At 34.1% G+C, this 144,179-nt stretch overlaps 2 protein-coding genes across 2 annotated transcripts; one reads left to right on the top strand and one right to left on the bottom strand.

The window, feature by feature from the left end:
- Positions 1 to 41,464: 41,464 nt before the first annotated feature.
- LOC111050300 (adenosine receptor A2b) lies at positions 41,465 to 138,424 on the top strand. The gene is made up of 7 exons (XM_039425962.1): positions 41,465 to 41,538; positions 118,886 to 119,148; positions 120,674 to 120,882; positions 126,936 to 127,212; positions 130,842 to 131,002; positions 133,900 to 134,212; positions 136,306 to 138,424. The coding sequence occupies exons 2-7, from the start codon at positions 119,046 to 119,048 to the stop codon at positions 136,377 to 136,379; spliced, it is 1,137 nt and encodes a 378-aa protein (XP_039281896.1). The 5' UTR covers positions 41,465 to 41,538; positions 118,886 to 119,045; the 3' UTR covers positions 136,380 to 138,424.
- Positions 71,949 to 75,796, bottom strand: LOC120350880. The gene is made up of 2 exons (XM_039425963.1): positions 75,693 to 75,796; positions 71,949 to 74,808 (listed from the first exon to the last, which is right to left on the bottom strand). The coding sequence occupies exons 1-2, from the start codon at positions 75,739 to 75,741 to the stop codon at positions 73,880 to 73,882; spliced, it is 978 nt and encodes a 325-aa protein (XP_039281897.1). The 5' UTR covers positions 75,742 to 75,796; the 3' UTR covers positions 71,949 to 73,879.
- Positions 138,425 to 144,179: the final 5,755 nt, after the last annotated feature.

Raw genomic sequence — 144,179 nt, 5'->3', positions numbered from 1 at the left:
CGACATCCCAAGGTCAGCCAAGTAGTCAGAGTCGAGTTACAATGTAAGGGGAGATGTTGGACCAACTCGTGGTCAACCAGTCTGAGCGTGAGTGTTAGAATATCCGACTAGTGGTCTTACTATCATAACACCGGTTCAAAATTGTTGGACGAGATATCAGATAGTGAATGGCTTGCTTAACCAGTAGCTTCATTGATCTCTCAATACAATACCATCCGTCTCACCATTCTAATCACCCTTTATCAATAATCTTAAATTTACCACAAAGAGAAGAGAATAGTTTTTTCCTCCAGTTTTCCTTCTTCTTTGCTACTAGTAGTTCTGTAAACAGTAGACCTCGCGCAGTTATAAACCACAGTCTCCACTATTACTGTCTATCAGAGTAAATTCTGTCCTGTCCTGTCCTGTCGGCGAGATATCGGTGTATAAACGACTAATGGCTGTTTGGGTTGTTGTTTAGACAATACTAATAATTCGATGTAAACAGCTAAGTTATAATCAAAAGTTTACCGAGTTGAAAGCAGAGAAAATTCGGGAGAAAATATTAAGCTACTTAGAGTTATAAATCGCATGCCTCACTGCAAGCAATTAATAGTCCACACAACAGCTGTTTCTTCACCAAGTTACATTGAGATATTGAATTGCATGCGTCATTGCATGCAATTTATAATCCACTCGACAGCTGATTTATGATGTATAATATTCTAAAGTCTGATTTTTATGGTAATATTGGCGTTCGAAGGAGACTCCTTTTCCTTTTGTATCATCCTTGAAATGCAAAATTTCAAAAAAACCTTATGTATACGTCGATGCGAAATTCGAAAAGGAACATATTTGTCAAATTTCATGAAAATCTTGCATTGCTGCGTTTCGCTGTAAATGCAGAACATATGATTATACATATAAACATAAAGAGAAATGCAAAACCGTCGACTTGAATCTTAGACCTCACTTTGCTCGGTCAATTATCAACACATTAATTTAGAGTGCAGATGCACATCACCCTCTGAGAAAGGATGTTAGTAATAATCATTGTCATTTTTAAAATATGTACATTAACAATTTGATTATTTTCTGCTGTGTTTTCATCAACTTTTATCATATTTCTTGTTATAATCTAGCATTGCCAATAATCTTTTCAAATGGATTGATTTGGAATATCCAGGCTTCTTCATGAATGTTTCAAAATTCGAAGTCCAACCACATTTCCTAGCTCTACTCAGCTGCAGGACTTGAGTAGCGAGTGAAAAGTGTGAAAATAAGTTGTTGGCTGAAGAATGGTGGTACTTCAAGATTCGTGAAAGGCTTTCATCGAAAAGTCGTTACTTATGTAGCTGTCTGGCTCTTCTTTACACTTCTTCTTCTTCCTCTTTATATTCTTCTCCTTTATTCTCTTCACTCAATTCGCTCCACTCGATGACTTTGCTTTTACTCGCATCTCGACCATATAAGCAACATTCATCATTCATGTGACACTCACTATCTTTTCTTTTCCTCTTCTTCACTTCCTTCTCATTCTTCTATTTTGCCACCTCACTACATTACTAGGCCTATTTTCTCCTTCAACTTTTTCTCTTCCACTATCTCCTACTTCTGCCCCTCCCTATCGTGATACACTCCTACAAATCTCTTCCTTTGGATAGTCCTCCTTCTTTTCCCAATCTTTCATGGCTCCTCCTCTCCACTACTCATTATTCTCCTTCCTCCTCCTCTCTCACTCCTCCTCCACCATCTCCCTTCCCTCCTCCTCCTCCTCCTCCAACCATACTACTTCTCTTTCATCATCTTCTCCTCTTTCTTCTTCTTATTAATATTTCCTACTTATCTGCTTGAATATCTCTTCCTCTCTCATCACATCTCCATCTTCTCTTTTTTCTAATATTTTTACTCTCATTAATATCTTATTATTTTATTTTCTTCCTTTTTCTTGCATTCATTCCTGCTCTTCCTCTTCTTTTCTCTTTCTTCTTCCCACTCTCTTCTCCATCTCGTCCACGTTTCTCCTTTTATTTTCTTCCTCAGAGTTTATGTTTATTTCTTCTTAATCTCTCTTATTTTATTCTTTACTCTAAAGTCCTCTCTATCTTTTACCATGTTTCAAGTCTTCCAATTCTTTTCCTTCTCGATTCTAAAACAATATTTTTCTCCCACTTACACTACTCTCTCTTCTACCCTTTACTCTGGTGAAAGTGGAGGTCTTGATAAGAACTTTACCAAGACTTTACTTGTTCCAGCAATGTATCATAATATGGTACGTCCTATAAGGAAAGCCCATATGAAAAGCCTGTAAAGCCTGATGTAGAATAAACTAAGGCGTGACAAAGGCTCGTAGAAAGAAAATTCTATTCTTTCTCACTTAAGTACATCTCACGCTGGAGATGTTCATATTTTCCTGTCCGATTCCAATTTCCATCCTGTCTTCAGCAGTATTATTGTTTTTGAAGCAATGTTAAAGGATACAAGAGATTCGGTTCAATTTATTCCATGTATAGTAGGAGGAAAGACATTTCAGAATATTTTTCCTTGCACTGTTGATGTGACAAGTAAATATTAAACCTTATTACTTTTCTGATTATGGTGCCTACATATTATGCATCAGGCTTGTGCGTGGGTAACGAAAGATATGATGAAGGAAGGTGAATGGACCTAGATGTTGTGGTTGGCTTTGAAACACCGTGAATGATTTTGAGAGAGTGATATTCGAAAATACTATTTATTTTTCATGTATGTTTAGAATGTTTTAGTTTTGCTCAATCCTATTATCGCTGAACAGGGTAAAGATACTCACATAAGCTCCAGCTAGACCTTGTACGTGAGCTTAATAGAAAACCTTCATGTGATTCAACTTGTGATACCTTCATGTGAAACCGTAATGAAACCTTCTTCTCCTTCTTCTTCTTATCTTTTTCATCTTTTTCTTCTTCTTCTTCTTCTTCTTCTTCTTCTTCTTCTTCTTCTTCTTCTTCTTCTTCTTCTTCTTCTTCTTCTTCTTCTTCTTCTTCTTCTTCATCATCATCATCATTCTTATTCTGCTTTTTAGTCCTCGTTGGAAAGTGAGACAGTAGTTGTTGGGTCTGCAAGAGCTGTGATTCCCCAGTTAATGACGGAATCTGAGATAGATAGTCAAAGAGTGAGAGAGAATGAGACAATGAAAGAGAGAGCATGGGAGTGTTGAAGAGGGAGAGAGAGATCGATAACTGTGACATCTTATGAGACAGGTAAGAGCAGCGGCCATTGGTCAGCCAACCAAAGTTTATGGATGTCATAAAAACGAACCCAAAATTACCGGTTTATGACGCATATAATTTATGTATCAGTTTATGGCAATATATATGTACGAGCAAATCCGTATCCGTATCCCAACTGACCGGTTGCATGGTCACATGTTTGATACAATGTGGCATATTCGAAATATGGCTATAAAATAAGGTATACTTGAAATGAGGAAGAATAACACTTCATCCTGGAAAAAAGAAATTGGATGGGCCAATGTTATACAGAGTGTTCATATAAAGAGTGATCCTAGTACCACGATGATATTCTAGAAACTTGGAATTTGAAAAATCTCAATGATCCTTCACTTTCCTCATAATCCTGAAATTCAAGTTTCGTTACTTTAATTTTTTCTGATGAAATTCATCGGAATATTCTGAAGCTCAATAGATTCATACAGGGTGGGTGAAAAGTCCGAGAACGGCTCAATATCTCATACACAAAGGTAATTTGACAGTGGATGTGATTGAGGATCATATTCAAATTTAAAATACTACTTTACTATGACTTTAAAAATCTGGTCCGCCATTTTGGATCCGCAATTTTGAATGCAACTTTATTTTTTAAATAGAAAGGTGGTCATGCGATACATGATTTCGATACGGAATTCCAAGAGAAAAAGAATGGTGAAAACTGCACATCGATTCCTCAAACCGTTCAGAAGATATTCACATTATTAATCAATACCATGCAAATCAGAAATTAAATAAGTTACATGAGTGGTATTGATTGATAATGTGAATATCTTCGAAACGGTTCGAGATATCGATATGCGGTTTTCACCATTCATTTTTCTTGAAATTCCGTATCGAAATCATGTATTGCATGACCACCTTTCTATTTAAAAAATAAAGTTGCATTCAAAATTGCGGATCCAAGATGATGGACCAGATTTTTAAAGTCATAGTAAATTAGTATTTTCAATACGAGTAGGATCCCCAATCGCACCCACCATCAAATACTTTTGTGTATGAGATATTAAACTGTTCTCGGACTTTTTTTCTCAGCTTTCTGCTTTGAATGGTATTGATCAATAATGTGAATATCTTCAAAACGGTTTGAGATATCGATATGCGGTTTTCGCCATTCTTCTTCTCCTGAAATTCCGTATCGATATCATCATGACCACCATATCGCATGACCACCTTGCTATTCAAAAAATAAAGTTTCATTCGATATGACGGATCCAAGATGGCGGACCAGATTTTTAAAGTCATAGTAATGTAGTATTTTCAATTTGAGTAGGATCCCCAATCGCACCCACCATCATATTACCTCTGTGTATGAGATATTAAGCCGTTCTCGGACTTTTCACCCACTCTGTATTACTCCTTTCCATTTAGTATGCTCTCTACGTCAAATGTAATTCCAAATTAGGATTCAAATTGATTGCGAAAGAGCAACAATTGAAATGTGGCAATACAATTAACTCATCAAAAATTTGACATCCAATTAACATGTTGTGATCTATCTTCGAGTGGAGTAGATTGGTGATTCTCGAAAAGGAAGAAAACGGAATCGACTACAGCGGAGACTCCGGAGATGAAAAAGAATACATAATAGTGAAATCCACTTCTAACTGTCAGCATTTCTTATAGATAACATCAATAATTCTTCTCATTCAGTCAATGCCAACAGCTTTAAGTAAATCACTCTACAGTCTATTACAGTGAGAGTCAGCATTGATTGAATGAGTAGGCCTAGCATTGATGTGATATATAAGGAAAGCTGACTGTTCAAAGTGAAGAAGATACCAGCAGCAGCCACTGTAAACTTTTCTCAATGATGTAAAGCAAACAGGTTAAGTAGGTTTCTGATTTCCGTTCTCCCGGAGACGTGCTTTAAAATTTTATTAAACTCGTAGAAAGGGCAAACTTGATGATGGTTGGGGGTGGTTGGTGAATGGGGGAAAGGGGCATCTAACCCCCTTTTGATGGCTGTTTGCTCGCTTGCTCCGACCATCTCACAGCATTTATGAAGGATCACTTTTCTGGAACATTCTTATACAGAGAGCATTCTAGAGTGAGATTCCAATTCACTCTTCAAACTCCCTTGAAAAACACCAATGCTTGTAATTTAACTAATGCTGGCTATTTGAAGTGAATCCAACTATACACAGAAAATATTATAGTAAGATTAACTGTCTCAGCATTGATTGAATTGGAAGCAGTGTTGATATGCATCAAAAATGCAAACAGTTTGAAGTGAATTTCACTGTAGAATATAGGCCAATCTGGCCAATACAGTAGTAGGCATTCAATAATTTAGCAAAGCTGGATCTTGTTTCTCAATCACCCCATCTTTGTGATTCACTTTGGATTGTCAGCATTCCTTATCAATAACACCAATGCTTCTCATTTAACCAATGCTAACAGTAGAAGTGAATACAGTTATAAGGAGTTTCTCATGAAAACGTTGGTGTGTGTTATTCATAGACGGACAGGTTAAAATGTATCACACAACAGTAGGCTATAGTAGAGTACAAAGACTGGGTTGTTCGTATACGGCAAATGGAATTTTTAACGAGTGTAATAACATGTAGAGCTAATATTTGAAATGAAATAAGCTCCAGCTTTGGGCGCAGTATCGCTCTTCATTATTAATCTACTACATCCATAAATTTCCTCATACATATTCATATTTATCTATACAGCTTGTCTCTGGAAAAATATATTAATCAAAAATGATTGAGAAAGGAGAATATCGTGGTAATCTATCGCTGAAAATAACAAGAATTATTTTTATTGAAAAGATGACTGTTATTTTCGAATATTTTTTGTTGAATGGATTTATTATTATTTATCATCGATGGATCTATCTTAGTATCCATTCTCTCATGAATATCCTTGTTTTCTAAAAACGTAGTTTTTTGAAGTTACTTGATTTGTTAGTTGGAAAAATACCATAATATATATTTTTTATATTCAAAAGTTTTTATATGGGTACTATGGTATTACTTTTCAACTAACATCCCTGTTATACGTTTTGCTGGAAGAGGTCTTTTATGAAACACTCATGATAAATCTCTTGTCTAAAAGCTGTTGATTTTCACGTGTGATAGAAAAATTTAACAACAATTCAAGATCATCGGTGCACTTTTTTCAACCGATTCCCATAGTGATCATTATAATATCTTAACCTTGATCTAGATTGTGCTCCTTCAAACAGCATATACTATCAGTAGGCTTATAGTGCATTTTCGTTTGTGCGTGAATTTCCGCAGTCGACGACGACAAGCATTGTTGACATTCATTTTGTTCAAATTTCAAGAGTGCTAAAACAGCTGATCAAATAATTTTTCATCATTTGTGTTTATTATTCGAGAATCAAACATTGCTAATAATATCAACATATTGCCATTCAAAAGTATAAAAAAGTACAAACTCAACCTCCCCCATCAAAACATAATTGAACATAATCTTTCAGGTTACGGGTATTTAGACAAATTGAAATCTACCCAATCTGAGATCCTCACCCTGTCGTGGTCGACGACGGCATTTACGCACAAACGAAAACCCAGCTTAAGCATGATTCTCATTATTGGCCAATACAGTGAATTGAATTTTATTAAATGCACTTCTAATGTGAAATAATCAATAGCTCATAGAGAGCTATGAGAATTCCAGTCCTACTCTTGAGGAACACTGGGCAAGAATTTGACTTTTTTAAGCACAGAAAGTGGACTTAGATTGCTAAAATTTAAGCTCATAATTCGTGCGTATTCTGTTCTAATACATCTGATGTATGCAAAAAATAGTGCTCTCAAAGTGACCGATGTCTCATAAGTCGATTCATCGAGAAGTATTTCAGTTAGGAGCAAATGATTTTTCACTCAATTCGAACTGAATTCACACATATATAGGTTTTAAACTTGGAAGAACTGTTCAAAAAAAAGTAAATTCGTATGGCTTTTGTTGGTGGGGAGTCCCTTTCGGGAAGGTCCCACCGCCTGAATATATAATTTAAGCCGTCAATGGGCCTCACGACTGTCATACTTCAGCCGGGACCGACAGTTTAACGTGCCCATCCGATAACACGGGAGTGATCTGGTTAAAAAACTTCTGGTAATGAGAGGGTTCGAACCCGGGATCTCTATGCTGCTACGCAAGCACTCTATCCACTAGACCACGGATCACTCCGGATCACTCATATTATCATTTCTATAATGAGAATAATCAATCAAGAATATGAAGTGTGAAAAAATCACATACAGCCTTGAAAATAACTGTTCAAAATGCTCCCCACTGATTAAAATGCATTTTTCATAGCGCTTCTCATACTTGTTGACCGAGAGAAGTGAGGCCTAAGATTCAAGTCGACGTTTTGCATTTCTCTTTATGTTTTAATTTTTCGCATTTACAGCGAAACGCAGTAATAGATTTCAATTAAATTTGACAGGTATGTTCCTTTATGAATTTCGCGTCGACGTATACATAAGGTTTTTTGAAATTTTGCATTTTGAAGATAATACAAAAGGTAAAGGAGTCTCCTTCGAACGCCAATATTACCGTGAAAATCAGACTTTAGAATTATCCATCATAAATCAGCTGTCGAGTGGATCATTAATTGCATGCAATGACGCATGCAATTAATATCTCAATGCTACTTGTTGAAAAATCAGCTGTTGTGTGGACTATTAATTGCATGCAGTGAGCAAATATTGATAACTTGAAGTAGCATAGTATTTTCTCCCAACTTTTTTCTGATTTCAACTTGGTAAGCTTTTGATGATAGTAGCATAGCTGTTTACATCAAATGATTTGCATTGTCGATACAACGACCCAAACAGCCATTACTCGTTTATACACCGATATCTCGCCGATACGACAGAATAGGATAGAATTTACTCTGACAGAATAGGACAGAATTTACTCTGATGGACAGTATTAGATGAGACTGTGATTTATAACTGCGCTAGGTCTACTGTTCCCAGAACTACTAGTATAGTGAAGAAGTTTAATGCTTCGCTCCAGAAACAGCATAATTCCTAGGAAAATCATCGTGTTCTCAGATTTATTTTTTACTCTTCAGGAAAATAATATTTCTAGAAATCTAGATAATTTGAAAGTTATTGGAATTGAAGCTATAAATATTATTGGTACATCCACTTGAACTATCCCTAAATAAATTAGAGTCCTCAAGTTCAAGATCATCAAAATAATTCAAAATAAAATCACCTCCAAGAGTGAAATAAAAACTCGGCATTTTCTTGGTAACGTATCTCATATCTCATGTCCTAGTGATCTGTTACAAAAAATAAAAATTGAATTATATTATCATTTCTTTAATGAGAATAATCAATCAAGAATATGAAGTGTAAAAAAATCACATACAGCCTGCCAATTCACAATGGGAAAAATATTGTGTAACATCATTAGATAACCTACTACCACCCCTGTTACACTCTTCTCTTCAATATTCTCTTCAAGGCTTCATTTATTTTTCTACCATCTATTTATGTCAATCATTCCTTCCTCCCTCTTTGAATTTTATCCTATTTTCTCTCTTGGGAAGGTTTCTTCCAGTATCAAACATAGCTTACATGAATAAATGAATGAATAAATCGTGATAATTGTACACCTTTTACAAACTTGTAAACTGTTCATGGAGTTATAATGTGTTACTGAAGGCCCAATCTGTTGATTGTTAACTTATTTTGAGGTTAAAGAACGACTAATTTTCAAAAGTGTTTTCATTTTTAGATCGGGTCACTCTTGCATCCTGTTGCATATTATATTTTCTTGTGCTCTATGAAACTGGACTAACTCACAGTGAGCTTCATTTCAAAATGTCAGCATAACTCATAACTAACATCAATGCTTTTCAGTTTCAAGTGAATCCACTATAGTTTGAGTGAGAAAGGTCAAATGATCAGAAGGGCTCGTTTTCACTGGATGCTAAGAGCACTAATCTATAGGTAAAGCCATCTGGGAGAAAGCAAGCTTCAAGTAATTTTCAAGCAGATTATATTTCAAGTCACTCTAATAGCCTCTCCATTCCTCTAATACAGTTATAATGCAGGCTGTATTCAGCAGTTCTACTACAAGCGAATATAGTTATAAAGGCTGCTATACAGGTGTTACCAATACCCTTGATATAGGTCTACGCTTGTATGTTTCATTACAAATTTGAAGTTTCATAATGTTTTGATGGCTCGTTTGCGATTTAAATGAAAAGTTAGATCAATGTGGAATTATCTGAGATACAGAATGTGAATAGAGGAGCATTGAAATATCATATTACTACAATTGAGATATATTAGAAATGAATGAGAATAAGAAAAACAGTAAGTGAATTTATAAGTGCGTTCTGTTTTCTCTTGCACTCAACAACAGACTCCGTTGATAGAAAAAAGAACTCTTCAGCGCCTCAATAGAATACTTTCAGTGCATGCACTAGATGTATTTAACTAATGGTGTGAGTAGCATGAATGGAAAAATCTTGAAAATGGATTAAAACCATATCCCAAGAGTCCTGTTGGGAAAATGATGTTCAAGAATGCTTGAAAAGTGTGGAGACAATTAATAATAAAAACTACGACAAATAGCCGTATCTCTTCCAAGAAAGTGTTTCAAGAATATTATATATCACTAAATCCTGGTGTGAACTTGTTCATAACATTCTATATTATTTAAATTGAAGAAATCCTTTAATGAGCCAACTCATTAAAAGACAAGCAGAAGCATATTCAAGGATCATATTTTGTAGTTATAATGTCGGAAAAAAAGTACAATGTTCTGAAATCCATCAAATGTTTATCTGTTTGATTTTGTAATTAATGAAAAAATTAATTAATAATTGAATAAATTCAATCGATTTGAAAATTAAATGAATTTCAAATAATTTTCAATTTATAAATAATTCATCAATTATTTGATTCAAGAGATATCATTCAAAATAATGTATAATTTAATATATTTTTATGAATAATATTTATATACTACAAGTATTCATTATTAATCAATAATAATTCAACCTAATTAAATTTTCAAATCTTTACATTTTTGAATTTTCTTATTGAAATATTAAAATTTTTAATCTTTCGATTTCATTTTTTTTTATTTCTAACCATTTTTCGTTGTCATGCTGCAAATCTGGAGTACGCAAAGTATTACTTTGCGCACTAGAGCGGTGATTCTTTGCGGCCTGCAATCAGTACAGTAATGGTCACTTTCCAAGGTACCTGTAGGAAAAAATAATTATTCTACAATGGCACTTATATCACTTCAAGTTAATTGTTGAAACTCAATCAACGTTCAATTTAGATCGATGCATAATTTATTATTTTTCTGTGAAGTATCATTTTCCTTGAAGAATTCTTCTTAAGATTTCAAGGTTGAACTTGATTATTTTTCTTGAAATCTCGTTATCTCTTATTAAGATAGTAATGGTTCACTCCCACTCACTTGTAGAACGCCCCAAGAGAGTAAGCAAACAAGATTAGATCTCAACCGATGTCAATTTCGTTCATCTGACCTCTGATATGAGAAGTTGGAGATTAGAACCATTATAACTGGAACTGAAAAGAAAATAGAAAATAGTGAGATGGGGAAAGAGTTGAATATGTCGAGGGTAAAGATGAGGAGAGTGAGCCAAGTAATGAAAAATTTATAGATGAGAAAAACGACTTGAAATAAGCTTTTCGACAAACTTGAATTTCACTGGAGAAATTGAGAGAATTGCTCCCAGGACACGGAACAAGTGCTAAAATTACTCCTAATTTGTTTCCTTGGAGGGTAAATTGGATATTCCACTGTCAACTCTGGAGCTACTCCAGTCAGTTCACTCTAATTTGTCAGTATTCTTGTCAAATATAATACAAATTCAACCAATTCCAACAGTTCAAAGTGAATCTCACTTCAGTAACAAGGACGTTTTCAAATTTGAATTTTTCCCGGATTGTGAATGATCGCTGGAGGTGATAAGGGAAAGACGAGTATCAATAGTACAAAATATATATTATTTCGAACAAATTTAATTTGTCCAATTATTCTCTTGAACAAGTGAATGACTGGATGACTAATTACCAACATCTTCTGTTCACCAAAGAGGTCTTCAAGAAAATTCCACTTATCTCCTTGAAGAGTAATGATCGTCGGAAATTAATTATAGCCCGACTAATTGGTTCTTTATTTTCTCGTTTGTAAATGCCAACTTGCGATCAATTAGTGACTTCACTAAAGAAACTGAGAGAATCCTGGTTAATGACCTTACCATGGTTTGGTGGGTTTTGAGTTGTAATGACTGGTTCATCATGTAGAGACGTTTTTGAGAAGTGTATTATCTTCACATAGATTCACACTTTCAAGAGAGAATACTTTTTCAGTTCACAGTTTACATCCAAATAGGATGCGGTTTTCCTCATAAGTGCGGTTTCATCTTTGATAAGTGAGTTGAGAATCATGCACCTTCTACTCTTGTTAGAAGGATAACAACTTGATCTAATTACTCTTAACATGATTCAAGAGTCGAAAGATCGCTTTCCGGTGATTAGGAACGCACCTAAAAATTTAGGTCTACTCATCTCTCATTATCCTCTGCCTCCTTACCCACGCACAAGCCTGAAGCTCATATGAGCATCAATCCAAGCAAACAAAATAACTTTGATAGATGATTTTTCAATGAATCTCGGAATAAAAATAATTTCCAAGCAAGGACGTCTTAAGGAGAATCTTCATGACTAATAGACGTATTAGCGTTGCAGCAACTGAGACTAGTTTCTCATGAATTAATTTCTGTGACATTTTCTAGTCGTTTTGTTCAATTCTGATATCTACATAATTTCACTCGAACACTGAATTAGTTCTGAAATTTTCTTTTTTTCTCGTGATACCCGATCCCATAGTTTTCTCGAACTTCCAACTCTTTTCCTACTTCTACTTCATCTCCTCCTCCTACTCTCCTCCTCTTTCTCATCTCATTTCCTTCTCCTCATTCTCTCTTCTTTCTCCTCTTTACACTTTGTATCCCTGAGATATCCGGAACAGGAATTCAGGAGGGAATTTCAGCCGTAATGACATCCAATTATCTCGGCTGCCTCCGGGTGTCTCAAATAAAATCACACTCGTGCTGGAATGTGAGCGTGTGTGTGTGAGTTGGAGACGAGTTCACGACTGAATAATTGTCACAATTCGTTCATGAAAATTTTGCGCTGTCGACGAAGAGAATGATTTCCTACATGATTTCCTGCAAAACTCAACCCTTGTATCCTTTTGTGCTCTACGGGTTTTTTGAAATGCCAATTCACTCTTCGTTTTACGAGATCCCCCATATTGTTTATTATATCAACTACATACTGGGATAATGTTGGGAAAATAGACTCATCTTTTCAGATGATATGTTCACAATAAGAAGATCGTGGATCTATTATCGTCTAGCATACGGTATAGTATATTTCAGATAATAAGCGCTTGGAAGACCCAGACTCTTTCCCAGCAGATTAATATCTGAAGAAATAGATCTACCAACGCTACGTCAAACTTATGTGACAAATTTAATTCTCTTTGTTAATAAAAATGCACATCAATTTACCCGTCGCACAATCCCTTATAATATACGGCCAACTGTAGTAAATGCTTTCAATATTAATTTTACTTCATTAAGATCTAGTAAACACCAATATCAGAATAATTAACTTATAAATAAAATTCCGGAAGACTTTATTAAGGATAAAATAACAAAAATCAAATTGAGATTAATGAAATCATTATAATCATTATATAAATGGGTAAAACAAAACTATAATTTTAAAATTGAGAATTGAGTTGGCTGAATCACCAATTTTAGCAATATTAATATTGTGTAAAATTATTAAAACTCGACAATTTTTATATTATTTTTCTGTGGATCTATATTTTGTTTATCAAGTACTTAATTATTGATAAAATTCAACATCCATAGATTATCATCCATCAACAGAATTGTATCATTTGTACTGCTGTTATTAGATTAAAAAATGTATTTCTTATTTTTAGTACTCGTGGCTGGAGCTCAAGGCTTCTTTTCCCAGTCAGGCCAAAAACTATTGTACTTTAATGATTATTATATTTGGATAAATATTCCTTGTATTTGGCAATAAATTCATTATTCATATTATTTTGATAAGCTTGTAAATAATAGCAACCATTGATAATGAGTACAATTTTTCTGCTGTGGTCACACATGAGCTTCAGGCTTGTGCATGGGTGAAGGGATGTTTTTTTTGGAGGAAAGTGCATCACTGCTGAATCTGGGTTCCAAATCAAAAACCACCTGGATGCGATTTTAAAACTCATATTTCATATTAAGAGGAGTCGACTCTTTAAAAGGTCAATCTTACAGTGGTAGTGTCAATTGCTTGAATTTCATATTACCTTCCCTATTATACAATATTGTATATTATGATTCTCTCCTTATTATTGCTAGATGATGGAGTATTGCTAGATACTCATGATCAATGAAGTGATACATGATGCGATAAAACAAAATCATAAATAGGTGGAAGTCAATCAATTCATATAAGAAATGATTATCCTCTTGATTTGAGAGATGAAATTTATTGAAAAAACAAATCGTTGGAATAAGAAATAATTCTATCTCTATTCAGTGTGTTTTATCTTACTGAACAATGAGTCATTGTTTCTGAATCGAATCGCAAAAAATGAAAGGAGAAGAATTATCACTCGTATTTCTTGATTTTATTGCCTTCTCTTCCATTCCGTTGAAAATACAGTATTAAAGAATTTCGTTCACTATCAATATTCATCCGTAAATCTCCATATGCTTTTCATTACAAAATGTTACCTATTTTCCTATTTGCTATATTCCACCAATTGGCTATATTGTTCTGAAAGCATCCCCTCCATTCTCATTGATAGATGCCTATCGAAAGAATCTTTTCAATTTTGAAATTTGTTTTCCGAGATAGAAGGTTCAGACTCTATCTCTCTAATCTTCTTCTTTCCTGAAACTAAATTATTATCTTTTAGAAGGGAAGGTCTCATTATTTATGACTCAATCTTCATTTATCAAACTATCTTGTTTTCTTAAACTAGAAAGATCACTCCAAAGATCACCTGCTTTCAACTTTCAAGTTTCAAATCGAAGCATCCAACTCCCTTGAAACAAGAAAAATTCGAGAGATTTTCAAATTGCAACAATGTTACGAAACTAGCAAACAACTTCTGTGTTATCAGTCTAACACAAATAAGACCGGACCGAACGTACTCCACTGGTGAATTTGTTTGAATCCTGGTGCATTCCCCTGATCCGCTATTCCCCCAGCATAAATATTTTCTCTTCAAAGCCAACCCCGACTAGGGATGATTCTGCCACAAAAATCTTGATTTGCAGCGATTCTATCAAATCAAATTGTCTCCTTCGAAACAAGCTTATCTCTACCAACTTTGTTTCCTCGCCATCTCGTTGTTCAGAATTTGTTCCTCGAATCCCATCCAGACATCACTCTCATGCATCCCTTCCATATGTTATTACTTGAACTTATCTCAGTTGTTTTTTGTGCAGTGGCGTGGAAGTTTCATGATTCAGTTCTATACAGTGAGATTCATTTCATACGTTCAGCATTCCTCACAAACACGAGTAAAGCAACAACGTTCCCCATTCAACCAATGCCCACAGTTCAAAGTGAATCTCACTATTGATGGTTATAAGGGGTATCCCTGGGTTTAGAGTGGATAAATAACTTCGTCTTCCTGATTTAAGTTCAGTTGAAGCAAAGACCACACGGTATTTTCGCATATCAATTGTTGACATTCTATCATCTATGTTTTCGAGGAGCGGATGTTGATGGATGAGAGCCTTAGACATATGATATTAAAAAGAAATATGATAGTAATTTAAATAAAAATGAAATATAAATCTCAGTACCCTTTTAAATTATGTTGTCACAACATGTTTCGGACATTGATGCCATTTTCAAGTGATTTAAAACTGATTTAAAAGGGTACTGAGATTTATATATATATATATATATTTTTTTATTTATATTAAAATTAGACCTCAAGAAAAAAGTCAATGATAGTAATGGTATGTGAGCCATGAAGAAATGATACATGAGTTGCACACACATTATTATTAGTGAATATCCTGAAATGGTAATTGTAGTAACTATTAATTTTTACCATGAAACGATTTGAAATATAACATAGATTCAATACTATGTTTATTCATGTATTACTATCACACAAACAACTGTTTGCTATGTCCTAGCTCGTTTCTTGCTCATATTTTAATGGATGTCATTTTCTACTCATGTTGACCCATAGTTTACAGTTTTCAATATGTATCACTCCTATATCGAGTATTATAAACACAGTAGTAAATAATAAACTATTATGGACTGTATTGTGGACATGGCTCAACTATTGTTATTTTCTCATTGTTTGAACTAGTAATTCGTTAATTATTGTCTTCCAATCAGCTTCCATTAACTCCATGACAAAGGAATGCTGCTGTCTCATTGGCTAGCCCGCAATCGGCTCAATATCCACTCACTCGACTCCTATTGTCAGTTGATAAGAACGAAACCGCTGCTCTCTAATTGATAAACTTCTGATTGGTTGAGTTTCCTCTCATCATTCAAATCTCATTGTCTGTCTCCATGAAAACGAAACTGTTACATTCCATTGCTGTCTACATGACAACGAAATAGTTATTTTTATATTATGTTTTTAGCTGGTGATTAATTCAATTCCCTATTATTCAACTCGAATCATTGATTTACTAGCATGATTGCTTTATTTTCAACTTTCTTGAAGTGACCAAAACACTCCGAACTCCTAATATTCTCTCAGACCATGATAAGTTAATGAACGAAGATATTGAGATCCAGCTTCTCGTTTCAGAATCACTCTTTTCATCAATGCACTATATTCATAATAATATTCACCACAATTCCCATGCATCAACATGAATTATTCATACCATTGCACACAAATGTTAAGAATCACAATAGATTTTCAGGTAGAACATCATTATTCACCCTCATTATAATATGTATACTATGTTTCATCAGCACCAACAACACATGTCGATTATGTACTTATTGTTTGAATGAATAAATGAAGAAAATAAATGAATAGGAAGATTTACTTCGAACTGTCAGCAAGTTATCATCCTCTTCAAGTTCCGTCAACGCTTCAATTTGAACGTAGCTGAAAGTTTGGAACGAATCTCACTCGCTGCAGACGCATTTGAGCATCCTCATTCGCAAATGGACGTTTACGCAAATGTACATAGCGGAAAATCGCATGATGAAATTGCAACCTATTCTGACAAAAGTACATAAGTACTCACAATACATATTTGGTATATATATATTCTACATGAATTTGACATATTCAAAGTACATTTTACGCGCTTGCACTCAGCAGCAGCAATGAATTTTAAAGCGCAAGAAATATTTTTGAGATCTCAGCTTGCGTTCGGAAAATGTGAAGAGTTAAAAACCATCATTGCATTTTTCTGGAGGAGAGAAAAGGATAAAAGGAAGACGAAGGAGAAAAAAGGGGAAGGGCAGAAGAAAGAAGAAGTGAAATATTCCACCATAAAATATCTAAATGAAATATGAAAAATTTTCACTGTAAGTTGAATGTCGCCAATTATGTTTTCAACAAAAATTGTTCAAATTCCTGTACAGATACAGTGTATTGTGGTGGGAAGTCACATGAGGAATGTGATGAACGGGAGAAATTTCTTTGAAGATTTAGTGTTATTTTATCCTTGATAACATTCAAGAGCAGACTTGAATTTATCATTTGAATTTGCTTTATCTCTTCTCGGTTTCTACGTTTTTCAAAGCCTCAGGCTCATGAGAGTGCATATACATGATAGAGACATTCCACTGAACTTCTTCTGCTATTCTTCTCTAACCTCCTCCTCCTCCTCCTCCTCCTCCTCCTCCTCCTCCTCCTCCTACTCCTCCTCTCCCTCTTCCTCCTCTAACTCCTCATCACCACATGCTTCTCCATCACCTCCTTCATGATCTTCTTCTCTACTTCTGCAACTTATATTTTTTTCCACCTTTCTCCTGCTTCCTCTCCAAGTATTTTCAATGGTACTCTCCACCCTTTCTCCTTTGTTTTCTAATTTAGTTCAGTTTAATTGAATTTCTCACAGTTCTACATGTTGTAAGTATTCTTCATGAATCATAGTCATCTGTTATAATCAAAAATCGCTATAATCATCTCATAATTAACCCCCACATTTCTCATTACCCATGAGTGCAGATGAGTGCGCATGCGCGCAGTGTTTAAGTCAACAAATTATTAGATCTCCGAAAGTATTCTAATTTATATAATTGATTACTCAGTTAACTCATTAGTCTGTGTTCAGTGGTTGCAGTGAGTTCTAAAATGTCCAGTGTTTAGAATTAATCATATGCCGATGTGTTTTAGAATTGTGTGTGGTTGTTAAATTTTTCTGCTCCTAACCTCAATATTTTGAAGCCTGCTGTAGTGCCTAACCTAAAATTACAGGTGCAGACAGACTAACTTTCAGTCAGAGGCCATTTAGGGTTGTAAGTTGTAAGTGTAAATTGGACTTTGACCCCCACGTAATCACTGCGAAATTTTGACAGTCGAAAGTAACAGTTCCAATATCAATCGAATTGAGGACTGAATCTGATCTCGTGCATCGAGGAAGCTCATTCTTTGTGACGATATACAAGCGGGGGTAACCTGTTGCACTGCGTTGCCTATCGAACGTTGAAAGTTCGTTCAATTTGAAACGGAAAGTGTTGACTTCTATATTCTGCCTGCTACGGTAATCTGTCTATTGTAATCTGTTATTACTTATCAGGATTTAGACTAGATATTCCACTATCATTGTCTTGGAGTGCATTATTATCTTGCTATAGCTTCTTGAACTAATGGGAGTCGTCAGATTAATTATACTTATTCCGTCTTTATAAAAAAGATACTGTCCAATTCCTTCTCTAAACCCACTTTTCCTCACTGCAGGAGCTTCCCTTTTCCTGCCATGACAGCTCTCTAGGCATCTTCTAAAACCTTTCTGAATCTTTCCTATAACTTTTTCTTTTCTATTCTTTTGAGGGATAAGGATGACGAGAACAAGAAGTAAACAAGGAGAGGCTACTGAAAATGCACAGCATCTTCTAGATAATATTAAGAATGATTTAATCAACCTAGAAGTAGCTGAAATAGCGGTTAATTTTCATGGCATCCTTTCCGTTATCAGCAATAAGTACTCAAGTGATGCCATAATCGATTTAGTTCCTGAAGTCACATCACTATTGAATAAATTCGATGCTGCTATCAAAGTGAATAATGACTTGAAGTTAGGTCTCAATAATATGTATGAAGAAAATCTGTTGCTGATAAAGTCATTGGAGACAGAAAAAACTAACCGTAAAATGGATTTTGAAAATTCATTACAATGTGAGGAAATAGCAGAAGACGAGATCAAAACCTTGAGAATGGAAATAGAGAAATTAAAACGAAGTAAAAACTCCCAAAATATAGATTCAGACAAAAGTATATCGAAGCAGTTAGATTGTTTCATGGAAAAACATACTCAAACCGAATTTGACGACTCTTCAACTATTAACTCTTTATCGATTATGCACAGAAAATCCATTGAATTTTTCAAGATGAATAATGACAGGCTTCAAAAGGAAATACTTGATCTTCAAGAAGACATCTCAAACCACCGTAAACAGCTTTGCAGTGCTGAGGAAATTAACCGATCTCTTCAACAGAGTGTTCGGGAAATGTCAAATCAAATATCTCTTTTCAAAGATAGAGAGTCAGCAACTTCACCACAGTCGAATAGGCCTACATCTGCAAATCCTGGAGTTTCTAAAAAACGGCCAATGAAGATCAGACTGTATGCAGACAGCCAAGGAAGGGATATCTACAAGAACTTCAATGACGATAGCCATACGTTCTCCAGTATGGTTAAACCTGGAGCTCGCTTCAAGGATGTAGCAGAAGAGAGCAGTCAACTGGACGACGACGATGTACTTGTGTTCTTAGCCGGTACGAATGATATCGCCTGTAATGAAAGCAAGCAATTCAACTCTTCTCTTCGCGATAAACTACGAGATCTACAGAACCGTCGTGCGCGTAATGTGATAGTTTTCTCGGTACCTCACAGATATGACTTACCAGACTGGTCCGCTATAAATAAAGAAATAGAGTATGCTAACAGAGAGACCTATAATTTATGTAAACATTTTAGAAATGTCTCCTTTGTAAATATCACGAACGTAGGAAGAAGATTTCATACTTCCAATGGTCTACATCTTAATTCCTTGGGAAAAAAATATGTTTGTGATAAAATCTTAGAATTTGTTCAAAAAATAGCTTGTAAAAACGAAAATTCATCTCAACCAATTCCTGCTGAGTATCATACGGACTTTTTTTTAGAAATTTGTCAGTAGATTACCAGTCATGCATTGGAGAATTGACGAAACGTAAGAGTAGTTCTGAATGTGTTAAGAATAATTATGTTGATAGTCAGCCTGCATTTAATGATCGACCTCTTGATAATCATGTTAGTGAGCCTATGAATGGGATTAATCATTGCCATACTATTATTAGGCAAACTTCAGAATTCAGAGTGGGCTATCTTAATATTCAGGGTATTGTTGGAAAACATGTTGTTCTGAATGAATTTGCTAATGATAACTTGTTTGATTTGCTGTGCTTGAGTGAGCACTGGTGCAGCAATGACGAAATTCCTTTTAATGTATTAGATGACTTTCAGCTTGTAAATAGTTTCAATAGGGAACAACATATTCATGGTGGCGTAGCAATCTATACTAAGAGAGCATTGACTGCCACTAGTATTAAATTAGATTTAGCATTTTTGTGCAGTGAGATGCATTTTGAAGCAACGGGTGTTTATTTCAAAGATTTGAAAATTGTTGCCGTAGCTCTTTACAGATCACCCAATGGTGATCCTCAAATCTTCTTAGAAAAATTGGAGGATTTGTTCCACTTCTTTCTCAATCCTCAGTGGAAGAAATTTGGTATAATAGTGGGTGGCGACATCAATGCGGCTTTTGATGTAACAAAAGATATTCGCAGTGTAAAGGAATTTAAAAATCTATTGAGACAATTCAACTATAATTTTACAAACTGTAAGTCCACAAGAGAGACTGCCTGTCTGGATAATATATTTACGAATTTAAATAGAGATGTAATTTGTTCTGATGTGACACCTTTTGCATTTTCTGATCATGATTCGGTTTGGTTGAAGATTGATGGGTCATGTTCGGAGTTCTCAAATCAAAATAATAAGGGCCTAAGGTGGTCATCACGAGACCGATAACGCAGAATAAATTTCAGAATTTCGAAAATGCACTCAATAACTTCAATTGGGAAAGGCTGCTCATTGATAATACACATCAAACAGCAAATGTGGTTTTCAATAAATTTTTCAATACTCTCTTGAATATATTTGAAACTTATATTCCTAAACATAAGTTCAAGATAAATCCCAATACAAACAATTGTAAGAAATATAATAAGAAAAAAGCCTGGTACACTCCTTATCTATCGAATATGAAAAATGAATTGGAACTTCATTCAGAAATGTATAGACTGTGTAAAACAGATGAGATGAAATCAAGGTACTTTACAGCCAGGAGAAATTATAGGGTTGCTTTAAATGAGGCTAAGAAAGAGTATAACGTTTCTAGTATCCAATCTTCCAATAATAAATGCAAAAAAGCATGGAATGTGATTAATTCAGTTGCAAAAAGCAAACAGAAGGAGCCTGTGAAAATATCTCCAGATGTTTTCAATAATTTTTGTGTTCACTCTGTGAATGAGATCTGTGACAGTATTTTAAGACCTTCTGAAACGGCAATAGAGCTTATAACTTTGCATAGTAGGAATGAACCACTAAGGGATAAGTTTTCTTTCACTGAAGTAACACCGGAGCTTGTTTTGAATATCGTTAAAAGTTTGAAATCTTCCGATAGCATAGATATTTATGACTTTTCAAGTAATATGCTCAAAAAATTATAAATTGTATAATAATTCCTCTTACCTATTGTATTAATAAATGTTTGATAGAAGGGGTATTTCCAGAAATGCTAAAACTATCTAGAGTGGTGCCCATCTATAAGAAGGGTGAGAAAGAGTGTCCATCAAGTTACCGCCCAATATCTCTCACACCGATCCTATCAAAAGTTTTAGAAACTATCATCCATCTTCAATTATGTGATTACTTGAGTAAACATGACATACTGTCAGATGAACAATTTGGATTCAGAAAGAACAAGTCTACCATCAATGCTATTGACTCCATGATTAAAAAGGTACTCAGGGCTTATGAGGATAAAAAATATGCTCTGGCCACATTTTGCGATCTCAGTAAAGGATTCGATTGCGTGGATCGTGATGTGCTTCTGAGTAAACTGGTTCATTATGGCATTGTTGGTAGCAAATTCAATAACATTTTCGCCTCTTTCCTCAGTGACCGAAAACAAATTGTTTGCATAGGAAAGGAAAAATCTCAAGTGAATGAGATAAAAAGTGGGGTTCCGCAGGGTACGGTCTTGGGACCATTATTGTTCATATTGATGATAAATGATCTGCCACTCTGTACAAGCAATGCTGATACTATAATTTATGCGGATGATACAACTTTTATTAATGTAAGCTCAAATTTCGAAATCCTCCAGAATGAAGCTAAGAACAGTTTGTCTGAGGCTTCAAAGTGGTTCAGAGCCAATGGTTTTCCACTCAATGAGGATAAAACTCAAGAAAATATTTTTAGCTTGAAGAGTTTACCTATGGAGAGCCGTTTGGGTAATGTCAAATTTCTAGGTGTTTTTGTTGACAGCAAACTTTCATGGGAGCCTCACATTAAATATATTACTTCCAAATTATCCAGAGTGGTATACTTGCTGAGAAATTTGATAGGCTGTGTCCCCTCGTCTTATGTCAGATCAGTATACTTTGCTTTTTTCCAGAGTATAATCGCGTATGGGCTTTTACTCTGGGGGAATAGTCCACATGTTCAAGATATATTGATAATTCAAAAAAAAGTTATAAGAATAATCACAAATTCTGAAAGATTGGCTCATTGTAAACCGTTATTCGCTCAAATAGGTATACTGACAGTAATAAACCTGTATATTTTTACTTGTCTCCTATATACGAAAAATAACTTGCCTAATAATCTGCTAAGGAGAAATATACATTCCCACAACACTAGGAGTAACGGGAATATAGAAATACCTTTCTGTAGGCTGACGAAATCTCTGGATAGCTATGAAGTTGTTGGAATGAGAATGTTTAATGAATTACCACATGAGTGGATAGAAGCTCCATTTCAATTATTCAGAAATAGGCTACATAGCTGGTTAATTAGAAATCCTTTTTATAGTTTGAAAGAGTTTTTCGAATTTCAACAAATTATTCTTTGATTAAGATGAACTATTTTATACTATTATTTCTAGTATTCATGTTATTCCTTGTATGTAATATTTTACGTGTATTTTGTTTTGACTGGTGTTTCTTACATTAACCCTCCATGTTATAATATAGGTTGACTATGTTTCCTAAACAATAATTTCTGACGTTGTCCATAACTATTGTAATGTTGAGCGGCAATAAAATTATATTTATTTATTTATTTATCATGCACAAGCATAAAGCTCATGAGGGCATCATCTACTTGAAAAATACCCTCATATCGTTCATGATTATTAAGATTATTGTTGTAGAATTGATTCAACAGATTTTCTCTGATATTCATGTATTATGAGAGAGAATGTATCATGAATATATTTTCCCCATTAATTCCCCTGGTTTACGAGTCAGAATTAATATTTTGATAGAGGAAGTAAAGATACAGGAAATGTACATGAAAAGGATACCGTACAGTAAAGGTTCAGAAGAAGATATTCAATCTAATTTTCTCTCCTCTTTTCTGCAATATCTTTTCTTTATCACTATCTTTTATCCTCCACAGTCAATGGATTATTGTTGATTAGTGATTTCTATTTGTTGGAACTTTACTCACAATCTTCAAACCATCACCAACAAAAATTGTGCCTCATTTCATTACTCAACAAAATGAAAGTAAAATTATTATTCATGTTATGCGTCCAATAATGATTTGTTAACTTCAAACTCTATAATTATTATTGTTTTATAGCCTAATACTGTGAGCTAGAGCATGAGAGGGAATGATTTGTACTGAATGAATAAATTATTAATCTACTCACACCGAAGAACAGAGGAAACGAAGCTGTAAGCACAGGAGCAGCGACCGTTAAACGTTTTCAAGAACGTTCAAAATTTATTATCATTTAAAACAAAAGTACAGTTGAAAACCTCTCCCCACACCATTTCACCACCTTCCATCATCACCCCCTCTCACCACCATCTCAAGCATGAGTCCCCAATGTCAAGAAATGTTTAATAAATTATTCGTCCTGGCAGATAGTGGAAGAGTGAGAGTGCGACAAAGTGAGTGGGAGAGAGACAATGGCAACAAGCGGAAATTAGTATCTGCCTTCTTCGTTTGGCGTAGCTGTGAAATGGAATTTGTTGAAACGACTTTATGATTTAAGGGGTCAACAGCAATTGTTCAGTTAGGGGTGCGGTTTAATTTCGTTATTAAAAGGTGCTCATTTCAATACTAGTCTGAGAGAAACAGAATTTTGGCGTTTCTTACAATTAATCTTCAGTACAATGTGTTAAGCTCTGCATTGTTTTCACTTCACCATAATTTTGAGAGTTAACGTTTATGCATTTATTCTATTCCATCTTTCTTCAATACAATGTGTTCATCACATATTAATCATTAAGCTATCAGGGGACAATTAGGCGTAACTGCAAAATTTGGACAAATCAGGAGAGGGTAGTCGATAGGTGCTCGTAGTGCTAGTATTGAGGGTATGGCTAAAGGCAAGATTTCAATCTTTATCATGATTTTGTTGTTCTCTAATCCAATATTACAAATTGTCAGGCATTCAAAAGTGGGTTGCCGAACCTAAAATGTTAAAAACCACAAAGTAGCATTTTAAAGATGTTTCGTTAGAAGCTGTGACTTTATTATTTTCAAGATAATGTAAATTCGACATTTGTCCTGGTAAACCTGTATGTTGTGAGGATGAAGCTGAGATATATAAATTACGAATCCATAAAACCGTTTCTCACTGTATATGTGCAAATTTGAATTCAATATGATAATGCGCGACTGATAATATGCTAATGTACCACTCAGCTGAATTGACCTCAATGGTGAACAGAGGAAATTAATAATTCAAAATAATTTCATGTCACTTTAAGGGTTCTAGGTAGATGCGGGTGAATCGTATCAGGGACAAATAATGATACAATGAGGTTAAATATCTTCACTCTATGCTTATATTATGATCAAAGATTTATAGCTGAAAGTACCGTCTTCTTCGAAAATTTGCTGATTCTGAAACTCTTCATTTTATAGTTTATTGTGTATATCAGTCTTATTCAATTTCCAAAGCAAATTTTTGACACGGAAACACTCTTTATTTACTCTCCTTCCCCTCATTGTTATTTTCTCAAGAATAATGGTAGCTAGAAATAATGAGGTAGATGGGAATTGAGGGATACAAATTTCGCATTCATGAGCGAATAAGCATATTATATTTTTCAGTTCTGAAATCAAGTATTTTTTTATTGTGGACTAGCAGAGGCAACCCGTGCACCGAATAGTCTTTTTTAAAACTTGAGACACTGAGAACTTATCTACTGAAATCTTGAAGAATTGAGAATAGGCCTATAACCATCCTCGGTTAATTAAGAATCTATTTCAAGTTAATCAGTCCAGTAGTTCAGACGTGATGATGCGTCAAACATAATTTTGCTACTGTATCCCGTACGTGTATGCTGTTCTTTCCTTTAGTTTAGTATATATAATGCCCACATGAGCTTTTTACTCGTTCTTGGTTGATGTGAGGGGATGATTTTTGAGATGATCGAATATCATAGTATATCAAGGTTGAGCACCTTGCTTTTGAAAATGTTTTGCTGGTGAACTTTTCAAGAATATTTCGGCTTGAATACTTCTATCAAGTTATCCATACAAAACAAATTTTCAAGGGAAAACTTCTCTTGTCTTTTTCAATTTTTGAGATATGAGTGTCTAAAGTTGTAATCTTAGGAGGGATTCATTTCCAAGTAGACATTATTTGCTTCCGTAATGGTAGTGGTATTTCATTTTTAACATCAAATCAAAATCAAAATCAAAATCAAATCAAAATTTATTGGTCATTTGAGTCATTGGTCATTTTATCAACATAGCCCAGCAACATTTGCACTGTCATATAAATTAGAATTGGAACCGTTTTGGGCTTAACCCTGTGATACTTTTTTGAAAGTTGTGTTATGTTAGATGGTTAAATCGAAATCAGTTCATTCCCATTCTCAATTGAGAATATATTCTCTAAACTATAGCTTATCTCATGACTTATTTGATAAAAACAACAAATTATTTACAACACCAAATAACATGAAATACGTTGAATAACAGTATGAGGACTGGTCCTAATTGATTCAGATAATTGTGAAGTAGTTCTGCTTTATTTGTTATATTGGGTTTACCTCTATTGTTTGATAAAAAAAGTTTTATAGCCTACATTCGCTTGGTTGGACAATTTCTATTGCTGCCAACAAGCTGCGGCTCAAATTTGTAGCCCAACTCAATTGCTCTGATACAGGTTTGCATGGAAATTACTCAAATGTCCTCACAAAATCCAAGGCTGCAAAATTGGCATGCGTGGGGTCATGTCCCCGGAGATTTTGGAAAATTAAATGAAGTGGGCCCGCTAATTTGAGTAATCTAATGTAACCCAACGCCTGCAGTAGGGATGTAGACTGGATTCGAGTTGATAGATATCTGATTGGATCTAGATTGAGATTAGATTAGAATAAGTGTGTAGAGGGTGTCCCCAAAAAGTGATTCGATATAGACCAGTAATAGTCCGCGTTCACATACATCTACGTAAGCTAACGTAATTATTCGATCGTACTAATTAAGTGTTCCCAAATTCATGATGAGTTTTTATCCAACTAATCAGAAAGTTCGAACATATTCATGAATTGATTTCTGTTCACCAATCTTGATTATATCTAGAAATGATCCAAACTCAATGATTATTAACTATCATGTACTGTTACATTATCATTCATTTAACTATATCAAATTTGGTACATTCCTCTTGTTCAAAGCTCATCAGCAGAGTGATTTACCTGCTTCGGAATTTGAAAGATTGTTTACCTAAGAACTATTTGAGAATGTGTTACTTTGCATTCTTTCAGAGCGTCTATACTTATGGATTGGTCTTGTGGGGTTGTGCTCCAGAAGTTCAAAGGGTGCTACTATTACAAAAGAAGGCATTGCGTATCATCTCTGGTGCAGCTTATCTGGAGCACTGTAAGCCACTATTCATAAATGAAAATATTATGACCATTCATGGGATGGTGGTTTTCAAACTCTTAATGAACGTGAGGAAGAACATTGACACTTATCATTGTAGAGAATACATTCACAGCTACAATACAAGGAATAGAATCAGAATAGACGTGCCCTTTACAAGATTGAGCAAGATTTTGACTAGTCCTGGCCACTTATCTGTAAAATTTTTCAATATCCTTCCAATTACAGTCAGGGAACTACCAATTGTTTCATTCAGGAAAAGATTGGAGAATCTCCTTTTAAAGAATCCCATTCAACTTATGAGCTCCTTCATCTGCCTGTTTCGGATTATTTTTAGACTAAAGCTTGTTTGTTATGTCATTTCTCTTGTGTAAAGTCTGCTTTTATTGATTCTGATACTAGTGCAAAAGATTATTATTATTATGGATTAGGTCTATTTCTATCAATTCTCATAGTGCCAATTTCATTCTTTGTAATGTTCGTTTTTTTGTTTCTTGTTATAGTATTAATCACGGTATATAGAAGAAGACGGTAGGTGTCACGCGCATGTTTGCGCTAAATTTCCGGTGTAGCCGACGTCACTTTTCATATCCAATCATCTGTTTTTAACAAATAAGTTTCATAGATTGTCAATAGGTGTTAAAAACCTCGGTTGGTGGCGATGACGCAATCTAGCTGGCTGGCCACTGCGCACACATCTCATGACCCCTACCGTTTCATCTAAATACCGTGGTATTAATGACGTTTATCGACTTGTTATATTTTTATTGACGTTTCCTATTGCATTGTTATTGCTTTAATGGAATAAAAGTATTCTTATTCTTATCTTATCTTATTCTTATTCTATCTTATTCTTATTCTTACTCTTATTCTTATTCTATTCTTATCTTATTCTATTCTTATTCTATTCTTATCTTATTCTTATTCTTATTCTTACTCTTATTCTTATTCTCATTCTTATTCTCATTCTCATTCTTATTCTCATTCTCATTCCATTCTCATTCTCATCTCATTCTCATTCTCATCTCATTCTCATTCTTATTCTTATTCTTACTCTTATTCTTATTCTATTCTTATTCTTATCTATTCTTATTCTTATTCTTATTCCTATTCTTATTCTTATTCTTATTCTTATTCTTATTCTCATTCTCATTCCATTCTCATTCTCATCTCATTCTCATTCTTATTCTTATTCTCATTCTTATTCTTATTCTATTCTATTCTTATTCTCATTCTTATTCTTATTTTATTCTTATTCTTATCTTATTCTTATTCTCATTCTTATTCTTATTCTTATTCTTATTTTATTCTTATTCTTATTCTTATTCTTATTCTTATCTTATCTTATTCTTATTCTTCTTCTTATTCTTATTCTTATTCTTATTCCTATTCTTATTCTTATTTTATTCTTATTCTTATTCTTATTCTTATTCTATCTTATTCTTATTCTCATTCTCATTCTCATCTCATTCTCATTCTTATTCTTATTCTTCTTATTCTTATTCTTCTTCTTATTCTTATTCTTATTCTTACTCTTATTCTTATTCTATCTTATTCTTATTCTCATTCTCATTCTTATTCTTATTCTTATTCTTATTCTTCTTCTTATTCTTATTCTTATCTATTCTTATTCTTATCTATTCTTATTCTTATTCTTTTCTTATTCTTATTCTCATTCTCATTCTTATTCTCATTCTCATTCTCATCTCATTCTCATTCTCATTCTCATCTCATTCTCATTCTCTTCTCATTCTCATTCTCATCTCATTCTCATTCTCATTCCATTCTCATTCTCATCTCATTCTCATTCTTATTCTTATTTTATTCTTATTCTTATCTATTCTTATTCTTATTCTTATTTTATTCTTATTCTTATTCTCATTCTTATTCTTATTCTTATTCTTATTCTTAGTCTTATTCTTATTCTTATTCTTACTCTTATTCTTATTCTTATTTTATTCTTATTCTTATTCTTTTCTTATTCTTATTCTTATTCTCATTCTCATTCTCATTCTTATTCTTATTCTTATTCTTATTCTTATTCTTATTCTTATTCTTATTCTTATTCTTATTCTTATTCTTATTCTTATTCTTATTCTTATTCTTATTCTTATTCTTATTCTTATTCTTATTCTTATCTTATTCTTATTCTTATTCTTATTCTTATTCTTATTCTTATTCTTATCTTATTCTTATTCTTATTCTTATTCTATTCTTATCTTATTCTTATTCTTATTCTTATTCTTATTCTTTTCTTATTCTTATTCTTATTCTTATTCTTATTCTTATCTCATTCTCATTCTCATTCTTATTCTCATTCTTATTCTTATTCTTATTCTTATTCTTATTCTTATTCTTATTCTTATTCTTATTCTTCTTATTCTTATTCTTTTCTTATTCTTATTCTTATTCTTATTCTTATTCTTATTCTTATTCTTATTCTTATTCTTATTCTTATTCTTATTCTTATTCTTATTCTTATTCTATTCTTATTCTTATTCTTATTCTTATTCTTATTCTTATTCTTATTCTTATTCTTATTCTTATTCTTATTCTTATTCTTTTCTTATTCTTATTCTTATCTTATTCTTATTCTTATTCTTATTCTTATTCTTATTCTATTCTTATTCTTATTCTTATTCTTATTCTTATTCTTATTCTTATTCTTATTCTATTCTTATTCTTATTCTTATTCTTATTCTTATTCTTATTCTTATCTTATTCTTATTCTTATTCTTATTCTTATTCTTATCTTATTCTTATTCTTATTCTTATTCTTATTCTTATTCTTATTCTTATTCTTATTCTTATTCTTATTCTTATTCTTATTCTTATTCTTATTCTTATTCTTATTCTTATTCTTATTCTTATCTTATTCTTATTCTTATTCTTATTCTTATTCTTATTCTTATTCTTATTCTTATTCTTATTCTTATTCTTATTCTTATTCTCATTCTTATTCTTATTCTTTTCTTATTCTTATTCTATTCTTATTCTTATCTTATTCTTATTCTTATTCTATTCTATTCTTATTCTCATTCTCATTCTCATTCTCATTCTTATTCTTATTCTTATTCTTATTCTTATTCTTATTCTTATTCTCTACTACTCAAGCACCCCACCCAACCCGTCCCGTCTAATACCTAACTCACCAAATCAACCCTATATCATACCGACCGTACCTAACCTACCTCATCTAACCATATCTACCTAATGTCGTTGAATAACACAGGAATGATACAACAAATTAATTGTCAAACATTATTTGTAAAAATAAGATCACCCATACTCATTTCATGTGAATTCTACATGCATTACTACATTCAAATTCCAGAGATATCCTCATCGTATCAAGGCATGCAATTGACAAGTAATGAAAAAACAATAGTGATAAAGGAAAAATCAAAGTGAGACTATAATATATTGATTAGTTGAGAATTGGAGAAGATGAAGACCAGGAATATTTCAGAGGAAAATATGTATAAAATATTAAGAGATTGATGAATTTCAACAAAATGAGTTCAACAAATTTACACTTTCAAGAAATACTGAACAGAAACAGAACAATAAGCCAGTAACAGAATCTAGTTATACAACAATAATCTGATATAGTTATACTTTTTAGTCATTCGTCTATGCTATGAAAAAACTCTCTAGCAATAGAATAGAAAATCTTACAAGCAATCATCACTAACCCCATCATTGCACTGCTGTGAGAAACATCAAACAACAAACATCACCAAACAATGTTTCAAGAACATCCTAATTCATTGCAGGTGTTAATTACTCTTTAAAGTAGAATTGAATTTTATCTCCAAGTTTTCTCATAGTGCTCCCAATTCCAGTCATGCTGATAACTTGTAGTGAATCTAACAACAGCAGATTAATATGGCGATCAATCACACCTAGCTCTCTCGGAGAAAGCGCAGAACTTAATCTTTCTCCTTCTCATTTTTCTTTCAATTACAGAAAATCATTCTTTAAATAAATGAATTAATCACTCTATTTTTTTCTAATAGCAAAAAGTGATTTAATAATAAGCAGTTTGTGATGGAAAACCACATTGAAGAATTCATTTTTTTATACTCCCTCCCTCACTTCAAAAGAAACATTATTGTGTCCTGTGTGTATTCTTTCACTATCACTTCTGAATAATCTTCACCTCACTTATTTTAATTTTAAAAATTGTTTCGCTCTCTGCTCGTTTTCTTTCGAGAAAAAACATTCTCCATTCACTTCTTTCACTCTGAAGAAATTTCTTGCTCACTTTTTCTCCTTCCTTTCTTGATAAATCATTCATTGCTTTATTATTTTCATTCTGCTTTGGAATTACGTGGTGTTACTGACATGGAGACTGAAGATTCTTTCACTATTCTATTGCATTTCTTGGGTATTCGGCTAGAGGGATGGAGGAAGGAATGAAAGTGGTGATTGGAGGAGGAAGTAAAAGGAGGGAGTAAAAGGAGGAGGAAGAGGCTGGAAAAGAGCTTGTGATGGTGTTGAAGGGGAACGGTGAGGATCAAAAGAAGGAAGGAGTTGAAAAGGGAGAGATGATGGAAGGGCAGGCAATGAATTGAATAGATTTACAGTGGAGGAAGCAGCTGAAGAATGACGAGAAGGGAAAAATGATCAATGGAAGAAGAAAAGAGAAAAATATATATTACGAGAGAAACATCCAGAAGAAGAAAGGAGAAAGGGAATGAGAAAGAAAAGATTTAGTATTGGGGCCTGAGCATATAAAGAGTTTTTTCAGATGCCAACTCAATCAGCCAATCGAAGAGCGTCCTGCCCTGCCGATTAAAAAACGCCGTTTTAAAACTATTGAAAAACCGCTATGGTCTTACTAGCCCTCAGTGTATATTAATAAAAGGGGAGAGAATAACGGAGAAAACAAGAAAAATGTATACCCAAAAGAGAGAGAATGGTGTGAAACAGAAATGGAAAATCAATATGAATGAGAGTAGAAGCAAGAAGAAAATAAGGGGAGTTGAAAAGAAATATCATAAGGGATGAAGTCGAGAAGTCAAGTGAAAAAGAAGGGGAAAATATGGAGAAGCATCAATTGCAAGAAATATTGATAAATAGAGAGGCAGGAGTAGATTGGACAAGGAGAAGAAGGCGTGATAAGTAAAAAAGGAGGGAGAATGAGATGACGAAAGGAATAAGAAAAAGGACAACAGAAAGTAAAAACCTAAGAATACGCAAGTAAAATACGTCAGGCACTAGGAGTAGAATCATGGAAGCAGGAACAGATGCAAGATGACAAAGAAGATGGAAATAGAAAGAGATACCTCATTTCAGACAAAGATGCTAGACAGAAATGGATTTGGGTCCCCTGAAAATTGTTCTCAAGGGGTTTGAGGCTATTTAAGGGACGCTGCTCTCCAACAAACAAGATCTATTGCAGATTTGACCAAGACCTTCCTTTTCGTTCTTTTCTTGGGTGAATGAACTTTTGTTTCAGAATTTTGGTGCATGTTTTGATGTGAATCATATCGAATCAGATTTCTTGGCCATTGCATATTTCTGAATGTCCATTGATAATAATTTTACTCAACATTCTCGTTTGTTGAATATTTTGAAGAATCGGAACTAAAACACACTAGAATAGTTCTGCGAAATGAGAGATTTCAGATTGTGGAATCAAAATTACACCATTAAAAGATCAGGTGAAAGATCAACTATAAGAGATCCAGCCAACAGATCATAAGGTTAGAAGGAATCATGGTTGCATCTTTGAATGATGAGAATTTCAGTTTTCGAACTGCAGCTTCCAATAAAGTGACATTAAATGAATGACAATAGAGCCAAAATAACGAGACCAATCTATTCTGTATCGGAACCTATTGGTAGCTAGTGTAACGAGCACATTCAAAAACCGCATGGAAGTCATTTGCTTCACAAATTTATGTTGGAGACGAGACACTGATTTGGTTTTGATGACTATCGCAATTTTGGAAGCAGTAAGGGAAAGTTGGAAAACTCATGACTTTTTTGAATGATTGGCTCATCTCTCGAAAATCGATTTTTTGATTAAGGTTTCCGTTATCATCAAACAAGGCAGTTCTTCATTGATTCTGACAATATAAAGAGTCATGATATTTTTTTATCAGTTCATAGATAAATGCATTGAATCTGGTTACATATTTGAGTAAGAAGTCACAAATCCACCTAATATTGGGAATTTGAGACATTGAGATTTTCCACAAAACTATAAAATATAATATATACGAGTCAAATGTAGAATTGATTAAATGACTGCCACAAATATATAATTCTACCATCTCGTAGGTAGTTAGAAAATTCTCAAATGTCATCAATCCAACATATTTGCATAGTTGAAAGAAGAACTATCAGCCTGACGAGATTTGAAAACTTAGATGCACAAAAATTTTGGACACATTATTGTTATAAATTCAAGCGATAGGGGTTGAAATGGTTCACAAATTGAGATAAAATGTGACCAACTGAAACCAAGTCAAAGTTTGGAGGTTGACTGCAGCTGCTGGTTCCCAGCAATTAGTGATGTGAAAGCGCCTTTGTCATAATTCACTACCTAACAGCCCTCAAAGTATATAATCCACCACATATATGTAAAGATATTTACATGACTGCCACAAATATATAAAGGTAACCTACATGTATGTTTGCACTTCGCAGATAAGAGAGCCCTAATTGAAGGAGTTCAGCCTCCATTACTACATTTCTGTAAATGATTCATTTTCAACTGACAGCATTGTTTGAACGGGGAGTGTTGATTTTATTACACGAGGAATGCTGACAGTTTCACTATAGTTCGGTGGGTCAACAGGTATTCACTTATCGGTTTTGGAGAGGTGAAGTTGAGGTTTTTTGCTTGTTTGAGAATGGTTTTGGAATACGTGTGATAAGGGCTGGGTGATATTTCATAGAGTACAATTTGTGTGGGTTTGCGAGCTGTGCTTGAAATTTGTTGGAAGCTGCAGTTTTCGCAAAATATATTTCCCTGTAGCTGCTTCCCATTGTATTCTGTGGATGAATTCAGCACTGTTTCATGGATCAATCCTTAAAATCTTTAAAAATCATCAAGTCGTCACACTCATGTTGTTCAATTCATTATTCTTCAACTGCATACTTCTACCTAGAAGTAAACTTGAATGTTGAATAGCTCGTGTTTCTTCTCCAAGAAGTTCTTCCTTGTGAAAATTTAAAAAGTTATTCAGAAGATGCCTCCTTCTTATCATTGAATTTCCTGGAGGAAGGTAGAAACAAGAAAACAAGAACGCGGTGAACGAAAATAATAATGACCTGATCAGAGTTACAGAAGAAAACAACCTTGTGATTGTTTGAAGTTCGTAATAACATCTTTTCAAACAATATTACTTCTTTCTTTGTACTCTTGGGAGAACGGAATCAATGCTGCTGTAACTTCTGGATAGAGAAAAGTAAAGGAGAAGAGACATGACAAGAATTAGAAGAAGAGAGGAAGGAGTACAAGAAGAAAAAGAAAAGAAGAAGGTGATGAAGAAGAGGAAGAATAGAGGAGTATGAAGAAGAGGAAAATAAGACAAGAGGGATAGAAATAGAGAGTGCAGTAGAAATGAAATAGCAAGAAGAAGAAAACGGAGATGGAGAAGGAGAAGAAGAAGAAGAAGGAGAAGAAGAAGAAGAAGGAGAAGAAGAAGAAGAAGGAGAAGAAGAAGAAGAAGAAGAAGAAGATCAAGAAGGCCAAGAAGGAGGTGGAGGAGGAGGGAAAGGAAAGGCCTGAATGTGTAAACCGCGAAATACGGAATGATGAAATTGATGTGAATGTTGGAAGTGAGAGTGCAAAACTGTCGTGGCAAAGTGGACAGCTCTATAATATTATGTAGGCAACACTTGAAATTCCAATGATATTTTTGATAAGTTGAAAGCTTTACTTTATTTCGACTGCATTAAATAACAATAATTCAGGAGTATTGAGACAGATACATCTTTCATCGTCTTCTTCTTCTCCTCCTCCCATGTTCATCACATGCTTTTTCCTCTCTTTCATCGCCATATCCCCATATTCTTAACTTTCCTCTCCTTAGGATTCACTTTGACAATGAACGAACGTCACGGAGCCTTTTCCTTTTTTCTCAGGTTTTCCTCCATTTTCCAGTGTAGAAAAGTCATTTCACCACATGTCTAGTCGCCTTAAATCATCTTTCCACTTTTCAGTCGACTGGATACAGAAACTGGCGCCGAAAGAAAGAATACAATATTCTCAGTTTTCATTTTCAAGGTGGAAGGTCGTCTTTCTCATTTGCAATTCATTCCACATTTTTTTCATCCGAAACACACAGTTCTAATCGTGGATAAGAAAATTCTGTATTGCTCCATCATTTTGGCTATTGTGTGATAAAATAATATTGAAATTTTATCGCCAATGTAAATAGTTGAGAATCCATATTATCAGAAAGCTGCATGTGACTCATATTGATGATAAATTGGAATTTGATTTTGATTCGCAAAAAAAACAATAATTTCACTGTAATGTATGTTCATTTACTTGGTTTTCTTTTGATGAATCTAGGAAATGTCACAGTCAAATAATACACCTAATTCTTTGTTGATATTGCCGATAAATAATTCTAATAATAAAATAAATAAATGATACTTCTCATTGTTCCTGGTCCTTCTCTACTAGTTTTTACCCTAGTAGTGTGAAAATAAAATAAATAAATGATACTTCTTATTGTTTCTTGTCGTTTTCTACTAGTTTTCACACTAGTAGAAAAAACTAGTAGAAAAGGACCAGGAACAATAAGATCATTCATTTATTTATTATTATAAGTATTATTTATCGGCAATATCAACAAAGAATTAGGTGTATTATTCGAGTGGGTCATTTCCTAGATTAATTTAAAGGAACAAAAGTGAATGTACAACTGAAACCTATAGTAATTGAAACTAATTTGAGTTAGGCCTATAATTTTTCATTTATTTTCAATTGGATGATTTGATAGATTTTCAATCTAATGGGCTAGAAGTAGGCTATCCTTATTCTGTTTATATTATAATCTGGAGTTTTTGAATTTTCAATAATTCTAATCGTGATAAAACGATGCTCTCATCAAGAGTAGACTTCTAAAGTCAGTGACAGTAGCTGTAAACTTCATACTGTACAAATTACATTCGATTTGTAGGCGTAAATAGTTGGCGGTCGGTTTGATGTGCAGGTTTCATTCTGATTTTTGTGGAATAAAGTTTGAAAAAACCACAAAGGATGAAGAAGAAGTCGAAGAAGATGAGAGGATAGAGAAGACGGGGAAATATAAGATAAGGAAATGAAGAAGATGAAGAAGGAGAGGAAGTAGAAGAAGAAGAAAAGAAATTCGATTTGGAGGGCTGACCTTATCTGGAGGGATTTAAGCAAGGAGGACAGCTGGCCTATGTCCGAAACACAAGTCTTGCCCAGACTTTGCCATTCTTCTACCTGTCTGCGTCAGTCTTTCTCACTCACCATCCGTCTTCTGCACTTTCCACAACAGTGATGTCTCACAAGATCAGACATGGCAATAGATGGAGGAGAAACTTGTGGACCAAGAGAAAGACTTGTTGGAGAGGGAGAGAAGAGGAAGAGTAAGGATTAGATTTGAAAATTATTCAGAATGGAGTGATGGAAGAAGTATGGCGAAAGAGAAAGGATAGAAAAAGGGTGGCTGGAAAAGAGAGGATGAGAAGTTTGAGAGAGAACGGATGTAAAAAAAGTATAAGAAATCGAAGGATAACTGAAGGTAAATATGAAGAAAGGACAGGAAATCCAGCATGGGAGAAAAAGGACAGAAAAAGACGAATGAAATACAACATTCATTATTTATTTAAGTTACAAATGATACTGATGTACTAACAATGGTAGATTAAATACTGAGGCAATCCTTACTGTGCCGTTTCTCCTTTCAAATGTTGGTGTTGACAGTCCAAGATAAATTTAGTTTTCCACGCACAATTCCTGAACAATTAAAGTCCATAATGAACATTTAAACTATAAAAAACATGATGTGAATTATATGAATGTAGAATTGAATAGATCGATAAATTAAAGATATTCCACTCAATTTTCACTTGAAGCGAGATAATATTGTGTTGTCTAGGAAAATTTGAAGCCATTGGAGAAACACAAACTTCTTCATACTACAGCTCAGCTGACATGAAGGAAGGTGAAATGCTAATTTGATGAAGGAACAAGGAGAGGAGTTGAAGGAAGTGAGGATTATAACAAAATTGCAAAGGAAGGAAAAGATCCAAGGAAGAAAGGAGTGAATCTGGAGGAAGAGGGGAGAATGATATTCAGAGTAGGGGAAGATGAAGAACAATATGAAAAAAAAGAAAGAATGATGAAGAGAGCAGGTGATAGTAAGGACAACAGAGATAAAACGATTAGTAGGCCTACCAACATTGAATCAGGAGTGTGGTAAAGAAGAAAAATGAAGATGAAAGAGACGTGTTGAAGAAGAGAAAAGCATGTGAAGAAATATGCAGAAGGAGAAACGTGAAGAGGAGTGTTGAGAGAAGAAGGGAAAGAATGAGGAAAACTAGTAAGTCTTCAGCTTCTCACTTAAGCCTTGCGGCCGCCTTTTAAGTCTCAGTATTATCCAAACCTATTAAGAATTAAGATCACTTATTTCTTCCACACAGGTCTAGTGACACTTTCACTTGAGCCGCCCTCTTATTCCAAGTCGTATTAGTCCACCATTGTCGTATTCTCTGTCCTTTTTCCTGTGAGGAAGGATTCCAGTTCAAAATCCAGGTGGAATTTGAAGAAAATAAAGATTCTCATCGTGGTTGGGATAATAATTGTTTTTTTGATTATAACTAAAAGTGAATGCAACCGTGAGGTTCCGAAAATTGTTTCAGCTATAGTGAGATGCTTCTCAGAGGATCCAGTTTCACAAGTGCTGACAGTTCAATTTCAACCTCACTTAAGAGCATCCAAAGAATTCAATGAATCTTAATTGATATAAGAAATTCTTCCCCGTCCCCTCCTTCCAGTTCTCCAAATTATCCAACCAATAATGATGAATCACAAGTTGAAATTGTTATACTCGTATATCGAATCAAATCCTGTGAAAATGTATGCTGTATTGTTTGATGAAGAATTACATTACTATTATATTGTGTCTGAAGACGAATTTGAAATATAGAATATCCAAATTGATACAATAAATGACAATTGAACAATCCACTATAGGAGATTGAACTCCCGCATTTTTAGAATATCATCCTTTTTCTCTTAAGAATGGTAACGTCACTCGATATCAGTGCGGATAGCTTTTTCTTAATCACACTGTGTAAAATTTTGGTAGATATAACTATGGTTCAACTTTAAATATCATATATACTGCTGTAGGCTATGGAGATAGATCTACTATGTAATGTAATAGATTGTATAACATTTATGACATGTATCCATGTATTGCTTGCACAGTATGATCATAAAGCATAGTTCAATCAAGTCTCATTGCTTGCTTACTAGTCAATCAGTTACTTACATGTTGATCGATCCTAAACAAACATAGTACCAACTGAACATTTTGCAGTTTGGGCTTTGTTTTCATGAAATTGAATAGGTTAGTTGAGGTCAGATTCTCTCCTACAGTGTTCATGAAATTCAGCGTTTCTCATACTGAATGGTATAGTGTGGTATAAAAAGAAAAATCTTGTGTTAAGTTATAGTTCCATTAACAATATTGATATGTTCTGCTCCTCCATGTTATCAAGAGTCCAGTCTACCAAAAATGAAGAGAGTGTAACAACTTGGATTGGTCTCTTGTGTGTTTTATTACCAATTACTAGGACCAAGTAATTGAGACAAACTAACCACACCAGGTCACTTCATTCATTCAAAGTGATTATACTTATGCTATTTTTTATGAGTCGATGAATGTCCTATCTCAGAAATATCATCCAAACTTTGCTTTTCATACCAAAATTTGTAATCAACTTGAAATTGTCTTCTGACATAGTCTACAAAATGTATGTATATATAGCTGCAAATAACAAAAAAGATCTCAGACAATACTGCTTACTCCCTGGAAAACCCCACATCAGAATCAGTTGAAGGCAAAGGAGAAACTTCGAAACTGGAAAATATTGATGATAGAGACTCAAATTTTCAATCAAAATGTGATTCAGCAACAATAGATTGATGTTGGGATGATAAAATATCGCATTATGGAAATATCATCATTAGTCTTAAAATTTCTCAAATCCAGTAAAATTCCCGAGAATTGATTGAGGATTACATTTTGACTCATGTAGTGAGATTCACTTGCAGCTGGCAGCATTCTGGTTGAATGGGAAGCGTTGATGCCATTGACGAGGAATGCTGACAGTTGAAAGTGAACGTCTATCACTAGGTGTAATTATAATGGTAGCAGCAGCGCTGCTAAGTGAGCCCACTCAGCCGTCAATTATCGTTGACGCCGGTTTACTTTGATCGTCGTCAAAATCTGTTAGCGACAGCATTATGTCTACTCAACTGCGACCCGCTCTGATTTAGGGCTTCTGGGGCTGATATGTAGTCTCTATAGTGACATTCACAGTTTACTGTCAACATTGTCGATTTGGAAAAATTGAAATTACTTCTAAAAAATGTTGACACTTGGAACTGAGATTCACTTTTTACGATCATTTATCGAGTAAGAAGCATCTATTGTAAGGAATGCTGACAGTTTATACTGAATCTCACTATATTCTTACACCAAAGATGAAAATAGAATAAATTTAAATAGTACCCTTTTTTGGAGAATCATTTGAAATTATTTTAAAAACAATAATCATCTTTCCCTTCAACTGTCAATATTTCCTATAAATAACATCAAGGCCTATAGCGAGATCCACGTTATGTGCAATGAAGAAGGATATAGAAGAACAGCGTTGCCGATTCTCTGCCTTGTCTCTGCCTTCTATGGAGGATAGCTGATATTCTTATATATGATCAAATACTGATATTATAACGTGGACCTCACCATAAATAGATGTCGAGATTTATCGCCATTTGCACAATACATTCCAAAAACGAAATTCCATTCAGACTCAAGTAAATTCACTTCAAGCCTCGTTTTGTATGATACGTTCAATTTCAAATTCAATCACCAGCTGACTCAATTCAGTTTAAACTTCAACTGTACGAACAGCCCCAAGAGAATCCCCTTCAAATCCATTTTCAGTGAGTGATTGTATGGGTGGAAAAATGATCATTTCCTATGAATTTTATACATTCATCGTACTTCATAAGCTGCAACAAAGGCATACCCACATCAATGTTGAATAGAGCTTCTTGCTAATATTATCAGTATCATGAATGATATCAGTTTAAGTTTCTTCGTTTGCAATTTTATCATGATCTTGCACCTTGGGCTATAGATATGAATACACTATATTGTATAGCAATACAATAATTTTTCACCCACCCCTTTCACTAGTATGGTACTAGTATACAACAAGTATAGAGTATATTTTTAGCCAGTGTGAGTACTAGGTCAATGGTTGTTATTAATGCCGTATCAGCATTACAGCCGTATCAGCTTCTGGGTACAGCGTCAACAACTGACAACAGATGCTGCTGATATAAAGGCTGCTATAGAAGCTCAATAACTCGATATTATTGAACGTTACATCGGAGGTTACCGTTGCTCAAATTTGTCGTTCATCACTTGAAATAAACAGCATATGGTGGCAGTATAATATCCACTTCCAATACACGTTCAATAATGCAATATCATTGAATAATGTATCGAAGGTTGCTACTCTTTACTGCGTTGCAACATAATCTTTATATTAAATGTGATGTTTCCAATTAAAGATGCTTATTACAATAATGACAATTATTATATGATGGCTATATAACGGTTGCATTGAAGCCATATCATACTCCCAGTTAATACATAGCCGACAGCAATACTTTGGAGACTTTGATGTTTTGTGTAATAACTACATTGTATAATTTACAAAAACATCAAATTCTTTTATAATTTGAAATAAAGGTGAATCATGGAAGAGAATATTATCGCTCGCTAGAATTTCTTAACGGTGTTTGGAAATATTTGAAATGCATTTTTATTCTTCAAAGAAAACATCGAATTTTTGAAGATATGTCTCTCTCTCTCTCATTTGGGCTAACAAAGCACCTCTCATAGGTTTATCAATAATGATCTAAATCAACTCATGCTGTTAACATATTCATCTTGAAACATACACGGCAATAGTAGTTAGTAAGAATACCACTGATGATGGATTTTGTTACAGAAGAATTTTCGTCGTGATTGGAATGAAGAGCCTACTTAGATTGAAGTTCACTTGTTAGATTGGAGCTAGCCTGAAAGTAAGAATGTTTTATAAACTGATTGATAGTAAAATGAGGTTTTAAAAATTTGTCACAGCCTCAATCTATAGAATTCAAGATAAGTTTTAGTTATTATCTTATTAAGTGTATCAGTCTACTGAAACTAAATCAACTAATCGACTTACCGAAATATTAATATGGACATTATCGAAACATGAAAGTGTAGAGCTGGATTCTGACATATCTGCATCAGTGAACGTGTTTGGTACAGAGATAATATCATTCCCATGTGTTCAAATAGGACTATTCATACTTGCACGGCCGGGATGTATAAAAATGGTAAAATTCGAACTCATGAAAATGATAATTTTGATTTGTCGGTCACGTTAAGTGATACTGATATGTAGGAGTTCAGCTCAAGTGCTTGTAAGTAACTGTTAACGTCATGATCAAGTGAACATTATTCACTTGTGATTAATTAACTCTTTTTATTTTTATGTTCCAGCAACTAGATATGGTGATCACTTACATCACAAACTGAAAACATTGGACTGCTTATCGTGTCAGATGAAGAAGTGAGTACCAGATTACTAAATAGATTATCCATTATAAGTTCTATAACAATATTCATCTTTGGATTATATTTGTGACTTGTATTCAAATCAAACAATGAAGAGGAGCAGATTCGTCATGAATTTGAATTTGAACAATTATTGGGAGGAATGTGAGATTATTTTTGAAAAAAATAGTTTAATCCTTAGTGTAGACCTATCTATATAGACAGAAAGTATGGAATAACCTGACATTCTATATACTCTCTATATAATATAATACCATAGAGAAACGATAACTATATCAATGATCTCGTCCATCTCTGATACTCCATTATAGAAGCTGGTAAGTAATACGAAAATTGGCCTGAAAATGATTTCAGAAATGATTATTGAACATATAATATTATTACATCAACTGTCAGAGTTAAAATTTTGTTGACTTCATGATAGCATAAATATAATGACAGAATAGACAAAATCATATTATAGTTACCTTTTTTATAGTGACCTTTATAGTGACCTTTATAGTTACCTTTTTAGTGACCATTTTATATTTACCTTTTTTAAAGAATTACATATTTCATCATGTATTGATTGATTGAAAATCAGGATCAAAATCAGCATTGTACATTTGAAGTGAATTTCCAGGTCTATAATTCCATTTACTAAAATATTGTTCTGAAGAGGCTTATTCATCCAAATGGTGCAACACGCAACTGTTCCAAAATTTCTTCTTCTGTCAAATCCGGAGAGATTTCTTCTGAAATTTTCGAGAAAGAAGCTTGACAGGATTGAGTGATGTTGAAGAATTTGTAATCTGTACATACAGAGAAAAGTAGAACAGGACGTACAAAATGACAGTCAGAAATTTGAATTGATCTTTTTAAGATCGAATCAATATCAAATGTTCTAATGGCGAATCAATCCACCAGTAATTAATTTTAATCATACTGCAAGGCTTCAAGTAAGTGATTAAGTGCCATTCTCTCAGTTCTACTTGATCCCTATTTCCATGCTTCACACTTTTCAAAGTTGAGTCAGATTTTTTGCACAAAACCAAACAAAGGTCAAGAGCAAAGTTGTAATGCGAAGCTTTTCTCCAAATCGCATTTCCAACTTTTTACATAAACACATCAACGCTGACTGCTTTTATCAACGCCTTCTCCAAGCACGTTACTTTCAAGTTCGAATTCTTCAAACTTTACTTCACACTGATAGCATCGATAGCTTTAAATTGATAGTCTATCAGATTTATCAAGTTGACTGTGCTGAGAGAATATCTGAACTCCAGAGTTCTGGATTGAGATTCAATCTAACCAGTCAGCATGTGAGCATCTCTTACAAATAGCATTAATGCTTTCCTTTCAATCGGGGCTGACAGTGGAAGAAGGTGAATGCCTCTATGGAGAACGCTTTTTGACTATTTAACCACTCTCAGTTCTGGCTTGCTACTTTGGGGTTGGTTATTTACATAGTGAGATTCGCTTTTAACTGTCTTCAACGCTTACCATTCAGCCAGTACAGACAGATCAAAGTGAATCCCACTAGATCGTTTTAAATGCATTATTTATCTCGCTAGTAGCAGCTTGGATCTGTTTACTGTTCAAATAAGGTTGTAAAGAACGAGTAAATACGTTTAATTTCAGTACAACTTCAAGAAGAGAATCATCACATAGAAAAGCTTGTATCTTATCAGAATTATTTATAGAAAAAGTCATTATTTCATACACTATGGTGACTCCCAAATACCGTTGACTTAATAGCTATGAAAGTATCATACAATAAGTTGACTGGATCTGAAGCTTGCAAATCATATCAAGTACACATTGTTGTGTGAAGATACTGCGGTACCTGGATACCTTCGACTAAAATAATCTCTGAAGAAATTGAAAATTCCTATTCTAATTAATTCTATTCTATTCTCTCTGACTGTAACTGAGTCAATTCTAGCGATGGACAGGTGAGAGAAGCTCAGAAGCAATGAGCTATGAGTAATTAATAAATAAAGATATACATACATATTATTATATTAATATACGATTTGATCGTATATTAATAATTATTGTTGAAATGAAATTATTGTTTGAAAAAAACATTGAACTTGTATTGTAAATCAAAGATAGAAAACCGTAAGAGAAAATTTTTTTAAAACTTTAAATACTAATGAGTGCATTTCTCTTTTTTTCCCGAATAGTCTTAACATTTCTAACATGCGTCTTCCTACTTTATCATTTCAAAATGAGAAATTTTTCTCAAGAGTTTTTTTTCTGCTCTCCATGGCTAGAGTTCAATATGAGCACTCTACTCTAATAATTCCAGTGACAATAGAATTTGTCTTGACGACTTGTGACTATTTATTAGAAAATTTACTATTCCGAGCAGATCCCATAGCTCGTTCCTGCCAAGTGAAAAGTATCTTCGTGAAGGCAAAAAGATCGATTGATGCACTACTTGAAAGACTATTCAACATTTATGCTAGTTTTAGAATGAATTTTCCGGATGAAGAAAGTAATCTCCATGTTGTGAGTCTGTTGGTGCTGTCTCCCTGCAATTGCCCTTCTAATAAGTAAGTGTTCGAGACTGAAAAATATGATATGATTTTTATATACCACTAGCAGGTAACCCGTGCTTCGCAAGGTTCTATTTTAAAACTTAATGTAATGAAATCTAGAGAAATTGAAAATAGGCCTATAAGAATCCTCGGTTGATTAAGAATCTATAAGCAGCATTTCAAGTAAATCAGTCCAGTAGTTCAGACGTGATGATGTGTCAAACATAATTTTCTTATCCTCTACACGTGTTTAAGTATTTAAGCCAGTTCTTTCCTTTATTATAGTATAGAAGATGATAGATAGATGGATCCCTCTATCTATCATCTCCTATACTATAATAGAGGAAATGTATGAGAATAAATTTTGAAAGGTTTGAGATACGGTATCGATGTGCGGTTTTCACCATAACTTTTCCATGGAAATCCTGTATTGGAATCAAGTATCATATGACCATCTTTCAATTAAAAAAAGAAGTTGGATTCAAAATGGCGGAACAAATTTGGGTGCGACGGAAAACCTGTTTTTATTATACGAAAAGGATCCCCAATCATACCTATTTTCTAATTTCCCTTTTAAGAGAAATGTTCTGCTGCTTCCTTACAACAACTGAAAGCATGACAAATAATTGAAAACTTGACGAACTGTAAACTTGATGTAATCAAATATTGAGGATTTAAAATAGGTTTAGAAACATTCTCGGTTGAGCAAGAATCTATATGCAAAATTTCAAGTTAATCAGTCCAGTAGTTCAGACGTGTGAAGCGTCAAATATTATTGTCCTATACTTTACACCTGTATACGTGTATTATAATCCAGTTCTTTCCTTTATTATAGTATAGAAAATGATAGATGGATGGATGATCATTTTTATTTTACTAAAAGATAGAATAAGTTGAATAGTTTCCCTTTCAGAGGGAGTTTTGACAACCCACAAAACTCATTTTGCATTAAAAGATATAAGGAAAAGGTGCATATGATCTTATTTTTTTGCTCAGCTTGCCAAAATACCTCTCATTCCAATATGAAAATTTTTGACTGACTGTACAGTGAGTCAATCATTCTATTAGGGCTCGAATAATTTTGAAATTTTAATTAAATATAAATGGAAGAGAATAATTCCTTTATGTAAATATCAACACCTTTATTCAAAGACATATTAACTGCATGCGTTTTCATATTGCCGATACAGCATTGATGAAACTGTAGACGTTTATTTAGCACTTATTTAGCACTGTTCTAGCTGAAAAATTAATAAAGTATTACTGCTGCATTAATGCATGCCACGTGTAGGCCTAAACATTGCATCAGGAAAACGGAGTTTCAAAACTATGGGCCAGTTGCACGTACGTCTGTTAAATATGGATTTTAAATTAACAAATCAGCGTTAGTTTTATGGATTCATTCCTGTTCCACAAATATCGGTTAGTTTTTAATTCCGATTATGTTTTCCGGTTAACTGGCCAAGATTTTAACGGTTTCACAATCCGGTAACACTGTAATTTATCCGACAGTGATGTTATTAAAATATTATTATTCTAAACAAATGGCAAGAAAGTTAGGTTATGTTATTGAAGCGGTGACTACCCATGCGCCATAAAAATGTTCTGTCTGTCGCCAGTGTCGCGCTATCTGCAAACGATAAACGAACCAGATCGAAAACTAACCTCAAAAATCGGAATCTAATATTTTGAATGCTAATATCAGCTAAATACTCTTTTCTATTTTATTATCGGATGAAATTCATTCATATATCTAGCTCATACTTTGAATTCTGTAGTTTTTTTTACCAAAAACTAATTTTGGAAGACAGCTATCATCAGTAGGTACCACCTGATCGGCATTGGTTGGATTTAATTCCTCATGAATGGCCTGTTAAAATTTTTTTACGTCGATTAGTTTAATCGAAGTTATGGCTTGAAATTTCTTTTTTGTGCAACCATAATATATCAGTTAGCGCTAATCTCAATTAAAGTATAGCATTTTATCGCGATTAAACGTTAAGCGACGTACGTGCAACTGGGGGAAAGTTTTTTTCTAAACAGATGCTTTTGAGATAGTTTCTTTGATTCATCTTATTATTATACAGACTTTGTGAAAATGAAAATATTTACCAATTATCAAAACAATACTATTATTATATTTATAATAAAAATATCATCATCATTATCAAAATATTTATCAATATTATCAAAACAATAATATTGAGGTCAAGTGGTATCAGGTAGAAAGCAATAATAGAAACAGATGTTCCTTTTTTAATTTCGACGATAATATGATTTGGTGATTTTTTTATGAAATCGTATGTAATATTAATGAATTTTGAACATTAATTCTGAAAAATATAGATGAAAAATTGAAATTCTGGCTTCCAGGTGAACGAGATTGATATTTTTAGAATCTATGTGCAAAATTTGGAGTTCTAAATCATTCTCGTTTTTCCGGTATGCAATCCACAAGTTGACATGTTTCGATGCAAACAAACGAACACACGAACAAACACAACCCTACTCTCTCTTATTATATGGAAGGACTAGACTTCATCAAATATTCGAACTTATTCTTTCTTAATATATTATTTCTCCTGTGAGTTCGTAACCGATTCATTTGTTAGTATTGTTGATACAAGCATTGCATTATTTTATGACTTTCATGGTTTTTTTCCTGATTACAAAATAAAGTGATTGGATGTCATTTATTTGGGATTCATGTATGGCGGATTCAAAATTCAAATAAATATATATATATACTAATATATATATATATATATATATATATATATATATATATATATATATATATATATATATATATATATATTGGTTGAAGACTACTTCCTGCAATATCAGTTTATGTTGTTCATAAAAATACTAGTATGTTATTGGCTGAGTTTTAAGCTAAGTATAGGCTTGATTTTGGCTAGAGTCTCTTGCTTTTACTTCCCAAAGGTTCCACAACATCATTAATCTCTTTTCAAAAATTAAACCGAAGAAAATAACAGAGCAAAATATAGACTGCTGGGTTTATTGTTTATTGTTTTTGAAGGGACGGATTCAAGGATCCAAAGGTTCAAAGAACCCCACGCGTCAACCGAAGCTTATTGTGCTCTAAAGTAGTATGTTAGTTAGGCAAACTAATACCTATAAGTTATCCTTTGCAAGAACCAGGAGTTTTTCCCTATACTAGCATTCCATTCATCACCTGGTTGCAATCCTTGTCGCAATCCAGTGAGATATGCTTGGCAATTAAACCGAAGAAAATAACAGAGCAAAATATAGACTGCTGGGTTTATTGTTTATTGTTCTTGAAGGGACGGATTCAAGGATCCAAAGGTTCAAAGAACCCCACACGTCAACCGAAGCTTATTGTGCTCCCAAGTAGTATGTTAGTTAGGCAAACTAATACCTATAAGTTATCCTTTGCAAGAACCAGGAGTTTTTCCCTATACTAACATTCCATTCATCACCTGGTTGCAATCCTTGTCGCAATCCAGTGAGATATGCTTGGCAATCTCTTCAGTCTGATTAGTCCTTGCGACATACATGAGTTCCACTCCTGGCCTTCTTTGAAGATCCTTCCGCTGAGGAAGGGGCGGCCAAGTTGCCTCTAGGGCGACCGGACACTCTTGACTCAGCCTCTTGAACCACATTTGTGCCTGGTTTTTCACCCATCACTGGTATCTTGGGTTTTTCTTTCTACCCCTCCGAAACTTCACAGGGTCAAAAGCCTCACCTCTCCCAAGAAGTTTTGCCTAGATGGCCGTCCTTCTTTGAGCAGTGATGAGTTCTTTGAGCATTGGTGCCTCTCCACCCACAAACTCGTGACCTACGTGAGTTCCACTCCTGGCCTTTTTGTAGGTCCTTCCGCTGAGAGAGGGGACGTCAAACTGCCTCTGTGGAGCCCGGCGCCCGGCCATCCTCGACTTTTGACCCACATTTGTGCCTGAAGTTTCACCCATCTCTGGTCTCTTGGATTTTTCTTTCTGCCCCTCCGAAACTGCCCTGATGGGGCAAATCCCGTGGGTTTGAAGGCAAGGCAACTTCTGGAGTTGCCTTGAGATCCATTTTAGTCGCCTCCTACGACAAGCAGATACTCTAGGTGAATTCTGGTTTTCAACACATTCGTTTCACCAACGCATACATTTTCACCAACGCATGGGTTGGATACATATTGCAAGCTGATTATAGTTCTATGACCTAAAAAGCTAATTTATGTTTCTCATTGATATATTATTTGCGTTTTGGCGTAGGGGTTGGTGATCCAATATCCCAGCTGCTACAAGTGCTTCCGTAATCAGCCTCTCCAGAGCCCTTCTACCTTCTTCTTCTACATGCTCTGGAGCTCCCTACTTCGAAAGTGGTATTATTAATTCTTGTCTTAGCTGGGTGCTTTTCTCTTGTGTGCGTAACTGGTGTGATGGCGGTGGACCTTGCTTCGGCAAAAAGCATACCTACCGTTTTATAGTTTCCTCACAATTGTTCTATTTCTGTCATATAAGACCTTCTTCGACCTAATTCTTCTTCCTTTACATTTTTCCTATACAGTATAAATTCATTTCATATGTTCTATCTTGGCCGAGCCGATTTGCCTTCCGGGATAAGGACGAGACTTTCCGTAAAGTGCCAACAGCCTAGGGTGCATGAGCGGTTAGAGTTTGGCATCCTATTGGTATGAAAGTGCTCTAGAAGACGAAGGAACCATTATTGATGGTCAACGGCGTTAGGATGCAGAAGGCAAAGAAGGAAGCCACTGCATTAGAGATCCACAGGGATTTTCTCACAACAGCTGAATTATCATGATGAGTTCATCTGTTACTAAATATTCCGTAGGTAAAATAGTTCCCCATTCGGATCTCCGGGTAGGGACAGCATCAAATGGAATCACCAGGAAGAAGAAAAATTTCAGAACTTCTACTTGAAATGTAAGATTTTCAGGTGTTTGTGGAAAACTGGAAAATTAGAAACTTGAAATGAAAAGATTGAGTGTCAATGTCTTTGGAATGAGTAAGATTGAATGGAAGAGTGAATGAGACTTTTGGAGCAGAAATCACAGGATTATATTCTAAAGTGACATAGCCAGTACAACAGGGGTTGGTATAGTGTTGGGCAAGAAATAAGGAATAGGAGATTAAAGTTACATGCTGTTCAGTAATAGAATAATGTTTATCAAGTTGGAGGGTGAAGGAGAGCATTTTACCCATCATGCAAACATACGTGCCAACATCTATTTATAGTGATGAAGAACTGGAGGACGTCATGACCGAATAGAGAAAGTATTGAGCTATGTGAAAGGAAACGAAACATTAATCATCCTTGGTTTGTACGACCACCTTCCCATGAATAGAAAAAATTCAAAATTGCGTTTCCGAGATGGCAGACCAAGATTTGCAAGCAACAGAAATGTGTTTTTTTATTCAAATTCGAATACGATCCCCAATTGAACCTACTGTCAAATTATCCTTGTCAAAAAATATTTATCTGTTTCCATAATTCTCAACAATCATGTATACATATAAATGAATGCATTCTTCTACAATGGTATTCTATGATATATCAATTTTCTTCTTATGCTGGAATTAGCTCACATTTTTCATAGGATACAGTAATCAATACTGTGAAAACAAACCTCCCAACAGACAAATGTGTCACGTTATTGAACTTAACCTATTTCCAGATTGAATGCCACCTACACGAGAAAGAAATGATAAACGAGAACGAGTTTTTCAACGAGGGAAAAAGAGAGAAATCGATCAACCAGAAGAAAACTAGTTTATCAACGAGAGAAGGAAAGCATCACTCATGGTCGAAAGTAAGAAAGAGAAAAGAGTTGATTAATAGTTCTATTAGTTAACTAATGACTATTCAATAATTAACTAATCAAGTAATCGCAGTTGATGTAGCAAAAGAGTTGAAGAATATTCAAAGATGATTGATACGGAAAGTTGATAAAAACAGAATTGAGCATTGATAAACGAGACCAAAGAGGAGTTGATGATCGGGAAAAAGGGTTGATAAACGTGGGTGTGGTTGGATACCAATCAACTAATGAACTTTTTATCCCATTGCTGGGCGCTTTATTTATTTCTCTGGATTATGTATGTTTTCATTGAAGTTAGTTCATATATGGGGTATTATAGGAAAATTCCTCAATTCATCTATTTGTAATGGAAACATCTCAAATACAAAAATATTCCTTCCAAAAATATTTATCTTCAAATTCTTTATTTTCAACTTGAATTATTGAATTAACAAGAAAATAGAAAAAGTAGAAAAGTCATTAATAAGTAGTAAGTAGTTTGACATTCATGTATTTATTATCATAAGTGCGCATTAGCTGTCGAGTTGATGTTTTAATCTCTTGGTGGTTTTGCCCTTTTTTTATTGATTAAAAATATATAATTCCTTGAAACCGAAATTCAGTCTACTTCTTGGGCGACTACTCGATTCAAAAACGAAAAATGAGAAGAAACAAAAACTTGAAGTAGAAATATTTTTTATTTTTTGCCTGACCTTCATAAAGGTAATAATATGAAAATAATTTTGAAGAACATTTTTAGAATTTTAAAAGTAGAGCGGCACATCTAGGGAATATCTGAGTCTATACTATTTTAATTCATGCAGGCAAACGGGTTGGAGTAAGGAAAACTGCAATAGGTTTTTGTCATGCCTGATTTAATCACCTTTCACTATTTTAACACTACAAGATTTTAAAACAAACAAAATATCAACAATACTGATACGAAAGAGAATAAGAATCTTTATCCTCTGATCTGGAAGCGCATTACTATCCTTACGTCAGATATTAATACGTCACCAAACCAAATAATATCAGTTACAAATAACTATAAATATAAATTTCAGAATAAATATTCGTCGATAACCCCATACACCAATTCCAAACCCGCACTTCGATTGACATTTAATGACCCTTTGTATCACTGCACTGCACTTTGTTGATGATTTCCGTCGTGTTTCTTTTCGATGTTAATTTGTTATTTCTGCGTTTTCTTCTAAGAGTTGAGTTGATGATGTCGGGAAGTCATCTTGCGATGCAGAACCTCCGTCTCCCGAATCGGCCTTACGTCAATTCTGGTCAGGTATCATCCTCGGGACCTCTTACGACATGCCTTGCTAGTGGAGTCCATGATGGTATGAAGTTGTGTCTTAAAGCTGGATTTTGAAGGGGTGAAACATGAACCGCTTAGCGGTTATTAGGCGATGCTATCCATCCACTCATCGCGAAATACAATCAAATCAAGGCATGGCGATATTTAAGCAATCTAATCCATTAATTACGGTGACGAAGATGCACCTTTGTGCCATTACATTCAACAACTTTGCGGATACATATTCGCTCTCAAACGGTTACTCGCGAACTAATGCTTTTCGAACAATACCAGGTATGGATCGAGGCTTCACTCCACTAATGATTTAGAATCTGTTCTCCTATTGGGGCGATATAAAAGGTGGAGAACCATCTGAACAATCGTCGCGTGGCTTCTAGAGCCAAAATAGTAACCACAAAAAAAAGTAGTAACCAAATAGTGACCATGTAGTGACCAAATAGTAACTGCAAAATCATTAGTTTGTTATAATTGTAATATCTTGCTGTTTTTCTCCTTATCGCAACAGGAAGGCTAAGTTTGAGAGATTATTCCATCATCTACATTCCTCGACGACTTGGAGCCACAATTTTTAAATATCTATCCTGGGAAACTCGAAGTCATGGCCGTTCATCATAGAGAGAGAAAACAATTTCGTCAACTCACTTACAATTACAGGCTCCAGCCTATTGCGTATTAAATTTACTATTATAACTTGAGAAAAGAATTTAAAACAGTGCTCGGCACAATTTGTAAAAGCAATTCTCCTGCTACATTGAATAAATGAATGTACTTCATCAAATACATTTTTCTATGAATCGTGTATCATTGAATCAATAGGCCTGAATATAAAAATGAATATACTATCTTCCATTTGGTATACAGACATATTTTAGCGTTTCTTATGAATAACCTAGTGCTTCTTATGCAAACATACCCCATAGTTGAGTTAATCTCACCAAAGCAACTGTTTGTGATCCTTCCGTTACGGTACTGTTAATAAGGGCCCCAGCACCCATTACACAGACATGCAGTAACTATGTGAAATCAAATGAATGGTCCTAGATATTATTTGAACAACTTTTATCAAAGATTAAACTTCCTCTTTGAACCGTGTTAAAACAATAGCAGATTGAAGAATATAAATACTCAACAATGATAATAGCTGAGATCAGATGCATGATGTGTGTGGTGAGGCCCTGGGGTCTCTTCCGTATCTTCGAAGATACAGATGCTGTTGAGAAAGAATTTAGTCTTCTTTTAAAACAAAATCAGCTCCATCATTTTCTAGTTGATCATTGCAAATACTATTACATGCTATCCATGCCACAACAATACTGAGCAGGCTTCCTCAATGATTTGCAAAGTTTAAAACCATTAAAGATATTCCTGATTTCAACGTTGTAAACTTGATTCCTTCAGATTAACAAACAAGCATATTTTTTCCTTTTCCTCCTTCTTCACATTTCTCTTCTTCTTCTCCTTTCTCCTTACAGCAACGCCCCTCACAAAGTCTTGGAATTCTATACCCAGCAGACTTGTTCTGATATTTTGTTTTCATTTTTGTAGACTGCAGGCAAACATCTCTAAACTTCGCCCTTTATGAAATAAGGCGGCGCTATAGTTGAACACTGAAAACGGTAAACTTTGTTCAGGGTTATTCACTTCAAAATGTCAGCAATGTAAGAATGGGGTGGAATGAAGTTATTCACCAGTAATGCTGACTTTTTTGTTGAATCTCACCATAGGCAAAAGTAACAAGGGAACGAAAATATTCTATCGCTTTTCACCATTTTTCTTTATCACTTCCTTCCTGTCTATATCATTTTCCTTTCTTTTCAACTCGTCATTAATCCCTTACATTTTCAGTGATACAATAAAATATTATCAAGCAAAGACATTTCCTCCACCACATACTACAGCTTTCTCTTCTTTCATCTTCTTCTCTCGGTCTGTTAATTCATATTATCCTTTTTCTCATTCACGTTCTTCCTCTTCACCACCACTTTCTTGATCCTCTTTAACTTATTTCTTGTTATTCCTCCTCTTTGTCATCTCAGCTTTGCTTCTTCCCTTTGTCCCCCTGCTGCTTCTTATTTTCCTTATTCTTGTCTTTTCATTCTCTTTCAACTTCTTCTTCATCATCTTTTCTCCCTCTTCTCCCCGTCATCTCATTTTTTCTGTCTCTTTTATTTTCCAAAGTAACAGTGGAACTCTTTTTCCCTACCCCAAGAGTATAAAACAGGAAGTATAATTATCTGGAAAGAAAGTATCACAAACTCCAAACAATCACTAGGTTGTTCTCTCTTTTGTAACTCTGATCATATCATTATTATTTCTCTTCTACTGTACTCTTGTCTTCTCATTTCTACTTTCCTCCAGGAAAATCAATGAGAATACGAAAGTATATTCACAAAAACTTTTCTGATCCTCACCAATAAAAATGTCTTGTAATAGGCCTAGGCCTGTAAGATTTATTCAAGACTTGTTCATGATTTCAAGTTGGATGATGGCTTGAAAGTTAATGCTCTCATATAATCTGGTATCCTGTATATCCGATTTTATCATATTGTCTTAGGTTCCATAGTTTGTGGGCTAATCGAATTTGATTATTTGGAAGCCATTATTATCAAAATATTTCCATAGTTCATTATTTAAACATAAATTTCCCTGTCACTGTTTCAATGGTTTCATGGTACATAGTTTTAGTTCAACACTTTCCAATTATCTGACTTCTCATGACTGTTTCAATGGCTCTATTCATTATTTTTCATTTAATGCTTTTGTATTATTTGGTGTAATATTCCGGTTTTAATTGTTACATGGCTCATGGTTTGTAGTTTTATAGTGGTAGTTTATTGGACAAGCTCATCAAAATAACAAGTGGGCCAACACAATTAACCAGGCTTAGCTCCTCGCACAGAGCGCCTCTTGTTTTGTTCAAATTCAGTCGCATTATGACTATACAATAATATCCTACTTATTAATCAGCAATGGAAACAATAGGTCTAAGTTCAGTTGAAGTACTGCAAGGCTGTTAATTTCTACCAGAGGAGAAGTATTCAGCAATGGTTTCTAATCAGTGAGTCGCAGTTTAGCTCTTGTAGATGAATAATTACTTCACGAGTATTGTTATAATAATAGTAGTCTATCCAAGTAGGTAATAGATGGGCGGAGCTAATGAGTGTGTTTTACGAGTTATAACCAATCAGTAACCACTGGCATCCACCGGCAAACTTCATTATAATAATTTTTCACCAATCAAGAGCGAGTGGGCGGGGTATGATATATTGTGATCAGGACAGTTGAATATCACCTAGTAACTGCTAACTTAGATTGGATCAATGTCAAACCAGCTACAAAATAGGAAAGAATGCCATGCAGGAGAGGGTGCTAGTAGCTTGAAGATGTGACTTGAAACGTGAGAAGGATTAAATGGTTTATTGGGTCGCGAAAATTGATGAATATTACATTTACATGTGGATCATCAAACAAGGAAGATTTGGAACCACAGGTTACAGTATATTTTTTCACTTATTCTACATTTCGAGACAATTCTTTTTCAAATTACGAATATAATAGTCCACATCTGTATATTTGTTTCAGTGCAAAACGCATGTAAATCAACCCAATATCACAGCATCATTGGCTGTCACTAGTTTCAAATCCTCTGATATGGATGGTATGATATCATATGGGATGATGTACAGATATATTATTCAAAATTTTTGCCACAATCATTCAACATGGATTAGTGAATCTTAAAAGATTCAGAAAGTTCATGGAAAAACAATATTGGAAATATATCTCTCCATCGCAAACATCCAACATGAACTCATGAGAATTTAAAACGTATTTGCAATGATTGAAAGTTCAATGAAAATATTTCACTCTTTTTGTATGAGAAAATTTCGGGTTTGCAATAGTGCGCTTATACACAGGCTGGCGGTCATTATTCCGCAGCTTGTTTCATCGACTGTCCAGTTATTTATCGAATGTTCAAGTGCTTTTCATGAAATTATGACCTTGACAATCATAACAAGGACACAGAAGCATTTTGCGACACCAACCTCCTCCATAAATCTGTCGTCTGCATTCAACAAGGTCCATTTAAATGACGTCATTTATCTTTCTCGTCCGTTCAAATTAATGAACACTGAGTCGCACCCACACTTCCCTCTCGTTCACTCACTCTACCACGCTCTCTCTCACTCTCTCTGCATCAAGTTGAACGCAGTGGTCAAGTGCACTTGAAGTGTTGAAAAATCTCCGGAAATCAATTTTCAACGTTCATGTACATACTACATAGTTCGAGGGAAATCCAAGCTGCAAATTTATTTGTGTTTCAATGCTTTAGTGTCCTTTCAAATGGTGAGTTCAACTATAAAATGAATCGTAAATCTGTTTTTATGTTTCCAGTTTTCAAACTACTGGAACGTGTGTTTCTATCATAGAATTTCATCTTAATCTCATGCTCAATTCCATGATTTGTATGAAAATAGATCGATGGTTATGAGGAATTGCAATTGATCTTTGTATAATAGTTATTCGTGTGCATGTTGTTCACAAAATTATGCAGTAAAAGTTTGTAGTATTTTTTGTTTTTTTTTTTTTTTTGCTGATAGCGAATTATTTTGGTTGTGAAAGATTCAATAACAATTGTTTCCTTTATCCGATTATTTTCTTTACCAGCTTCATATCGACCCCAATACAGAATATGAATAATATTTTATTTTATTTTTCAATGCTACCCCTCTGCTTAAGCTGTAATGTATACCTGTTAGCCTGGTTCATATCTGATTTTTTTAAATATAAGTTATAGTTGAAATTTTATATCAATAGATTTGGAGAAATAATGATGTATGAGATTAGCCTGAATTGGAATAGATAATAGATAATGGAATAGAATAATTAGGATGGAATTGATGTTATTCAACAGTATTTCCACACAAACATGAAATTCCAAATAATTATGAATGTATAGTAATAAAAATTAGTAATCAAATTAGTAATGTATAGAAATGAAAATGACGATGAAAATGACTGAAATTGAGATAATAGGCTACATATATAATACTAAAAGATAGGCTATTCACCCATTTGACAGTATGGATTCCTTTGATTTTTTTTAACTTTCTAGTCGTGACCCTACTTTTTTCTGACGGTAGACGTAACCCTGGGTCCCAGGGACCCACTTCTTTCGTATTGAATATTTCAATATATATTATTTTAAAATATGATGTTATTTCATGATTCTGATATGTCCAACGGTTATTGATGAACGCATTGAGCACTTATGTAAAGCAGAAATCGATCTTTATTATAATTATAAAAATAAATTTGTGAAACCTTGCTTTTTTAGGGTAGTGAAAAGTAACGTTTGGTTAAGTAAACAAATAATTATAATGATGGATACCATGATGGATCTCACATGCAAAACTACTAGAAAGATAGGGAAAAAATTGGAAGGTCAAAGTTCACTCTTAGATTAGTTTCTACCCTACACTCAATCTCATATTGCACAATCTTAGCAAAACTTATGAAATTATAGTGATTAATACTATTTTTAATTCAAAAACCTACATGAAACACTACTAGAGATATTAAAATTATATAAGGTCTCATAAAGTTCACTTTTAGGGGAGGTTTAGTATTCCTGGGATCACCTGAAGTTCATTGGTTTCACAATCATCCCACTCAGGGTCAGTATTCTTATATTGAACTATGAATTTATTTTTAGCATCACTAATGTCATTGAAATAGAGATCTAGAAGTCAATTTGTACTTTCTTCGAAGTCTCTGTTCAAAATGAATATATTGACTGCTTGAATCCAATCACTATTGCATAAAAATGTGCATTTGAAAAAAATGAAAAAAGTTACGTTAGTCGTGACCCTTGGGTCCTTGGGACCCAGAAACGTCATTTAACGAAAACAACAAGTCACAGATCACTAACACTCTACATCAAGTTTGAGTGTCTACTGACATTAATTTACATGGGTCACAATAGACAATAAAGCGAACAGAAGCAAAATTATAACTAAAACAGCGTTGTAAGTTCCATATATGAACTATAATTACTAAATAATTGTTGTCACTGTATAATAATCATTTCAAATTTCCTATGGAAGCTATATCAATAGTACTTTGCACAAACTTAGTCTACTGAGTCAATTTTGTCTGGGCACAGTCGCTGGACAGTATTGTTCTTCAAATTTCCCTCTGCTATTGAGACTTTTGGTCCTGAGTCTTAGTTCCTTGAAACAGCTTTCATTGAATATTTTAAATAATTATTATACAGTTATAATATTCGAGCAGTTGGTCAACTGCAATTTCTGAAAAGAAGTCTTCCATCAAAGAATTATTATTGAATAATAGATACACATGTTGTAATACATGAACTGAAATCATTGACGATATTCAGCAGTATTTTCATTTACTAATAAAAATCACAAATAAGTTCAACATCATAAATTGATTGTTTAGTTTACAAGAGTACTGTGTTTCTTCTTCACGATTTTCAAATTCCGAAACAAGCCTCATATCTTGTCCAAGATCCACTCTTGCTCAGCTCCACTACAATCTCTGAGTAAAGCTGTCACCGACACAGTCTCACGTGAAATTTTCTCATTCCACTTGTGATAAAGTCTTGTTTGTAGCAGTAGGTTGAAAGTTGTGTCAAGATAGAGGGGATGTGAACAGTAGTATTTCAGGTTTCTTTGTCGTCAGATAGGTGGCGCTGCCACACCATTTCATAGTGCTTCCCATTCAACCAACAGTTTGAAGTGAAGAGTTCAGCTTGAATTTAATTTTCTTACCTTCAGTCATGTGACGCTATGAAGAAGTTTGTTTATTAAGAAGCTCGCAACCAGTGAGGATAGAATGTAACATTCTATACTCTCCGCTCGCAACAAGTGACTCAGGAAGGAAATTGATTGTCTTCCTCGATTCTCAACAGCTTTGTCACTTTTTTCACTCACACTTTCGCCTCCCTCATACATCACCATCTCCCACTCCATGTCATCTTGTCATATTCAATATCAGCTATTTCGTTTTTTTGGGAGAAACTAATTAGGCTATCATCAACCTATTTTTCATATTCATAGGAGGGAATGAATCCATGTATAAATAATAGAGTATTTCAATCAGGCCACTAATTGTTAATTGATAAAGAAATAATATCATAGTACCTTTTTTCCTTTCAAAACGTTTTCACATTAGAGACAACAACTAGTATCGGGTTTCAAGTCAGTTTCAAGTTTCTTCCTGGAATTTTTTTTTTTTTTTTTTGAAATGACTTGAAGACCGAAACTAGTAGTTGTGTTCTATATAAAAACATTTTGAAAGAGAAGAGGTTACTATGAAATTACTACGTTATCAATTAACCATTTTTTCAGGTACAGATATAGTGGAAATGATAAATTACACTCTTATTCCCTCAATTTTACACTATTACATGAAAATTACCTACAGCTTACCTAATAGCCTAATCATCAGACTGGTATGCTTGGAAAAGACCAATATCTGATCGCGAGTGATATAGATAATGAGCGAAAATTGAAGAAAAAATGAAATTATGGAAAAATGGAGGAATGGAATCGAGACCAGACCAGACTTCAGACCAAGACCGTTTGGCAAACGGCAAACCGTCTGGGACGACTCTACACACTCCAAGACCAGACCTCAGACCAGACAAGCATAAAGTAGAATACCTTATGAATATCACTATTTGAGTTCACTATTTCAATTGGCTAGAACATTTATATGAAATCTATACTTATAAAATTCTCATCTGACTCACTGACTTTGAAACTCATAGGGAGGATTCGTATTCGGCCAACACGTTTCATTCAATCCGCAGCCAGGTCTGAATGAGTTGAAGAGATGTCCGCACAATAGAAAAACAAATTAAATATGCTATCAAGGTGTCCGTCCGCTCACTACTTTCGTTCCATTTCTGATGAGCAATATTGTTCTGGTCGCCTTTGTTGCCTAAAGAATGAAGCTGATTCTGCGAATTTGATTGTTCCTTTATAATGGTTGAGCCGATTAAACATGACATTGAAATACTGTGAATATAAATCTATACTTATATTATTATTTATCTAAAGTTTATTATTTTATCTCTGTTCAATTCTGCCGCTATATAAATATGAAATTCTTCTTTAACATTCAGTTTTCCACTTTTATTACCATAATTTAGTATTTCCATATTGGAATTTATATCTGTAAAATTATGGCCTGAACCTATCAAGTGTTCAGCAAATGCCGACTTTTGTGTCTAATTTTTAGATTTTAGTGCTTGGATATGTTCTCGGAACCTGATATGGAAATTTCTACCCGTTTGTCCGATAACTTATAGAATTTGTCACAATCACTACATTTGAGTTCATAGATTCCAGATTTTTTAAACTCATCCTGCTATTTCTATAATTTATTCACATTAGATCAGATTAAGAACATTATATTAATGATCACACCTGCTTCAATATAATTTATGGCATTTTTGCATTTTATCCCAGCTCTGTTATATTATGTGAATACTCTCGTTATAGAAATACGAATATTTCTCCAGCTTCTGCTGAATTGGTTCCCCAGTTGCTCTTTGTTTGTACGCAGCCATGGCCTTTATAGACTTACAACAAGTTGCACAAGACTCTTTCAACTCCTAATCCAGACTAAATACCACGAGAATCAATAAGAGGATCCTTTTTCATCTAAAACAAAATTCCTGGGTAACTAAGTATTATAGAAATGTATTTCAATGTAACTTGGAATAGGCCTATAGCTAGGTGTTGTTCGGCTCCTATAATGTACATTCTTCTTTCCGTCTCCCATGACAACATATATGTAAAAATTTTAATGTATGGAAAGCACCTTTCCAGATACAATGTTCTATGACAGTGACGAAACTGTATAATTAATTTATCAATCCAGTTCTATTCAGCAAGCAACTTTTGATTGCATGGTGTATCTGAGACACGATTGACACGATTTGATTGAATTTGGATTATAAATATCTCTCAAAAATAATCTACCTTTCAATTCCCGTAGCGAAGCACGGGTGCCCTGCCGGTTAATGATAAAAAATTAATAAAAAAGTGATAGATTGTAAAGGCATAGGCTAATATTGATTACTTCTATAACTTGTAGTGAAACAAGAAATCTGTTAACCTTATAGTGATTTAATGATTATTATATGCAATCGAAAAAAATCCTCAATTTTGATTATTTTTGAGTACTCGCGAAGCATTTCATCAATTTGAGAGCGCTGAATCCGAATCTGAAATTACAATTTCTCTATCTTCATTTTTCGCAATTTCAGTTTCCGATGAGCTACTGGAGACCGTCTGCCGTCTGAAGACAGCGCTACACACTTCAAGACCAGACCATTTTAAGGATATGATAATTAACAAACATAATATAATATCGTCGTAACCGGTATCGCCAGCAGTTAATGTCATGATTATACATTCATAGCGAAATTTTCGAATCTAAACATCATGATAATAATTATCATTTTCTATTAGGCTATATAGGTACACATTCTTACATGCCACAATACATTTCATTGTCTGACATATTTAATAATCTATTAATGTCAACAAACACGAATAGAACTAATATAAAGTGGATGAATCATCAACGCAGAGCATTATATATTCGTACCTGTCATATATAAATGTTCATCACATTTTGAGAGAGAGAGAATTGAATTAAATTGAAGAATTATCTTTATTAAGGGCGGAGTGAGAGAGCGATGAGCTATAGAGAGCGATGGAGAGAAAGAGAAAGAAGAAGGGAGTTATAGTGTGGAGGAAAGATGGAGAGGGAGTGCGTGGAAGGGAGTGAGAGTGATGTTGACAATGAGGTGCATAGTAATATTATTGATGATTGTTGTTGGTAGGTAATCAGGAGTAGTAGATATTAATAGTTTTAATGAGAGGAGGATTGGATGCAGAGAAAATTAATATTTTAATACATGTTAGTTGTCTCTACAATGTATGGAATTTATATTACAAGTAAACTGTGATGTATACCTATATGGGTATACTATACCCTTCACAGTTTATATACCTACATGAGACCTCACTTCACCACAATGCTATTAATCAACAGCCTTTCGCATGATTCTGGATTATTTACTGTCTAATTCTCTCTCTCTCTCTCTCTCTCTCACTCTCTCTCTATCTATCTATCTCTCACTCTCTCTCTTTCTCTCCCTTTGAATATTTCTCAATCTCTTCCTCTTTATTACACACTCTCGTTTTCTCTCTCCATTCCCTTTCTTTTTTTGTTTTCACGTTTGAGACATATTATTTATTATGAATATCTTTTCTCATATCTTATGCTCTCTCATTGTTATCACTTTCCCTCACAATCATCCTTTTGCCACTCATTCTCTCATGCAAGTTATCTTTTGTCTCGTTCCATTAATTCTCTTTTTCACACACTCCAACGATCTCTCCCCCACTCACTCCCTGTTTCTCTCTGCATCTGTCACCATATGCTAATGGTGGAAATTCATGGGCATTGTACCAGGCTGAATACAGAATCCATCATTGTCCATTCTGGTGCTCCAATCAATCAATCAGTCTCTGATGAGTATAAAGAACGAGAAAAATTTTGATAAATTATTCGTCTGTAAAGTTGCGTTTACACCAAAATTATTAACAAAATGTTTATAACTTAAACCTTATAGATTATATTAGATTGAACATAACTCATCATACACATGATGAACTTATGTGTTTGTCAAGTTCCGTCCAATCTAATAGAATCTATAAGGATTAAGTTTTTAATATTTTGTCAATAACTTTGGTGTAAATAACGCAGCTTAAGAGACAATATTGTTACACTATGATTCGAATACTACTACATATGGGCTCTGAAATAGTACATTTGGGCTCTATATATTATAGGCACTGTTCTCCAATTTCGGAGAAAGCACAAGATGAGTTACCAGACCAGAGTCCCATGCTACCATGATAGGTTGGCTATGAATTGAGGACGATTCCCGAAAAGCTTTCAACAATGTCCAACTTTGTTAGATTGGTAATAGGTTAAAAGCATATAACAAAACGATTTGAAAAAAAACGATACGAGGCACTGTTCAGTGCTACCTGTAGATGTTATTCAGAGCGTAGTGGTTACCGGTAAACATGAAGGGCGCAAGGATCTGAGGTATCTAGTACAGCAATAACTGTATGACAGAATAGACCCTGGAATAATAGCGTCAAATACGTGTGCACTTATCGCAAGAGCAGATGTGCTTCTACAGTGCGAATCACTTCCAAGTGTCAGCATCCATTGTAAATCACATTAATGAATCCCATTCAACTAATGCTGTCATTTGGATGAGCTGATGCGAGTAATGCTTATTGGTAATCCAAGCACACAACGTGAGGGAGATGGACAAGATATAGTGAGAGATTCACTCTCATCTGCCAGCATTACTCAATGCAATTTCATTGCTTTCAATCCGCCAGTGCTGACAGTTTGAAGTGAATCTCACTCAATAGAATGGTAAGCATTGAATGCGCAAGGGTGGCATCAACGTAAACTCACTAATCCCACTCACAAACACAAATCATATACAGTATATATACACATAAGATATCAACACCTATTTCTTCAGTCTGTAGATCGTATATTCGCAAAGATTAAATATGGCGAATATCTGTTGCAAGGAGTTAGTATCAGTGACAAAGGCGGGAAATACATGACACAGATTATTATCGATATACAGATAAACTTTATCTGTTCAAGCTGTCTCAACCTGAGTTCAGATTTCAATAAATGTGAGACAGTTGGAGTTGATCAGACTGTAACAATGTTTCTGAAAAATATTTCTGATTTACATGTTGAGTGCAGGAGATACAATATTTCAATATTCAATTAGGAATCAGATTGTAGTGCAAACATTTCTGTTCTAGTACAAAGATTATGGCCACTTCATCAATTCAAATCAAACACAGTATTGTATTGTGAGGAGGAAAAATGGGGTTCTATCAGTTTTCTGTAGTGAAACAAATATTTATCCATCCTTACAACTTTTACTGGAAGTCGAAGACTTGATTGGAATACAAGAATTATATGATTTACAAAACTAATGACAGTCACTGTAAATTTCACATTCAAGTCCATTTGCACAGTAAAAGTTCAAACTGAAATGAATCAGCTGATGGCTCAATCTCGAAATGAACCACAATGAGACTTGATATGAATTTAAACCAGTTCAAAATGAAATTTCGATCCAACTGACAAACGGCAAACGGCACTGAATCACAATCAACTTGAGGTTTTGTACAAAGATAAAGTATGTGAGCAGGTTTCAGTCGTATTTTGAGAAAATGAACTGTACTATTCGGACGATAAGTAAGTGAGAATGCGTGTTCCATAGTCAGTTCCTGCGTCAGTGAAATGGACCAAATGGACCAACATAACTGGTCGCTAGCCTCACCACTAATTAAAAGACTACTACCAACCTGCGTCGGAATTGACAAACACTAACTTTCCGTCTGAGTACACGACCATCGAAAATGTCCAGTGAAATATAACGTCATTGAACTGGGCCTAATCTCCAGTCATGGAGAGCACAACACTAATCTTTCTCTGATTCAGCCATCAACAAAATTTTTTATTGAAGGTTTGAGCTGCCATATCTCGGCATCTACAGCCCATCATCACTCAGCAAGCTAGAAATCAGACATTTGAAGTTCACAGCTGAATTGAGGTGAATCGTTTATTTAGTTTCATATCAACTATTTATTGTTAGCCAATGAATAGAATAGAATAGAATAGAATTATAGAATAGAATAGTATAGATGTTTATTCCATCAAAACAATTTCAAAATACAATAATAACACTTTTAATCAATTGATTGACAATAGAAAGTGCCATACAATAATAAAAATATTTTTATTATGACAATTGGCAATACTATGATATCTGTATAAGTATATAAGTATCTATAAACAGTAAATCACAAAAAAAATTTACTTCATATCACGTTTATTGACTACTAGGGTCGCAAGGGTCCATTTTAAAACTTTACAGACTGAAAACTTGACGTGATAAAATATTGGAAAATTGAAAATAGGCCTATAACCATCCTCGAATCTTTATGCAAAATTTCAAGTCAATCAGTCGTGATGATTAACTTGCGATTTTAAAATTTAAGCAATTTAAAAATGCGTCAAACATAATTTTCCTATCCTGCTATGTGTATAAGCCAGTTTTTTCCATTATTATAGTATAGATGGATGATTTATCAGTATCTTTGGATGACAATAACTTTTGAGCGGTTTGAGAAATCGATGTGCGGTTTTCACCATTCATTTCCTCTTGAAATTCTGTATCGAAATCATGTATCATATGATTATGACTTACCTCCCAATTTGAAAATATGAAGTTGAGTTTAAAATTTGAAGTGAATATGAAGTTGAGTTTCGAAGAATGGATAATCAGGTGGGCTCAAATATCTCAGTTTTGTCCAATACTAATGATTTTTTATAGAATGTGAGGTTTTTCATGTTAACTGCCAGGGCTTGCTAAACTCTAAATTTGACATTGAAATCCTATTGTCACAGGAGGGAGCTTCTTTCGATATTGTTTGTCTGACTGAGCATTGGCTGCGACAGAATGAATTAGAGGTTTTTGCTCTTCCTGATTTTGGTTTGAGATCACAGTTTAGCAGACAACTAAAAAATAGAGGTGGGTCTTGTATATTCGTTCGTGACAGATCTATCAAAAATTGTAATACCAGAAACGACATAGTCTCATTGGCTATTGAAAGTGTATTTGAAGTATCCGCTATAGAATTGAGATTGAAAAAGATGCCACAGAAGTTAATAGTCTTATGTTTGTAGAGAGCTCCCAATTCGAATTTCGAAATTTTTATCGAATCACTTAAATCTGTTTTATCAAAAGTCACATAAGAGAAAGGTAAAATAGTATGTTTATGCGGTGACTTAAACATAGATTACAATAAGGATAATAGAAACAGCAGTGTGTTCAAAGATTTATTAACAACATTCAATTTAAACAAAATAACTAAGGGCCCAACAAGAGTGATTAAAGATTCAGCTACAGAAATTGACTACATTATTTCGAACTATCCATCAGCTCTCTCTACTGGCGGAACTATTCCCTGCTCTTTTTCTGATCACGATGGTGGTAGTGCTAAACTAAAATTACAGAAATTAAAATCCAATTCTGAGGAGAAAAATGTTTACCGTTCGGGAAAAGTAAAAAGTACAGAGTAATAAATCAAAAAAATGTAACAGCTTTAAAAAACGGGCTTTCAAAAGAAATCCTGGCGCTCTGTTTACAATATTCTACAGATGTCCATACGATGTTCAATAGCTTCATGAACTCCTGTATAGGTCACTGTAATCAATATGTTCCAGAAAGATCAGTGGGCAGGGGAAAAATAGATAAGCTATCGTGGATTACTCAAGGTATTAGGATATCTAGAGACAGATTGAAGACACTGAGCTTGTTATTGAAAATGCCATCTTCGGTAGGTACTATGATTCACTTAATTACATCGTCAGGTATAAAATACTTTCACTTAGAATCCTTTTTTGAAATTTATAAAAATACTTATAGAAAGGTACTGAATGCTGCCAAAAAAATTGCCGCTAGTACATTTATAAAAAAATCTTCAAATCAAACAAGAGCAATATGGAAACTAGTTAAGACTGAGACAGGAAAGAGTACCGCTTCAACATTAGAAACAAACATAGCCAATGAAACTGGAATTATAAAAGGAGGCAAAAAAGCTGCAGATTTAGTAAATAATTATTTCATAAATACTCCTCTGAAAATACAACGAGCTATCTGTAAATATACTGAAGTAGATGAATTTTTGAAGTTCTTTAGCAGTGTTCATCAACAGTCGCGCACTTTCCACTTGAAAGAATTTGATCCAATAAGTAGAACAGAACTCAGAAAGATAATTAAATCATTAAAAAATAAAAAATCCTATGATCACTACAATATTTCAAACTATCTAGTAAAACAAACAGCCGAACATATAATTGAAGCTCTGACTTATATCTTTAATAAATCAATGAAAGCCGGTTGTGTACCGTTAAAGTTGAAATATTCTAAGGTAGTCCCCATTTATAAAAAAGGTAACCACAAGCTTCCTGAAAATCACAGATCGATTGCCAATATTTGACACCAATATTACACCAGTATTTCTGAAGATATTCGAATACGTAGTGCTCCACAGATTAAGAAAGTACTTAAACAAGTTAAAACTGCTGTCCCCTAAACAGTTTGTATTCAGGCCCGGCACTTCTACAGGTGATGCGTTTTTTTCTTTTATAAATGAAGTGCTGAATTCTGTGGATGGAGGATCCAGGGTATGTGGCCTGATTGCCGATCTTTCCAAAGTTTTCGATCTTGTAAACATTGAAATTTTATTGAAAAAGATGAAATTATATGTTTTTGAAGGCAAGGTTCTCAAGTGGTTCGTATCATACTTTGATGAGAGATATCAGCGGGTGGAAATACAGTCTCACTCTTTTGTGTATCAGTCGGAATGGTTACAGGCGAGGAGTGGGGTCCCTCAGTGATCAGCCCTTGGTCCTTTGCTTTTCCTTCTATATATTAACGACTTGCCACCACACCTTGAGCCAGCACACTGTGTTTTATACGCTGATGATGTAAGTATTTTGTTGAAAAGTAACAGTCAGCATGATATGAAATCTGAAAGTAGAAGAGCTCTTCAGAAACTAGAAGAATGGCTGGCCTCAAATATGTTAGTACTAAATTACAATAGGACTATGCAGATTCCATTCAGAACGGCTCGGGAAGCAGTATTGGATTCGAGAGATGGAAACATAGGTTCAGCAAACGAGGCAAAGGTACTTGGAGTAGTGCTGGACTCTGAACTCTCCTGGCGACCTCATCTAGACCAACTAAAAAGCAAACTAAACTCGGCAGTATTTGTTCTTAGAACCGTGAAGAAATTTCTGGATGCAGGAACGCTTAGAAGTGTTTATTTTGCTGTGTTCCATTCTCTTCTTTCATACGGTGTTATATTTTGGGGCAATTCAACTCATGCAATACATATATTCAGGATTCAAAAGTGGGCAGTTAGAGTTATGGTGGGTGAACCTATTAGAGCAAGTTGTAGAGGTTATTTCAAAGAGTTAAAGATTCTCCCACTACTAGGTGTATATATTTTGGAGGCTCTTTGTTTTATTGATAAGAATAAAGATAGGTTCAATACAGGAGAGTTGTTCCACTCATACAATACCAGATATAGACAAAACCTCAGAGATGACATTCATCGAACTGGTATGTATGAGAGGGGGGTAAAGAGTGCAGGAATTCGGCTTTATAATCCATTGCCAACACGCGTAAAGGCTCTTACAGGTGAAGAGTTCTGAATTAAGGTGAGGGAGGAGTTGTTGCAGATTTGTCCTTATTCCAGTGAGGAATTCTTTTTGCATTATGGAATGCAAAGATTGACGACTTAGATTTTAATTGACAAATCCTTATACCCCTTTCATAGGTGGTCAGTGGGATGAAAAAAATGGCGGTTCCAAGATGGCGGACCAGAATTTTGTTGTGACAGAAAATCAGTATTTTTATTCGAATAGGATCCAATCATACCTATCATCTAATCGCCCTTTTAAAAGAAATGTTCAGCTGTTTCTATACAACTGGAAGCATGACAAATTGAAAACTTGACGTAATGAAATTTTGAAGATTTGAAAATAAGCCTCTAACTATCCTCGGTTAATTAAGAATCTATATGAAGAATTTCAAGTTAGTCAGTTGAGTAGTTCAGACGTGATTATGCGTCAAACATAAGTTTCCTATTCCGTACGTGTATATAAGCCAGTTCTTTCCTTTATTCTAGTATTAGATAACAGAAGAAGACATATTACTTGAAAAACTCAAATCATATTGACTTTTTCAATACATCAATTTTAGAATCGATTAGATCCTCCTCAATTCGAATCAGGCAGTCTTTTTTGCTTCCCCAATTCCAAACAAAATACCTACAAATTCGTTTCACTCCTAATGTGTCTAATAGTACATTATAACTGAAGAATATAAATTATTACGATACTAATTTTATTGTGATAATGCTTTTCTTATGAATTCCAATAACACAGCATGAAACTCATGTCCATTCATTCACACTGGTTGAGAAATTTTACATAGAGTGGGTGAAAAGTTTGAGAACGGCTTAATACTATCTCATACTCAAAGGTAATTTGACGGTGGGTGTGATTGGGGTTCCTACTGAAATTGAAAATACTACTTTACCATGACTTCGAAATCTGGTCCGCCATATTGAATGCAACTTTTTTTTCTAAATGAAGGTGGTCATGCAATACATGATTTCGATACGGAATTTAAAAAAAATCTTCCAAAGGGTTCGAGATTCCGTGATTGCCTTGAAATTCCGTATTGAAACCATGTATCAACCATGGATTCGAAACAAAGTTGGATTCAAAATGGCGGACCAGATTTTTGAAGTCATAGTAGAGTAGTATTTTCAATTTTAGTGGGATCCTCAATCACACCCACCATCAAATTACCTTTGTGTATGAGATATTAAGCCGTTCTCGGAATTTTCACCCACTCTGTAAAATATTATTTGATGAAATTCAAGTTCAAACGTAATGAAAACAACATACTTCAAAAAAGTATTTATAATATTATATTAATATTATAAGAACAAAAAAAGTGAAAAATTCGGGTATCGATCAGAGAGAAACTGACATATATTATTTATAAGTTTTCAAATATTTTTTTTCCACTATTTTAAAAATTTATCTAGTCTTACTTTGTGAATGAATGTTGGGGTTTGAATGTGTGTGACTGTTGTCTGTGCTTACCATTGTTTGGCCGTCACAAGTAATGAATTGAATTGAATTATGGTTAATTAAAAACTAAAAATGCCACTTAATTCAATGATCTGCAACTTTTTAGTATTGGAGACTTTTGATTCCACTGTTTTTTGGTTCATTCAACTTCAATTCCATCTGTGATATAAACTTATTTTTTTCAATGATTTAGACTATATTATATAAATATTGTAGTAACATTTGTAATTTATTTATGATGTGATGTTTATGACTTGTGTTAATATTGCATTATATACGATGCATAACATGAAAAATAGAATTGAATTGAATTGAATTGAGAGCACTCGCGCCGAAGCCGAGCACTCGACCATTAGACCACGGCTGCGTTCAAAATATGGTGTCTTGTACTAACACTTTAAGTTCCTCACTTAACAACATAACTTTAACAACATTAAACCATGCATCAACTGCATCTGGAGAAAACTCCCAAAACCTGGCTTGAACTCTTTTTTTGATTTTTTTCAAGAACTTATCTTTACGTATCTCGAGTGGCAAATGGTTGAAAAATGTTGGCCCAAGAAACAAAAAACATTTTTGAAATAATGTACAATTGGCTCTTGGGCACATTAAAAACTGTTGAGTTACTTGACGCATTGATTGAGTGCTGGCTCTCACTTCCCCCCCAATTTTGTAACTGCCACCACTCATTCTATGGAACAGTGCAAGCACCTTGAATATGTAAAGGTTACGAAATGGAAAAGCTCCCATGATCAGCTTGAAAGGCAGAAATGAATGCGTTTGTCTATGTACAGCAAGTATGACCCTCACCACAGCCTTTTGTAAAGTTACAATTGGTCTGAGATGGGAGATATAAGTTGAGGCCCAACATGCAATTTCATAGTCTAGTTTAGAATTGAACTAGAAAATTGAAAACATAACTGGTGCAAAACACTGAAGGGCAGGAATTGACGCAGATTATAGAACTTTCTTTAAATAATTGATAAGTATTTTCTCAGGCTAAGCACATGCAAGTTCCATGACAACTTTTCATCCACAATCAGCCCAAGATACTTAATTGATTGAGTTTGCTCAACGTTGCAGCAATCACATTGCAACTAATTGCATCCAATTACATGATACTTGAGAGGGGTATCAAATACAAAAGGGTTTGACAAGGTGAAATTTAAAAACTTTGTTTTAACTGCATTCAACGATAACCTATTGCAATCGAACCAAAGTCTCAAGCTATTTAGATCTAGTTGCATCATCTTCTGCACTTCATGAACATCATCAAAAGTATAAGTGAATGCGGTATCGTCAGCAAAAGATGTGTCATATCCATGAAATTTAATGAGAGAATAGATCATTGATTTACACCAAGAATAACAGTGGTCCAAGAACCGATCCCTGCGGAGCTCCATTTGTAATCCTGAGTGTTTCACTTTTAACAGAACCAAGCTCAACGTATTGCTTCCTATTCCCCAAATAGGATTTCATCCACTCCAATGCTGTACCCCGTATACCAGCTGAAAATAGTTTATGGATTGAGATCGAGTGATCAACCATATCAAAAGCTTCACTTATGTCAAGAAACAAACCCGAAACTCCACTTTCAACTTTAGTGTTTAGACCTGAATATAATCTTGAAATAAAATGACAACGCCATCTCAGTGCTTAAATCCTCCTGGAAACAAAACTCCCGTATAGAAAAATTTGTTAGTATTTAAGAACTGGAACTTCCTTCTTTTGACCATTTTTTCAAAAATTTTAGAAAATATTGATAACAGGGATGTTACATCCCTGAAATCATATGATAACATGGGTCTCTAATTTGTTGGATTCGTTTTATCACCCCCTTTATGCACGGGAACAACCTTAGCAATCTTCAGAGCTCCAGGAAAAGCCCCACTAAAAATACTTGAGTTGAATATGTGATGCAACACCGGTACTATTGCAATAGCAATATTTTTAATTAGATAAAAAGAGATATTGGCAGGTCCAAGAGACTAACCTTCCTTCAATGACTGAATTCCTGTTAGTATTTCATTGAAATCAATAGGTGTTAAAAAATAGAATTGCTTATACGATTTGTTTTGAATTTCGTTTTATAATTACTAATAATGTTTTGGTTTACTTGATTTATTGATGAAACCAACCTGCCAGGGACATCAATGAAATATTTATTGAAGGCTACTGTAATTGATTGCAAATCTGTTAGGACAGCATCATCTATTCTCAAATTATCAGTTACAATTTTTTTAGAAGTCTTACCACACAATTTGTTAATCTCTTCCCATTGTGTCCTGGCCGGCAAGCTACCCAAATTAAATTAATATTTACGTTTCTCCTCTTTAATCCAATTTCTAATCTTATTTTTTTAAGTATTGAAAGAATTTCTGAGTCTGACATTATCTGGATTTCTACTGAGTGTAGAATGTCTTCTTCTTTTTGACACCCGGTTTCAGATATTCCTTCTTGATGCTATCCACAGTGGAAGTCAATGCTACCACATCTTCTTCAACACAGGCCATATTGGCAATCAACCGAACATCCTCATTCAGTCTTGATTCCACTTCACTTTCCAAGTTTGACTTCATCAATTTATTCATATCAAAACTCGGTTTACACTTCTTGATTACCTTCTTCAATTTGACCTTGAAATCGCCCACTAACAGAGTGTGAACTGATTGTATGTCAGCACTTGGGTATGTTTTTGCACTGGTACAGCTGTTTCTGTATCTTTTATTGACCAGGATAAAATCAATTTGATTCCTTATTATATTTTCTGGCGAATCTCTTGGTGACTTCCACGTATAAAGTCTTCTGGGTGGTAATGTGAGAAAAGTATTCATTATCACAAGACCTTCTTCTCTCGCAAAGATGCTCAATTGATTTCCCCTTTCATTTCTCTCTCCTAGTCCAAATGAGCCTATACAATAACCTTCACGTCCCTTTCCAATCTTTGGGTTGAAATCTCCTATAAGTATGTTCACATCTTGTTTTGGTAACTGCCCCAACACAATCGTGATCTGTGAATAGAATTCAGTCATTTCTTCATCTGAATGGTCTGTTGTTGGAGCATACATCTGTATGATGTTCAGAGGTGTGGGAGAAGCTCTTATTTGTAATAGCATGACTCGCTCTGAGATTGGAATGAAATTTGTGACACTATCTGCTATCGATTTACTCACTATAATACCCACACCACACTGAAAACTCCCATCTGATGTTCCAGAATAGTAAACTCAATATTTACCAATATCACAGTAGCTTGATCCTGGCCAACGCATTTCACTAATGCCCATGATCTTGATATTCAAACTTTCCATTTCCAGTATTGCATTATCAATTTTTCCTGCCTGTGCCATCGATCTTATATTCCAAAGTGCCTATTCTCATATTCATCTCCAATTTATTCTTCCTTGTACCTTCAATGACTCTGTTCATAACCGTCTCCCCCGGAGAAAATAATATAGATTAATGTAGTTGTTGAGCCAAGAAAATAACTGGTTAAGCTTGGTTTGAAATAATTTACTATAACCGTTATAGTAATCAAGCCTAGAAATAATAAACCAAAAAACAATATTCATAATTATAAAAATGTACGAGACTACTTGGTAATGAATAATATTCAAATTCAAATAAATAAAAACAACTCATCATGATGAGTTACATGGCTAACCTTGATTTTGGTGTCAAAAAATGATATATAGATTACTGATACTGTAAAATATTAATAGTCTAACTACTTTTTCAAGATCCTCAGAACGTCAAATAACTATTTTCTTCGATTTGTCATCAACTCTAACATAAACACTCCCACCCCTAAACCATACATATTTAATGTCACCCTTCTATAGTAGCTCTTTCGCCTTCTTGAATAGAGCATTGTTGAACGGTTACATCGTTTCATTGATATAGATTATTTGATTGTTATTCACCCATCCAACATCACTCGCCATAATTTTTCCTTTGTTTACTTTACATTTTAGAAAATTCTGTTTATTCATGTTTCTCACAAATTCAACAATGATAGAAGGTTTGAACAATTGTCAACCATATTATCAGTGAATTCAAATTTTATGTCCTGAGCTTTCATTGCTCTGAAATGGAACACCAACAATATTTATACAGTTTTTCCTAGAATATTTCTGAAAAGCCGCAATGTCATATTCACTTTGTTCATATTTGATTCCAAGAAAGCTATCTCAGAACAATTTAACTCAATATTTGTGACACAAGAGTTTGTTTTGTTTTGTTTCGTGCTTCGAAATAACGGTTTTATTATCATTGATGAGTTCAAAGCATTTTTCGATGGATGTAATCATATCCTTCTGTTCAGTGCGAATAGGTTCTACATCAGATTTGTTTACGCCTAACTGAGTGTTGATAAAGTCGATTTCCACCTGTAACTGTTCTGCTGTGTAGCCTCCCGCTTGAGCAGCCGGCTGGCTATCTCTTTCCTCGTCTCTAGAGCCTTGCTTTTTAGGTGGCATGACTTATCAAAACAAGATTCAAAACTAATGCACTTTACTGAAATACTCTGTAAGCGTTTAACTTTGCACTTATGAACACGATATTTCGCATAGACACTGATAGCATATAGGGTAAGAGTTATGCCAACTTTGGCAGAAATCAGTTAACAATAACCCGTCAAATTTTAACGATTTCAAGGAGCTCCAGCAACCAGACGTCACTCTAGCTAAACATTCTTATCGCAATGCAACTTATTGTCTCCTGCGCCACCAACCATTATGATTTTTCAGCAACCATTGATCAAATTCTTGTGTTTTTCTTGTAATGAAATTGCTGATGGCCACACTTCGAACGTCTGCAAAAACCCCAATTTGTTTATCAGGAAACATGTCAGTTAATATACCTTCCAACCTATAAGTATTGGAGGCCTTATCATACTTATAAAACACATTTCCAATACTTTCGCAAGTATTGGAGTATCTCCAATACAAATATTTCCCACAGTATCACTAAATTCAATATACGTATCAACTCCAACTATGGTGATCGAATGTTGTAGCTTGGATGAGTAAATTTTTTCCACATCATATATGTTGGTTGAGAGATAATCACCGTAATTTGTAGAATACTTTCCAACACCAACTTTTAGCGGGAAAGCTCTCTTTGAAGTAAATTTTCCAAAGCAAGTTAACGCTGTTATAACCAAGACATTCGAAATTACTGCTGCACGACAAAGAAAAGTCCATCTTTTTTTCTTGTAGACGAAAATGACAGCTCTCCAATGCCCTACTTTGAATTTATTCGTATGTGAACTCAAACCATCATTTTCGGAACGTAGGCCACATTGAGGTGCACAATCCTTATATTCTTCCCACTCGCCATTTTGCAGGCATAACTTTTCTCCTAACATGTCAATAGACGGGGACTTGTATCTCCAATGGGCACATCGGATAGTGAGTTTTGTGCCAGGTTCAGCTGGTAATTGGCAGCTCACTTCATCACCTTTGGGTGTTGTACAGGAGAAAATAGTTGAATATGAATCATACTTTGGAGCACATTGTTTCTCACAGGTATGTTGGCCAGGGTATAGTTTCCCATCAAAACACACAGCAAAGTCGGTCGGTTTGATCACTTTTCTAAAATTGAAGCATTCAACACTAACAACAAACTCTCCGTTGCCATCAATGCTATCTCCGGTTGTCAACCTGTCCCCTTCAGAAGTCACGTAATGATACTCAGTGTTATCAGGAATTATGCATGTTTTTTTCCCAGAAGACAACATATTCTCAGAACCTCTGATCACTGCTCTGGAGTATTCATCACCTGCAAAATAATTATTATCGGATTGTCAGTCATCATTTTCTTATCATTGTTTAAGTTATTGATCATCTCTGATAATGATCAGAGAAGAAATAGGTGAAGAAGATAGAAAATGAGGGGGAGAAGAAGAAGGAGAAGAAGAAGAAGAAGAAGAAGAAGGAAAAAAGAAGAAGAAGAAGAAGAAGAGGAAGAAGAAGAAGGAGAACAAGAAGAAGAAGAAGAAGAAGGAAGATAAAGGAGAAATTTTTACTGGATTATTACTTTTTCAATGTTCACACTTTACATAGTTTGACACCATCTGAACATTTTTCACGGAGAATTTTCAATTAATAGACTGGATAATTTTATCAGTCTTTCATAATTGATGAATTGGATAGTTCTATTATTTATCTATCCCATTATCCTTAGTCATGGATGCTAACCCATGCTGACTGACATGAGTTAATAATTCTTTTTTAATTATTTTTGACGACACTTTAGTCAAGCTCCACACGTGAGTACTAGTTTTCAATAACTCTTATTGAAAAACTTAACTGTAGTGTCGTCAAAAATAGTACAAGAACGAATAAGTTTTCTATCAATTTCTTCTTTGACACTCGAAAATAGCCTGATAATTCCTAACAGGTTTTTTGGAAAATAAAAACAAAAACACTAGATTATTTGAAAACCCTTCTATTAGAACTGGAAAAAAATGCTTAGAACTAACAGTCAAACTCAGTATGAAAGTCCAAACAAGAATTGTAATAATATTAATGTATATCATGCAAACTTTAGTCCTCCACATGTTATAGAACTGTTCAAAATCCGAATCAAAATGACAAAATAAACTCTGATGAATTATCCGAGAAACTATGATTTAGCTTGGTTGATCATCCAGTTTGACTCACCTAGGGTAGCAATGAATAAAAATAATAGGAATTGGACTCCTCGGCACATTTATATGTGTTGAACAACTCTCGCTTAAAGACGTATTCTATTCTTTCACCTATTTATAACTTCACCTATCAATTATTTAGTGCTTATAACTTTGATAGTATTTCTGCTCTCTAGCATGTCACACCACATCCTCAACTAAATAAGGATCCCATATAGGCATAGCTTTTCCTTCTGATTTCTGGTTGAAGATTAAACTTTGAAATCTAGTTACAGGAAAAAACATTTTTCTATTAGTCCAGGCAATGAATGTGGGAAAATGAGTATGGATATAGAAGGAAAACTTTGGAAGACAATTTTTGACCTTATAGTTATGTTTAGGGTAGTGAGGAGGTGAACATAAACTGATATAACAATGGAAGGAAAATATGAGATAGTGAAATAATACATAAAGTTGAAGATTAAAATGCTCTACAAATTTTTAGGAGTGAATATCTCAAAGACTGTTGGAAGTATCACAAAACTCCACTGAGCAAAGGTTGTAGAGAATTCATCAATCTCAGTTTTTTAATGTTTTTATGTCTGTTGAACGTATTCTTTCTCCAAGATATAAGCGTGTAAGCAAAGAAAAAAATTGAAAAATTTAAATTTCCAACCACCCTCTCCCCTTTAGCACAAGAGTTAGGAATGATGACTTTTGATATGTTCACCTCCCAACTGGTCCTAACATTATTGCAAAACTTCCTAACTCAACACTAAAGCTGCTGCAGCACTCGTGGAGAATTGCATTAAATTAAATTAAATTGCATGATGAAATTATAAATCAAATGAGAAAGAATCCTGCATATGATCATAAACAGTATAGATATTTCCTATCGATTGGAGTTATAAGAGTTATAAAAGTTATAAAAGTAAAAATAACAAACAATTGAAGACAAACGTGATTTTTTTCAAAGATGTCACACCTTCAAGAGCGGATTTCCCGAAAACTATTCAGAATATAGAAAATGTGTGAGACATAAAACCATTCAAAAACTGAGATTGATGAATTCTCTACCTTTGCTCAGTGGAGTTTTGTGATACTTCCAACAGTATTTGAGATATTCACTCCTTGAAATCTGTAGAGCATTATAATCTTCAACTTTGTGATATGAATATTGTAGGAAATTACCTATGTGAGCTTCAATCTTGTATGAAATAAGCATATCCGTTAGATGCATAGTTTTCGAGTTTTAAGCGAGAATCCAAAATATTGTACTTTTGAACCACCCCTATCCACTTAGCACAGGAGGTAGCACAGGGGATAGGAATGGGGACTTTTAATATATTTTATCTCTTCACCACCCTAAACAGAACTGCAAGGTCAGAAATTGTTTTCCAAACTTTTCCCTCTATAACCCTTAGTTGACAATATTATAACATTCTACGTTTTCAAATTCATGAAGGCGTTTAAAATTGTTGATTGATAAACACATGAAGGTTTCCACAAATAGATTATCCATGTTTTCTGTATCAAACTGAAAAGTGCCATATCATATACCGGCTTGAAATTGTCTATCAAACAATTGAGAAATCTAGGATCTACATCACAGTTTTCCAAGGTGGAATTTAAATATTTGAATTGTTGGTGTTCAAAGGAAATTTTTATATTCCTATGCTTTCCAGAGGTAGCTGTTTCTTGAAAACATGATTCTCCAAAGTGTAATCTTAATGCTGTTATTGATATATGTGATTCAAGAACAATAAGGGAGCATTAAGAAAAATCCCAAAAATTGGTACCAAATAATGAAAAGTACGATGGAAATAAATCGGATTGATCGAGATCATTGACACTGTCCAGTGACATGGTCCTAATAGAATAATTATATTAAAAGGACGGCAAAAAATCGAACGTCCAAAATTGGATATATTTATGTAACTGGCTTTACAGTTCAACAGAACATGAAAGATATATTTGATAACTAACTAATACATATTCCAAACTGGAACATATACGGAGACGTTGAACAATTCAACAAAAATTATTTATGAATGATCTTTATAAATCATTGATAATTGAAGTATATCGATGATATTGATGAATATAGATGATATAATTCAAAGATAATATTATAAAATTCATAAAATTTTATTATTGGAATTTTCATGAACTTTTCACTTGGAAGCATGTTCTTTTTGAGAAGTTCAATAATTATTGTGAGATTTACTATTCTGCATTGCTAATGAAAACACAAATGATTCTTATCGAATCCATGCTGACAGGTTGATGAAAATCTGAAATATGTAATTTCCTAAAATTTACAAACATTAGAAACTGACAGCACTGGAATAAACATTTTGGGAAATCGGCTCCCACATTCCACATATTTGCAAAAACTGCGAACTTCATGCAAAGTGCTTTGTCTAGCTTAGTGCATGAGTTTCCACTACAGTAAGCTGACATGAATGAATTCATGGAATTTATGGATTCAAGATTCATGAAATATTTATGTGTATGTACTGAATAGACAATATTACTTCATGCAGCAATAATATCTCAATCAATACTGAGCAACGCATGTTTTCACATTCATTTCAAACTGTCAGCAATCCTTCACGAATAACACCGATGCGTTCCAATTGATGAATGCTGTCACTTTAAGCGGAACAATTCCGTCATTTTGTGGTAGATAGCATTGAAATTTCCATATTGGATGAGAGTTCTCACGCCAAGTTTCACAGCTTTTTGAACAGTTTTCACACTTCATTGGTTCGATTAGGCGAATACTTCATTGTTTATCATTGAAATGCAGAAAACTTCATGGTTTTTAATGTAACACATCCTTCCATATGTTCTATTGACATACTTTTGTACAGCTGTTGACACTCAACTTCAAGATTAATCATTCAATTTTAAAACAATAATATTTTATGCAGCTCGTACTGAAACAAATATTAGTGAACCTACATAATAATATTCAGGTTTCGTTTTTACTTTCCTTGCCCTATTACCATAGGTGAGGAAAGTAAGATACCCTAATTTAATGTTTTCTATACGTTTCAAGGTCCCCTGAGTCCAAAAACATGATTTTTGGGTATTGGTCTGTATGTGTGTGTGTGTGTATGAGTGTATGTGTGTCTGTGTACACGATATCTCATCTCCCAATTAACGGAATGACTTGAAATTCGGAACTTGAGGTCCTTACACTATAAGGATCCGACACGAACAATTTCGATCGAATGCGATTCAAGATGGCGGCTACAATGGCGAAAACGTTGTCAAAAACAGGGTTTTTTGCGATTTTCTCTAGAATGGCTCCAACGATTTTGATCAAATTCATACCCAGAATAGTCATCGATAAGCTCTATCAACTGCCACAAGTCCCATATCTGTAAAAATTTCGGGAGCTCCGCCCCATCAATGCAAAGTTCGATTTTAGATTCCCAATTATTATCAGGCTTCAGATACAATTTAAACAAAAAAGATCAAAAAGAGTGAATTGAGCATGAAAATCTCTACCATTAATGTTCAGTACATTTCCACCTAAAATTGAAAATAAGCTTTAAATTCGAGAAAATGTGATTATTCAATTGCAAATTATTGTTGATTCTATTAAATCATTCACTATGAAGAGATAGCAGAGATCATGTGTGTCTCCAGCGTTATTGCCCTGTCACCAGCTGGCTCAAATCTTTGAATAGTAGACTTGAGATGCGCGGGAACACTAGCGTCAGGTGATCAATTTTCATAACGGCAAGGGAAGTTGTGTGAGTGCGCCACACCAGATTTTTTCTTAATCATTCTAGGAAGACATGAACAGTTCGTTTTTAAATCATAAGTTATTCAAATCTATTGTAACACAACAATAATTCACTGCATATTGTTATAGTGAATGCGGACATATTCCTGGAATTCTTGAAACTTGAGTTGAACTGTTATTCAGCATAGGCTTAGAAAAATGAAATAATTGGAATAGAGACAAAACATGAGTATTCTAATCAAACAGAGATTCAAGCTCACTGTAATCCAGTGAGTGTGGAATGTAACATTCTATAGAATGCTGTAATCAGCACTTGGTTCTCCAACAAGGCAGACGAGCCGTTTCAAAATCAAAACAGTATATTTGAACACGATGATTACAGTAGATGGATGATTATTTTATCAAATTTCGTTCCCAACTATTCCAATTATTGGAAACCATGAGGTTCTGGTAAAATTCGACATTGAAATTCCAATAATTAGTTTATGATAAAGGAATGAACAGAGACGAATTGTGAGCATTTTCATCTACTTCAAACCGTTCAATATTGAATATCCTTCTTCTTCTTCTTCTTCTTCTTCCTTCTTCTTTTCTTCTTCTTCTTCTTCTTCTTCTTCTTCTTCTTCTTCTTCTCTTCTTCTTCTTCTCTCTTCTTCTTCTTCTTCTTCTTCTTCTTCTTCTTCTCTTCTTCTTCTTCTTCTCTTCTTCTTCTTCTTCTCTTCTTCTCTTCTTCTTCTTCTTCTTCTTCTTCTTCTCTTCTTCTTCTTCTTCTTCTTCTTCTTCTCCTTCTTCTTCTTCTTCTTCTTCTTCTTCTTCTTCTTTCTTCTTCTTCTTCTTCTTCTTCTTCTTCTTCTCTTCTTCTTCTTCTTCTTCTTCTTCTTCTCTTCTTCTTCTTCTTCTTCTTCTTCTTCTTCTTCTTCTGCTTCTTCTTCTTCTTTCTTCTTCTCTTCTCTTCTTCTTCTTCTTATTCTTCTTCTTCTTCTTCTTCTTCTTCTTCTTCTTCTTCTTCTTCTTCTTCTTCTTCTTCTTCTTCTCTTCTTCTTCCCCCTCCAATCAACGCATCCACATTTTCGCAACAGCAACTTTTGACAGTTCATTAATGAAGCGAAACTTGGAAAATGGTGCACACAGTGACTCACCTCTACGCAGTTTTATTCACTCCAAACCGTCAGCGTGAAGCACTGATGTTCTTAGGAAAGCTGCCAGTATGTATTAAATCTTACATTGCTTCAACTTCAGATTGATTCCTATTTTATCTTAAAATCAAATCCTCGACTAATGAATAATTTACATTATTATTGATTACGTTTAAAAATGTGTCAACCACAAAATAGCACGAGAAGTTAAGTTGTCACGTGGTATTTTAGCACCACAAAATACTTTTGAAATGAACTATTGAGCTTTAATAGAATTATAAAATAGAAAGAATAGATAGCCTAGTCAAGGTACCGCTCATGTAAAATCGAATGCTATCCATGATAAAGAGAAATCATGTTATCTATTAAGCGATAAGAGAATCATGCAAAATTGTAATTCAACAATAATGAGAATTCTTTGGCAGAATTAAAAATTATAAAGCGGCTTATTTATTATTGGCAGATCATAGAAAATAAAAGTTTGCATGTACATTTTGAGGTTAGAATTAGGGATGTCAATCCCGGGACTGATTTCCAATCCCGGTATTCCGGGATTATTTAATATCAATCCCGGGATCCCGGGACTGATCCCGGGATTGGCAAAAATCAGCTTCATGCATTTTTAACCAATTGTTCCTCCTCAATTACATGTTCAGTAACAGTGTGTGGAGATGAAAAAGGGCCCATTATAAAGGGAGAGGATATTACTGAAATGGAAAAATACTTAGGAATACTATTAAATTTATCATTCTATTCCTATAAATGTTTTCAAGACTAGGAGTAAAGTTTTCAAAAGCTGAATCACTACAAAATAAAATTATGTAGAGCCAACTATATTTTTACTTCAACTAGATACTCTACTTATGATGAAGAAAGAGAAGATATGAGGAATAATTAGACAGAGAGTGAATAGATGTTGCTTGTTTATTTCTGATTTCTAAAGTCTTTTCAAAGTTCTGAGTGCATTTCAAGGAAATGACATCAGCACTATTGCAAATATTGCGCCGTCTAGACCAGTAAATATAGAATGTAATAGAGTTTCAGAATATAGAATAGAATTCGAATATAGAATATAATACTCTTGAGTAATTACATTCTATACTCACTGGTCTAGACTGTTAATTATTGTGGTTCTTTGTAGACAGAAACAAACGTAGAGGCATAACAACCGATCAACATTATGCGAATTTGCGAATGATGTGAACCGATGTTGCGAATTCTATTTGGCCAGTACAGACAGTATATTATGTATAATATGCAACTGTAGGCTGTGCCTGTAGAATAAATTAGTTAAACACTTAGAACAATAAATTAGACATGCAAAACTCATATTATCACTGTAAAAGAATTCGATATTTATTTGTTTTGGAAAAATGGAATTCACAATTTCAGGTTTTCCAATCCCGAAAATCCCGGGATTGACGCTGAGAAATCCCGGGATTGTTAGGTATCAAAAATGGACCGGGATCCCGGGATTCGGGATACCGGGATCCCGGAATTGACATCCCTAGTTAGAATGCTTTATTTTGAATTGATACATCAATCAATCTAGGATCAATTGACAGTTTTTTGAATCGATACCTAACAAATCAGCTGTTTGCTAAATCAACCATTACGAATTGAATTATAAGTTTTACTCACAAAATATAATATATTATATACACTAGGGAAGGTTTATGTAAATAGATAAGGACAACTATTATTGTTACACGAGTATTTATTGCAATCTAAAAAAGTATGAAAACCAAGAGTACACAAAACTCACATAAAAAATTAAATGTATATCATTTTATAGCATCATATATCGAGATTTAATTATTGGAATACTCTCAGTCTATCACCTAATTTATTTATATGAAAACTTTTTATTAATCTTTGTATAACAAAGTTAGGAAAACCCTGAATCTTGAAGAACCAATTACATTGAGTCTTACTAAGATTAGAAAGCCAATCAGAAGGAAGCTTATAAATCGTTCAAGGAAGAGATGAAACTTTTCTAGAAATCACTCTCTCTGGCTTGTGATCTCGATCTGTGAGGAGCACATGGAGATTAGGGTTCTTTCTTCCTATTAATTTTTAAAAAAGCATCAAGCCAATCCCTATTTAAATGTGAAGTATATGTAATTAATGTTTGATTATTTGTGAACTCAGTGTTGCTAAAGAGTTCTTAATTGTAATTTATCCCCATAAATATATTTTTAATACTGAAAGAAATTTATGAGAAATCTGGACCATGCATGAGCCCAGCAGAGACGAAAAGGACCTGCCTAATTAAATATTGGAGATAATTAATTATTCTACAAGAACTACAAGAACATCATTACTGTGAATGTATCAGTTCTAATGAGCTCATTAGCCGGCCTTTATCAGTGAATGGGGGAATTAATTAAAGTGCTATATAAATTTATTCAAGTTTAAGAAATTTGCAACGTGTCGACTACTATCATATAAGTTATAAAAACTCGTTCAATAATTTATTGATATATGTAGGAAGCTTATTTCCATGCACGGCACAAACTCATAAACCCTGAGATATTAAATTGTTCTTCTTATTAATTATTATTTATTCATTGATCAAAGTATGTTCTGTTAAGTCTATAAAATGAACAGGTTCCAAGCTGTTAAATTTTGAACCTACTTGGAATCCATATTTCAGTATTAAATATAATATATATCTTTTAAAGCTCACAATATTGTGAATGTTAAGCAAGCCTGTGATAATTATTACAATATTAGAAAATGTATTTTTCCAAAGAAATTTACATTTATCAAGAGATATTGTATATATATTATTTTATGGGAATATATTTTATGTTTTATGTCAGCATACAAAATCTTAGAAGTTTTTATTATATCCTAACTCATCTCGTGATATACAGTTTGAGCTGTCTTGGTACCAAGCAAAAATCTTCTGCAGCATATCAAATCAGTGAATCAATTAATATTGATCTTATTAAGAGCATTTATTACTTATCATCCTTTGATGATAGTCACACTATTCAGCCAGAAAGATCTTACTGATAATTATATTAATAAGTCTACAGTATATCATATAAGGATCCAGAGAACTTCAAGAACTGGCATTGTAAGTTTCCAGGAATTTCAATATTCATGCATCTACTACTGATCTTTGATGATAGTCACACTATTCAGCCAGAAAGATCTTACTGATAATTATATTAATAAGTCCACAGTATATCATATAAGGATCCAGAGAACTTCAAGAACTGGCGTTGTAAGTTTCCAGGAATTTCAATATTCATGCATCTACTACTGAGCTAGAGCTGCGGTTTGAACCCAGCATATTTGCGAGCCGGACGGCCTTAACTTTTTGCAAATTTATTTGCAAAATAGGGATTTTAGCAACCGCTCTTATAAATATCAAAAACACCGCACCACATATGACATATGGTTGGCAATTTACCACTTTACACAAAGTCGCCCAACATGGATGGCAAAAATTCACCCCATTACAAAGTTTATGAAAAAGAATAAGTTTCTAAAGTCCTGATAAATCAGCTCTAGGAAGTCTTGATAGAAGGATTTTTGAGTCGCTGAATAAAATTAGAATATGGATTTGAGATAATGAATTCATTTCTAATAATATTCACCTTGAAGCATGTTCCATCTTCTCAAAATTGAATCAAGACACAGTTCAAATAAAATAAATTGCAAATAAAATTCACTAGTGTGCTCAAACGGTAAGGCTGGACACACACCAGTTAGTCAAGACAAGACAAGACACGTTTAGTCATAATACTTCACATAGTTGCTTATGAAGACATGTTGTCTAATTGCAATCACTAATCGGTGTGTGTTGCTTCATAAGCAACTATGTGAAGTATTGTGACTAATCGTGACTAGTCTTGTGTTGACTAACTGGTGTGTGCCTAGCCTGAGAGAACGCACTACTTACTTCCATCTTATTTCACTGCAGGCCTATGTCACTTTTATTTTACCTCTCATTATTGATATTCTATATTATTCTAAAGCTGGGTTTACACCAAAGTTGATAACAAAATGTTATTAACTTAATCTTTATAGATTCTATTAGATTGAACATATCTCATCATACACATGTTGAACATAAATATGTGTTTGTCAAGTTCCGTTCAATCTAATTCAATCTATAAGGATTAAGTTAATAACATTTTGTTAATAACTTTGGTGTAAACCCAGCTTAAGAACTAATCCACCATTTCATCTTGTTTGAGCGGACCACCCGTGCTTCGCCTTGATAACTCGCGATGAGCATTTCAATTGAAAGATTTTATATACGTCATTGAAAATATAAAGAAGATCCAACAAAGAGTATACTACCATTATAATACAATATCAATCAATATTCATAATGTTCAATAATTCTCATTCCAATACCCAAATTGAAACTCATCGTATCTTTATACGGTATTGTTTGTTTTGTTTTCTCAGCTGTGATAACCGCAACGTAATTGACTCACAGAATTCTCTCTCAACAAACAAAGATTTATTGGCTCTTAGCTTGAATCAAAATATTCCATCAGTTACTCCCCATAACAAAATAGAAGAATTAAAAAGATACAATCAGTATCGGTATCATCAACTTTGGTATCAAGTGTCAATCTAACTTCCCACCATGAGAATTTATCATTAATTGATATTTAATTTCAGTAGCATAATTATTCCATAGATTTTGTCGTAACAATTGCTCAAATGTACGCACCACGACTCTCTCGATCACCAACCTTCTGACAGCTAGAGTGAGGCAGCATTCCCTCATTCCTGGTATCTTATTGGTGTCACAGCTTGGTTTCCTAATGCCTGAATAATAGCATAGGTTAGTATTTTTTGTTTTCCTAGGTACAGTTTATATTCTGGGTATTCTTGATTAATGATGATTGTAAATTATTTATTTTTGAGGATAATGTATTCTAGATTTGAACATTTCAATAGCTCAATGATTATTTTATTATTACAGTAATGTAAATGGGAAGTTACCAAGGGAAGTTAACGGGAAAGTTACTGGAAAGTTACCATGGACTGAAAAATCAATAACAAATAATTGAAATGTGTTATAAATGTGTTAATAACTTGAACTTTTTTCCCCGGTAACCTGGCGGTGTATTCCAAAAGATACAATAAATTACCGAGCGATGTTGTTTCTTGGAAGCCTGGCAGTGTATCCTACAAGATACATTATTATTATAAAAATTTCAAAAAATTAAAATTAGTAAAATTTATTTATTGAAATCGAATTAGTTGATTTTTTGACAGACAGATAGGTATTTATTTTCAAAAAATACAATTACAGAATATATATATGTACTCAAACACAGTTTCAATACGAACACCAACAAAAAATAGAACAATAATATAATGAATTTATCCATCTCTACACCTTTCCTAGCCTCATAAAGATAAAAAAGCAAGAAATAATATGTTCTCCAATATCAGGATGTATCCTTGTATCCTTTCCAAGTTAAGGGTTAACATCACTCTCCTTATATAATGTCTGCTAGTTCTGTTCATCCATGATCTGATAAATGTTAACCTGTTAAATCACCTCTGCTCAGCCCCAAAATTATTCTTCAATATAAAATGAAGATTCATTTCCATTGATCAATCAACTTGATCTATTGAATGATTTTGAAGCCAATCTTTAAGTTGAAGTTCAGATTTTCAAGTTCAACTGATGAAACAACTTGAAAATTAATACTTATCTTGAAATCCAAATACAATGAATAGATAAAATCAATACATATGCCAAAAAACTTTTATCACCACTGCCAAACCTGAGTCCAATTTATTGACTTCTTATTGGGTTTGACCCTTATTGTAGCTAGACTATTTGACTTGCTAGGCACGTTCAATAGGAGAAAAATATTGTGAGAATTCAAACTATCAGCATCGATTGAATGAGAAGTGATATTTACCATGAATGCTGACAGTTTTAAGTGAATATTACTATAAAAAGTTTGTATAGAACGACGAGTGTGAGCTAACTGTAGTTTGTAGTACGGTATCGCTTTATGTGGAAAAGGTGAAAAAAGTTTATTCTACCTCAGGCGGCAATATAATGTGTTATGGTGGTCACTATAAGCTAGTGAGTGCATTTCACTTTATACTGTCAGCATTGTTAGTATTTTATTTCCTATAAATAACGTCGATGCTTCCTATCCAACCAAAGCTGACAGCTTGAAGTAAATCTACCCATAGATAAACTACTTAATATCAGAAGTTTGCACCGTTGAAAACAGGATATTGTTAGTGTGAACATTGTGCGTCTATGGAAACAGCCTTTTAATTTTAAAAATTCTGGCAATTTGTAACAGTTTTATAGAATCATCTTCACTTTCATTCTCACTAACCGAATGCCAATTTTGTTCAAAACCTCTGTGACGTAATCATAATGAGTTTATTCCAGTAAATGTAAAACTGGACGGGTCATTGACAATACTTTATGATTTACAAAAAATTGTTAATCTTCTTTCTGCTATTGAATATCATGTGAGTATTGCTATTGAATATTAGTTTAAATTAATCAACGACCAACGCAAAGTCAGAAATCATTATCTCCCGGTTCCTCATACATCTATCAAATTTGAACGTAAAAGTTGTATCAATTCAAGTAGTATAGTTGTATGTTTGCTGGTTCTATTGGTACACCATTGCAATTTTTACAGTTTACACGATCCTACATCCGAATTCCTTTTTTTTTATTTCTACACAATTCTCTTCACTCATCTCTTCTCCTTTTGATGAGTCAACTGGCCTACGAGCATTCACATTCGAAATCGATTCTGTGTCAGAATACTGAGAAATATTAATGCTCACACCAGTGAAAATTTCATCGCAATTTCACGGGTTTCATGCGACTGCTATTGAAAATTTTCAAACAGTGAAATTCCTTTGTGAGCTTAATCATGCAGAATGAAAAACCGCACGTTTTTCTTCCTTTCTCTATCATTCCGTCGGTTTACCTCAATTTGTGTATACTTCTCTCGTTTCATTGTTCTTTCACCAATGGAGTGGAAATAGACTATCTGTTGATAAGATAATTTCGTTTCAGTTTTTCCTACGGTGAAAACTTCAAATAAATTATTGTATTCATCCATAACCAGAACCAGGTCATAGTTTCCTGATACTGTCGTTTCAAAAATGTTCGATTTTAAGAAAGAAAGGAAATACTGTTGATGATAGAGTGTGGTTCTGTAACCCACGAAGAGGGAAAAACCAACTGTGAATTCAGGAAAGTAAATCGAATACGTTAATCACATTTGAAAAATCTTATGTTCTCTCGTCGTTAATCCAGTAGTCTATCTTCAATAATGCACATGAATATTGTTATTATCATTATTTTTTTTATTATTAGTATGATTATTATCTCAACAAAATAACAGTACATCTTCTTTTTGTCTATAAATGTATGAGATTCTTTTCTAAAACTTCTTTCAGAGATTTTTGTGATAAATATGGTGCATGAGTAGAAATCATGGTGCGAAAATTGTTCTTCAATTACATGAAAATTCTTTTTGAGAGCTGTTGCAATGCGGGAATCCAATGCCCACATATTTTCCTGGCTCACCCTCAAATTCCGTGAAATGCCGAACTCAAATGGTGTTTTATTTAAAGGTTTCTCTTTGTCAAGTCTCTCACTCTCTCATTCTTTATCTCTCCCATACACACTCCATCACTCACTCACTCACTCCCACTCTCTCACACTCTCTCACCCTCTTTCTCTTTCTCTCTCGCTAGTGCTGCCGGTCTAGAATATCAGTCCTAGCGTCCCAACAACACAAGGTGCTAGAGTGGTAGAACCCCTTCGAAAATCCGGGTTCCTTTATATCTATAATCTTCTATATACTACATCCTTACCTCTCACCAAGCCTTAATATCCTCCCACTAGTACCTTTCGTATTTTCCACTTCCCTGTGAATTCTGCAGATTTAATTCTCCCATAATTTTCATTTTCAGCATGAATTTTCACAAATATGTGTTCTATTATGTACTATTATTGTGATTAATTTATTATCATAGAAGTGTGATTTTTTTTTATTATTACCAGTGTTTGCCATAGGTCTTACCAGACCTGGCAATGTAAGATATAAATATTATAAATATCAAACATATCTCTCTCTCTGAATTTGTAGCTGTCACAATAACATCAACCCTATCATTCAATGCTTAGAAGTCTCTGAAAATATTACACTCTCTATTAAAACTGGTCGGAGATTTTGAATTCAATGTTTCGAATAATAAATATCTTAAATATCAAATTACATATTATTTTAGCCACATTATAGATAAAATTTCAAACGATTTTCTAGATAAATAAATGACACGTAATTTACTTAAAAGTATAGAAAATTGGATTAAGCGAAATATATTTTTTAAACTAGTGGTATAAAGTATAATATTGTATCCAACAGCATTGTCATGCTTTTGAACCAGGTATGTGAATGGAATTGTCACACGTCGTCTTACAGCAATTTCTTTTTATTGTATTATTTTATTTGCTCTTCTGTCACTGTCATGATGGCCTCAAAACGTCACAGAGTGATTAATTGGATTATTATTTTATCAAGTAGTATGTAATATTCTTAAGTTTTTTTCTGGGCCCTTGAGATTTCTGTATATCGGGTATAGCTTCATTTAGCATTATTCAATTTAAATTGTACATCTCTTCTCACTTGACTAGAATTGAAGCAAAATAAGTTAACTGCAACTCTCTGCCAACACACAAGGAATCTTATGTTGACAGTGCCCAATATTACATTTATAATATTATTGTTATGCAAGTTACAATCAATGTCTATTTGTAGGTAATTGTATATTGTATGCTCTGGTAATTATATTGTACTAGAATGTATTTGTGATTCTTGGCAGAAAATTCAATTCAATCTCATGTGAGTTGTGATTGCCAGATGGTTTTCAGCGTTACAAATAAAGTCTGCTATCTCTACTCCAGTTTTAAATTTGGTGTGCCAAATATTTTTCATTTGTACTTAAATGATGAATAACATTAAGATATGGTCGCATTAGTTTGTTATATTTTAAGTTCAAACTAGCTGATTTGACGTTAATCATTTGAACTGAAATGATTCAACGGATCAACAACAAGTACATAGGAGGAAAACTATATGTCAAACATGAGAGATGAATTAAAAAAGGAAGTCAAGGAGCCATCGAAGACTCGAAATTAACCAAGAAAGCACAGACTACAAAGTAGTAGTCCTGTTGTGACCCAATTCGAGTACGGGAATATAGGCCAAAGAGGGAGAGAGTAAGAAAAGGAAAGGACGGAGAATTATGAAGACTCAAATATCACGTGACAAATGCAGGTAATAAGAGTGGATCTTGCCGGGAGATGTTCAGTAGTAACAGAGAAACTATTTTTCTTCTTTTTCGTCATTTTCTTCCTCCTCTTCTTCTTCACCTCCTCCTCCTCCTCGTCCTCATCTTTCTTCTGATCTTCTGATCTTCTTCTTCTTCTTCTTCTTCTTCTTCTTCTTCTTCTTCTTCTTCTTCTCTTCTTCTTCTTCTTCTTCTTCTTCTTCTTCTTCTTCTTCTTCTTCTTCTTCTTCTTCTTCTTCTTCTTCTTCTCTTCTTCTTCTTCTTCTTCTTCTTCTTCTTCTTCTTCTTCATCTTCTTCTTCTTCTTCTTCTTCTTCTTCTTCTTCTTCTTTCTTCTTCTTCTTCTTCTTCTTCTTCTTCTTCTTCGTCTTCTTCTTCTTCTCTTCTTCTTCTTTCTTCTTCTTCTTCTTCTTCTTCTTCTTCTTCTTCTTCTTCTTCCAGACAGTGGCCTACATAGCTGATAATCTTGCACTAAATCCAACGAGCTGTGTCACTTTCAGGAAGACTGAGTCCTCCCTATTTGTCTTTCATCCACTCACAATCCTCCCTTCTACAATTCCAGCTCTCCCTAGGCAAACTGTCCTCTTTCTAGCTTCACCTGTACTCTTTCTAGCCAAATCTGGCCTATTTCTAGCCTCACCTTTCCTCTTCCTGGCCAAATCCGTTCATTCTCATGACATTCACTATTAATTTATTGCCATAGATGCTACCACATGCAACTGGGCTGTTAACACCACATGAATAGAATTGAATCAATTACGTTTACAACCTACAAAATCCTAGATTTTCATTTATTCCCCGAAACATGACATCATAGAGAAAAATATCATGAGATAGCTTATGCTATATTTTCTCTCATGGATCCTCATAACATTGTACAATTATTGACCGAGCGAAGTGAGGTCTAAGATTCAAGTCGACGGTTTAAATGTTTAAATGTTTAAATGTTAAATGTTTAAATGTTCAAATGTTTAAATGTTTAAATGTTGTAACATATTGTAATTTGGATAGATAAATAAAAATCCCTAGCTGAAATATTTATAGGTCTAAGTGAAGTAATTGGCTAATATCGCCAAAGAGATAACATAAAGATTAGATAATATCAGACGTCCTGGCTAAACTGTACAACAGCCTAAGAGGGATTGAAATAATTTTTGCTAATATATAATATTATATAAAATATTGAAAATTGAGGTTAGGCATAAACATTTAGTGATCGGCGACCTAACGATCGACCGAGCCATACAACGTAGAATCTGACCAAACACCTAGGCAGAAATTTATTGTGGCAAGACGGTATGCAATTTGAGGAACTAAAGGTCTCACGTGGCTAATTATTATGATGTATGAAACAATTAATAACATATAAAAAATTACTTAGCATGTAGAGAGCATATTTAAAAACCCAATAAAAATAATTAAATGTATTAAGGAAGTAGGAGGTTACCGGGCGCATGAATACTGTAATAATTTGCATGCACCAATCAAATAATGGCAATTGATAGGCGGCAATAGTGAGCCGATTCAAAAATATTTGTATATATTTCTACAAATAAATAGAGTTTATGAAAAATTGTTGTATAGTCTATGTTTTGGATATGGCCCGAAGGCAAAGAAATTATTATATATATAACATAAGTAATAGTTTAATATTTTGGCACGGTCTATTTGAGCCTTGAATGGCGGAGGACTAGAATATTCAAATTTTATGCAAATTTGAAAATCGGAAATGAGAATTGTAAAATTGAGAAACGAGAACCACACTCGCCTGCCAACTGCCACCATGAGAGGTCACTAAAAATTATAGAGCATAATACCTTGCTATATCTTGTAATAATTTAAAGTTAAATTGAATTACTAAACTTCTCATAAGACTTTGTGATGCTCTTATAAAGCAAAAGTCATTTTTATAAATAATTTGTAACCCCTTGGAAGAGACGACTCCGGCTACAATAATCCAGGACCACCAGGAGTTGGATCGACATCAGCAGCTCATAAGAAAATTTTGACACGTGAGTGAAAAATATTGAAATAGTGATAGGGCGCCCTCAGTGCTATGAAATCAAATAAGAATCAAACCTAGCTCGTCGAAAGGGTTTTCTTATAAATTAAGAATTTGGTAAAAAATACTTGCGCAAGTAAATGTAGTATTAAAGGTATTTTATTAGAAAGTAATGAATCAATCCACATATCAGAAGATCTATCAATCAAAGAAGTATAAAATCTAGGCTGTTAATACATATTCATATGATCATTAATTTCTGCAATATAATTTGCGATAGTTTGTTGTAGCTCTGATTCACTAGATGAATTGCTCTATTTATTCCTTCAGGTGCCGAATCTCGCACCCTGAGATAAAATATATATTTATTACAATGAAATCTATTAGAAGCTATAGAATTTAATATATATATTGGGATTACTAGTTGTCAGTTTATCATGCTGACCTAAAAATCTATTTTAAATAGAATTGTCCAAGTCGACAAGTATTAGCAAGCTGATATCACAGCTACATGCAAATAAATGCATATGATCATAAAAATAAAAGCACATGGTAACATTTCGTGCTACAAAATTTAAAGAATAGTATTTAGCCTGTGATATTTTATTGATTTCGATTATTGTTTTATTTTATATTATATATTTTTATCGCTCTATATATATTTTTTGCTCTGATTTATTTTTGCAATATTTGTTAATATATGTATCTAATTGTTATGGTGTGCGATTCATTTTTTATTCCTCAATACTATAGGATAAGTACCATATATATATATTTTAATTAATTATCAGTATTATTTTTTATAAGCTCCTGTATGAGCCCATTAATGTATGATGACAAGAACATGTCGTACTAAAGTGAGACTGTATCCTATAAAAAACCACGACCTGATTATTATAATTATTAAAATATTTCATGCTCTACCGACTGATGCCAAGCAGGAGGCTAATCGTTATTTAACTATAAAAATAACGTGACAATGTTTAAATGTTTAAATGTTTAAATGTTTAAATGTTTAAATGTTTAAATGTTTAAATGTTTAAATGTTTAAATGTTTAAATGTTAAATGTTTAAATGTTTAAATGTTTAAATGTTTTAAATGGTTAAATGTTTAAATGTTTAAATGTTTAAATGTTTAAATGTTTAAATGTTAAATGTTTAAATGTTTAAATGTTTAAAGTTTAAATGTTTAAATGTTTAAATGTTGAATGTTTAAATGTTTAAATGTTTAATGTTAATGTTTAAATGTTTAAATGTTTAAATGTTTAAATGTTAATGTTTAAATGTTAAATGTTTAAATGTTTAAATGTTTAAATGTTTAAAGTTTAAATGTTTAAATGTTAAATGTTTAAATGTTTAAATGTTTAAATGTTTAAATGTTTGAATGTTAAATGTTTAAATGTTTGAATGTTTAAATGTTCAAATGTTTAAATGTTCAAATGTTCAAATGTTCAAATGTTAAATGTTTAAATGTTTAAATGTTTAAATGTTTTAAATGGTTAAATGTTTAAATGTTTAAATGTTTAAATGTTTAAATGTTTAAATGTTAAATGTTTAAATGTTTAAATGTTTAAAGTTTAAATGTTTAAATGTTTAAATGTTTAAATGTTTAAATGTTTAATGTTAAATGTTTAAATGTTTAAATGTTTAAATGTTTAAATGTTAATGTTTAAATGTTAAATGTTTAAATGTTTAAATGTTTAAATGTTTAAAGTTTAAATGTTTAAATGTTAAATGTTTAAATGTTTAAATGTTTAAATGTTTAAATGTTTGAATGTTTAAATGTTTAAATGTTTGAATGTTTAAATGTTCAAATGTTTAAATGTTCAAATGTTCAAATGTTCAAATGTTCAAATGTTCAAATGTTCAAATGTTCAGATGTTTAAATGTTTAAATGTTTAAATGTTAAAATCTGACTCAATATTTGTTCAATCATGAAAAATAAGGAGATTTGTTATCGAATTTACTGAGAAAGTAATTCTTGTATTTTTTGTTAAATCAAAGGTTTTCTAAAAATACAGAAGATAAAATAATATTTCAAACGGCTGCCACTTTGTTTCATGACTTTCCCACAATGGAAAACTATCTTATTTTTTTGTAGCTCCGTCAAGTTATCGATAATTATTTAGCACAATTCCACTTCAGTATGCTCTGTCATCATTTAAAAACGAAAATAGTTAGTGAAAAAAAATGGTGGTTGTGTCAGTAGGGAGTTTGGAAACACTCTTTATAAGTATTAGACAATGATATCTTTAAATACTTTAATATCAAATACAGGGGTGAAGAGACATTGGAAATCCCAAGGACGCACCCCTCACTGAAATATGAAAAAATCCCCCCCCCTTGAATTGAAACTCAAAAAATGTCGTTCTAATGACTCCAAAAACTTTTTCTTGATCCCTCAAGATTTGATTTTAAGAAGCCTCTACCCGCATTTACGTTTTCGTCTCCCACTGTATTCAAGAAAGTAGCTCCTGTAACACATGCATTATCGAAATGCCCTTTTTTGATACCTCTGTGTGATCAATAACTCCCAGCCATCATTCTTCCATTATAAATAATAATAATAATTTTATCGTTTTGCAGCTGACGAATGCCCCAGAGTGATAATTGGAGACTCAAAGAATAAGTTGTCTCCTGCTAAGAAACCATGCATTATTCCTCACAACAAAAACTATCATTCTTTACTAACGAAGTAGACATATTGAATCCAGGAAAGAGCATCAAAGGAGACGGGAAGTTTGTTGTTAGTGCTAAATGCTATAGTTCGAGAAAAATAATCAAGCCGTCCGATTTTGCTGTGTGTTTTGATGGGAAATTATATCCCAGTAATCATACCTGTGTGCTTATTCCTGAGGAAGTACCAGTGCAGAAGAAATGTGCTTTGAAGTATGACTCATATTCAACTATTTTCTCCTGTACAACACCCAAAGGTGATGAAGTGAGCTGCCAATTACCAGCTGAACCTGGCACAAAACTCACTATCCGATGTGCCCATTGGAGGTACAAGCCCCAGAAGTACAAGAGGTACAAGAGGTACAAGCTCCATTCCATTCCATTCTATTCTATTCTATCTATTCTATTCTATTCTATTCTATTCATTCTATTCTATTCTATTCTATCTATTCTATTCTTTCTATTCTATTCTATTCTATTCTATTCTATTCTATTCTATTCTATTCTATTTATTCTATTCTATTCTATTCTATTCTATTCTATTCTATTCTATTCTATTCTATCTATCTATTCTATTCTATTCTATTCTATTCTTTCTATTCTATTCTCTATTCTATTCTATTCTATTCTATTCTATTCTATTCTATTCTATTCTATTCTTATTCTATTCTATTCTATTCTCTTCTATTCTATTCTATTCTATTCTATTCTATTCTATTCTATTCTATTCTAGTCTATTCTATTCTATTCTATTCTTTCTATTCTATTCTAGTCTATTCTATTCTATTCTATTCTCTTCTATTCTATTCTATTCTATTCTATTCCTATTCTATTCTATCTATTCTATTCTATTCTATTCTATTCTATTCCTATTCTATTCTATTCTATTCTATTCTATTCTATTCTATTCTATTCTATTCTATTCTATTCCTATTCTATTCTATTCTATTCTATTCTATTCTATTCTATTCTATTCTATTCTAGTCTATTCTATTCTATTCTATTCCTATTCTATTCTATCTATTCTATTCTATTGAACTTCATAGAAAATCCGTCTCAATTCAGCTGTGAACTTCAAGTTCAAAATGATGGGCTATAGATGTCGGTATATGGCAGCTCCAATGAGCAGAAGATACAAGCCCACATATTATGTTCATATGGTCTCTTATGTCTCTTAGTATTATATTATTATTATAGTATTTTATGATTGATTATCAATATCAATAATCGAAAATAATATCATGGTAATGGATGATATAATGAATTTCAGCTTTCTACTATGTAAGGTTGTGGAAATTAGAAACTTGATAACTAAACCGCCCTATCACTTGCACTGACTTTACAACATGAATCTCACCATAGGGTAGTTTTCTATCCTAGGGAGGAGGATAGCAGTTACTCAAATCCTTTGGAAGAAAAAGTGGTGATTTCAATTCTAAATATAACAATAATCTTTTTCAGAGTGTATTAAGACTCTGTTAGGTAATAGGTGGAGGACACTTTTGTTGACTGCTCACGGAATTCAAATGGTTCTCAGATGTTTTGGGGTTGTGGCCTCCCCGAAAATCCCGTTCGGGATGAGCAGGTGGCGCCATCAGACCTTAACCTTGAAATTTGGTGGCGCCAAAAAGGGTTACCCTTTTTGACCCACCCTTTCGATTCTGGGGGTTGATGTTTGCCCCCTCACAACAACAACTGTCGACCTACTTCTAAAATCAACCTTGAAAGGGGTTTCTTTTCACACTCTCTCTCTCCCTCCCATTAATTCTCCAGCATCCCACTCTGTTTCACTTCTATACATTCTTCTTGAATGTTTCCTCGTTTCCATTCTTCTTCATGGAGCTGCAGCTGCTGCTATCAAGGACCACTATTCTTTTTCATTAAGTAACATAAAGTTCTATAATATTGGTTCGCTTTTCTGTTCTGAATGAGATCTATATTTATACCGTCTATATTCCTTGTGAGACATAATATACCTTCGTTCCTGATTTCCATGACCCAAGTGAAAATACTGAGATTTGATAAGCCAATAAGTTCGTTACTTACTTAATTCACTGAATGAAAGTGATTAGTTGTTCAGTCCGTATTTGATTGAGCTTTTATCTTACGTGAACTGTGAATCCCAAATTAGATGAATTTCTTACAATAATTGAAATTAGAAGTGATTCAATAATGGGAATGAAAATGTATTTAAAACCATCTTTGATAGATTCAGAATCTTTATGCCGAATTTTAAGCTAATCAGCTCGGTAGTTCAGATATCTGATGATGCGTGAAACATGTATTCTGTATCCCGTATAACTCAGTTCTTCCCTTTATTTTATCTAGGATAGAAGAATAATATTATGGATGGAAATGGTATGAATTATTACTGCGCAAAATCTTGTAATTTTTTCAGTTAATTTGAATTTCTGAATTTTGGAGCACTGAATTTAAATTATATTGAATATTGAGACAGAGATCTCAAAGAAGTATTAAATGGTTACCAACTGATAACTTGTTATATCTTAATGCATATCGATGAGTTGACAAAATAGTCGATATTGATTAGAATTTCCCTGAATAGGAAAGAGCCCTCCAGTATTCTAATTCTAGCTAGCAGTATCCTGGTAGTATACTGCTGATAGTTTGAGTTTAGGCTGGAGATGATGACACATCTTGGATCATTTATAGAATAAGCATAAAGTTTCGTGAGACAATTTTGAAAACCTTAGTTATCTTAACATTCATATGGAGGTGATGCAATTCTAGTGAAATTCATTTCAAATTGTTAGCATTTCATTCGAATAACATCGATTCTTGCCAATCGACCAGTAGTCACAGTTCACAGTGAATTTCATTACGGTGATAAAGCGAGGGTAACATACATCTAAAAATAGAATATAATCACATGCAATTCCCAGAAGAGTAAGTTGCTTCGAACAGACTGTCTATCTCTTATACTGTCACTCATTATGAGACATAATCTCATTCCCCTGAAAGCAATCACGTATCTTATCCAAATTCTGGTAAGAGAATACTAAAAGGTGCCAATTAAATTTCGAGAAGATAGCTGCATGGAAGTAGACCATGCGCGGTAATTAATTGAATGAATAAAATATAATATTACATTATTCTTCAATATTTCACATCCTCAGATACACTGCTATGACGTATGACATACGTATGTTGAATATATTGATAAAGTTATATGGATTTTTTTCGAATCATATTCATGTAGATTCATTAATAATATTGTTCATCCTATAAGATGACCTCAATATTCTACTAGCTTTGCCAATAACACACAATACATACTATTATTATTACATATTATATACATGCAAGTATTATTATCCTCGTCGTTTTTTTTTTTTTTATTGAAAAGTATTATGCTTACGTAAATAATTAATTTCAATAGAAGTATGATTCAGCTGAATCTTCTCCTTCACTATCATCATCATCTTCTTTTTTTCTTCTTCTATTTCTCCTTCGTCATCGTCGTCTTTTCCTAAGCTTCTTGCTCTTCTTCTCTTCTTCCAATCTTTCTCCTCGTTATCCTCTTCCCACAACTTTCATCTTCTACCTCTTCTCCATTTTCTTCTCCTTCGTTCGTTGTTCCTACATAGGTTTCACCTACTCACTACGTCATCAAGAAAAATATCGTTCTTTCACCGAGTTCTCATTCCAATAGCAGTCGAATATTGATATTTTCCAGAACAGTAATTATTATTCTAATTGATTCGAGTTTGCACACCTTGTTTGTGTGTCACTGAACTCGGGTTCGCGCATGCGCGATGTATGTGTACAGATTTAATTAAGGTCTGCTCTCACAACAAGTTCAAACAAAGTTTGTCTGTCGTACGTGTTCAAACAAACACGACATGCCTGCTTGTGTAATCTATACTCCACGCTTCTCTCAAGAAATTTAGCATAGTAGAGATAGTTAGATTCACTTTTAACTGTCATAAATATTCATGAATCAACAATCATGAGGACAGCCTGAAATGAATCTCATTATAATTATTATTATGGTGTTTAATACAATAAATAAATAAATGGATGAATGAATGAATAAATAAACCGTCAGTATTTCTCATGAAAAACACCAACATTTTCTATCAGACCAGCACTGACAGCCCAAAGTGAATCTTACTATTATTTATTGTGAGATTATTTGAGTAAGTACATCAGTTCGCTACTATTACGAGTAGTATTAGTACTACTAGCTACTAGTACGTTCCCATCTTATGCTGGGTTTTCGTTTGTGCGTAAATGCCGTTAACGACCACGGGAGAGAATCTCAGATTGGGTCTATTTTGATTTGTCTACATAACCTAAAAGATTATGTTCTAATGGGGCGGGTTGAGCTTAAACTTTTTTATACTTTTAAAAGGCAATATGTTGATATTATCAGAAATGCTTAATTCTTGAATAATAAAGACAAGTAATGAAAAGTTTTTTGATCAGCCGTTCTAGCACACTTGAAGTTTGGACAATATGAATGTCAACAATGCTTTTCGTCGTCGACTGCGGAAATTCACGCACAAACGAAAATGCACCTTTACTTGAGAGGGCAAATTTGGGAGGATAATAATTTAAAAATATCATTGTGACCCCTTGACAAGTCATTTTCCATCTATTTCCAGTATTAAGATGCACTCGTAGTTTTATATGTGAGAGGGATGTGAGAATAGATAGATCAGTAATTGGTGATTAGATAGATTGGATGTATTCATTCAAGTATAAATGAAAATAAGAATGGCTTTTGAACTAATACAACAAAAGGAACAAAAGGAAATCACGGACGCTCTTGTACAATTTTAATAGAAGTTCTCAATTTAATTCATTGTTATGATAGGATTTTTGTTGAGATTTATCGTACACTGTATCATCACTTCTAATACAGTATATCATATCCCTCGAATTCAACACTCATTTTTGTCAAGCAAAATCTTAAAAAGTAGACATCAACCAACAATTGATAGAACTTCTAAAATTGCCTCTGTGAGTCGTAAGTGAATTGGAAGTAATCATCCAGCACATTAGCTGAATCTAGCAGGCTACTAACTACTTATCACGAGTAATGGAATCCTGATGGTGAAAATTCCAAGGTCAATTTCCTTTGTAATCCGATTATTCATCGGAATAATCTATAATCTATAATAATAAAGGAAAGAAGTGGCTTATATACGTACGGGATAGGAAATTCACGAATGACGCATCGTCTGAAATACTTGACTTATCAACTTGAAATTTTGCTTCAAGATTCTTAATTTACCGAGGATGATTATAGGCCTGTTTTCAATTCTTCAAGATTTCATTACGTCAAGTTTTGAAAAAGACCCTTCCGGAACACGGGTTTCCTGCAAGTATTACAAAAAAATAATGTAAGAGCTTTTGAAATCGAAAATGATTTTCTTGACATTCATACAGTAATTTTCTCAACATTTCAATTTTCTTTTACCTACTATCATAGAGTAAGAGAAAAATTGTTGAAATTGAAAAATTGAGGCACCCATATATCATGATTCACTTCTTGACAACTATATGAGCACCACCTGAAACACTGAATTTTCCGAGAACACCTTGAATATCGTCTGCATGCTTTCCAGTCGAGCTGAATTAGTTTTTCCATTACTTTTCCTTGGATGAAAAACACCGGTTGAAGGATACGTCGAATATACTCTGGATGGAAAGTAAATCAATCAATAGACTGGGAGATTGATGTGGTGGTTGGGTGGGAGTGAGAGAAAGGAAGAATGAGAAAGTGAGCAAGAAAGGGTAAGAGGTAGAGTGACTGAGTAAAGCGGTCAGGAGTGGAGAGGAGAGGAGGAGGAAGCCGATAGATGTCACATTGAATAAGTCGAGGGTGCTGCTCCATTCATAAAAATAAATACCTTACTGAGTGCCAATGCTTTATCCTGTACCTATGACCTTTTATTCTTTATACTCAGCCTCCTCCGTCTCCTGCTCCTCTTCTTTTTCCTCTTCTGCTTCTACTTCGTCTTCTTCCCCATCCTCCTCCTTCTTCTACTCTATATTACTCATTCTCTCTCCCCTCTTTCCCTTTTTCGTTCTCTTCTCAATCATCTTCTTCTTTTTGTGTCCACTTCTCTTTTTCTTCTTCTTCCTGATTTTCTGCTTCGTCTTCTTACTCTTCAAATTCTTCATAATACTGCTAGAAAGCCTCTCCAATTTCAATGTGATTCATTTGAGAAGAATTTGGATGAAGGGAGATGAGGAAAAGAGGGAAGCAGAAAGGGTGGAAACTGATAGAGGGAATAATGAAGCACCATAATGCACTGAAAAAATATATTTTAAGAGACATTGTACTGAGCTATGAAGCAGGATACCAAGTGATGAGAACGAGGAAAGCATATAGAGGAGGAGAAGAACACGGAGAATGGAAAGCGGGAAGAGGAAGAGAAGAATGAGAAAAGGAAGAAGTATGACAAGTGCAACAAGAGGAAAAACATTGGAGTCCTGATATGGGAGATTAAGAGTTTAGAAGAAGGAAAGATTGGGTATGAACAAGAAAGAGGACAAGAGATTCCCGTAAAAAATTGAGAACATGACGAAAAGAGAGAGGAGCAGACAAGAAGGAGAAGAAATAGGAAGAAGAAGAAGTGTAGAAGGCAGTATTGCACTTGAGGATCACACATCTTGACCTATACAATGCACTTTTTTGTGAAGAAGGTCTTCAGTCGATGTAAAACCAAGCGGCCTGGCTATTCAGCGGTTCTTCTTCTTCTTCTTCTTCTTCCTTCTACTTCGTTTTGATTTGATATTGTTTATTCATAAATGTTTTATTGAATTTCAAATAATATTATTTGGTCTCATCTTATCTAATCTAATCTATCTATCAGTCAATAACATTTGTCAGTGGTTCAACAGCATCAATCTGCATCTTAATGTTAGTAAAACTGTTAGAATGACCTTTTCAAATAGTGTATGTTGTATTGGTTTATTGCTGGATGATGAGTTCGTCAAAGTGTGTAAATTTTTAGGTATTCATCTGGATTCTAGTCTTAACTGGCAATCTCATGTGGATCATACTTGTTCTAAACTAAGTTCAGTGATTTTTATTTTAAGAACACTATCCCGCTATTGTACTTTCAATATACTTAAATGCATATATTTTGCTTTATTTGAATGTCATCTGAGATATGGATTAACAGTTTGGGGCAACACTTCTAAAAGAAATGTCAGAAAAATATTTACTTTACAAAAAATATACAAGACTTTCATATACAAGACTATCCTTAGCACCGTTGATAATAATTTTCCACCCACTAATAGCAATATCCACAGTCATAGAACAAGAACTGCTAATAACTATAATTTACCTAATGTTAATTTAGCAATAGCAAAGAAAAATCCATTTTATCAAGGAATAATTTTTTACAATAGGCTCCCAAATGAAATAGAATCTTTTAAAACAAATAAAAATGTATTTAAAGCCCAATTGAAGAAATATTTATTGAATGGTGGCTTCTATTCCATAAAGGAATACATGGATAATTAGTGGATACATTTCAATAATATTGTGTACTTATCAATATTAATAGCTGAGGTTGATAACTTATTGTACTTTTGTGTTTTGTACTTTGTGACATTGATCATTTTCATGTATTCTATTTGTTTTTATAATAATTGACGTTTGCCATATCTGTAATGTACAGCATTTTATGCAATAAAATATTTATTTATTTTATTTACTTACTAATCTAACTTACCAAATCTATATGGTATCAATCCAACTTTTATCGGACAGGAACTCGTCATCCAGACATCACCTCGCCATCGTGTTTGAATCAGATACATTCATTCATGTCTGTGATGAAAGACGGCTTTCAAACATTCAGAGTGATGACCAATGTCATACCATAAGTTCAAGGCCTACTGATACATAAGACAATGACCCCAGAAATTTTCCAAGCCATTTTTCGTCGGAAAACTGTTATCGATGAAAAACCATCTCTGAAAGCGAATAAAAGTCTGAGAACAAAGTTCTTCCATTTATCTTCACCTAGAAAAACATCTCCATTCTTCCTCTCCGTCATTTCTCTTTATTTTCGCTCTCATTCTCTCTATTTATTCTTTTATTCTTGTTTCTTCTAGTTGTCTCCCATTCTTCTCTCTGTCCATATATCTACACTACAAAATAGATTCCTTCATCTTTCTCTTTTATCATTCCACCTCACTCTTTTCATCTTCTACCATTCTTCTTCTAGTGCTTTCTAAGTAGCGTTTCTCAGAACGGAAAACATTTACTTTGCCAAATCGTTCATCATTTCCATATCATTTATTCGAGCCACTTTCATTGTTTTATATCTTCACTCTCTGAAAACACTTCTCGAAATTTGGCAACTAGATATAAATATACATCTTCTATCACATAGTACATTGGTTTTGTGATCTCGATATCTCACATCACAAACGAGTCGAACAATAATCCAAAACGGCTTGTAGAATGCCCAGAAGTTTTCCATGACTCATGTAACTCACTTGAATAGATGTTTATCGGGGATTTTTCGAGTTCAAAATTCCACAATAAATTATGAGAAACTCTCAGAGATTTTATAAATCAGGATGATACATCCATAAATTTATATCCATGGATATGTAAATGATATTATTATTAAAATGATATAAGTTATTTATTATTCTGAGAGATTTCATAGATCATTCATTCATTTTATTAATTTATTGTACAAAACACTATAATCATTATACAATTTTGACATTGGAGGGAAAAAAAGGCTGAACCTGTAATAATATTTTTTTTTCTAATCAAGATGATATATCCATAGATTTATATCCATGGACTAGCCGTCAGGCTCGCTTCGCTCGCCATATCCATCTAGCCAGGGGGCTCTGCCCCCTGGACCCCCGACTGGATCGTCCAAAAATGAGATCAGCGGGCTCGCTTCGCTCGACTGCGTGTAGACCTGAGCGGAACCTCTGTACCGAATTCTGGACCCCCGACAGGATTGTCCAAAAATGAGATTAGCGGGCTCGCCTCGCTCGCCTGCATGTAGACCTCAGCGGAACCTCTGTACCGAGTTTGAACGTATTATGTCAATTTGATCTCGAAAAGCACCAGTTACTATATCGGCGTATCTTTGGCGAACAAAATTTTTCTACTTTTTTTTAATATATTTCCATCAATTATTGAAAAAGGTGAAGGAAACGCAGAAAAGCTGAGAAAACGCTGATTTTGGGCGTATCTTTGGCTTTATTTCAAATTTCTTCTAACACAACATTATTGCACCCCAGCTGAGCTTCTGTAGTAAATTTGAACATTTTCTGTTCATTTGTTCTCGATAAATCTGAGAAAGCGCAGAAAAACGCTGGAAAACGCAGATTTTAGGCGTATCTTTGGGGTTATTCCAAATTCCTTTTAACACAACATTATTGCACCCCAGCTGAGCTACTGTGGTAAATTTGAACATTTTCTGTTTATTTGTTGTCGATAAAGCTGAGAAAACGCTAAAATCACAGATTTTGGGCGTATCTTTGGAAATTTTTCCAAATCCGTTCTTATTGCGCCTCTAAAGGGCCAACTGGTCACACCTACCAAATTTGAAATATTATGTCATATTTTTATCACATGTTAGGACGATCCAGTCGGGGGTCCAGACTAAACGTCTGGCTAAACGGATATGGCGAGCGAAGCGAGCCTGACGGCTAGTAATATATTATTCCCAGGAATATCTCTGATTGAAGTAGCAGTACCCAATCAATTTTTCCGCGATAAATCAGGACCTCCCAAATAGGTATTTAGGAAGTGCTGGATAAATTGGTATTTAGGAAGTCCTGGATAAATGCATTTCAATCTTCAACTTGGTGCCAACCTTACAAAGTCAACTCAACTTATTGCCAACCTGACAAAATTTTTAATTTAGTCACCAGAACAACTGTTTCGAAGAGGTACTCTCTCTAGATTATAGTTCTATATTAACATAATTATGGTATGGACATTCCAATTATAAGTATTTCAAGATATTGGAATAAGAAGAATATACATGCTAAAAGACGAACTTTGAACCCTCAAAAACCACCCTCAGAGTTAAAATATCGCCAAAAGATTTCTTAGTGCGCCTCTAAAGGGCCAACTGAACATACCTACCAAATTTGAACTTTTTGGTCCGGTAGATTTTTAGTTCTGCGAGTGAGTGAGTGAGTGAGTCAGTCAGTCAGTGAGTGAGTGCCTTTTCGCTTTTATATATATATATATATAGATATTTAAATGATAAATCATTTTGAATAGATGTATAATTAACTTCATATGCGACGGATTTCATGATAATTATGATACAGAGGTACAAAGTGCACATATGTTCATTCTAATTTCGTATATGCCCACAGTTGTATATAATAGTCGTAATAGTCATATAGCCCATCGTATATTCACATAATTTGCAATCTCTATGTAAAAGGAAACTCAGTCATTGAAAAGGGAGAACAAACTGCTCTAACAGAATAATTTCAGACTTCTTCAGAAGACTTTAGTACAATGTTAAGCAATGATGTCAGACAGATTTTTGGAATATCTGTTACATACTCACACTCTTAAGGTTGTGTGGCAGAGAGGACCTACAGTCTCAAATCCGCCCTTAATAGAGGCGATTATTCAATTCGATTATTTCTTCAGATTGTAACAATTCTGTAGTCGTTGAGAGAAGTATATACCGAGGAGGAATCCGTGGTAGTTGAGGATTCCTGTTTGTATTTGCTGTTATTGTAGCAACAGCGAATAATCGACTGGTAAGGCATACTTTTTCGTGAAAACATTACTGTAAATTAAAATTGTTATCTAACACTGCTGCTTGACTTTTTCTGTCACGATAGAGAAGATGACAATCATATCAACTCCAATACTGTAAGATTATTACAAGTCATACATCCAGAGATAGAAAGGTAAGAGGGACCTTCCCCCATTTTGTTTCGTGGCGATGTATTTATTGTATAAAACACTATAATCATAATACAATAATGACATTGGAGGAAAAACTAGGCTGTGACTTTACAATTTCTCTCCAAAAATTTTGATAAAATGTTAATGTTGTCCAAAGTTGAGGTTATGTAATCACACACATCTTCGACACTTGATGTGGAGTGGATTCTCCGGTTACCGGACTTGTCATTTCGAGACTATTTTAAGGGCTCGCCAAAGCATGTGTATTATACTTAACAAACACCTACACTGAATCAAATAATAACACAAGAGATTTAGTCCAGTCACTATATACATTGGTGCATGCAATTTATATTGTAGTTCTGATTTTTTAATATATTATTTGGGTACATGAGAGAAGTTCAGAACCAATTTCTTCATGCAAAATTTCCTTGTGCTAGATACAGAGTGGCCCAAAAACCTCGTATTTTCGGCTCATTTTCCAGTTTTCACAATGCTCAGATTCCATCGTACTACACTTCATCCTTTTTGGCTCGTCAAGGCGGTCCAGAATCACGCATCATAAGTCAAATTCGGTCAAAAAATGAATAATTGTTTGTTGAGTGTATTCCAATACACAAAAAATGGCCGATTTCTTTATTCAAAGCTATGTATCTCTGTAACCCCACTTTATAAAAATCAATACTTGATCTTGAAATGTGAAATAGCATTTTTTCTTTCATCTGCTGTATACGATTCATGAAAAAATATGTTTTTAAAGTGAGATTTGATTGTTGAAAAAAAAGCCGGAAAATGTAGATATTTTTCTCTTATCAACAGTTTTGGCAGTTCTATGATATGCCAGAGTGATCAAAGATGGATTTTAGGCAGCTGAGCTCGTAGAGGATGAATTTATCTACAATTTGGAATCAATCGTGAGTTTCTATGAGTTTCTACGAGTTTCATCTCGTATGATGTATCAGACTCGTTTTAGAAACTCTTGATCAACAGTAAAATCACGAAAAAAATGTAAAAACTGAAATCGCCATTTTTAAAATCTTCTGTAACTTTCGAATTGTATTGGAATCGGGAGTATTATTTATTGCAGTGGGTAAAGGGGGACAATTTTCATATCCTCACTTGATTTGGGAATTTTATCAAAAGTATTTCACAAGACATGCAGCTTTGAATATAGAAATTGGCCATTTTTGGTGTATTGGAATATGGGCTTAAGTACACTCAACAAACAATTATTCATTTTTTGACCGAATTTGACTCATGATGCATGATTTTGGACCGCCTTGACGAGCCAAGAAGAATGAAGTGTAGTACGATGAAGTCTGAGCAGTGTGTCAGAAGTTATAAGTGTTTGAAATTTTGATCCTTGAGGTGTCCTTAACCGCACCTCTCCACTAGGAAATACTTAAATGAAGTGCATCTAACGAGTGATTCTCATAGAACATGATCTAATGAACTCATGTCATTGTGCGAAGTATCAATGTGAAGACTATGTAGTTGGTGATGATGGTTGAAGCTGAAAATTAGGTGTTTTTCACAATACAAGGAGCAATGTTGTCATGTGTACCTGGAAATCTATATGAGATAGAGCGCTCTACCTGATCTCAGATTGTAGAGCACAAAAATACGTCCAGAGGGATTTTGAATTATACATATAAATGGTAACAAACGGAAGATATTGTTGATCAAAAAACAAAATTCATCAGAATTGATTTTTTCTTCAAATTCCACTCATTTTTGAAAAATCATAACTCAGTACCGTACTCATTGAAGAGAGAGATTTCGGGATGATCTAATTTCATTCAGAATTCCATGATCTAAACAAAAGGCGAGATCAAATTTTTCTGTCCGATAACGAGATTTGAAAGAAATAGTTGAAAACTGGAAAATGAGCCGAAAATACGAGGTTTTTGGGCCACTTTGAATCTAGCACAAGGAAATTTTGCATGAAGAAATTGGTTCTGAACTTCTCTCATGTACCCAAATAATATATTAAAAAATCAAAAGTACAATATAAATTGCAAGCACATCCCCTTTTTTATGTCTATATTGACTGGACTAATTTGAGTTGTATCCATATTACGAACAACGCTTCAGAGGGGTATTGACAACTGCTCATAATGTCTACAAAAGTGTACGGACAAAAACGAACGCCATTCAACAGATGTTATTATAAAAAATAATAATAAATATATGATTTTATTTCCATCATAAATTTCATTTGGCATTCATTGGAAATTACATGACCACTTTGACAAGCTGTATGGTCATTGTTAGTAATGTATTTAACTGTAATTAATAAATAATAATTGTCAAGACATATGGATTGAATGTTTTTGGAGTTCGGTTCATCACTTTACCGACATTTTAGCGCGTGACGTCTGTAGCATTCTGTAAACTTTGATTAATATTCCTAATAAGCCAAGATAATCAGCAAGAAGTTAAAAATCAAATATAACACGACAACATACATGGGTAGATCTCTGTACTGCATAATGATATACAAACATACAATTAATAATTTATTGTTACTGTCCGTACGTTATCAACTTTACTAAAAGTTTTTCTTTCTAATTATCGAAATCGCAACATTCGAGATACAATCTGAGTCTCGTTAAAAAATGAGTATAAAAATAGCTATTCCAATTCCTTCATACTTCATTGCCTAAAATTTAGTAAGAGATATATATAATGTTAAGAAATAGGAAACAAAATTAAGCATTAGAAAAAAATCAAGATGACTTCACTTTTTTTTGATTCACTTAATTAAGAATTTGTTTTGAAAAACTCATGTTCATTGTTTTATCCTAGGTTTGAAGAGGTCTAGAGTGTATACTTTGAGTTGAAGTGACTAGTTACAAAATAATTTACAAACCACAATTTCCAATTCCAATAGTCATATAAGACTTTGATAAAATGCTCTAGTTGTCGTTCACATAGGAACAGTAAACTTGAAGAAATTGATTGCAGCAGTATAATACTCTCATCACATTTATTTTTCGAAATTATTAATCCAAAAAACAGGCAAGGGTTTACTCTGCATATGATCTGATCATCCTTGTATTGAATATGTGAATATTTTAGATTTTCAATCAAGTTCTTTTGAGCTTTACTCCAGGTTTTCTTCATTTTTCCTTGTAGATCATTGCACTCTACTCCATCACCATCATATCTAATTGCGAACATGTGCAAGTGAAGGCAATTACTCCAACTCTGATGTGAATGGAGGGATCTAATTAGTAATAGCAGTATTGATTACATGAATGTGGCCGAATGATAATTATTGCTGTATTGTCTTAATTATGTCGGTGACTGGTGACCTCAAAATTTGTGAATTATTCAGTTTGATGCCCAGGAAAAGTGAATGATTGTAGATAGTAGTATTAGACAATTTTATAATATTAACGTACATTTCTCTTCAGTAGTGAAGTTGATAATATAATGATGGAAGTTATAGAGAGCACTCGTATAACTATCTATAATTAGTGGCAGTTAGTGCTAGCACTAACTAGCATAGAGAGCGTCTTGAAACTGTCAAAATATATTTCATCCAATAAAATGCATCAAAACACACATCAGAAACTATAGTGAGACTCACTTCAAACTGTTAGCATTTTTTATTATGTAACATTAGAGCTTCCCACTCTCACAATACTGACAGTATAAAAAGAATTTCAATATAGTCTCGGTTGAGAATCAATCTCTATAGTGAAACTGGAGCTTATACAACAAACATCAAATTATGTATTTTGTGAAAGGAATAATATGATTGGTAGTTGCATATCACCGTTATTCTGTCAGTCTGTCATTGGCCGAGTCCAGACACGTCCACATTTAGCGGAACATTAAAACTGCAGCTATGAAACATAATTTAACTACTGAAGCGAAATGAGCACTTTAATATCACGTGCAACTGACAAATAAATATGCATAAACTAAAGTCTCAGTTTAATTTATTGTGTCTTGAACTTAAGAGAGTTCGATCTAGCCTTCATGTTGACTCAAATTGATCATAATATAATCATATTATATATTATGACATAAATACATAATTCTGTATATATGAAGTCTTTTCGTGATTATTACTTCTGGAGTTCATGGTTACGATATTATTTATCTTGTGCTTTATCATTTTGTACAAGTCGAATCGAATCAACAGAAATACCAATGCTCAAGGAATATCTCTATAGATTGAATGGATCAAGTAATTAATGTCTAGGAGATTCCATAAATTCTACAGTGTCTAAAAAAGCTATAAGTTGGAAAATCATCATGATTAGATCTTTCTATTGATCAAAATTGAGTACGTTGAATGGTTTATAGATCATAATATTGATAATATAAAATATTGATCGGTAATCAAATGAAATAAAAATTTTTCAACAATTGATGAATATGAGATCGTTAATCAAATTATAAACTGCAATTCCTCAAAGATTGATAAATCTTGGATTGCGGCTCATTTGGTCGTAATAATCCAAGAACTGTAGGAAATAAATAGGTTCAGGTAATGGATACACTATTACCCGATACTCTGAAGGAGTAAGATCATTAATTTCAATGTCCTTCGATGGTAAGTTACTGATTACCACCAAGTCTTCAAGTCCTGATTCGGAGCTCGATTTTCCAATTACTTTCGCTCTGTCTTATTGCTATGTTGAGTTTTAGTTCCCCTTCATTCTCTTCAAACCTCATGACTCTCGAGAAAAAAGGAAAATATGCACTTCATAGTTTATTGATTCAAACAATATCAATAAATTACAGCATAGACAGAATCGGTTATCGGTATCAGTAATAACTAACTAAGGGTCATATGCTAACACTACGTTTAATGCTAAACAACGTTTATCTGTAGATATGCTTGCATTTATCATGAAGTATTTCATTCTGGGTTTGAACGAACAGCTGACATTTCTGAAAGAGTTTTATGTAAATAAGCGCTTGGTCATGATTTTTATGCTATCTTTTCTCTATTACTATTGTGACTTGAAATACTATTACAATACTATCGATTTTCTTGAACAATCATTGTCACAACTACTTATTTGTTAAATCATTGAAAAACTAATTTATGTTGTTGCACCATTTCCCAAAATCTCAAATACTAAATACTGTGAATAGTGTCATATGATTGTGCTAACATATCGAGCAGAAAAGCAGTCATTGGCCGAGACAAGACACGCCCATAGTTTGCTGTATGTATGAGTTCTCCATTGCTCCGCCCACAACAGGAGTGTCTTGTCAAATAATGTATTGTTGAATGATGAAGACTGTTGAAGAGTTTCATTATTTTTTCTTATCATATTATACCATCCATGGTAAGTTGAGTCAACTAACTTAAGTTATTTCAATAATGATATGTGATAAGATGCAAATTTATCATAACTAAGATACTGGTTTTGGTGAGATGAAGTGATATTAATTCATGATGAGACACCAATAATATCACGAAATTATTGAAAGTTACTAAGATACATGTTGCAACACCTATAAAGATGATACCATAAAGCATGTATTCAACTTTTAAATAAATTCGTGGTATTTTTGGATAATATTCTAGAGTTTCATTATCATGAACTATATAACTGTGTTATAACGACTGTAAACCAAATGACTGTGTTCTAACTAGGTATATATTTCTGTTACACAGTTCTTTTGAAAACGCTTTCTTCAATTAATTGCATAATATAGCTATAAGAGAAGGATTGAAGATTGTGGAAATAATATGAATTATATGAATATGTGAAGATTGTGTCTACATGAATATGGAATGAAACAGCTTAAGAATTTAATATTCAATTATTAAGGTGATTCAATTATCAATTTCTAAGAACATTCACGTAAGAACATGACCTTAAATCATATTAATATAGATTCATATTAACATTTTGTGACAGACGTTTTTGGCCAATGTCTATTTCTTGAGTCTTTTTCATAGTATTTTGAATAAGTTACGGATAAATGTTTAAATGCGATAGCAATTCACTTACTGTTGACCCGTCCACCCTATATAGATACCGGTTGGTCATTGTTCTAGACCATGGTTTTATTTGCGACGTAAATCCTGGAAAGTATGTGGATTAGCCTTGAAATCCACCAGCCTCGAATGTCAAGGCTATGGGCACCCTATCATTTTCTAGATGCAAGGGCATTCTTCATATAATATGCACTAAGACAGAACTTCATTGAGTGGATGAGTGATAAACCCGTCTTTACATCAGGAGACAAAAGGATCGTTGAAGGATTTCCTGGGAGAGGGAGGGCGGAGTCAGGTGCATCTTGATAGTGACAAGACTTGAAACAAAGACTGGAGATGATAGTACTGAGTCAAGACAAAGCAGGTCGCAAGAACTTGTTCTGTGGTAAGGACGTTTAATGCCAGCTATCAACTGGAATAGAGTGGAGTAGTCAATTTATTGTGGAATTATTTTATCGTTCAATATATCACTTCTCGCCAGAGGCTCAACTGGATGAAGCTTTGTAGTAAATCGGGAAATATTCATTGATTCCTCATCAAACTACTGATTAATTGTTCCCAGTTTTTATTCAAGGAGCACAACTAGATTGGATTTTAGAATACTTCCATTTAATTGTTGAATTAATCTCTCATGAGAAACGTACTTGATATAATATATTTATTCAAATATTAAATCAAAGTATTCTACATTTCAATGTGATTAAGCTCCTTCAACAAGAATGAGAAACACGTAATTAATATGATGAGAATCATTGAATTTCACAATTCACCAACTTGAAATGTATTTGATCATCACTGAAGTATCCGCCATGTCTGTTACATGTTACTTATCGATGAATATAGAAATTCACAAACGTTCAGAAAGTCACAAATTAAGATTGAAACTCAACGTTCAAAAGAATTTCGATAAATTTGATTGTTATTTTAACAAGCAAAAGACACATGCAATGTACATTAATTTAAACTATCGAAATAACGAATGAGCGTTGGAAGTTATTGTTAAGCCGTGTCCACACTGAATAAATGTTCGACAAACATGTTTGTTGAAAATGTTTTGGCAAATTTCATTATGTTTGAGAAACTATGTTTGCCCGTGGCCAGTGTGGACGCGTCACCAAACAAAATATTTGTAAGTGGGAAGAACAGGTTTTATGTTTTACAGCTGTCAACTCTGACAATGTTTGGAAAAAACAGTAATTTTTGGTTTGACAAATAATGAATGTCCAAACTTTTTAAAATGTTTATCTCTGAGCTCCTCAACAAACATGTATGACGAACATTTGTTCAGTGTGGACACGGGTTTAGATATAAACTGGAATGCAAATTTCAATAAGAGTCACTATGAGGTTTTAGATTTTACTCGAGAAAAAAATTCTCATCAGTCATATTGATCCTACTTTCCAATTCAACTTCATATTCACCTATTATTCGACTACAATACTTTCACGATTCTTTTGTAAAGTGTTGATTATTCATCAACTTTTCTTCACAATCTCGTATTATTTATTCTAACTTTAAATGAATTCCAATAATTTTTACAACTTTCATCATGGATTATTTGGTTTGAGATTCATATTAATATTGTTACAATTATATTACAATGATTTATCACTGAGAAACAGTTGAACGAATGTTTTGATCATTTCCAAAAGTGGCAGATTCAAGATGATCAATAAATCGAATTAGGGATAAAATTTGAAACAGACAATGTATATCTGACATAGCAGAAGTGAGAAGAAATTATGGATCATCGAAGAAATATGGAGGAAACATTGTTTGTCTCTGTTTGTATATAAGTACTTTCTGAGAATATAGTGAGATATTATATGCTACTGTATTTATTTGTTTTTGGTTGACTGGTCACTACACATGACCCAACTCAAGGACTCAACACAGAGTTTCAAGGTTATATCTCCTCCAGACTGGACAATCGAATCGTGAAGGCGACCAGATAGAATTACCCGAATGCATCTACACGACTCACTTCCAGCTGTCAGCCTTGAATGGATGGGGAGCATTGATGGTATTTACAATGAATGCTGACAGTTTCAAGTGAATCTCGGCATGGTAGAGTCCCTGTATTCGATTTATGTGTACTCGAGAAAAGCCACCGAAAGCTTTTCATTCGTCCGACTTGAACAACAAACCGAAACACTTCTTTTTCGCATTTTTCAGACTAGTTTTCCTCATTGACAAGCCAGAGGAAAACTGGGGAGAACTGAAGGAAAAGTAGAAGAGGAGGATGGAGAAGGAGGAGAAGGATTATGAGGAGACGGGGAGGATTAGAAGGAGAAGGAGTATGAGGAGTAGGAGGAAAATTGAGAATGAAGTTTCCTTTAGAATGACACTCATGTTTCTCCCCCAAGACCCAAATTTGTGTTTTGATTCATTGGCGGATATCTTCCTTTGCTTTTTCCACAGGAAACTTTAAACATCAACAATTTCTTGAATAATTTCACCGAATAAGAAAGCAATAGTTGCTGTAGCAATGTAGTACAGAAATGTGAGGAGTTTTCTGTAATCCTAAATATTATGTTTGATAGTTTACTCTTCTTGACACTGATAATTTGTAACTCACGAGAAGTTTCCTTTCCTAAAATGACATCAATTTGATGAAAAGTAGATAGCAGATCACTTTGTGAATGATATATCTCTAGTATGATCCACGTTATGAAGTCAGTACTGAACAATATTAGTTTGCTATCCTTTTCCATCATTATACAAAGCAGATAACTCCTAACGGTTGTCAACTTGTTTTGGAGTGAGGCTGATATAGTTTTTTCTAATTATGAAAATCTATTATGAAATTATAGAAACATCCAGGTATTCTTTCTGTGAATACAGTATATTTGAGATATGATTTAAGATTATTAACGTGAACCAACAATTAATATTCACTTCTCTAATATAGAAGGCGGTGGAAAAACTGGCAGCGGAGAAAATCTCTCTCTAGAAGAGTTCTTTTATCTTGGAATACATCATTTTTGAATCAGGCTCCTCCATCTTTTCACTTTTCTTTACTTTCTACTCTTTCGATGGTTAGTGAGAGAGTGAGAGAGCGCTGGCTGCAACCTCCTTGGATTGGAATAAAGCAACGATTTAATTCAATTCCTTTTTATTATCTTGCAGTTAGAGTTTGGATAGTTCTTGAAATATATAGATAAAATTTATTCGTTTAAATCATGTGAAATTTTAGATGAAATTGATTAGAATTGATTATTGTGTCTGTTTTGTAAAATCAATTCATTCATTTCATCTCTCACATCCCGTCAATCATTTATGTTAATCTCTTCAACCTTGACGAGTATACACCAAAAAATGATTTTGATGAAGCTCTACCATTCAACAAGCGGAATATCCTCCTTTCTCAATCTCCTTTTTCTTCTCTTATATAATTTCTGTCTCTTATTCCTTCCTATTCTTCTCTCAATTCTTTATTATATTATCTCAATCTCAGCAATTCTTCTCAATTCTAGTCCAGACATGGAATATATGAAATTCAAACATCATCATTATAGCATTAAAAAGAAAAGTTCTTCTTTGTGGAAAGTAGAATGAGAGACAGCAAGTAATAGAAGAGAGAAATGAGAAAGAGAGAGAGAGAGAGAGGGGAAGAGCAAGCAAATGACAGCTGCTCTTTTGCAGTTCGTGTCAAATTTTATGAGCCCCTCAACATCTCAATAGAAGCTCTGGCTTATTTTCCACTTTACTGTTTTTGTTTCTACTGAAATTTCTCATTACTCCCCCTTTCCACTTTCCCTTTCCTCTACATATATTTCCCTTTCTACCCTCCTTCTCTCTCTACCTTTCAATAAATTCACTCTCTTTTTTATTACGTCCCCCTGATTCGAATGCCAATGCTCTGTCAGGAAATCGAGATTTCTCCTGAATAATTTAGCTATTGGATAAGCTTCCTTCTTCACTGATTCTCTTTGTCTTTCTTCCACTTTCTCATTTTCTATCTTTCTCTCACTTTCTATCTTGAAGGGCTGAGTGTAAGAGAGGGCCGGCTGCGCCCCAACTAAGCCCTGCTAGGTAAAAAATAAAGGCAGCGATTCTATTCCATTCTATCTTCCTCTTATTCTCTCTCCTTCCCCTATTTTCTCATTATCTCTTACTTCCTTTCTATCTCCTACTTTCTCTTTTTCATCCACTTTCTTTTTCCCGCTAACTTTCTCTGTTTTCCCAACTTTCTCTCATTCTCATTCACCGTCTTTTCCTAGCTATTCATCAATTCCCAGTTACTATTTTTCCTCCCTCTTGTCACTCGTGTTCTCTATTTTCTTTGAGGAATAGAATCCTATTCTGTTCTCCCTCTCTACCCTCTTTCTATCTTCTTACTAATATTATTTTTTTTCTTCCAACTCTTCATCTTCATTATTAATCTCACCCACATTCCATATTGTATATTGAACCCATTTGATCCTATGTTACTTTCTAACTTGTATTTACTTCTATTCTTCCTGGTCTTTCTTTCTTCTCCCATCAGTATTCTTATTTTGTTGATGCTCTCGATTCTCTTATCACTTCCACTCAACTTCATTCCTATCTCCCTTACGTTCACTTTTCCATCCTTCATTTTCACCTCGCTTTCTTCCTTATTCCTGAGCTTTCTCTTCCACTTCTTGAATATTTTTCTCCTCCTTCTCTCTCAGCCCGAATGATATTCATCTTCTCCGTTCTCCTTCTCCTTCTCCTTGTCCTTCTCCTCCTCTTTCTTGTTCTCCTTCACCCTCTCCTTCTCATTCTCCATCTCCATCTCCATCTTCTTCTTCTTCTTGTTCTTGTTCTTCTCCTTCTTCTTCCTCTTCTTCTCCTCCTCCTCCTTCTCATTCACTTTCTCCTTCTCCTTCCCCATCCCCTTCTCTTTCTACTTCTCCTCTACTCCCACCTTCCCCTCCGCCTACTCAATCTTCTCCTTTTTCATCTTTGTCTTCTTCTTCGGTGTGTTCCTCTTGGCATATTGCCGAGGCAGTTCATTTCCTCTTGTATTTCTCACCCCTTTAAACCCTTCCTCTCCCTAGAGCTTCCACGTAAGCAGCAGTCGAATCTCCAATTCGAGCAATTTCTGCCGTTTCCTGACGATTTTCACGAATTTTCCGATTTTCCGAGCCGGCCCTAAATGACTGTCACACGTAAACGAGTCGTCGGCCGTTCATAGTAATCAGTCGCAAGCGATGAGCCTAATCGAAATTTAGACAGCGGAAAATTGAGAGAATATTGGAGAAGGGGATTGAATGAGTTAATGCAGTCAACGCTACTCAAACGAATCAGATTCAAAATTTAGATTTCTCCCATACTCTGATGTTCTGTCACTCTCACTTTATACTTTCTATTATAATAACATAAACTCTATTACTCTTATACAGTACTCTGTTTTGTACTCTCTTTATTCTCTTATCCTAATTTTATTATTCTCCTATCTCTTTACTCTCCTATTATTCTTTATTTTTTCTTTATTATTATTTACTCTTTCCTGTTAATTGATTTAACTAAATGATTTATCGTTCTATGATTTGGTTCTTACTTATTGATATTTTTTTTCTTAATTTTTTCCGCTTAGACATAATATTTCGTTTGAATTTTCAACTTTCTTTTTTTACGGTTAAGTGCTGAAGGGGAGTCTATCCTTGAATACCCTCTCTGTAAATGGACTTCTTAAGGTCCAAACTTCACCGTTTCATGTGAAAACATTACAGTAGTACCTTAACTTTTGCATTTTTCATCATTATTCTTGCTCAATATTATTGTAGAACTCATCAGTTTAATATGATTCACCATGTCATTTTACCGCTACTGGTATTTATTTTTAACGCTAGAACGTAAGTTGAATTATGTTTTGTTAAACACATGAATAAAGGAATCTGAATCCGAATCTCTTTATACGCTCAAATTCTCGTACTATCATGGTCTATCACTGTCATAGGCTAATCTTCTCTGAATCAAACGAGTATATAATATAATACTCAAATGGCACTAATTCTTTTAGTGTGGAAAATGCTTCATGATTGAACCAAATGTTTGCAGATCAATTATAAAAAGACAAAATATCTGATGCCCTTGAGAGAAATCGTCAATAGAATTGGGCAGGCTAGGCATGCCACACAGAGACTCTATGCTCTGGTCCAAAAGCATCAAGATTAGTACCAAAGTTAGAGTTTACAACTCCATTGTACAGAGCATTCTGATATGTGGCTTAGAAACATGGGAAATGACAAAAAGGGACAGCCAGAGACTAAATACAGTAAAAATGGATTTTCTTTGAAGAAGTTGCCGTTTATCTCGAATGGATCGGGTCAGGAATTTGGAAATTAGAGAAAGAGTCGGGAAGCAGATTTCAATAGTTGATGAGATCAAAAGAAGGCGACTTGTATAGATGGGACACATGCAAAGAATGGATGATGAATGGTTGCCCAAAAGGATAATGAATTTGAATCGACCATGAAAAAGGTAGAGGTTTTTCAGCTTTTCAAAAACCAATTAACAGAGGAGACAGGAGACGCCGTTATTCATTAAACACAATGTTCAGTTGAAGCCTAGTTTGAGATAACGACCAAGATAAATATATCCAGATTTAGCTTCAAAATCAAGCCTGAAAGCTCTCTGTGTTTTTCTTTGATTTGTTAGTGCATTCTTTCAGAGTTTTTCCAGAACGATCACTTGATACAGGTTCGAACTACACTGTACTGTATTGATTTACTCGCATTGCTTTCAAACTGCAAATCCTCTTTTTAATACATGTACTCATTTTCATATGTGTTGTTTTAGTCAATTATGTTATAATATACTTGGCACATTATTCTGCTGTGAGACATGTGCATACATTAAAGGCCATAAGACCCTCACATCAATCACTGATTTACTATGTAAATTATTGTCCTTACAGAATTAGCTCCGACTTGGAGGGATATGCAGAGCAGAGAAATGGATGGAGATCAGTTAATTACTGCGATGAATAGTAATAGAAAAAAGCCCAGTTGCCAATTTCTCGATTCGATTCAGTCGACTCAGTGCTTTCAGAGAGTGCTTATGTATGCGTATCATAAGCAGTTGAAATTCGCTAGACATTAGCACGGCAACATCGCCGCCGCTGTATCCCTACTTTTCTCTGCTCTAAAAATCCCTCCAAGTCGGTGCTGATTCTGATTGGACAATATTGTTTAGATAGGAAATCGTAAGGGAAATTTTAAGCTAGGAATTGATGTAAGGCTCTATGGCTTTCAATGTATGCACATGTCTCACAGCAAAATAATTTGCCAAATATATAAATAATTGACTAGAACAGCACAAAATGAGTACCTATATTGAATAAAGAAATTGCAGCTTGAAAGCAAAAAACAAAAACAGTACACTGAATTTCGAACCTGAATATGGATTTTTGTATAGACTTTACAGTATTAATTTGAGCAATGCACTTACAACAATCTTAAACCTCTTGTTCCAGGTCCCAGATCATGCCCCTACCACCGCAGAGTCCTGGACATACAGCTGACAACAGTCATGACAGTATCAGCTGTTAATCGAGCAGCATTTCCAGTTTAATTGTGCGACCGGAAGTGGGGACCGGAAGTGGAGCATCCCCGACCGGAAGTCGCGATGGGGCCATGGTGGAGGGGGGCACAGGGGATCTAGGCCTCCAGGCTGAGCCACTCGCTGTTGCTGGGGCTGTTCTACTTGTTTTTGTGCTGTCGCCCATGATATTATGCGGTAATCAGATAAATTATTATAAATAAGTTAGTAATACAGTACCTAATTACAGTGACCAAAGATGTGATCCAACTCACACCAAAGATATGGGCCAACAAAACATCACCCACCACAATGGTTCCCAATCAGCATCGCTAATAATATATTTGTTTGTATGATATCAACTGGGAGCTAAAACTGACATTGAAGATTGTTATTGATATTTACATTCTTGTACGATTTTATTGTATAATATAGATACATCGTGAACCTTCATGTTAAGCCTTTAAAACTAAGTAATGAACTTTGTCGTACATGACATTCATCTCAATATTGATTTGTTTGAAGTAAAGTTTCTCTGAAACGTGGGAGCATCATTCCACGTGTTTGTAAAACATTCAACTCCAGACTTGTTTGACTTACTGAAGGAAAGAAAGTGTGATCAAAGTGTGCCTGTTTGGTACACGTAAAAGCGCCTACCTTCGAGACGATTATAACAATAATTAGGGATCACGACTATTCTCTCAGACAAGTTGGAGGACACTTCGACATTTTCTGTACAAGTTAGAGGATACGTCTGTCCTCAACTAGCCCACGTCCCGCCAGAACTGCAGCAGTGCCCACGTCTGGCATGACTGGACGTTTCTATGGATGGTTCCAGTCTTCTGTAATAATTGGAGAATATGTTAAACCACACCTCCAAATAGTCTCCTGCTATAATACGCATATCACGTGAGCTGTGGAGTACGAGCTACTATCCTGGATCCTACCGACTTGAAAGTGCTGTTGAATAGTAGCATAGAGAAACAATAGTGTAAGTAGATATCCCATGGTATAGGGAATTTATGTCGCAGCTTTTACTGTTATCTCAAGCCGATTACTGTCGATTATTGTCAATTTTTACTGTTTTGTTGGGGTGATAGTGTATGAACGGCACAATTTGAGAGACTACAAGCATCACACAGCTGCATAGGAAAGAACTACGTGAACTATCGGCTTGGGATAACAGTAAAAGCTGCGACATAAACGCCCTATACCATGGGTTATCTACTTATGCTATCGTTTCTCTATGATAGTAGCTCGCACTCACACCTTACGGTATATACATAATATAGCAGGAGGTGTGCTTTTACGTGTCACGTGTGGTTCGCAGCCAGAGGCAATATCACACCACTAACAAAGGAATGCCCCATAGAAATATCAAATATGAGTAGGATCGGAGCGCTACAAATGAATTAATAACTACAATTGAATTTTATTGCTACATGATTAGTTTGGTCCAGGATTTATAAATTTAATGTCTCTATGTGAGGTGATGCTCAGGCCTAAACATTCATTGGAATGTCTCATCATATTAGCTACTGTTATTTTTCAGGATTGTGAAGGTGTGATAATACTATTCAGTTTGAAAGCCTGTCTGATTGGATTGTAATCTGTTGGATCTGTTTGTGAAATGTATGTTTTAATTCTGAAATAAATTTATTTCTCTACCACCGAACTCATTTTTTCCAAATTGTCAAACATAGTATCTGTTTAATTTGTGCAGGTAACTCGCTCATTTTGACAGCAATGTACCGCTACAAACGTCTGCGAACTCCAAGCAATTACCTGATAGCATCCTTGGCATCGAGTGACCTTGGCATAGGCCTAGTTCTGCCCTTTGGACTGTACTTCGAGCTAACTGCTGAAAACACATCAGTCAGCGCTTTCTGTTTCCTGCCCTACTGCTTGGTCATATCGCTGTGCTGTGCTTCGGTGAGTTTTTTAATATAATGGAGAGTAGTTATTTCATTTGACGTCGTTTTCTCGAAACATAAAGAGTACGATAGTGGCGATTGGCTCCCATGCCAGAAAAATAAATATCTCCAAAAATGTATGATAAAAACAGAGAACTAACTTTTCATGGAATTTCACTACAATCTTTGCAAACTTTGTCTGATTCTCTTACAGTTTCAATGCTTTTGAAATTAATAGAGTATTCTACACTGAGGATTACCCAATCAATATACACTACAACCTTTTTAACTATGAATTAGCGATAAGCTCTTATTCATTGAAGACTGTGAAGATCAATCTGTGTATTTTGTTTTTTATAGTTAGCTACTTGAAGCTCGAAAAGTAGCTTGATAAGATTCATCCTTGTCAGTCAACAACGATAGGAATTTTCTCCATCCAAAAGTCTGATTTTAGTTTGGATAGATGCCTGGCTGATTTCGACTATCATGCCCGGCTTCACCAAGCTCGGTCAATACATTTGAACATGATCAAACCGGGTATTTGTTAATATGAGTGCAGTAGAACTATCGATAGAAGCTATTGCCATATAATCATAGTCTGTGCAAACGTTAGTTTGCATCATTGCTCTTATATACAGTGACTATAAATACAGTGATTCTATAGTCTCTGTACTCTTATCTTGAGTAGCCTACAGCGCTGTCACATTAACAGAATCCAGAGAGTCTGTGAAATGATTATCTCTGGAGAATCCAATGAGTCTGTGAAATAATTATGTGAGAGAAAAGCGAACAAGAAAGCGTAAGCCTTTCTCATCTAATAAGAATAGAAACGGCAACAGTGTAGTACTATTATTCTATTGAAATAACATTGTCCATTAAGCCCCGTGCTGCAATCTAAGGATTGCAGGGGCTATAGTGCACTCATTGTAAAACATAGGCGATTTGATCATCTTCAAATGTCTTGACCGAACTTGGTGAAACCAATTATCAGATTCCTGATGTAATAATTGAACGTTTGACATTCAAAAAGAAGCTGTATTCCATTGGACTCCAGCAAACTTTGGATTTCTCATTTGGAGTTCTCATCGTCTATGTTGCATTTATAATTTTTCATTTAGGAAAATAAAGTTTTCAAATTTTATTTAATGTTAATATTTCTAATAAAATAAATTTGAAGTTCTTGTATTTTCATGTATGTGCTTTAGTTAAGTGCAGTAGCATATTTTTATTCTTTTAAGTTTTTTGTATTTTGTTTTTGGTAAATAAAAAAGTTGATAAATTCAAATTCAAATAAACCCCATCAAATCAAAATCAAATCAAATTTTATTTCGCCACAACAAAAATAATACAACAAAAATAATAATCCTCAAAACAAAGTTGAAAAAATACATATTGATCAATATTTAAATATACACGAAAAACAACTTTGTCAAAACAAAATAGCATGTTTGGCGCTGCCTGCAAAACCGAAGTTTGAGTGCTGGTAGCGAGTATCAATATTAATTTTCAATATAAAAAAATTCAATGAAGAAATGAATAGATTAAACCAGAATGAATATACATATGAGAAGAAATATTAATAAACATAGTATAAATGAGAAGGAAAAGTAAATTCAAAAGTGTAATTTGAAGCACTAAAATATATAAGTAGCCTAATTAATGAATGATGAATTCCATTATGTGGCTAAGAGATAAATATTACATATTATTATATATGTGGTCAGAAAAATAAATTAAAAATTACAGAGTAGAAGACAGAGAATGAATCTGAGAAAATACTTTTGAGGTTTGGAATAAAGATAAAAAGGTAACCGCAATAAAAGAAATATAGGATAATTAAGTGAAGGTGGCATTTACTAGTGCATTATGTGTGAATGAATTGCGAGATATTCACTGACTTTATCCATTCTGCTATCTTTTTAATACTAGTTTTTGCTATTAAGTTATCTGGTATGAGGTTGATCAGTCTGTTACTTATGTAAGGCAATTGTCTCCGGCATACAGTCATGTCTGTTCTATTGATTTGGAAACTACCCTGCATACGGAAATCGTAAGTTCTAATTTGTGGTGTAAATTGATTTATATTTTTAATTATATATAGTATTATATTCTTAACAAATAACTGTCTAACTGTTAATAATGGAAATTCAATGAAAAGGAGATGTGTAGGGTATCGTCTAGGTCGGCCTAGTGCTGCTTTTATTATGTGCTTTTGAATAAGATAGATTTTATTGAAATGTGTGTCTAATGCTTCACCCCATACCCTAATACCATATTGCAAAACCGACTGGGCATAAGCTTTGTATATTAACAACAGGATATCTAGATCACCCAGCCCGTTCAATCTATGAAATTTATGGATCACATGTTTCATTTTTTGCAAGTATTATTTATGTGAGCATTCCATTTGAGTTGTGAATCCAAAATGACTCCAAGGTATTTTGTCTCTCTCACTCTCTCTAGTTTTTGACAATCATCTCTCTCCCGCAAGCCTACTCACTCACCATAATTGTTATTATGAGTGCAGTCTGAGTAGTGGATTTTTATTCCAATTCGAAATGTATCAGTAGGGATAGCCCTTTCTGATGGAGAGAAAAGCATGTATACACTTTTTTCACATTTAGTGTTAGCATATGATGATCAAGCCATGACTTCACTTTGGTCAGACCAGACTCAGTCAAACGCTGAGTCTCTTGCCAGCTGAATCCAGTGAAAATCAAGGCCGTATCATCTGCAAAGGAGATTGCATGACATCCGTTCATGTGGATTTTCAAGAGTTCATTGATATAGACTAAACATAATATCGGCGAGAGAACAGTACCTTGAGAGAGACCGTATTCAGACAATGAACACTTTGTTGGTTTCAAGGATCTGTACTCTTTTATGCAAGTAACCTTTAAATAAATTCAACACATTTCCCCGGAAACCTATTCTTTTCAGTTTATGAGGAATGGTATCATAGGCCTTAGCCAGGTCTAGAAAAACTGCCAGGGTTTTTTTACTGTTTTGGAAGTTTTGAGTTATAATTCTTACCAACTCAGTCATTGCGTCTTCGGTGGATTTTCCCTCTTGGAAACCGTATTGGTTAGCAGCAATAAATTTATATTTTTTAAGGTATACCAATATACTTTTCTTAATTATCTTCTCGAAAATTTTCGATAGATTGCTGATAAGACTGATGGGGTGGTAATTCTCGGGCGCTTTCCTGTCACCAGATTTATAAAGTGTAATTATTTTTGCAATTTTAAAATGAGATGGAAAATAGCCAAATTCGAAGCACTTATTAAATAACATTGACAAGGGCTTAGCTATGTACTCAGCAATATTCTTCAAGCATATGTTGCCTATTCCATCTATCCCCGGAGAGGCATTACTTTTCAAGCTCTTAATACAAAGTAATACCTCATCATAACTCGATGGGTGCAAAAAGAATGAATTCGGAGAGTTCGCCGCTGAACAAGGTGGGTACTGTGAGTTTAGCAAAATCTGTGTAGACCTATCCTGAATTTTCTCTGCATAATTTCTCCCTACTTCCGAAAAATGTTTATTCATAATAGCGGGGTCAATTCCGGTGATTTATACTTACGTTGCATCTCTAAAATCTCCTCTATGCAGTTCCAAGTCTTTTTACTATTACCTTTGGAGTTTGATATTTTAGTTCTATAATAAACAAGTTTAGTTTTTTTAATAAGCTTGTTCAACATATTTCTATACATTTTATAAGTATTTTGTAATTGGATATTGAAGGGTTCACTGTTCAATTTTCTATGCATCTTGTCTCGTTCCCTGATGGATCTTATCAACCCTGGAGTTATCCATTTGTTTAGTGATTATTTCTGTTTTTATTTTTAATTTGAACAGTAGCGGATTTTATGTACCGCATCAGTTTAGAGTAAAATTCATGAATTTTATCATCTAAATACATATTATCGCCATTAAAAGAAGTCTCATTTTCCCAGTTTTCTTGTTTTAACTTGTCAATCAATTTAGTATAATCAATTTTTTCAGTGAATATCTCTCCAATACCCTCCGAACCTGTGTATGAGTTTCCTAAGTGAAAAGTTGTACAGAAATGGTCCGTAATATAAGTTTTTTGTATAGAGCTAAGGACATAACTATCTCTAAAATTAAAATTTTTCCAAAATATATGATCTATACATGTATTCGAGTTACCTGAAATACGAGTAGGTTTATTTATAAGGGATTGCAGACCATACATTTGCAAGAGACTGTTGTATTCCGTTGCTAAGTTACTGTTGCTTAAAATGACAATATTTAAATCTCCAATGAAGAGAACATTTTCAGCTTTCTGAATACCAGATAAACTCGTATCTAGACATAACTAGATCAACCTTAACTAGATAACCAGATCAACAATAAGACATAACTAGCATGTACCATCCTGCTCCGCAAGGGTCTAATTAAAACATGACAAACTGGAAACTTGACCTACTGAAATCTTGAAGAAACGAAAATAGGCCTATAACCATCGTATTGTACATTCTTAGAAAAGCCAGTATTACAGGCAAAAAAATCAAATCCACCAAGAAGCAACTAACACAGCTGCAACACAATAAGCAATAAGACCAAGCCATAAATATCTCTCAGCATCGACTTGATAAATTTAGAAACTCTCCAATTTGCGCAGGATCACGATTCTTCAAACTTATCCCACTACATCTTAAGAATATTGAGAGCAAACGACCACTTGTCTCGGAATTAAAAAAATATTTGAATTCAAATAAATATATACATACAGTCTCTGAATACACAGAGAAACATACTTTTTAACTACTGTCAAAACATCTTTTAATACTGTTAAAACATTTTTCGGACAGCCAGTCCTTCAATTTAATTGACCTTTGAGTCAATCTCAGATAAAACATGTGTGAGAGAGTTCAATATTTTCCTGCTCATGTGATTAGAACTACCTTGAAAACAAAGTCCCATGTGAATCTATCGTTAGAGCATTCCTAGACCTCGTTTTGTACCCGTGTACAGCCGATCCTCTAGCCCAGGAAGCTCTATGTTTAAGTCCATAAATTGAAAATCTATATGCAAAATTTCAAGTTAATCAGTTGCGTCAGTTGCGTAGTTCAGACGTGATAATTTTCGCGTCATTCGTGAATTTCCTATCCCGTATGTGTATAAGCCAATCCACTCCTTTATTATATTATAGACTAGCAAGTAACCCGTGCTTCGCAAATGTCTAATACAAAACTTGAAAAACTAAAAACTTGAGCTACTGATATTTTGAATAATTTAAAATAGGCCTATAACCACCTATCCCGTATGTTTATAAGCCAATCCACTCCTTTATTATATTATAGACTAGCAAGTAACCCGTGCTTCGCAAATGTATAATACAAAACTTGACAAACCAGAAACTTGAGCTACTGATATTTTGAATAATTTAAAATAGGCCTATAACCATGTCCGGTAAATTAAGAATCTATATGCAGAATTTCAAGTTAATCAGTCCAGTAGTGCAGACTGAATGATGCGCCAAACATCATTTTCCTGTCCCTTTCGTGTATAAGCCAATGCATTCCTATATTTTATCATAGACTAGCAAGTAACCCGTTCTTCGCAAGGGTCTAATTACAAAACTTGACAAACTGAAAACTTTACCTGGGTGCAGAAATCTTGAAGAATTAAAAATAGGCCTATAACCATGATCGGTAAATTAAGAAACTATATGCAGAAGTTCAAGTTAATCAGTTGAGTAGTTCAGACGTGATGATTCGTCATTCGTTAATTTCCTATCCCGTACGTGTATGAGCCAATTCTTTTCTTTATTATAGTCCAGTAGTTCAGATGTGATGACGCGTCATTCCAGAATGTCCTATCCCGCACGTGTATGAGCCAATTCTTTCCTTCATTATAGTCCAGTAGTTCAGACGTGATAATGTGTCATTCGTGAGTTTCCTATCCCACACGTGTATGAGCCAATTCTTTCCTTTATTATAGTCCAGTAGTTCAAACGTGATAATGCGTCATTCGTGAGTTTCGTATCCCTATGGCTGTAAGCCGGTTCTTTTCCTTTATTATAATATAGATTATTGTGAGCAGGTGATAGTGATGTCGGCCATAGCCGTAGACCGATTCACATCACTGGCGCAACCGCTGCGCTACAACAACCTGATCACACACACGTCGGTGGAGCGCTACATCCTGCTGTTCTGGATGTATGCAGCGCTGGTCGGCTTCTCACCGCTGCTCTACTCGCAGTGCATCCTGGGTCGTGGTGTGCCTCCACGCAGCTGTGACTTCGCCTCCTTCATCGACCGACCTATTCAGCTCTTTCTCTTCTGCATGGTGTATGGACCTAGCGCCGTTATACTACTTGGTGAGTAGAAATAGTTATTTGTATATCTAGAGTGAAAAGTACTGTTTTTTCTCCCTGAGGGAAAAGTTTTCAACAATTTTCCTGAGGGAGAAAAAGCATTTTTCACTCAATATATACACAACATTTTTCCTCCACCTACATTTTTATAAAAACTGCAAATAAAATAATTTTTAAAAACGTACTTGACCAAACAATGTGTTACAATATAATCTAAAAAGTAAACAGAAACATCTGGCTTGTAATCACAGTTCTCCGCCGACAGCGCTATGCGCTATTGTCGGTAAAAGTTGTAACAACAATGGCTGCCACAGCTACAGCTATGATGAAGTTCCCGTTTGAAATTTGATGAGTTAATGAGGAATATTGTTTGACTGGTATTTTGAATAACGTGAAATAAAAAAAACTTTTATACATTTCTTTAGTATAGTGATATGAAGTTTGTAATAATTTTAGCATACAAACATAAATTTCATATATTGATTAAATGTCTGGTTGAGCGTTGAGGTATTGAATTTAGTTGGTTTAATGACTACTCTATATGCTTCCTCATCTGAGCTTAGACCTTCTAACCCATTTCTAACCCACATGTATTTCAAGTGTACGTTTTTAAAATAGTGATGCTTTCCATGTTATTTAAATGGAGTTACTTTTCCTCCCTAGGGAGTTTTTCTGCTTTTTAGTACCAAGAGCGAAAAAGTGACACTTTAGTATTATGTTCCAGGGAATGAAGTAAGTACTTTAGACAGTAGGTGGAGGAAATGTAAAATGATAAAATTTATAAGATGAGTAGATGTCAATTTACATCTAAATTGGGTGTAGAGAGATGTAAATTAGAAAACTAGCCCACGTTGGGACAATCCCACGTTGGGACACTTCAAGTTGTGAGAAATTAGTGTTAGGTTGGCAAAAACTGCGTTGTTTAATCAGCTGTTCATATCCTAATTTAAGATAAAATAATTTCAGTTGTTGCACCAGTCGTTAAAAAATTAAATACATATCTCTGTAGCCTTGAAGTTTTTCTTGAGGTAGAAAAATTTCAATTTTCACTCTAAAAATCCACCATTCAAGATAACGGCCAACCAGTTTACAGATGGAATTAAATAGAGATTGCATTTATTCAAATGCTAATTAATGTATAATTATTATTTAACGAAAATCCTAATTAAATGCTATAAATCACCCCGGAGACTTCTGCTACTGCAGACATTGACAACAGGGTCAACAGCTAGATGGAGATCCGATGAGAACTACTATCCAAAAATTACTCGCCATCCCGGGAATCGAACGCGGTACCTCCTAATTGCCAGTCAGGAATGCTTACCCTTACACCAAACTGACAATCTCTGGATAGCAGCGCTCATTTTATACGAAGTAACGGCCATTTACAGCATTTAATTAGGATTTTCGTTAAATAATAATTATACATTAATTAGCATTTGAATAAATGCAATCTCTATTCAATTCCAACTGTAAACTGGTTGGCCCCTATGACTTCGTATAAAATGAACGCTGCTATCTAGAGATTGTCAGTTTGGTGTAAGGGTAAGCATTCCTGACTGGCAATTAGGAGGTACCGGGTTCGATTCCCGGGCTGGCAAATAATTTTTGGATAGTAGTTCTCATCGAATTTCCTTCTAGCTGTTAACCCTGTTGTCAATGTCTGCAGTAGCAGAAGTCTTCGGGGTGATTTACAGCATTTTATTATGATTTTCGTTAAATAATAATTTATACATTCAAGATAAGTTAAGTCTCACAGCTAATAAGGATTCTGTATTATTTATGAATATTTTGACACATAGAACATTATTGTACTCTTATTTAATCCAGTTATTCGTCTAAATCGAAGACATGACCATCTGCTCACCTTGGGACAGCCCATTTATTGGGACACCGCAATCATTATATGCTCATATCATAACGATGAACATTGCTTCTGAATCTTATTTATTAAAGTAGGCTACATATCAATTAAATAAATATGATATAAATGATTATAGCCTGTAATGTAGGTTCAGAGCTAGCCCAATTCAAACACAATTTGAGATCAAACTTCACAATATTGAGTTCGTTTCTTATTCTATCTATGCATCCATGTCTAGCTCTCTATTCAATTTAACTCAAAATATTAAAAATGTTTATTTTTTCCCAACAGAATTAGTTCTTTTCTGGGATAAATTGGGTGTCCCATCGTGGTCGATCTCAAGCCCAGGTTGGGACACTCCCAAAAAAAATTGTTTCTGCAATGAAAAAAAAATCAATTGACAATCAATGCAGTTGATATCCTCAAGGATGAAAGTGTAAGCAAATAAAATAAATATAAAATTGAAAAATTAAGAATTTATTGATATTTTTAAGTTTTAGCTGTTTGAATTTTGGTGTCCCAACATGGGCTAGTTTACCCTAGATGTAAATTTATAAGAGAAGTTAATCGATAAGAAAAGTAAATTGGAAACTTGGATAATACCAAGGTACCTAGAATACAGGGTGTTGTGGGTATGTATGTATTTTAGGTAACCTACATTGGATAATACTTTATTACCAGCTGTGATATTCAATTAGCCAACGCATTGTTCTTCAATGTTTTACTTACTTTTTTCTAAACTTGACTTTTTTCCATTTACACCTCTCATCATCTTCTACTTATTCTTCCTCTTTTTCGACCTGATCTATCAATATTCTTTCTCCGTTTTCTTGAGTATTCTCTCCTCTTCTTTGGAGTTTTTCTCCCCCTTTTATTCATTCACCTCTCTCTATTCTTCTACTCTCCGTCTCTTTTTTTGCCGCTACTCCTTTTAGTCTTGTTTCTTTTTCTTCTCCACCAACACCTCATTGATATTCTTGTTCTTGTTCTTCTTATTCCCTCTTTTATTTCTTCTTCTCCTCCTTGATTTTCCTTCTTCTTGTTATTCTTCTTCCACTCTTCCTCCTCCTTCTCCTACCTCTTCCTTTTCCTCTTCCTCTTCCTACCTCGATCCTTCCTCTTTTCCCCCTTTTATCTCTTCTGCATTTTTCTCCCTTTTTATGTTGTTCTTCTACTTTTCTCATTCATCCTCCTCTTTGTCCGCTTTTATTCACGTCAGTTTCCTCTCCTCCTGCCCATCCTATTCCCTCTTCTACCTCTTTTTCTCTTCTTCTCCTTCTTCTTCTTTTTCACCTTTATCTTCTTCTCCACCTCATCCTTTTCCTCTTCACAACCGCTCTGCCACAACAACCTGATTATTTTTCCTTATCATTGTTATACTTAGACATCATTGTCCAATCTCCGCGCCACCTCAAAAAAACATTCTATTCTACTTCACACTCTTCTTTCTCTCTTTCACTTTCTTCTTCTTTTTCACCTTTATCTTCTTCTCCACCTCATCCTTTTCCTCTTCACAACCGCTCTGCCACAACAACCTGATTATTTTTCCTTATCATTGTTATACTTGATTACCTTATCATTGTTATACTTAGACATCATTGTCCAAACTCCGCGCCACCTCAAAAAAACATTCTATTCTACTTCACACTCTTCTTTCTCTCTTTCACTTTCTTCTTCTTTTTTCCTTCTCATTCAACTTCTGATTCTCCTCCTTCACAATATTTCTCTTTCTTTCCATGAAGGTGACTTTTCAATGTTTTGTTGACAGGCTGCTACTGTTACATCTACATAGTGGCCAGATACCATGCCAGAGCGATCTACACCGTCGAGGTTTCACTGCGACAGCAGCAAGATGGCGCTCATACCAGATACGGCCAGACACTGGCTATCACTGTTGGACTATTCATATTTCTATGGACCCCGTTTCAGGTGAAAAATAATCCTAGCTCTTCGGTTATATTTAGGGCCGGTTTCCGAGCTCGGGATTTATAAGGGATGTTACGAGCACGGGATCCAAGTTCTGGACTTGCAGAGTCTAGGTCTGAAATAAGCGCTCGGGTCTAAATCGACTTTCTGAGTCATGTGTTTATCTTCTAAACTCCAGATTCTCGACTTGAGTCCAGGACTTGAAGAGATAATCATGTGGGAAATTGCCAATATTATACTGTTTTATTGTTGGCATTATAGCAGAACAGAGAACAGCTGATTAAAGCGGGCTAATTCAAATGAGCATGCTCTCCAAACTATTTTGTAACAATAATTTTGTTATAATACGTTTCGATTTCTTTGTAGGTTTTATTCAAAGCAAAACCTAACTTTTTGAAACATGAATGAATAAACATTTCATTTTACGTGATGCTATTATTGATCTTTGATCCTAACCAGTGGTTTTGGAATAAAAATTTCAGTAGGCTATTGAGTTGGAAAACGTATTTGTTTTGAAAAAGAACTGAAATGATAATTTATTATTGTTATATTTTTATTATTAATATGCTGAATATGACATTGATTAATAACATCCACATTGTGAGATAGAATTCCAAGGCAATAAAACCTACCTCAGTCGAGAGTTTAAAATCACGCTGTTCTAAGTTCTGGACTTAAAGATTTTTGATAAATCCTTGACTCGGAAAGAGGTGAGAATCTAATTCAAATCCTGGACTTATAAGCCCTCCACTCAGAAAGCGAAATTATAAACTCCAGAGTCTAATGTGATCTCTAAACTCCAGGGTCTATTCAAGTCCTCGACTACATTAACGCTCTGATTCGGAAAGCCAATTTTCTGACTCCAGAGTTTAAAGCCAGTTAAAGTCCAGAACTTAGCTAAATCCCGAGCTCGGAAACCGGCCCTAAATATATGATTCCAAAATAAAGTAGTTATTAGTTTCATTATTTGTTTCTATCAAATTTTGATAGATTTTGGACTTGATAACTCCTTTTCCTGAAATTTTAGTGTTCACAAGCTATATTCATAATAATTTATCTGGATCTTCTGTTACTGATGAAGAAAAAAGGAGTATTATTACAGGTACGGTATTGAGATATTCCGCGTTCCATAATCAGCAATATGAAAGCAATAAGATATGAGGCGTTTCAAAGATCAACAAAAGAAGTCACTAACAAGATCTTTTCAAATATAATAGTACTTATTGAGTTTCCAGAGTAATCCTCATTTTAATGATATTTCGATATTAGCAATATTATAACCAGAAACATTTCAAGTCCTACTTGAAATACAGTTGGGAAAGTTAAATTTCTTCTCTCCACAAAGTAATTCACATTTACAACGTCTCGCCTCATTTCAGGTGTTAAAATATTCACATGCCTCAAAGAACTTTGATAAGAACCAGCTTTCTCATCAACAGAGACAATCAATCTCTTCAACATTGTTATCACCTTGAACATCTTCATCAAAAGATCATATCCTTTCACATCAACTTCCAAAGCAATCTACTGCAAATTGTCAAAGCATATCCGACTTGTTCATTAGGTAAATTGGAGGGTCTTTTCAAAAAGAGGATGAAAAGAGAAGGAAGAGAGTATAAGTTGGAAAAGTAAACAGGAAATTTTCACCTTTTCTGTTTAATTAGGTTCCTGCTAAATTTGCACATTGAAGGTACTGATTTTTTTACGAGGCACTCAGTAGATTATTCTGCCACAGAAAGTAGAGGTTATAAAAGTGAGGTTGAAGGGTGAGGGAGATATAAAAGAGGGCTGTTTTGTATTCTGTGGTGGTCAATGAATATGCATAAGGAACTTCGTTTGTTGCTCGGCTCACCTTGTGAATAGTGATTATTCCTTGTCACATTGTTAACTTGAAAGTGACATGTTTCAAAATTACAATTTTGATGAGGTTTTTTATCGCTATCAAATTATGGAATATTATGAGTGTGGATGAGCATGATAATTAACATGAACAACATATTACCATGATGAACTCTGAGCGATTCGTCTTTTTAACGACCAGGTTTCAATTCTTGGTTCGTATTGGAAAACATTAACTTTAAGCTGATCTTACTGTTTATTCTACTAGCAATAACAACTCATTTTATTCAAATTATTTCATTCCACTTTAGATATGGTTGAGTTTACAAATTGGGTTGTGATTGCTAATGAAATTTTAATTTTATCATCAGCAATATTATCATCGATAATTATTATAAAATAAATTGTTCTCATCGATATTATTTTATAAAATCATGGAATCTTTTGACTTTTGATGCAGAAATAACTGTTGTCAATATTCATGAAAGAATCATTTTTTAAGAATTTAGCCTAATAGTTTAATTCTAGATCCATGAGATTTTGTTACCTACAAAAATATCGTTGAAAGTGTGGAATTATTCAATAAGAGGTAGAGTAGAGAAGAAGTAGTTAGTTGTGATTAGTCGGATTTATTTCTTCATTTTGAATGTATTTCTCATCATAAAAAATAAAATGGATAAACATTTGACTTACACAGAATTTTCAACCAGTTAGTTCTGCAACTCAGCAATCCAAAGAATACTGTTCATTCCACATTACACCAAAATTCACCTCCACATCACTATAGGATGTGTAATTAGAATATAATAGAAATACTGGTTAGGACAATGGTATCAGACCAGCAGAAGGATCAACCTTCCAGAAACAAGAATATAAGAGTCGTGAGAGCCATTGAAAAAAATTTAGGGTTTTGAAATTTTCGAATTTTTATTTGACAGTCTAATATCAATTTCAAATTCACATTCGAGGCTCAGGATTTGATTTAAAATCTCAGAATGAACTACAAATTTCTGTAAAAAAATAAAGATGAAATTTTTTAATAATCGATTATTTTCACACAGGCCTGCGTCCTTCTAGACCTGTTCCGTTGGACGAGCGTTTCGGCCAAGTGGATCCGCGTCTACCTGGCACTTCCGATCTTTGCGAGCAGCGCGGTCAACCCGTGGGTCTACGGCTACCGCAACTCAGAGCTGCGTGCGGCCGTGCAGCGCATCCTCGAGGAACTGTTGGGCAAGATGGGCTTCGACCAGCCGCCATATTGTCCAGATGCTCGCACACACACGCACGACCACGCCGAACTGAACAGTTTTGCGTCGCACGTGAGGCTGTGTGCCGTGTCGCCCATGAGGTGTACAGCGCTGCTCTTGCCTCCTGGTGAGTGGATAGGTTTTTCAGGCAGAGGCTCACCTAAAGGTGCAAACAGATTTTTGCGCAACGTACACGCGTATTTCACTTTTTATCAGCTGATGCTAAGCCTATTATATTTGTATTGGTACAGAAAAGTAAAATACATATATAATCTGCTGATGAAAAGCGAAATCCGCGTGTTCGTGTCGCATGAGTCTGTGCACACCTTATCAAAGAGAGGTTCACTGAATACATTTTCCAATGAGGTTGATCTAGATAGTTCTCCGTAGATGTTTTGCCATAGAATAACCAATCTATCATATTTATTATACAGTATCTCCTCTCTTATATAACCTGTTAGGCTATATCTCTGTTCCATCTCTGTTATGACTCTACTTTACAATCAATCTATTATATTTCCTCCAAGGATTTGTTAAGTAGTATACCGATGAGGTTTACGAAAGAAGTTTACCCTGTTAGGGTTACCCTCTTTACTAAAGAGTGTTGCTGAAGAGGTTTTCTAGATAGGTTTACCGGAGCAGTTAGGCAAGAAGTTTATCGGCGGAGTATACCTTCATTCCTCTCTATTATCACTATTGGAAAGAAGAGACCAGAATAACATAGTATTTGCTCTTGTGTGCGTATATGATCTCTCTCAAAAGTGATTACTCTCATCAGCTGTCAATCGTTGGACTCATGAATACTATAAAGTCGTGAAAGTCCACAATATTTTCCTTCTCACTATCATGCATATACTGTGTGATTGTTCAGTTGAGTCTATGACAAAGATGTTGAGTAGTCACTGTCACTGTGAATGGGTCTTGCTGCTCCAAGACCCACTCTCACACGCTCATGTTCGTTTACATCGTCTCTCGGCTACCATAACAGACTATATAGAATATCTGATTACAATAATAATTCATAAAGTAGCCCTGAAGATAACACCATAAAGCTGACAATATAAGAAATAAGAATGATAATTATTATAGAGAATATAATAGTTTTGCTGAAGATGTTCACAATCACTCAGCTCACCATGACACTACAATTTTCCTTCGATTTCATAATCCAAATTTTCAATTTCCTCCTTAGTTTTTCAGTATGCCCAATTGATGAAAAATAAGGATATTCGATCAATCAATTTTTATTAACCTTCTCTTTCTAACATACAACTGTACTTTTAAGATATTCCCATTCTCATCTCGATACTCGTTCAATAAAAGACGATGAGTGAGTTTTCAATGGTGAGATTCTACTTGCTCAGCTATTCATTAAGTATAGTAAGAATAGTAGAAGAATAGTACCGGTACCGGTAAGTATAACTCAACAGCCTTCGCTGTTGAAGAATGTAGAAAACGTTCTATTCTAAAAGTATGGCCACTGTAACTGGACTCCAGACGAGTTTGTATTCATGGTTATCATAAGAATATATAATTTTATAAATTATTTTCAGAATAATTTTATTTTAATAATTATTTTTCAGAAAAATCTTAATTATGGGGCTCGGTAGCAGGAAAGCCTGTTATACTTCAACCGTATTCAAATACCACGAGAAACGATCAGAGAAGCCTTTTTAAAAAAAATGAAGCCCTCTTTGATTGGTTCTCGTAGGTCGTAACATTCAATCATGATTAAAATGTAACAGGCTTTTGTGCAACCGGACATGAGACTTGGAGAAAAGGGAAAAAATTGCGAGGCACCTGTTGTATCTGTAAAAAAACCCGCGACTTCCGATCACTCTTCAGTGATATTGGATCCAAACTGTCAGCATTGGTTGAGTGTGAAGGTCAGTACATACTTACGCGCCACGAACAAGCGCATTTCGTTTTCTATGAGTTGATTATATCTATACTTGTACAGAAACAGTAGATTACAGATATAATAAGCTTAGCATTAGCTGATGAAAAGTGAAATGCGCGTGTTTGTGGCGCGTGTCTGTATGGACCAATTTCAATTATCAGGAATGCTGAGACTGTTTTTAAGTGAATCTCCCCATATTCGCTCATCCATTGATTCAACCATATTTTTAAAAACTATGACGAAAAACTTATCAGTTAAAGATTTTCTCATATTGTGAGATGGAAATTGATTGAGTGATTAGTTTCGATTTTTGCCTACAGGTGAAAGTTCAGAGATAACCGTGAAGGAGGTGATCGGAGTCGACCTTGAGACGGCCTTGGACCAGCCCGACTGACAGTTGAGTCCATCTCCGATGACCTTGTCACCCAACACGGCCTTGAGTGCCAGGCATTACCCAAGTAGCACTTACTCTACTAACACTTTGTCCGTCGATCGGGTCTGATTATAGTTTCATGAATGAGAATGATAGAAAGAATCCTGTGTAGTACGGTATGCTACTTCTTCAAGCAACACTTTGTCTATGGATCGGGTTTGGTTGGTTCGTGAATGAGAATAATTGAAGGAAACCCAAATAGTACCATAGAATGAGCATACACGAATAACAAGTTTTGTTTGTGTACAAGTGAGTACAGAATTTCGAACCGTCAATGCTATTGTATCTTTTATGACTATGTGGAAACTCTTGAATTAGCACTGGAAAAATATATGAGTTTGAACAGCGAGACTTTTGCTCCTCATAGCTTGAAGTAAAAGAACTACGTGCATAACTGGCTTGAGCAATCGTAAGGCACGGTGCACACCAGAGAAACGCTTATGAAACACAGTTACAAGATGCCACTACCATGTGACAGTCTCTTGTAAGCATGCACACTGAAGGAACGTTAACTCCTCAAGTTTTAAGATGGATTTCGATAAAGAAGATGAGTCACCAACGAGAGTACAATACCAGCACCACTCATACGGCACCAGCACCGATCATCGAACTAACATAAAATTTACTCTTCTATAAACGTTTAAAAATTTATTGTCTTATCGACATGAAAGGTTTACAGAGCTTTTAGCGCTGAATTTTATTATGAAAAAAATTCCACGATATCTGTACTACAAACAGCTCTTAATATATGTAGAATTTTGAGTCATGCAAATGGAACCTACTGAGATGGACTAAATCCTGAATGGAACAATAGGCATCAAGGTTAGTAGATCATTCTGTTATCATTTCAACATCATATTTGAAACTCAATAAATAGTGTGAAATCAAGGTTATCAGATCTGACCATTATCATTTGTGAAGCAAGGTCAAATAAATAGCCTATTCAGTTTTAGACTAGTGTAAAATGAAAGCTAATAGATCAATCTATAACGCTAGCCTTGGTGAAGAACGAGGTAGTACCGGTTCCAAGAAAAGAAGACTAGTGGTATAAAGTAAAAGATTGATTTTTCAATCACAGGGATAAAATTGAAGATTGATTATCCACAGGAATAGAATGAGGAATATAAATAATGATTAAACCTGGAATTCTAGTCGTAATTATTATATTATAATAGTTGCATTTCAGTGTTAATAATGAATATTCTTCACTATATGATAATTATGTGACTTCCTATCAGATTGGAGCTAAGATAGAAAAAAGTCAATTCCAGTCAATTTTATGATTAACTGATTTTCCAAACAATAACTATCCTACTTATAAACAGTATTATCAAGAAGACAAAATACAGTATTAGATATAATATAAATACAGTACTGATTTCAGATGAAAGACATCTTCTGATTATCATTGAGATGATTGAAATTTCGAGTAAATAGATAACTATTTTCTATTGCAATTTAGTAGTATAGTAGGTATTATAAGAACTTGAAATCATGTCAACATATTTCGTTTCAGCTTCTACCAAAGATTATAGAATATTGTACTGTTGTATAATTATACTAAACTTTCAAATCTCTGTAAAAATATTAGATAAAGCGAATCCTCTACTTACGTCAATAATATGCGATTTACCCAAAGCCTAATGTATTTTTACATGTATTATTGAACAGATGCTGATTTTAGAGTAGATCTTAACTGATAAGAGCCTTTTGTATATTTTCTGTATATAGTATTAAAATCGTGATGAATTATAAATATTGATCTCGCATAATCTCTTAAGATGTTGACTCTATCTGGAAATTAAATAAGTTAGCATGTATTGTATGAATTCAATATAGCATTTAAAATGATGTGAAGACTAAAGTAGTGCTATTCTAAATATTGTACATAATATTGTGAGTTGGCCTATATTTTTAAATAGAAAGAGGGTAATGACCCAAAATAGGAGGATAACTCAGAAGATAGTAATATGTTTCTTGAATATATTGCTTAAATGTTTTCATGTAAATGGTGTTTTATTACATTAGACCTTCTACCATCCTATTGAAGCTTCAAATATTTCGAGGTGATGAAGCTTAATCTATTCCATGTATCAAACTCTTCCAATTATTCTATTCTGAATGTTCTCTTGAGAACTTCTCAATGATGACTACTTGTACTACGACTAGGTGGCAATTACTTTGCAGCTTCGAGATCGTATTGAAAAATATCGATCCATTCAAAGCGGTATAATAGAGGAACCGGGAACCCTTGTAGTAGCAGATGTATCTTGTTTATCAGAGGTTTTATTGAACGTGAAAAGATCACAATACCTGGAAAAGTTCAAAATCAATTTATCCGTCCACCTTTTCGATGCAATGCCGATTTCACTCTCTTTCTTATTTTTAAAGAATATAATACGTACTTATAATATGGATATAATTACTATAATCTGATGGAGATTATTATCTGATGGATAATAATAATGAAGGTAAGTAGTAAATTCTGCGTACTATATTACGCGTATGTTCAGCATGTTCTTGTATTGTCCATTAACTCCATTCTCATCAGAAGATATTCCAAGGATCTGCATCCTCCATTTTGACCAACAGAGCTGTTTGGGGTTCAGGGTTAATACGGAATTAGTTGCTGGGTTTGGCAATTGACACATGCCTGGCTGCATGTAATATGCTCAGCTGGTGGAGCATGTAATTCGGCCATTGTTAAATCCTGCAGCGTGCAATTACTGTAATGCTATGGGCACCCCAACAATAACAAACGACGTATATGGTACGACAATACTGCAAACAATGAGAACAGTACAATGGATCTTATCAAAATTTATTATTGAAATTGAATTGTAGGATCACGTTTGCTGGCATGCATCTTTCGTAATTGTCGAATAATTAATGTATCGTTTGAATTTTTTCATTTATTTCGAGCTTTTCCCAATTCATCTAACAGATACGGTTTGACAATGCCGAAAACATTACCCTTTCACGTACGATAGATGCTTTGATGAATCCATGTGATTCTTTGAGAACATAAAGTTTTTTGTCAATGCTGTCAAATTATTCAATAATCCAACTGGTACGGATGATCCCTTTTGCAAGCAATAGGTGCAATGACTAGAAGGATGTTATCGGTAAATCTGTTGACGAAAGTAGTCTAGTCGGTTATTCTCATGTATTTTTGAGTGTATTTTTCTATGAGATTCTCACATTTACAACATTATAGGAATACTGGTATGAAGGTGAAAATGTTATACAACTTTTGAGAACATGTACCTCTTGTAATTGTAGAAGATATAAAGAAGATTGCAGTGTATTTTATCAATTCTATTGTGATTTCAAAATTTTAAAAGGAGAGAAACCTTCGAAAAACTTATTATAAATTAATGAGATCCATTTTCTTATTAGAAATTCAAATAATGTTGTGAATGTGAAAATGCAATACCTACTGCATCAGGTAATCAAATCTTGGATATTAAAGAAGACAATAGAATACAGGAATAGAGATTTCAGCATAGATACAAAGTTTTGGAGTATTATTCCATCCCATTAATCCATTTGTTTGGTGATAGCAATAGATAAGTGATAAGCTCTCCATACAAAAATCAGGCTTGCTTGTGAATAACGAAGATGAAAAATTAATTCACCTTCATTTTGCGAATTCGTACCTCTGTAGTTGTTATATCAACAACAAGGAGTCCATATACCGAAAATTCAATCAATCCCAAGCTAAGCAATGAGGGAGCAGGTAATACGAGCAGCTGATCGTATTACCTGATATCGTACTATTCAAGTAAGCCAATAGGAGTCCTGGAGTCCACTACCAGAGGAGCCCTGGTTTTGATTGTGGGCAACGATTTTCAAATGGCTCTACATGGTGAACTGAGAATAACTGAAGTTTCGTACTGTATTTAGCCTCTTGCGCCGTGTTTTGTTTGGTTCCCAGCTGGTTCACTTTTTCGCCGCTTCCGGCGCTACTCTACGGATGATACCCAACAAGGACTAAAATCAATAGGGCCATCTCAGACTCAGACATCCACCCTCTCAATAATGTGACGTCATCATTTATCATCTCAGAATCCCAGCATACAGCTGCTTACACTACTACGTCCCTCATAATAACAAACGCTTTCCTAGATCGAGAAGAGTAGGCTATATTCAAAGGCTTATTTGAAAATATTACAAGTTTTGAGAATTTAGAGAAAACGTAACTAAGTAGCAGGGAAGTGAGAATCTAGTCTGAAATATGTGAGGACTGAGTGTTATGTAGGCTTAGGCTGGGTTTTTGAGGGTTTTACTAGATTTTGGAATAACCGGTTAGTAGCTGGGTTATGGATCCTTATCATCTTACTTAGAAGATGATTTGAGAAGAAGATTTCACATTTGGCCATGGTAAGTTTACTATTCAATTTGACTATTTTATTAATTTCTAACAATGTTTCTTGCTCTTTTCATTCTGGGTAAAATTGATACGATTCCATAATCGACGGGTTGGACGTTCGATGAGAAATGTTCTACTCTGACATATAAAATACTAATAAATCTTCCATGACTAGAAATGCAGTGATATCTTTGAACTTGGAGCTATTAAATAAAGCCTATAGCATATTCATCCATCCAATTACTCAGAATTATACAACTTCTAGAAAAATATCTCAGGCTGAAGCCATAATAGCGGTTCTATAATAGCTAGGGTATAGGCCTAACTATGTCGCACTTCCACATTTGTGTTCACTCCAAAATGAACAAGTAACAAAACTAAACAATTGGAAACAATAAAAACAGTCTAAACCTCGAAGAAACTATGAAACTTGGGACCAAAAAATCAAACACACAATATAAAACTGTTCATGAAGACATCTTTTTCATATAAGATGTTTATCAATATTATTAGTAGTAGGTTTTCAATATTAGTTATAGGCCCTATAACAAATATTCATGTTATTTTTGAATATTCAATTATTGTATTAAATTGTATCCGGCACTTTTAATTTATCAAAATCTGTAACAGGTGAGACAAAAAAATTCCAGTTTTGATATCCAGTAATATACCCACCATTTCAATAATAGGAATAGGGAGAATTTAACAGTGCCTCACGTTCGACTAAGGAAAACTTACAAAAGCCATTATTTCCAGCAAACAAAATTATTCAACAGGCTGCGGCTAGAAATTAGAGCTATTCCAGTTGGGCGTTTCAAGATGGTAGACTAGTTAGCAAGAGGGTTACATTCAAGTCTTTCTATACAGTGCAAGAGTTTCTTGAATGTTAGTATTGTTATTAATGTCTACCAGAGTAAAGTTTGTATGTGTTTTGTCTATAAAATAGCTATATCGAGATAATATTACACTTGTGGTACAGTGTTGATTGTTCTAGTCAGTTTTGTTTCTTTCTTTTCCTATGACTGTATTCGGTTGGTTCAGTTGTTGGTTGTATTGTAACTGTTATTGTATTGTTACTTCTGCCAGTGCTATGATTTTTTTACTTCTATTGTATTGTTTGTATTGTGACTTTTTCCTATTACTGCATTGTATATGTTTATTAGCAATAAAATATATCTTATCTTATCTTATCCTACTAATGATAGAAAGCCACACATCACGTGAATTAACAATATTAATTCTGAACAGAATTCCTTAGGTATTTTTAATTTAGTAGAGGTGGAAGGGGAATACACCCAAAAATAGAAAATCATGTCCTACAGCCAAAATTCTAAATTCTCATTATAATACCTTTTCATATTCCGGCTGAAATCACCTTACGAGGGTTATGTTCTATGAAAATCACTCGTTAGATTTCAGTATTATTTCCTAGTGGGGGGCACACATAAGGATACGTCCAGGATCAAAACTTTAATCACTTCTAACTTTTGACTGAATGATCACATCTCCTCGTACTACAGCTCGTTTATAACAGCTCGTCAAGGCGGTTGGAAATCATGTATCATAACACTAAAATTTGTTAAAAAAATAGGAAATTCCTCTTTTAGTGTATTTTAGCCCATATTTCAATGCATAGAAAAATTACCGATTTCTATATTCAAAACTGTGTGTCTCGGTAACTCAAAATGATACTTGGTCTTGATTTGAAGAAAAGAATCTCCTCTTTTATGTGAGGTGAATGATTATATGAAATATAATCGTGAAATAAGATACGTTTGTTTCAAAAAATCAAGAAATTTGCGATATCTTCCTCATTTTCACAGTCTCGACAGTTTTTCGATATAAACAGTAATGCAAGATCAATTTAAGGCAACTCAGCTTATAGAGCATGAAATTTTCTCTCATTTAAGACCAATCGCAAGTTTCTATCATGTATTGTACTCATTTTAGAGACTCTTTAATAACATTAAAATCGCAAGAAAAATGATAAAATAAAGATTATCATTCAATTGGCTGTAACTTTTGAACGGTATTGGAAACAGAAGTATTCATGGGAGTGAAAAGAGGAGAAAATTCATCACAACCTCGACTACTTTTTGGATTTTTTATCTGAAGTGTTCCACAAGATACGCAATGTTGCATATGCGAGACTGTGAAAATGGGGGAAATATCACAAATTTCTCGCACATTCAAAGTTGCGTATCTTGTGGAACACTTCAGATAAAAAATCCAAAAAGTAGTCCTGCGCGACCACTCAATTCATTGGAATTTTATTCTATTAATATTATATAGAGAATGCTTTTTCTCGAAAAATTCAAGGTTCTCGAGATTAAATGGAAAACTTAAAAAAAATCCAAAATTTTGGGGATGAAGTCGCCCTCTGGCGTGTCAGCAAATTTCAGATTAGAATTCAGCGCCCCAAAATACATATTATATAGAACTATCAAAAAAAGGGCTGTTTCCTGAAAAACGACTATTTGACTGGACTATAAGTTATTATCCTATTATATTAAGCGAGCAATTTCTGTATATCTGTTTATATTTTTCTATTTCTATATCTCGTTATCTGGCTATCTGGTTATATGGTTATTTATGTTCAACGGATCTCGGAAACGGCTCTAACGATTTTCACGAAATTCGGAATATAGTGGGTTTATGATATCAAAATTCGATTGGTCTCATCCCTGAGAAAACTCCCTGAAGGATATGAAAAGGATAATTTATTCATCCTTGGAAAAACAGATGATGATTTCGTCGTCTGTCGATAACAGAAGATGCGTGTGCCTGTGTGGAAGATCAGCTGTGTAATCAATTAGCTTATCGTATCTCGCGAGAAATCTAGAAATTTTAATTGACTCGATCAAAATACAGTAATCTGATTTGTTCACATGAGATGGTATTTATCATAATATTCGAAGTTAATCATTATTTTACAGTTCCAAGTAATTAGTGAGTGTTATTTTGTTATTCAATTTGGTATGTAAACAATCTAAATAAGAACTTTTATGTTTTCAAATATTTGGACTGAAAATTTCACTTGAATTCAATTGCATGAAACATAACCTACTTTTTGGAATATTAAATATTCCAACTATAAATTTTATAGTGTATAAATCAAAATCCGGGGAAGAAACAGTTTTTGGCTGTGCCTGTTAGTCCTTCCCCAATCATTTCAAAGAATTGAGTTCTGTTTATCAATGAATAAATAACGAGCAAAGCTCGGTGCCCCGATATTTGGTATTAATAGATAAAATTTACAAAATGTACTTGTTCAGATGATATCTTTATTCCAAAAACCAAATCATTTAAAGATACATTTTGTTCGACTTGTGTTATTTACTCCTGTAATGTTAAAAAGTAAATACTACCAACAACACAACATCAGTGAC

Source organism: Nilaparvata lugens, chromosome 4 (assembly GCF_014356525.2).
Source record: "Nilaparvata lugens isolate BPH chromosome 4, ASM1435652v1, whole genome shotgun sequence".
In the NCBI taxonomy this organism is placed as follows: domain Eukaryota; kingdom Metazoa; phylum Arthropoda; class Insecta; order Hemiptera; family Delphacidae; genus Nilaparvata; species Nilaparvata lugens.
This window is presented reverse-complemented; position numbering and strand designations above follow the sequence as displayed.

Bases quoted from the DNA above. Each gene is read 5' to 3' on its own strand.
- LOC120350880 (XM_039425963.1), bottom strand. From the start codon at position 75,741: ATGTGCCGAGGAGTCCAATTCCTATTATTTTTATTCATTGCTACCCTA. The intron at 74,809-75,692 runs GTGAGTCAAACT...ATTATTTTGCAG, and splicing joins TTTATTCATTGCTACCCTAG to GTGATGAATACTCCAGAGCA.
- LOC111050300 (XM_039425962.1), top strand. From the start codon at position 119,046: ATGGTGGAGGGGGGCACAGGGGATCTAGGCCTCCAGGCTGAGCCACTC. The intron at 120,883-126,935 runs GTGAGTTTTTTA...TATTGTGAGCAG, and splicing joins TATCGCTGTGCTGTGCTTCG to GTGATAGTGATGTCGGCCAT. The intron at 127,213-130,841 runs GTGAGTAGAAAT...TTTTGTTGACAG, and splicing joins TAGCGCCGTTATACTACTTG to GCTGCTACTGTTACATCTAC.